Genomic DNA, 109031 nt, shown 5'->3' with positions numbered 1-109031 from the left:
GCCCAGCTCCCAATAGTTGTTCTTTCCTTAACCTTGTGGAGATTCATCATCTGCATGCATAGACTGGTATTCAGTCGATGACTAAAATGCAAATTTTTTTTTTTTTAAGATTTTATTTGGGACACCTGGGTGGCTTGTGGTTGAGAGTCTGTCTACCTTTGGCTTAGGTTGTGATCCCAGGATCTGGGATGGAGTCCTGCATCGGGCTCCCTGCGAGGAGCCGGCTTCTCCTTCTGCCTGTCTCTGCCTCTCTCTCTGTCTGTGTCTCTCATGAATAAATCAGATTTTATTTATTTATTCATAAGAGACACAGAGAGAGAAGCAGAGACACAGGCAGAGGGAGAAGCAGGCTCCCCGCAGGGAGCCTGACTCAGGACTCAATCTCAGAACCTGGGGATCACAACCTAAGCCAAAGGCAGACTCAACCTCTGAACCACCAAGGCGCCCCTAAAATGCAAATTTCTGCATCTCTTTCCCACTTAGTTTTCTGCAGAACCCTGGCCCACAGATTCTAACTGCTTTGACTTCCTTGGGCTCTGATCTTTCCTTAACCCACAAGACAACTGGGCTTGGTTTTGTTTCCCTACTCTTTGCCATGTATGGTTCAGGAATTGCCTCCTAACAGAAAGTTGAGGCAATTGTAGGTCTCATCTCATGTGTGTCCCTTCTCTAGAGAATCACAATCCTGTTCTGCCTGCTGTCCAGCGTCTGACCCAAGTTGTCTTAGGTATTTGCCATTTTCCAGTTGCTACAACAGGATAGAAAGTCTCATAGCAATTTTTCCTTTATAGGAAGATGTGGAAGGCTAGGAACACTGATCTTAGTGCCCCTAAGGAACCAAATGTACTGAATTGGAACGAACTAAGCCCATTATTTTCTGTACCATAAATGCATAGTTTGCTTATGGGAAGTTCTTCAACAATGCTTAATTTAATAGCAAACACTTACGGAACACCTGTACCAGGAATTACATTTTTGCTACAAAGATGTAAAAGGCATAGCATAGCCTCTCCTCTCAGAAGTCAAAGAGGCAAGCAAGAAAATTAATTAAGTATAAAGGTAATAAATGCATATATTCCGTCTTCCTGTCATGGTAACCTAAGCGCTAGGCACAGACAATTATGTTGATCTAGCACACTGGGAAAGGTAAACAAGTGTGAAAAATGATCAGAAATGAGGGTTATTGGGATGCCTGGGTGGCTCAGCAGTTAAGTGCCTTCAGCTCCACACACGATCGTGGAGTCCGTGGATCAAGTCCCACATCAGGCTCCCTGCATGGAGCCTGCTTCTCCCTCTGCCTGTGTCTCTTCCTCTCTTTCTCCGTGTCTCTCATGAATAAATAAATAAAATCTTTTTTTTTTTAAAGAAATGAGGGTTTTCTAAACTTAGACCATTTAAAAAAATGATTGATGATAACGTTGCCTTTTCTTCTAACCAGTGTTATTGTCTAAAGAACCCTACCGTGGGCAATGATTTTGAGGAGCCAAAGTACACGTGTAATTGAGAAATAATGCCTTTAACACATTACTCAGGGAGGTATTTTCCACTTAGTGCTTCTTTTACTGTATAATTGTAGCAGGAAGAAAAAGATCTGTCACTGGGCAGATCTCATGGGGATGAAAAACAGACAGTCTTATGTGAATGAGACACTCGCATATGGGTTAGAAAGCCTGTGTAATTGCTTGGTATGTAATCTTACAAAAACCAAAGAAAGAAGCTGAGAGAAAAGCCATGGAATAATGAGAAAGAAAAGCACTGGTTAACATTAGTCAGCCACCTGCCTTAATCCTATGACAGCCATGTTTAAGGGGTTAGTTTTCTGAATTTGGTTACCATGGAAACAAACCTTTAAAATGCCCTTAAATCAATTTACAGAATTATTGCCCATACTGAGTATAGGCAGCACCAAGAGATTTTAAGTATTAAAATCTATTTTTAAATTATTTTTAGAATTTAAATGACCCATTAAGCCCTTTGAATATGTAATTTAGATAACCATAAATCGTATTTTGGCAAAAGGTATAAAAATCCTATTTATTATAATCAAATGATGGGTTTATAAGTTCAATTACTCAAATGTGTCATTTCAATTAATGGCTCCTATTTAATTTGAAATAACAGTTCATAAATGTTCTGGACCTGGTTTTAAAAACAAATTATTATGTATGTTCCATACTCATTGCTGTACCTCTAGGAGTCATTCATGAGTTTACCTGACTGTACAGATAATTTAAAGGAGAATTGCTGAGACCTTGTCTTGTGATCATCAAAGAACAGGCTAGAGGATTCTATGATCAGACTGGGAGTTTCAATCTAATCCAGTCTTGCTGATGTTATCCTAGTTTATGTATGTGGAAAAGGTCGACCTCATACTATACACAGGTTTAAAATCGAGCTTGTTTTTAATATTCTAGGGACACTTGAGGCCACCTTTTCTTTTTTTAAGATTTATTTATTTATTAATGAGAGACACAGAGAGAGAGAGAGGCAGAGACACAGGCAGAGGGAGAAGCAGGCTCCATGCAGGGAGCCAGACATGGGGACTTGATCCCGGGTCTCCAGGATCAGGCTCTGGACTGAAGGTGGCGCTAAACCACTGAGCCACCTGGGCTGCCTGGGGCCACCTTTTGATAGATGAAAGCTTCTCCAGAATTGTAGAAGTTGAGCCTCCTATATCTGCAATTTTAACACCACTCCTCACTTAAGATAATACAGGATTTTATAGGATACAGGATTTTTAAATCCTAAAATATAGGATTTTATATTAGGATATTTTAAATAGGATAATTTTAAAAGTTATTATTAGTTATTTTCCATTCTTCCAAGAACTAAACAAAGTCTGTCTAAATTGCTGTAGACATTTTGGGTTCAATTGAAGGAAGACCTCCTTCATACTACCAATGATTAAACAATGATTTGAGAGATTGAGAGAAAGTATAAAATTTCTGACTCCAGAGAAAGAGTATTTTATTTTAGATATGCTTCTCTTTTCCATGAAAGAGCAGAAAACTGGCACCATTTTGTTTCCTGTTAGATTAATTACCTGGCTTTCAGAGTATTGGGAATAATCTAGGTATATAGAGATATTTTAGTTTTTAAATTCCTAAGTATTCTTCGATCTCCTTTCCATTAACTTTCTACTTATTCAGTCATAAACCAAGCGCTAAGGTTTTTGCTATTATTACATCCCTTATACCATTGGTTCCAGGTCTTACATGCACCAAGGATTTGACTTTTTGTGTACACAGAGTGATTTATTCCTGGGGGTTGGAATCTGTGTCTGGTTCATTTTGATTTTCAAAAACCACCTATTATATTTTTGAAACAAAAATTAAAAGCAGAAATTGTTTACTGTTATATGAATTTCTCAGTCAATTTTTCTTTACTATGAATATAAAGAAAGGATTGAGCTTTTAGAATTATTAGAAAATTTCTAGAATAGGCAAATAGATAAAGTAGATTGGTAGTTGCTTAGAGAGTTGGGGAAAAGGGAAGAATCTTTTTGTTAAGAAAAATATTCTAAAATTAATTGTGATGGGAGTGCCTAGGTGGCTCAGTCAATAAGTGTCCAACTCTTGATCTCAACTCATGTCTTTTGTTTATTTTTGTTTTGTTTTGTTTTGAACTCAGGTCTCGATCTCAGGGTTGTGAGCTCAAGCCTGCATTGGGCTCTTAAAAAAAAAATCTGTAAAATTAATTGTGATGGTTGCACAACTGTGATTATACTAAAACTTATTGAGCCATAAACAGATCATATTCCATAAACAGATCATTGTATTACATATTAATTTTTTGTCTAAAACTTACCCTACTTCAAAAAAAAAAAAAAGAGAGAGAGAGAGAGAGAGAGAGAGAGACAACCATTGAACATTGCCCAGCTCGGAAGAAATAGGTCAATGATAAAGAGTGAACAGTTTTGGAGAATTATTGCCATAGTAATAAAATGTTAGGAAAAAGGAATCCAAGGAGCAGAGTTGATTTATTGCTCAGTCTTAATGTGAGTAAGAATTAATTAACTTTAGTGGCCTGCTTAATTTTCTTAAAAATTATGATACAAAACAAAAAACCTTGAATACTAATGCATTTGGCAAGAAAAAAAAAAAAAGGCACATGACATTTTGTAAAGGATTATATAACTTATCAAATTTAGCCAAAACAATGAACGGAAGAACACCAGAGAACAATTATGCTATAGGGAAATTTGGCAATTCAAGTGAGGATTTCACTGCAAGATACTTTTTAGTTCTTCCTTACATTTCTGCAAGTAAAATGTTTTTCTTATTTCAAGGCAAATTTCCTATATTTATACTAGTCCTCTTCTTAGTTATTCTATACCAGTATATTACCCATTTAATTTAGCTCCTAACTTCAGAGCTACTTAAAAAGAAATCTAGAATGTCTCAAGTAAAATGTGTTCCACAGAAAATAGCTGCACAGCAATTCAAGGAGATATGGTCATAAAATGGAAAAAACCACCAGTATGTGGTTAGGTGTTATAATATCCTAGTCTCCTGCCCAGAGGTAAGATTATAATCAGTGGTATTAACATAAAGTACATTCTAGCAGATTAAGTCCAACAAATGAATGAGAAAGTGCTCTAAGAAATGGAAACTAAGGTCCAAAGGGTTTCCCTACCCTTCCTTCATTCTTTATAATAATGAGAACTGTCCCTCAATGCCTCAATTCACATTGTGTATGGAATTGTTTCTACTGCAACTGTTTACTGGAAAGGAAATTACCTTTACCCTATAGCAGTATGGAATAAATTAAAGAAATGATTTGTAAATTCCCAGAAATCCCCAGTGAGATATAATTTAGCTGTTACTAGAGACCACGAGGACAGCATTCACTTTACTCTAGATTTTTAGAGTTAAACCTCAGCAAACATCTCATGTAGTTTGTTTTTAGATCATAAAATAAAATTAATATTAATCTAGCTCCTAGGCACTTAGATTGGCTTTGTAAATTATTGGTTGACTCATGCTCACTAAAGTCATCCATTTTATGCCAGAGGCTTTATTAGCAGTACAGAGGCATGAAGAACTGGGAAACAAAAGAATCCATGGATAGATAGTGTGCTGGGTGTTGCAGATCTCCTCAATCTTCCAACTGTTTGTATCTGTTTCTTTTCCCTAACAGTAATCTATGTATATCAAAATGAGCCACTTAATCCCTTTTGTAAATTAAAGCTGAAGGAATTGAAAAAAAATTATTACAATGATAATTCCTCTTTTTTAACAAAAAGATGAGAGACATAGTTTTTCCATAACACTCTACCAAGTCCCTTTTTCTCCTCTTGTATTTTCCAAACACTGAGAAATTATCCCTGCACTCAATTCAGGGGGCACAGATAGCGTGCTGATATCTGTAGTACTGTAAATGTACAGAATATCCTGTATATCATGAATAAGATCAGTACAACTTCATTTCCATAAGTAAAGATTCAAATGGCTGATTCCCCATCTGAGTCAGACATCATTGTTTCTTGTTATTTTTATGGCAACCCAGCATTTCATTTAATTACATAAGATATTTTATAGTGCTCATTTACTCACTGGGCATTAATCCTCATGATGTCCACCTATGACAAAATAAAATCCCAAACCAAAACAATAGTGATAACTACCACCAAAACCAAACAAACTAAACAAAGCCCATCATACATATTTTTGCCAGTACCAAACATTCACTATGAACTACTGCCCATAATGCTTAGTGTTTAATGCTTATTTCAAAACAATTTAAACTGAACCATGAATCACAGCTTTCCTTACAAATATATCAAAGCAAAATAGATCATCAGAGGTACATTCAAAGTGTCACTATACCCCTCTCCTATGGCTTCTTGTCCATCTTCCCCATCTAGTTTCAACATAAAACCTAGAATAATAGTTAACAGTATCAAAAAAGCTGCCGAAGAAACAAGTACTTGAAGAATTTTTCACAAAACCAATCATTCCCCAAATAAAGTTTTATTTTGAAAAGAATACAACATAGTCATAGAAATTTAAATAGGGACACATTTAGCAATACTCATGAGTCAAATTATATTACAAGTGAGGTCGCCGTCTGTGTCTGATTATTCCCATGAATGGAAAGATATAAAGTTGCAGCTAAACCAAAGACAGATATCTAAAAACACCATAACTTATTTATATGCTTTCATTTCATACTTGTGTCTAAATATTTAGATGGGAATTGATGCAAATTCACATGAGATAAAGAAATATGCTGCCCAGATAATAAAAATTCTTTTTACTTTTCTTACTGTATCACAGATAGCGTCACCAGTGATTTCTGTACAAAGGAGCACCACATGGCAAGCTCTTTCCTTCCTGATGTAAACACAGCATAAGGCTTTTGGCATTGCGGTTCGTAACTCCCCCAGGTTGAGGAAAATAGCAGTGACAATTTAAGAGTTTTCTACATAGAGCTGATTTCATCAGGAAAAAAAAAAGGTGTTATATATGTTCTTCTCAAGACCTTTATGTTTTAGTGAGGAAAATTCAATATACAATTAGTGAAAGTAACTTGTATATGATGGAAAAATTGTTTGTGATTCTCTAAAAAAACAAAACAAAAAAATCTAGAGGTAAACAAGAATGAAAGGCCTCAGACACACACCTGGACCCTCTCACAGCATAGGGTTTTTGAGGTAATTCAGTGCTAATCCCAAGATTATTCAACAAAACCAGAGCCATTCCTAGATCAGGGGAAGAATTCCAAAGCACCCAAAACAGCCAATTAACCATCTTCAAAGGATAAGGACCCGAAGATAAAAAACAAAAACAAAAACAAAAAACAAAACAGAACAAAAACCAAAAAACAGCGTAGACTGCTAGGAGAGCAAATTGAAGAGAGAATTAGGCCCAATGAAGTCAAAGGAAATTTTTGCTTTTTCAATAGTAGAGGGCAATATAAGATGATGAATTAGGGAACTTCGATCTGGTTGCCAAGTTGCCTGACCTCAGGCAAAACAATCAATTTCTTTGAAGAATAATGTCCTCATCTCTAAAATAGGTACACTGAGATCCACCAGCTTTGTTCAGAGGCTTCAGAGAGATGAAAACCAAAGACAACAATGTACTTGAGATCCCTTTGGAATGATAAGGAACTATTCTTAGTAAATGGGAGATTCAGGGGCTTTTTTTTTTTTTTTTTTTAACATATTAAGGATAAAAGCCAATTTCAGGTAAAATTAGTAAATCTTCTATTTTTTGACCTAGGACAGATTTCTATGCAACAGTAGTTGCTGTGAGTCTGTGTCATTTTTTGATAAGCAGAAATGGGAAATTTTTGATTGGCTTATAAATTTCTCTCATAATACAATGTTATTGTAGTATAATATGCTACATAGAGATTTTATTTAATAAACCAGGAAGGGTCATCAGCCACACTTAAAAAGGAAACACTGAATAAACATAACTCTACCTCAGCTCCAAACTTCTGACACATTATTACAAAGACCCAGAAACACATAATTTGTCCTATTAGTCATTAGAGGTTATTAGTCACTAGGAACGGAAGTTCATACAGATTAGGTCCTGGGCAGAACGTTTCAATGTATACATATTTCATTAAGTTTGTGACTCACTTCAGCATTGCACATCTCAGTGGGGCAGTAACTGTTAATAAGGCCAGTTCAACAACCACTTTCCTCTTGCTTAAGCAGACTCAAAAGCAGTTACAGATACACCGTTTCATTATAACATAAAAATAGTAAGCCTTGGGCTATTGCACATGGCTTTTCAAATGTCAGTATCTAACTTGGATAAAATAAGGGAAAAAGAAATAGAGGGAGCTGATTTGTGCTGTAACCTGTTCTTATGTTGGGCATGCTCCCAGCTGCAATATTTTAAAATTACGAGTAAGCAAGTAAAACAGAAGGCTTTATATGTGAAAGTGGAAAATGATCCAGAAGTCTTCTATTCAAAAACAAGTTAATTTTTTCTTCCCAATAACTCACCAGAAAGAAATGGGCACTTAGGAATTCTAGGGCTTCTTCTGAATGATATTCAGAAAAATACATAAAAATAAAAAACAGAGTAAGAACAGCACATTATTTAAAAATAAGACTTCCTTTACAAATGGTTGCCCTGTCTTTAAGGATGTGTGCCATAGAAAATGGGCACGTGTGTCTCTATAACTCATCATGTTTATATGTAAATTCTCTGGCAGATATAAATCCATCTTTGTCTTCATCTTCTTTATCAAAAATATCCTCCACCAAAACATCATGATGACTTTCATTCACCACTGCACCATGCTTTTCAAATTCCTTCTTTAAATACACTTTAACCTACAAAATAATGGGTCTCATTAATAATTCTAATTCATAAGATACCCATATCAAGCCAGTTAATATCACAGAGTAGACTGGTAGTTCATTTGATTATGTATAACAATGACTAAACAATTACAATGTATTTGTAATGACAGTAAAAGGTATTATTTCCCCTTAAAAACTGTTGCTATACTGCTACAGTAAAGACACAGAGTATTGCTCAGAGGCGAAGACAAGGCTTATATTATCTGAAAAACACCCAAAGAAAGCATACTATCTGTTCTTGATCCGAGTCTAAATAAAGCCAAGCATTTGAAAGACTGCAGTCTTTCACTCCATTGAATTATCCAGATCTCATTTTCTAACTAGGGCCAGAATCCCAGATATTTCTCTTAAAATGAGATTAAAGGATAGCATTTTTTTAAACTTATTTAAATTTAAAAAAAAATTATTAAATCCAGTATAATTCACATAGTGTAATGTTAGTTTCAGATGTACAATATAGTGAACAATTCAACAGTTCTATACATTACTCAGTGCTTATCATGATAAGTATACTCTTAATCCCCTTCACTTATTTCACCCATCCCCCACCTGCTTCCCAGCTCTTAATGGCATTTTTTAATTTAACTAAGTGTCTGGTAATAGTTCATGCCATGGCCCTGGCTATGATCATGCCTCATGACCTTTCAATCTCAGACATTAAAGCAAAATCCAACCTAATGAGTGCTTAGACCAAAATTTTCCACTCTCCTCCAGACATTTAAAGATATAAACAAAATACTGTTCTCACTTACCTACCAGATTCACCATAATGCAGTTCAACCTGCATTTTCATTTTTAATCAGAATCTCTATTACTCCTTCTGTTAGATCAATAATTTCAAATCCTTTCCCCCCTCCACCAATATGTAAATATATGACATACATTTATTTTTAAGATTAAGGAGGTTTAATGCAGTTATAAAAAAAAAGGGGGGGGGATGATAAAGCTATATGGATTAATGTAGAATATATCTGGGCAGTCTGGGTGGCTCAGGGGTTTGTTTAGCACTGCCTTCAGCCCAGGGCCTGATCCTGGGGACCTAGGATCGAGTCCCACATCAGGCTACCTGCATGGAGTCTGCTCTCCCTCTGCCTGTGTCTCTGCATCTCTCTCTCTCTCTCTGTCTCTCTCTCTGTCTCTCATGAATAAATTAAATATTTTTTTAAAAATGTAGAATATATCTCTAGGATATACTGTATGAATAAAGCAAGATGCCAAATATTATGTATGTCCTGCTACTTTTTGTGTAAGAAAAGGGGAAATAGGAAAATGTATTCACATTTGCTTGTATTTGCATAAAGAAACACTGGAAAGATACATTAGAACTTAATAAAATGGGATGCAGGGGACATCTGGGTGGCTCAGCAGTAGAGCATCTGCCTTCACACTCAGGGCGTGATCCTGGAATCCCAGGATCAAGTCCCACATTGGGCTCCCTGCATGGAGCCTGCTTCTCCCTCTGCCTGTGTCTCTGCCTCTGTGTGTGTGTGTGTGTGTGTGTGTGTGTGTGTGTGTCTCTCATGAATAAATAAATACAATCTTAAAAAAAAAAAAGGGATGCGAAAGAGGGTAGATCACAGAGTAGGAGGAGATGTGGGTGGGAGAAAGACTTCTTAATAAACACCTTTTTTAATTGGATAGATTTTTTTTGAATCACATGAATGTGTTATATATAAATTTTTTTTAAATGAAAGGTAATTAAAATTTATACTGGATAGAAAAAAAAGTCCAGACTAGTAATATTATGAGATGTTATGAATTTAGTAACTGTAGATCATGACCCTGTGAGCTCATAACAACTCACTTATTTAAGACTTAATCATTTCCTGGCCATTAGAATGAAGTTGATCGAAACATAAAAAGGGACTTGACTTCTGACCAGCCAAGACACAACATAGAACATGGGCAAACAGAAAAACACAGAGTAGATGTCTACCTCCACTTGTCTTCCCATAGCAGCCATACTAAAGACAAGTATGTGTAAAAATCGCTGCAAAAGCCTAAATAAATTATAGAGACCTTCTTGCTTTCTTCTTACTCAAACATTAAGATGAGCTGGGAAAGATCTTCTGATCTAGAAAACTCAGCCTGGAGTCTCCTTTCCCCAGGTGTCAACCAGAACAAAACAACATGTGGGTTGTTTGCTGCTAACTGCTAGAAAATTTAGCAGTGCATTTAGCAGCCAGTTTACAGTTTTAAACATAAACCATCAATATGAGCTATTTCTCAGAACATCTGTTTCTTATACAGCAACTCCAAAACGGGAATTGTGTTAGCAAAATGGATCTTTCAAAAATTCAGGGTGATGGCAAGATACAATGAACCTTAAGTATGGTGGGCAGAGGAGGGCAGGGGCAAAAGAAGGAAAGATGGTTTTTAAGTCTCAATAAATTTCTCTCCAAAACAATGATTTCCTATTTTTTTAAAAAGCCAGTATTCAAAGCATCAGCATTTTCAGAAAACTTATAAATCATATTTTATCCAAATAAAAATAAGTTTTCTTTAAAAATACATTTTTTAAAAAGTGATGAGAAAGAGAGAAACAAAGAAAGGAATAAGAGGAAAGAAAGATCACCTCAGCTTTAGAGAGTTTCCAGTCATCGTTAAGATCCATTTCTTGGAATGACTCATGGGATCTCGGTCCATTTCGAATCTCCAGGAGATCAATGTTGAATATCAGTGTACTCTCTGGGGGAATTTTACCTGACATGAGGAGAGAGGAAGGTTAAGTTTCATTTAAACAATCCCAGAGTTTTGATGACAGAAAAGTTACGATATTGAACAAAATATTCTTTTCATTGAATTAAATGAAGAGCCTTCCTAACATTGTCACACTTAAATGACTTATAATTATATTTTACTCAAACGAATAGAATAGAGAAGGAATAATCCAAACCAGTAGATAAAAAGCAGTCTGTTTTGGCTTTGCGATTACAAATAGTTTTGTGCACATGAACACACACATACATACAGATATGCCTCATGGCCTGGTATTAAATTTCAAATATGATTAAGATATTACATATTACATGTCAAGAATGACTTAAAGGGCTTTAGATAATTCAGAGTTAATTATAGTACAAATGATTTACTACCTTTGGCATCAGCAAAGTCCTGACCTAGGAATACATACAGTACTGCCATTTACCACTAGGAGGCAATATCTAGCTGGGTGAGATCTGGTGTCACACCAGCCGTATTAAAGCTTACCCCACCCTTTAAGCCTATTTCCTCATCTGTAAAATGCAGAATCTGTTGGGAGGATGAAGGAAGATAAGTCTGCAAAATATTTAGCATTATGCTTGATAGATAGTGAGCTCTCAGTATATGTTACTAGGATAGAATTACCTCACCAGCTTTAAAAACAATGTGGAAAAGTCTGACAATTTCAGAAAGTCAGGCAATACCCCCTGATATAGAACATTATGCCTATTTTGAAAAAATTTCATGAGACAGAAGAAATTAAAACAAATTTCTGAGAAGAGAGATAAAAAAAAATCTTTAAAAATGAAAAGAGCTTTGTTCAAGTCCCAGAGACCTTTAAAAAAAAAAAAACTTTCTGGGAAGTATGTTCACTTTTTTCAACTGGTTTCCTTATAATTATATTTAACACACAGGTCTGGGAACATGACAAATATTTCTTAGTTACCCCACCTCAAATCCCACATATTTCCATGAAAGCACATTTGTTAAATATTTAAAAGAACAAAACTTACACTGTGTGTCCAAGCTTACCATTCCAGATCTAGACAGAGAGAGGGCATGCACTAGAAGCGTCGACAAAACTGGTGTCTTTCCAAAGGAGGCATGCAAACATGGTACCAAAAGACTACAAAATTAGTATTATGTATATATTAGAACAGTTAGTTTCATGGCTCTCAGTTTAGAGGAAATGACTCAAATTTAGATCTTTACTTGTTATAAAGTAAAATTGAGTTATATACAATATAGAGAAAGAGTAATGGACTAATACTACATATATATTAAAGGTGAGACAAGATACAGCAGGAAGGTAAAAGAATACATTTGAATATCAGAGAAACATTTTCTGGATACTTGATTTTCTTCTCTAAAGAAAGTATTAAAATAAGAATTGAGTTTGGTTAGTAAATCCCATTCTGTGCATAAGATTTATACAGCAAGTTCCATTTTAGAATTTACAATGCTTCACATATGGCACTTACTTTCTTCTAAGTAAACTGCAGCTAGGATTCTCACTTTGTAAATAGCTAAGCTACCTAAGGATACTGTGAAGTCTATGTTTCTAGAGTATCAGTGTGTTTCCCTGTCTGGTTCTAACGACTACTCAATAATTTTTTGGCAGGGGGCACCTGGGTGACTCAGTCAGCGAAGTGTCCCACATCTCAATCTTGGGTTTCAGCTCAGATCATGATCTCATGGGTCAGATCATGATCTCAGGAGTCCTAAGATCAAGTCTCTGGTCCAGCTCTGCGCTCAGCAGACAATCTGCTTGAGAATCTCTCTCTCTGTCCCTGCCCCCCCCCCCTCTCTCTCTCTCTCTCTCTCAAATAAAGAAATCTTTAAAAAATAATAATTTTTTCATTATATAATACATGCCCATTGCAGAGAATTTGGAAAAGACAAAACCAGAAATAAAAATAATTTCCAGTCATCCATCATTATCATTCTTTATTATTTTCTTGTGATTCACTCTATATGTAAATAAACTTCAGCTTTATTTTCTTTTATATATAACACTATGTCATACACACTTGGATAAAATTTTTTAATCTTTGAAATGCCGTTTTTTAATAGCTGGGCCAGATTTCATTTAGCTAAACCCTTCTCATTATCCACTGAAGTTGGTGCCAATATTTTTGCTATTAGAAACAATGTAGTAATGGACATCCCTGTTCACAAATCTTTCTCCTGATACTTGATTATTCCCTTAGGTTAAATGAGAAAGGAATTATAGGACACATGCATATCTTACACAGGAAACATCATCAGGCCTCTTGTAAATAGCCCTTTGGAAAGCTGCATGGCTTCCCATTCAAACAGCAGGTATGCACGCCTGCTCTGGAACAAAGGAGCACAAACTCTCCTGGAATCAACTAGCCCATTTGCTTCTCTTTTATTAAACTCATTTCATGTCACTCTTTAGTTTTATAAATGAACTGTAAAAAAGTTCTAAAACAACTTTTTTTAAAAAGATTTTATTTATTTGAGAGAGCATGAAAGAGAGAGAGAGACTGAGATCACAAGCAGTGGGGATGGTAGAGGGAGAAGCAGGCTTCCCACTGAGCAGGGAACCAAATGCAGGGCTAGATCCCAGGACCCTGGGAACAAGACTTGAGCCCAAGGCAGCTGTTTAACTTACTGAGCCACTCAGGCGCCCTAAAACAAGTTTTAAACAGGAGTGAAAGCAATCTCCAAAAAAAACTTTGTTGTAGAAAACTTCAGTTGTGAGTCACTGGCAGCCCACATCTAACCCTCATTTAATGCCTTAATAATCTATATTTTACACATTCAACTCATCAAAACCTTTATGTTGAATAATCTTTCTTTTTGCATTGTGAAAATAAATTGATGAGTTTCAGCTGGGGATGATGAAAAAGTTCTAGAGGTGGATAGTGGTGATGTTTGTATAACAATATGAATGTTCATAATGTTACTGAACTATACGCTTAAAAAATGGTTAAAATAGTACACATCATATTTTGGGTATTGTGCCACAATTAAAAAAAAATTTTTTTAAAAACCCATTATTTTGGTTAATATGGTAGTTAGTTGTTAATGATAGAGGTCAAGGTTCCAGAACTATTTATGATTAGCTCAGTTGTCCATTAAGATATAACAGCTTTAATTTGACCATTTCAAATGATAAGACACAATCATACTTCCTAAAAAAATATACATCTCTACTTACTTTTAAGGAGAAAAAAAATCCCACATAGTAGTTACTCTAATTTCAGTCTCCTAAATCCAGAGAACTCCAACGCTATAGTAAAAATGTAGAATTGTTTATTACCTTTTCCTTCTTTTCCATAGCCCAGGGCAGGAGGAATGATGAGCTTTCTCTTCTCTCCTACACACATTCCCTTCAAGCCCTGGTCCCAACCTTTGAGAGCCTCCAGGATGCCCAAGGTAAACCAAATGGGCTGACCATTGTTATGTTTGTGACTATAATAGAAAGAAAACACATTAGAACTTTCTAATAACTTTTTTTTTATTACTACGGTGCATTTTTCCCCCATCCATAAGTGGTTAAACTTGAAAGTTAACGAAAACAGCTACATACATACGCACAAAACCAAATCAATTTTGTAATTCACTGTCCATATTTCTTGATGCAAATTTCACACAATTGACTCAGGTAAAGAAGGTGAGAGGGAATAATAATTAAAACAGTTAATAACTATTTGTGATTTATTGTGTACCCTGACAATGAGCTAAATATCATGATTTCCTCATTGTACAGAGGAGGAAACTCAGGTTAAGTGTGCCAGTATCTGATCTAACTCCAAAGTTCAAGGTCTTAACCACAATGATGCTGTCCCAGGAATATCATAAGGGGGCAGAAGAGGGGAAAAAATAATGGAAAATAGGTGAGTTTGGGAAGGAAGATGAGAAGCTAAGGAAAATTCACTGCCAACCTTTGTGAGTCCGTACCCACATGGACTTCGGAGTCAAGAGCATAGCACCTTCAAGCCTATCCACAAACTCTCCCAATACACTGCCTGGTGATGGCTCTGATAGGTGGAAAAGGCTGCTTTTCAACCCTGAACCCCACCTAGGCAGTGGCCACAGGCATCTTCTGTGAGGCTATGCAAGGAAGCCTGGAGGAGTGGCGCTTCAAGGACTGAGGGAGAAGGAAATAGCCAAAGTATCCTGGCTCATGTGCTGGAGAGAGGCCAGCCTAAGAAATCCAGCTGGCTGAGCAACTAGGGGACTTGAAGGCTGAGTAGTGCCTGAGCCCTGAATAGCTCCCTTTCAGGGCAATACGGAAAGTGTTCTCAGGGACAACTTATAGGTGAGAATGAGATACCACTGTACTAGATTAGTTACTAAATCCAGGTAAAGATCATTACTTCTCCTTTTCCTTAATTTCCCCCCATGACTAAAGAAACAAACTGCTGACTGTACAACATTTGGGAAGGCTAGAAAAGAATAAAGAAGGAAGAAAACAATCTGCCACCCAGTGCTGACTACAGTTTTGGCACATTTCTTGTCACAGCTAAAAGACTTAAGCTACGTACCACACAGGCTATCGTTCTAGAAATTGCAAACATGCTTTACGATGGACCATTTGATGGTAATTATTCACAATATTCAGGGTTAGTAGTTCCTAACCATCTACACTGAGGTTACATGACAACAGTTCCCTCATCAGGTACTAGAACATTAGTAGCGAACTCCCAAATAATGTCTTACAGCTACCACCAAAGTCCACATACCATAGGTTTTTCCATTCGAGACCTGAAAGAAATCACGCTGTGTCTAATAGAGATTGAACTAAAAATAAAAATGTGATTGAAAATTTTAAATGCAAGCCTTAATACTGGTTAATGTGGCCCTGGCCTTGTCAATAAGGAGATAAAGCTGTTGAAAATTCTATGGCAAGCCACTGTTTTTGTAAAGTTTTGCAAGGGCTAACCGAGTTCAGAGAAGGGTGCCATTCACTTCTCCAAAGCCTCAGGACAGACCAGGTCTGAACGCCCAATGAAGGCAAGTCATCAAACCAGGTCTAGGAGGGGCCACAAAGCTTCACTACTTTAGTTCATGCTGTTCTCCCTACCTGGAATGTCCTCTCCGCTCGCATTCTCCACTGAGAAGGAACCCTCCACCCATCTTTCAAGGCCCATCTCAGTTGTGATCTCTGGGAAGTCTTTCTCTTTCTCCACTTCTTGGAGCATAAATAATTCCAGACCCCCACTGTGCTTTGTGAACACTTTGAACGTTCTGCACTATATGGCATGAGTTATTGACTTGTCTTCTTCCTCTCTGTAGATGATGTACAGCTGGAGGCCAAGAACCCATCACCTCTGCATCCTCAAGTCCTGACTTGTGGCTGTCCAACAAGGGTTGGTTAGATGAGCAGAGAAATGAATGGACAAGGATGGAGGAGTCAAAGTTTTTTAATCTTCCTAGTATCAAGCACAGAGCCTAACACAAAAGAAATGCTCAATAAATACTGTTGGAACGGAATAAAGAGAATCAGTGCCTAATTCGAAATCTGTACACTTGTAAAACTTTTCTTTGTTGCAATTTCTTTGCTTATAGAACAGAAATAATGATAGTGTAACCACCTGAAAATCCTTCACTGTAGGTATTGGATTAATTTTCCATAACCACACCCACACCCATCAATGAAGTCTTTGAATTTCTAGAAAGAAACAAATAATGAAACAAATCATGGTACTGTGCCTTGACCAAAATGTCATCTGTAAGAACAAAGATTAAACAGATCAATGGACCAGCATTAGCATATCCTACTAGCGAATAAATGATTGTGTATCCTTCTCATGATGCCCGCTGTGAAAAGTTTTAAGTAAATTTCACCTACGCCAAGTGAAAAATGGAATTGAGTTATTTTCCCTCGGGATTGTTGTTTGAAAAATAAAAATTCCTTTAAGTCTTTTTCTCTATGTATTGCCTAACTCTAAACCTAGATTAATTCTACAGTCTTTCAAAGATTCTAGTTCTGATTTTTATAATAATTAAAAAAAAATTTAACCCTTTATCCCTTACCACGTTTCCAGTAAGCACTTCAAAGGCCCTGTTACATAAGATTGTCGTTAAACAATTTCCTTTTCCAAAGAAGGAAATAACATATTTCAGTTTTTTTGAAAGAGAGGTAAAAATCTGGTATAGGCTAGCTTTCCTGCCCGAGAGTTGGCATCGGTGGGTGGTTGTTCACTGTTTTTACCTCCAGGGTATAATTACTTACGTGGAGTGAAATAAGGAGCCATCCTTTTCTAAGTAGCCTTCATAGTGGACCAACATCAAGTCCCCCCCTTTGGTCTTGCGATGGCAGATGAAAGGCTTCTGCAGCACCTCGATCTTCACTTCTGGTTCAGGGATCAGAGCCCCACTCAAAGAAGTGACCAACAGCGTCAGCACCGCGTTCCACAGGAAAAGCCTCATCTCGCTGCAAAAGGAAAGAAGTTCCTACAAAAACAGAGAAAGGGCCCCCGACCTCATGGAGCTAAGAACGTAGCTGGAGGCTTAAGGACAGCGGCCTCGGGCACGTTCATGACTCCCCGTTCCTAGCAGACGTGGCACATTTACTACAACAACTTTCCCACGCCTTGCAAACCCACCTCTAAGGAGTTAAACTCCCAAACCGGGGTCTGACTGGCTCCCGCAGCTGGGCCGCCGGGGAAGGACGGCTTCCCATTGGCTGGCGGTGCTGTCCGCTGGAGCCGCGCAAGCCAATGATGCTGCAACAATGACAGCGGGGCGGAGCCGGGGCCGGTCCGGCTGCGACCGCCCCCCCCCGGGGCGTGGTCCTAGAGCCCGTCGGGTTGAGAGAAAGCCGCGGCCTCGGACTTTGCGAGACTGGGGGGTGCGGGGAGGCGCGGACCTAACCGGAACCCCCACCCCTACCCCCACCCCCACCCCCGGCGGATTCACAGCCGTAAAATTAGGCGGGCTCAGCTGGCTGGGAAGAGTGCCGGACCCGGGGGAAAGGGGTTCCGGAAAGACTCGTTTACTCTCACCCGTGCTGAGAGACCACCTCCCCGCCCCCCAGAGTCCCGCAATCCTGCTGCTGCGGTGATCTGACTTGCTGTATAAAGGATAAAGGCTTAAAAAAAAGTTCCGTACGTTTCGCAGAGCGCGTTCCGGTGCGTAAGCCTCACAGCACCGGTGAGGTCGGCTCTTTAGTCCCATTAAATGATAAATATATCTGGGCTTGGAGAGGTTAAGTGTCCCGCTTAAAGTTCAGCCTCAAAGCAATTGAGCTCCGCCTCCAAACCAGGTCCTCTGATTCATTCTGCAACACCGCGTAACGTGAGGACGGCTAATAATATATCACTTAGGTGGTGACCGTAGTGTAGGGGGTCAGGGGTAGCTCCCAGCGTGGATGAGGACGGGCGGGCCTCCACTTTAAAAAAAGAAAAGAAACCGTAATCACGGGTTGTGAGCTACATTGGGTCATCTTAGCTTAAAATTATTGGCTTTGCAGTTTTCGCCTAATTTCAAAAGCAAAACATGTTCACTGTCGTCGATGTGGAAGAAACTAGAAAGCACGAAGATAGTTTTTTTTTTTCCGGTTAAAATACAGGAGTTGAATTAAATATGAGTTTCAGACACAACGAATCCATTGTTCTGTATTTTATTTGCTAAATTTGGCGATCTTATGCCAAAGAGAAAGGGGGTGGGGTGGGGTGGGGAAGATGGTCTATAGAGCCATCATCTACAAATAATCACCTTAAGGTTTTGAGGCATGCTTCTGTGACGTATGCCTAAAACAATTTGGATCAGATGGTACAGCTTGTTTCGTAACCAGCTCTTTCTGCACTTAATCTGGTGTTAATGTCTTCCCTGGTCAAATATCCTCAGCCCAGTACTTTCTCACACTTTAATTTGCTTAGGAATCCCCCGGAGAATCTTGTTAAAATGCACATTTCGACACTGGAGGCCTTGGGGTGAGATCTTGGAATTTCGACAAGCTCCTCGGTGATGCCAGTGCAGCAGTCCGCGGATCACACTTCCGAGGCCTGAGAGTGTAGACATGTTCACTAGGTGCACAGTATCCTATCGTGAGATTCCCATGAACTCCATAGGTTCTATTGGTGACCGACTCGATTTTGTGGGATCAATTAGCCTTTTTTTTTTTTTTTTTAAGATTTTATTTATTCATGAGAGACACAGAGAGAGAGAGGCAGGCTCCATGCAGGGAACCCGATGCGGGACTCGATCCCATGACGCGATCCCGGGACTCGATCCCATGACTCGATCCCGGGACTCGATCTCGGGACTCCGGGGTCACGCCCCGGGCCGAAAGCAGGCGCTATCCCGCTGAGCCACCCAGGGATCCCCCTCAATTAGCCTTTCAATAAGGACTGGACCTGGGGACTGGAACGCAGGAGGCACCCTAAGGGGTCTCCTTGGCACTCACCCCCCACCCCACCCCCGAACATCGAGAGGTGGGTTCTTTCCGATCGACAGTACCGCGAACAGTCAGGACCGTGTCCCGCACTGGTCCCAGACAGAGCTCTCCCTCCTTCCCGTGGACCCGTCGCCTCGTCCCGAGCCAGCCTCCCAAGACTCCATTTCCCGGCCATCCCCTCGGTCTACGTCAGCCCCGCCGCCGCCGCCGCCGCCGCCGCCGCGGTTGCTGCCAAGCCCCGGAGTGGATTTCGGGAACGTGCGCGCGAACGGCGCACCGGGCATGCGCAAGCCAGCCCCGGGCCCGGCCGGTCGGGGACTCAGGTAGCTCGCGGTCGCGCGGCCGGAGACCCGCCGCCTCGCTAGCGGCCGCGAGGAGGGTGCAGCCGCCGCCCCCCACGCCCCGCCAGCGCCTTGGCCTCCCGGGGGACGGAGCGCCGGCCCCGCCGCTCGGGGCCCCCGGCCGGCCGCGTCCTCACGTGCCGAGGCAGCCGCAGTGACCCCGCCCCCGGGCCGAGGATGTGAGGCTGGCTGGCCCGGCGTCCCCGCGGCGGGTCCGGGCGGCTCGGCAGCGCCGGGCGATGGCCCTGCTGCCGGCGCTCCTCGCGTCCTGGGGCTCGGGGCAGTGAGGGGCCCGGCGGGCGACGGCGACGGCGAGGGCGAGGGCGGGGGCCGCGGCGCCATGGAGGGGGTGCTGTACAAGTGGACCAACTATCTGAGCGGTGAGTGGGGGCGCGCCGGGCGCCGCGTCCTTTGTCTGCGCGGCCGGAGGGCGGCGTCGGGGTCGCGGGCCCTCCCGAGGCGGGAGAGGCCTGCACGGCCGGGAATATTCCCCCCGAGCTGTGCTCACAGAACCGTGTCACCCGTGCTGCGCGAGCCCGCGGCTGGGTGAGGGCCGGAGCCGCCGCCTCACGACGGAGGCCGGGCCCCCGCGGTGGGGCCCCCTGGGGGTCCGTCCAGCGCCGGCGGAGGAGCCGGTCTCCCCTGGCCAGCAGGTAGGTCGGAAGGCTCACTCAGGTGAGTGCCCGAGGGGAGCTGGAATTCCAGGGGCGAGACGTCCTTTCTTCCACGCAAAGTTCCCGGTGCGGACACTTTTCCTTTTGTCCCCTTCGGAGCCCTCCGTGCGCGGGCCGGCGTCTCGGGACTTGCCTCTCCACAGTTTTCAAAGCTCCAAAGTCCGTGCACGGTGTTTGCGTTTCTCAACGGAGCATCCTTTTTTTGTTTCACGGACTCGGAAATTACCATAAAAGAATGAAACCGTAGCAACTGTTTTGGTTGCACTGCCGAGCCAGAATGGCTTAAAAAAAAAAAAAAAAAAAAAAAGTACCCCGCCCCCTTTCCAATGTGTGGAAGTACTTTATTTCATACCTTGGAAGGTCATAACTTAGCCTCCAACTGGGAATAGGATTCAGAACGAGCTTTTTTTTTTTTTTTTTTTTTTTTTTTTCCCATTTGTGCAACCAGTATGTTAGTAAGAAGTTAGAAGCCTTCTGCTTGCTGGAAATTGTGTTAGGCACCTTTTGGGAACTTTATTGTAGAAACTGAGGTGGGCACTTTTAATAGCATATTTGAAACCGGAAGTATTCCCAGGATCCCTTACAGTGAGAGAGCTATACTGTCCCATCCTTTCTCTGATAGAACAGTTTTTTAAAGGTTGCAGTGTGGTGACCACGGATGTGTCTGGGAGGATCAGTTGGTATAGTGACTTTGATGAGGTTACATGGCACAGCCAAAAATGCACCTGTTGGGTGTACCCAGGATCTCTTCCTTATGCAAATTGTGGTGAGAAGTGAGTTGTTTATTTTTCTTATTAGTAGAGACTGAGGGAAGAGAAGTGTTTTTAGAAGATCTGGCCTTTGCTTTTGAGCACTTTCTTTGAAGCCAAATGATGAAATTAGATGTGGATAACTTGTGACTGGGCTTTGGTGAATGTCCAATGCTGGTTAACACTCTACTAAGCCAAAAGAAACATGCACGATCGGGTCATTTTCCTTTGAGATCTCTCTGAGCCTTGATATGTATGGATCTTATGTCACTGAGTAAAATTTAGTTCCTGGTCTTTCACCCCTTTCTTTGCATCACACATGCTTTTTAACTTTTTTCTTTCATCCTGAACCCTGGTCCTTCTTTTCTTCCATCTCCTCCCCACCATTTCATTTTTTTTTTTTGATGATTTTATTTATTCATGACACAGAGAGAGAGAGAGAGGCAGAGACACAGAAACAGGCAGAGGGAGAAGCAGGCTCTAAGCAGGAAGCCCGATGTGGGACTCCATCCTGGGACTCCAGGATCATGCCCTGGGCCGAAGGCAGGTGCTAAACCGCTGAGCCACCCAGGGATCCCCTGATTCACCTTTTATTATTCCTCTCTTTCTCCTTTATATAGAAAGATTAGTCTCTGGGTACAGTCCCTGTTTCCTGTTGTGAAATGCCTTTTTTCCCCCCTGACTCTTTTTATGTACCCTTCAATAAAATAAAACTTCTCTAGAAGGATCTTTTGGAATCTTTATCCTGTGATGCCTGTACCATCTGTCCTGTTGGAAAAGAGTCGTCTTTTTTCTGCCCCAAGTGAAAGAAGTTAGTTCTGCAAATGTGCCAGGGTGGAAGCCCTAAAAAAAGGGGGCTGGAGCCATTGCCAGAGGCAGCTGTCCTCTTATCATGCTGCTGCTTCCCTTGGACCCACGCGCCTCCTCATTGTGGGCATACTGTTCATGGAAGCCTGTCACACTACTGGGTACTTCTCCTGAATATACTTAAAATTATGTTTCAGTACATTGTCTTTCATCAGGAGATAAATTTAAACAGTATAGCCTACGAAGAACAAATGCATTCTTGTTTCTTCTATCTTCCTATGTAAGTTAGTCTCCCAGAAGAGTATAGTATAGTGTGACTATTAATGACACGCTTTGGTGAAGACATTACTACTTTTTCTTTTCTGAAGCTTGTGTTTTTTTTTGTTTGTTTGTTTGTTTTTGTTTTTTTATTTATTCATGAGAGAGGCAGAGACACAGGCAGAGGGAGAAGCAGGCTCCATGTAGGGAGACCAATGTGAGACTCAATCCCGGGACTCTGGGATCACACCCTGTAGCCTAAGGCAGGCGCTAAAGCACCAAGCCACCCAGAGATCCCCTGTATTTTATTTTTTTGAAGCTTGTTTTTAAAAGTAATATTTTTTCTTGGGATTTTGCATGTAGTAATTTTAAAATACAAAAAATTCCAGTTTTTGTTCATGCTGAATTTTTCTCTAAATCATACCTGTTTGTGTAATTTTGTCGTACCCACTGCTTGATATGGGAAGCCTTTGGCAAATGTGAGTGGAGAAGTTAGAAAATCAGTTTATTAGCGGGTCCTCGGATCACTTGGAGGATATTGTTAATTTCAGTCACCACCTACTGTGTGTCCTAGGCAGTTTCTCAGGCACAGGGCAAGGGACACGACACAGAGTAAGACAGACACAGTCCCAGCCTTTGAGTGAGCTTATAGTCTGGTTGGGGAGAAAGACATCATGGAATAAGTACTTAGAAGCATGTTCCAAGCATGTGTGGTCTGGGGGAAGGTGAAGGAGAGAAACTAGCTTGGGTCATTGGGGAAGGCTTCTCTGAAGAAGAGATTTCAGCAGAGCCTAAAGGATAAATAGAAGCTAACTAGTTAGCAAGGTCAAGGCAGAGCTGCAGTTGGAGGTTGCTGAGAAGAATTTATAGCTACAGAGAATGTCAGTATGAAGACCGAAAGCAGGATAGAGACAGGTGAGTAAGAAAAGGAAAGAAGACCCACGTGGCTGCAGAGTTGAGAGCAAAGTTAATAAGGCTCCATCCACCAGGGCTACAGGGGGTCGATAGGAAGCTTGAAAGGCTCCTGCAGGGCGTCTTACACTGGGGTAAACACGGTGCAGTGGTGGGAGTGGGTGAGAGAGAAATGATGAGATTGTTTAAAAGCTTACTTTGGTTGCGTTTACTGTATTTTGCTAAATACTGTTATTTATTTTGTGAATTTCTTTGCCTCTTGAATTAAACTGGTAGGTATCAGTTACTGAAAGTTGGAAACATCATCAAACCCTGAGAATAGTATCTAAATTGCTTGCATGAGGGTGGTGCCAAAATACAGAAATAGAAACAGTTCTTTTTCTAATACATTAGGTATTATACTCAGGTACCATCTGCTCCTTAAAAGAAAAGTGGAAGAAAAAAAAAGTAAAGGAGAGCTCATGTGTATTTTCTTCCAAGAGCCCTGAGCCATCCTACTTTTTAAGCATCTGATTTAGGGTCAAACCCTCTCTTCAGGTATTTGATTAAACCTGGAATGCAAAGGAAACGGATCAAACATTTCACAAACACCTATGTAGTGTGAGACACAGAGCTAGGCATTATAGGTTTGTTATCTGTATCTTTCAAGCCCTAAAACTTGCTCAAGGAATATTATACATACACACTTGTAAATTAGTGCTCTGTAGTAGAATCCTAGTTGAGGAGTCAGTTGATACCAGCTCTATCACTGCCAGCTTCAGAGTCGCTTTACCATTCTGAGCTTAGCATCTTCCTCCATAAAAATGATGAGATTTACCAGTTAATAATTATAAAGATAGTAAAAAACTTAATAATGTTCCAGGCACTATTCTAAACATTCTATATGGATTAAGTCATTTAATCTTCACAGCAGTTTTAAGAAGCAGTTGCCTTTATTCCCATATTCCAGATGAAGATCTTGAGACACAGAAAGGTAAAGAAACTGGCCCAAGGTCACATAGTAAGTGGCTTCAGAGTCATTGCTCCATTACATAATATTTTGAAAGGTCCTTCCTGCTTGATCATTATATAATTCTAGCTGATTCATAATGCACCTATATTTAAAGTATGTTGACCTAGAATAGCAGACTCTATTTGGGGGTAGGAGGAAAGGAAGAGTTCAGGAGTGAGGAAGACTTTGCTCAATATTGTGCATGTGTTTTGTCACAAGAAAATTTTCTGAACTGTGCTGTGAGCTTTCTGTTTTGCAGTTTTAGGTCCCTTTCCTGCTCTCTCAGCAAATGGGAGGTCTGCTGCCCAGAGCTCTATCCAGCTGCAGGCTTCAGGGGCCCAACCAGCAGGTTAGGGCACAAGCACATTGCAGTACTGCATTCCAGAAATAACACAAGCTTGCATCATGCTGACCAGATGGTTGTCTGAGAAAGTACCATAATTTTGCTTACTACACCCCAACTCAGGTGAAGGAAGGTGACTCCTGCCCATATATGTTTGTGCTATATAAACAGTGCCAAGAGGACATCTGGAATGTGAGTGATCAGAGCAAGATTCTCATGGTCTCATAACCCTGGTCAACATTTTTTGTTGTTGTTGCTTTAGCCTCTTTATTGAGATAAATATTCACTTATCATAAGTTTCACTCATTTAAAGTATACTAGTTAGTAGTTCTTAGTGTATTTATAGAGTGTAACCATAACTGCAATTTTAAAACATTTGCATTATCCCCTAAAGAAACCCAGTTAGCAATCTTTTCCACCCCACCCCCTCTTGCCCTTGACAACCACTAATCTTATGTCTGTGTAAACTTGTCTATTCTAGACATTTCATATGAAAGGAGTCCTACATTATGTGGTCTTTCTGTGACTGGCTTATTTTATCTAGTATAATGTTTTTTTGGGTTCATGGATATATAACATACATCAGTATTTCATTTCTTTTTATTACAAATAATACTCCACTGTACAGATATATCATATTTTGTTTATCCATTCATCAATTAGAAATTGGAGTTGCTCTATTCTTTTGGTTTTATGAGTAACAGTGCTGTGAATATTTGTGGCAGGTTTTTGTGTGGACATGTTTTTATTTCTCTTGAATATAAACCTAGGAGTGTAATTGCTGGATCACATGGTAATTCTCTTGAACAGTTTGGGGGAACAAACTTTTTTCCAAACTGGCTGCACTATTTTACGTTCTTATCAGTAATGAAAAAAATGTTCTTATTTCTCCACATTTTCACCAACACTTATTATTATCTGTCTTTTTTATTATATCCATTCCAGTGAGTGTTAAGTGGTATCTCATTGTGGTTTTGAATTCTATTTTTCTTTTTCTTTTTTTTTTTTTTAAAGATTTTATTTATTTATTCATGAGAATACACAGAGAGGAGAGGGAGAGAGAGAGAGGCAGAGACACAGAAACAGGCAGAGGGAGAAGCAGGCTCCATGCAGGGAGCCTGACGTGGGACTCGATCCCGCCACTCCAGAATCACACCCTAGACCAAAGGCAGACGCCAAACCGCTGAGCCAACCGGGGATTCCCCGAGTTCTGTTTTTCTAATGACTAACGATGTTGATCATCTTTTCATGTGCTTATGAGCCATTTATAGATATTCTTTGAAAAAATATGTATTTACGGACTTTGCCCACTTGTTGATTGAGTTATTTTTTCATTGTGGAATTGTAAGAGTTCTTTATTCTGGATGCAGGTTCTTTATTAAATATATAATTTGCAAATATTTTTTCCTATTCTGTAAATTGCCTTTTACTTTCTTAATGGTATCATTTGCAGCACAGATGTTTTTAATTTTGATGCCTAGTTTATCAATTTTTTTCTTTTATTTCTGTGGTTTTCCTGTCATATCTTACTAAACTATTGCCTAACTTAACCCAAAGTCACAAAGATTTACTCCTGTTTTTTTCCCAAATTTTTATAGCTTGAGCTGTTACATTTAGGTCTGTGGTCCATTTTGAATTAATTTTTGTGTATGATATGAGTTAAGGGTCACCTTTATTCTTCCTTATTCTCTGTGGCATCCAGAGTTCAGCTCTTTATTCATGATTTCAGTGACAGGACCATGGGCCAATATATTTGAATGTTTTAAAGCCAAAGAGATGAAGTCAGAAAGCCCTGAGTTCAGAGTTCTGCTCTGCTACTTAATAGCGCTGATGCCTTGAGCAGGTTACTTAATCTCCCTGAGCCTCAGTTTTAAGATGACAGCAAGAATAATAGCCATACTAGGTTTATTATAAGGATGAAATGGATAACATATATGAACCTGCCTGGTACATAGTTCATTTACTGTTAGGTTAGTTGGATAGCTGTTTTGATTAACAGTACCAGAAAATTTCAGTTTATTTTGTCTGTGCAAACTGTGGCTCCTCATGGCTGATGAGAGTATATGATATGTATCCTGAATTCTTTAAATCCTGCTTTTGGAAATTAGAGTGGTATAATTTATAAAGGAAGATATTCAAATGAACCATCAGAATCTTGAAATAGGCTCTGTCGTCTTATGACAGTAATTTTTTTTTTTAAAGATTTTATTTTATTTACTCATGAGAGATACAGAGCGAGAGAGAGAGAGAGAGAGAGAGAGAGAGAGAGAGGCAGAGACACAGGCAAAGGGAGAAGCAGGCTCCATGCAGGGAGCCCGATGTGGAACTCAATCCCTGGTCTCCAGGACCAGGCCCCGGGCTGCAGGCGGCACTAAACCGCTGCACCATGGGGGCTGCCCTGACAGTCGTTCTTTTGAATGAATGCTGATTACAGATCATGTAATTCTGTGTACTACTTACCTTTGCTTCTAGCAAAAATTAGTAATTTGTTAAGGAGCATAAAGACATTAGACCATTGCCTCAGTGGCACTCCATCAAAAGCGGCACCAGTCTTTCCATTGATTCTGATCTGTGTGTGATGTGGTTGGAGATGTTAGAGTGACTGTGGAGTCTTAGGTCATTGAAGTGGTCTGTAGACTGAAGAGGCCTGGGGACCATTTTTTTCAGACTGTACTCTCAGTGTTTAATCTGCCATTTCCTGTTACCATTACTTTCATCTTGCTTAGAATTGAGCAAAAGCCAATTAAGTTACATTAGGAATAGATTTGAGACAGATAAGAAAACAGGCAACAGAGCTTTGTTGGACACAAGACAGATGAATGAGACAACAGGAAGGGTAAGTCCAAAAGAATACTATGATGCTTGAGCATTTCTCTCCCTGGATCCATTTTCAAGTTGGCTCATGGAGTGTGTGACAGTATCAGGAGAGATGGAAAAATGTAAAACTTAAAGGTAGTCAAAGAGAGGGCTGAGCTTTCTCAGTATTCTTATTACATCAAGGAAGCAAAATCTCATTTGCTTGAGGATCTACTCCATGTCCTTTAGATAGAATTGTTCCTATACAATCCAAAACAAGGGTGGCTCTCTCTTGCTTTTTAAATACCAGAGGAATGGTTTCAGCAATCTACTTTTTAATGCAGTTTAATAGTCCCCAGTCATCGTTCATTCACTGAGTATGAATGAAACACTGAGTATCAGCTTCTTACTAGACCCTGTGTGGGTGTTAGAGATACTGTTTTGAGTAAGACATGATCCTGTTCTCAAGTAGATCATAGTCTAGTGGATATCCTTAACTCTGAAAAAATACCCTTCTAAGTTCATGATTTTGACCCTTATTAAGCCTTTACGTGGTTATTTCAAGGTTGTGGTTTGACAAGACTTAAAAGAACCACATTGCATATAGCTGATCCATAGGTGTAGTTAGCTGTTACCTGTCACCCTCCGGTGTCTTTATTAGAATTTTAAAGGCAAATTTGGGGTATCCCTGATAGGCTGAAATGTCATCCAGGTTGACATCACAGATATCCTTCTGTTTTTCTGCCTCTACCGGCCAGTATACACAACCTGGGTGGAGACCAGCCCCTTCATCTGAGGCCTGTGTAAGCAGAGAGAAATGATATAGAGAAGAAAGTTAGAACATGTCCAAACAGGCATACTTTTGTCAAGAAAAAAAATAGGAATTCTAGAAGGAAGGGAGTGGGGGGGAAGGAAAGAAGGGAAGTGGAAGGGGAGGAAAGGAAAATGTAGGAATCCTTTTTCAGGAGTGAACAGGGAAAACTTCATGGAGGAGGTGGGACCAGTGGGTGGGTAGAATTGACCTGAACAGAAGGGGCAAGTGAGAGAACAGAAGTGAAGAAACCAGTAGTACTAAAAGGGAGAGTGCGTCCTGAGACCAGAAGGAAGTACTGGGGTGTTGTTGGATTAATCCAAGTCAAGCCTGAGAGTTTTTAATTGTTAGGGAGTCCCTTGGAGTTTCTGAATAGGAAGGAAAAACAGGTAAAAACAATACATAAGGAAGATCCAGCTGGCTAAAACATGTTAAGGGAGGAGGAAAAGCTGAAATAATAGGGACAAAATGATGATGGAAGAGGAAAAGGGAAGCAGCATCCTCCATTTCACAGATGAATAAACCAAGGTTCTTAAGTAGTTAACTTAGAATCACACAGCATGGAGCGCCTGTGGCATAGTCATTTGATCCAACTCTTGGTTTCATCTCAGGTCTGATCTGAGGGTTGTGAGATCAAGCCCTGTGTCAGGCTCCTCGCTCAGCAAGGAGTCTGCTTGTGTTTCTCTCTTTCTCTCTCAAATAAATAAGTAAACCTTGAAAATAAAAAAAGAATCGCACAGCAAATAGGTATTGAGCCAGGTCTCCCTGACTTCATGTCCTTCCCATGATTTTATAGTGTGCCTCAGCATGGGCATGGTGTAATGTTGAAGCCAAAAGTGAAAAGGAGGAGAAGACTGAGTGACTGACGTGGAGGGATAGAGCAGCAGGGGCCCTCAGGTTAGGAACTAAGAGAGTAAGAGATTGCTGCATTTGTTAAAAGTGACATCATAGTCAGAAGGAAGAGGACATGTTAAACCTTAGATACTCAAGTTTAGTCCATCTCTCTCATTTATAAATTGGAAAATAATGTCCAGATGAATTAAGTAACATGCTCAAGAAGACATATCTAGGTGTTCTGAGTCTGAACTTGAACCAAACTTTCCTATTTTCTTGATTAAGGTGATGGTGACACATACAAGAAGCATTGCCCAGAACAAGTAAATATCCAGTTTGATAGCCCAAAGCACACAGCAGAGGTGACTTACAGCAGACTCCAACAGAAGATTCTAAAGAGAATTTGATATAATATATTGTAATTATAGTCTCCTCACCATCTGTATGTCTGACTCCCCAGTAGACTTTTACTCTTTGAAGCTAGGATCTTCTTTTCTCTAAATCTCTAAGCCTGGCAAATTATAAGTGCTCAAAAAATGCTTTGTGAATTAATTAATGGTAAATTGAGGAACCTGTAATTTAGTTAATACTTGGTTATTATCTGTTACTATTAGGGATGTCTCTTCTTCCCTCTTTTCCAGCTGCAACAAAACTCTAATGACTGACCTGGCAGAGGAGCACACAGATAACAAATCTCCTGTCCTGTCTGAAGCTCCCCAAGGGAAGCTGAGTTGTGGGGGAGGGCTCTGATGAGGTGGGATATAAGTGAGCACACACAATTGGACATGGAAAACACCAAGACTAGAGATCAGGGTCAATAACTATGCTTTCCTTCAGTGTAAAAATGGTAGGTTTTCTCACCTTTAACATATCTGTAAAACATCCATGATAAAATGTATTATAACCATCATATAATATACATGGGTTATGAATACAGCAATCATAATTTATGGTGAATAAATTTAAGTCTTGACTCACCACTTCAGAAAGATTGTTAATCCTATGGAGAAATATATTTATTTTTATTTTTTTTATTTTTTATTTTTATTTTTTTTTTTCCTATGGAGAAGTTTAGTCTCCCTTTATTTTTTTGACATTACTTTCTCTTGAAATAGATTCTATGGAAGAATCGAGTTTCCTGTTACTTTGAATTAAGATGGAGGTTTACAGGTTTTGAAAGCTGAAAGAGACTATTAGACTCATGCTATAATTCTGTACAGAAGGAAATTAAAAGCTGATAGAAGTTAGAGGCTCATTCAGCCCTTTTGCCTCTTAGGTTCTGTTCCTTTTTTATTATGGTCACTTGATTTTACTCTTATGATTGACGAAAAAGCACCTTTCCTTCATTTTTTTTACTTTTAGCTTAATTTTCTAGAAGAGATTTAAATAGCTCCTTCTTTTGTTTTTCTGCTTTTCTACAAAGCAGTATTTCATTATGAATTTTTAAAAATTCACAACATGTTAATTTTTTTAATCTTTTTTTTTCCTGTTAAACAGTAAGATTTTAAACTGGTTTCCCATAACATCTAATTGACAGAAGTTCTGAAGAAACTATGATGGGTTTATAGGCAGAGTGATGTACCCTAGCATGAGGTTGACATTCACTTAGTGGGTAACCTACCAGTTCTATTTAAGAGTGTTGTTATTGGGCCACGGTAGAGTAAGTTCACTGTAGTCCCTCTTCCACTGATTACAGCTAAAAACTGAACAAAGTACTCAAGCAATTACTTGAGAACTCTGAAAAGTAAGTAATAGCAAGTGGACTGGAGAGGGAATACAACACTTGAACAACCACGCATGGTAAAGATGAACATTCTTGTAACAAATGGAAAGGTAGAGATTCTTAGCAGAGAAATATAAAATGCTAAAAAGGATTAAATGGACATTTTAGAACTAAAAAATATAATATAATTTTTTAAAAAATCACTCAGGTGGGCTCAGTAGAATATAAATGACACAGGAAAGAATCAGTGAGCTTGAAGATAAAGTCAATAGAAATTACCCAGTCGAAAGAAGAGGAAAAAAAAAATAAATGAGTAAAACCTCAGGGATACAAACTTCCACTTACAAGAAAAATAAGGGGCACCTGAGTGGCTCAGTCGGTTAAGCATCCTCAGGTCATAATCTCGGGGTCTTGTCGGGCTCTACACTGGGGCTAGATCCTGTCTGGGATTCTCTCTCCATTTTCCTCTCCCCACTCCCCCCCCCCCCAAAAAAAAAAACAAGTCTTGGTGATATACAGCACAATGACTATAGTTAGTAATAGTGTGTTGTATATTTGAAAATTGCTAAGAGAGTAAATCTTAAAGTTCTTATTACAGAAAAAAAAATTTGTAAGTATGTGTGGTAATAGATACTAAACTTCTTGTGATCATTTTGCAATATATACATAAATCATGTTGATGTTAAATATCAATTGTACCTCCATTAAAAAAATATAAAGTCAAGGGCCTGGGGGACAGTAACAAAAGGTCTAATATTTAGGCATTGGAACAAAGAGAAGGGTAAGGAGAGGACATAGGTAAAGAAAAAGGGGTTGAAAAAATAATAACTGAAAACTTCCCAAATTGGGCAAAAGCTGCACATTTACAAATTCAAGATAATCACCAAACTCTAAGCAGTGTAAAAGACATACCATACATATCAGAATGGAACTCCTGAAAACCAAAAAACACTCAAAAGCAACAAAAATAGAAAGACAGTGCAATAGGAAAACAGTTTCAGTATCTGGGATTTCGTACCAGGAAATATGGAGTAGAAGACAATAGAACGGTATCTTAACATTCTGAAAGAAAAGAATTGTCCACAGAATTCTGTATTTAATAAAATACTCTCTAAGAGTTAAGGCAAAATAAAAACATCCCTAGATGGAGAAAAACTAAAATGTTAAAGGCAGTTCTTTAAGCTGATATCATGGGAAATGTAGAACATCAGGATAAAAGGAAGAGCAACAGAAATGATAAATAATCATGCAAATATGATAAACCTTTTCCACTCTTAAGTTCTTTAAAATGTCTTTGACTAGGGGAAGCAAAAATTATAACATCATCAGTGGGAGTGTTCATTGAATGTAGATGTAATACTTATGGTAACTATAATATAAAGAAGGAAGGCTAAAAGGACTTTTTTTAAAGTTTTTTTTTTTTTAAAGATTTTATTTATTTATTCATAGACACAGATTGAGAGAGGCAGAGATACAGGCAGAGGGAGAAGCAGGCTCCATGCAGGGAGCCCGATGTGGGACTCTATCCCCGGTCTCCAAGATCACACCCCAGGCTGCAGGCGGCGCCAAACCGCTGCGCCACCGGGGCTGCCCTAAAAGGACTTCTTTGGTTTTAAACTTGTCTATTTTGCTTAAAATGGTGAAATATTAATTCTAAGTAGGCCGAAAAGTTAGATATCTATTTCTCAAGCCCTAGAGCAACCATTGGAAAAATATCAAGAGATAAAGCAGAAGATTCAGTGGATAAAATGGAATCCTATAATCCAAAATAAGACAGGAAAGGGAGGAACAAAGTAACCAATACCAAAGCAGGAAACAACCAGAAAAATAATAAAAAGTGACACTAATTCCAACTCTATTGATAAAATATTAAATGTAAGTGGTCTAAATAGATAAAAGGCACAGATTGTCAGGGTGAAAAACAAGACCAAACCATATGCTGTCTATGAGATTCTACTTTAAATGTAAAGATACAGATTGAAAATAAAAGGATATACGAACATAGATGCACAAGTCCTCAACAAGATATCAGCAAATTGAATCCAAAAATGTATAAAAAGAATTGTATATATAACCAATTAAAATTTATCCCAGATGTGCAAGTCTGGTAATGCATTAATGTTATCCATTAATGTAACCCATTCTATTAATGAGCATAAAAAGAAAAATCAAATGGTCATATCAATAGATAGAAAAACCATTTAGTAAATCACCTATTCATGTTAAAAATTCCTTAAACTGGGAATGGAAGAAAACTTTCTCAACTTGATTAAAGACTATTTTCCAAAAACCTACAGCTAACATCATACTTTATGATGAGAAACTAGAATTTTTCCCACTAAAATCAACTATAAGGCAAAGATGTTCTCTCACCACTCCTTTTTAACATCATACAGAAGCCCTTGCTAATATATAAGGCAAGGCGAGGAAATTAATAGTGTACAGATTTGGAAGGAAGACATAAAACTGTCTTTGTTGGGGTACCTGGATGGCTTAGTTGAGCAGCCAGCTGTTTATTTCGGCTCAGATGGGGGTCTCAGGGTCTTGAGGTCAAGCCCCAAGTAAGCTTTGTGCTCAGCAGGGAGTCTGCTTCAGGATTCTGTTCTCCCTTTGCTCCTCCCACACACGTGTGTGCATGCATACTCTCAGATCTTTAAAAAACAAAACAAAACTGTCTTTATTCACATGTGACATAATCACCTATGTAGACAATCTGAAAGAACTAACCAAAAAAGTGGAAGTCCTAAGCAGTTGTAGCAAAGTTGCAGGATACAAAGTTTATGTGCAAGTCATTGCTTTCCCATATACCAACAATGACCAAGTAGAATTTGAAATTTTAAACACAGTACCATTTACATTTGCACCCCCTAAAATGAAATACTTAGGTAAAAGCCTAAGAATGATGTATAAGGGCAGCCCCGGTGCCTCAGTGGTTTAGCGCTGCCTTCAGCCTAGGGCCTGATCCTGGAGACCCAGGATCAAGTCCCACGTCAGGCTCCTGCATGGAGCCTGCTTCTCCCTCTGCCTGTGTCTCTGCCTCTCTCTCTCTCTCTCTCTCTGTGTCTCTCATGAATAAATAAAAATCTTAAAAAAAAATTATGTACAAGATCTGTATGAGAAAAACTATGAAACTGGTGAATGAAGTCCAAGAAAAACTAAATAAATGGAGAAATATACCCATGATCATGGGTGGTAAGACTCAATATTGCCAATTTATCAGTTTTCCCAACTTGATCTATAAATTCAATGCAATTCCAGTCTAAAGTCCCAAGAAGTTACTTTATGGATGTCAACAAATTGACAAGAGTCATTTGGAGAGGCAGACGACCCAGAGTTGCCAACACTGTCTTGAAGGCTATCTGACTTGACCACTTACTATAAAAGCTACAGTAATCAACATTGTGTGGTATTGGTAAAAGCAAAGATCGTTGGGGAAAAAATAGCCCAGAAGCAGACTCACATAAATATTGACATTTTACAAAGGTAGAGAGATAGTACATATAATACAATGAAGCAAAGGTATTTTCTTCAACAAATGGTCCTGGACCAACTGGGCATCCACATGCAGAATAAATAAATACATATACATACATACATACATACATACATACAGACTACATCCTTCACCAAAATTAACTCAAAATGGACCTTAGATCTAAATGTAAAATACAAAACTACAAAACTCTTGGAAGATAACATAGGAGAAAACCTATGATGACGTTGGCTATTTTCATGTCTTTTTAGATATAATTCCAAATACACAATCCATGAAAGAAATAATAAGCTGGACTTCATTAAAATTTATAAAAACCTTTGCTGTGTGAAAGACGTATCAATAGAATTAGAAGACACATCATAGACTGAGAGAAAATAGCTGTGAAAGACATCTGATAAAAGAACCGTTATCCAAAATATACAAAGAAAACTCTTAAGATTCAACAATAAGAAAACCAATTTACAAATGGGCCAAAGAGCTCTACAGGCACCTCACCAAAGAAGATATATGGATGGCAAACAAGCTTACGAAAAGTAGCTCCACATCATATGTCATCATGGAAATGCAAAATAAAGCAACAGTGAGATATCATTATACATCTGTTAGAATGGCCAATATCTGAAACAGTTATCTTTAGAAACTTCAACATTCTTAGTAATCCATAGAACAAGTAGACAGTAAATCAAAGATGCAGAAGATGTGAACATTATCAACCAGCTTGACCTAATTGACATTTGCTAAACAGTCCCTCAAACAGCAGCTGAATACTGCATTTTTATTTTTAATTTTTTTAAAGATTTATTTATTAGAGAGAGCATGAGCAGGGGGAGGGGCAAAGGGAGAAGCAGACACCCCACTGAGCAGAGCCAAACATGAGGCTCTATCCCAGGACCCCAGGACCATGACCCAAGCCTAAGGCAGATGCTCAACCAACTGAGCCATCCTGGCCCCCCACTGTGTTTTTTTTTTTCCCAGATACACATGAAACATTCACTAAGATCAACCATGTTCTGGGCCGTAATAGAAACCCTACCCAATTGAAAAGAATGCCTTTGTCTGTCTGTAACAGAAATAAACTATAAAGCAATGACAGAAAGATATGGGAAATCCTCAAATATTAGGAAATTAAGCAGTATACTTGTGAGTAACCCAGGGGTCAAAGAGGAAGTCTCCCAAGAAAATTGGAAAATATGTTCAACCTAAAATGAAAACACAGCAGTGGTTGGCCAAGGGTAAAGTGTGGGAAGAGGGCTTAACTACAAAGGGGCAAAACAAGGGAATTTTGAGGGGAGAATAATGGAATTTTTCTGTATCTTTATTATGATAGTTGTTAGAAGATTATGCATTTATCAAAGCCCAGAACTGTTAACCAAAGAAGAAATTCAATTGCATGTAAATTTTAAAATATTTTTAAGAATTTAAATGTCAAGGTGTCTGGCTGACATAGCCAGTAGAACACGGGACTGGATCTCAGGATTGTGAGTTGGAGCCCCATGATGGGGGTAGAGATTACTTAAAAATCTTGGGTGTGGGGGCTAGAATTTAAGTGTCCTTTTAATGGAGTACCCTTGTTTTTAGTCAAATGTTTGGATGAGTTACTAGTCACAAGGCTGCTGAGTAAAAAAGGGAAACTACAGTATTTTTTAGACATAGGTATGACTCACAAGTAATCACTCTTTGGGTTGGATCTTTTTTTTTTTTTTTTTTTTAAGATTTTATTTATTTATTCATGAGAGAGAGAGGCAGGCAGAGACACAGGCAGAGGGAGAAGCAGGGAGCCTGACGCGACTCCATCCCTGGTCTCCAGGATCAGACCCTGGGCTGAAGGTGGCGCTAAACCGCTGAGCCACCCGGGCTGCCCTGGTTTGGATCTTTAAAGGATTTAGACCATCTCTCGAAATTCTGGTTTAAAAATGGTAGTTGTGAAATAAAAAAGGAAGAAAATAAAATATAAATTTTTTAAATAAAATATAAATTAATAAGAGCTATGCTATTTTAGATCCACATATATGTACATTTTTTCCAAGAAAATTATGCTTATTGAAAAAATACATACTGTTCAACAATTAGCTGAAAAAAGTGAATTTTGCAAACAGTTGCTGTCAATTAAATATAGAAAGACATTGCACTGAGAAAAGAACAAGCTGAATGATCTTCAAATCTTTAATTTCTTTGAATGTTTTATAATTTTCAGAGTTTAAGTTTTATATTTATTTTGTTGAATCTGTTCCTAAGTATCTTATTCTCTTTGATGTTGTTATAAAAGAAACTGTCTCCTTAATTTCATTTTCAGTTCATTGCAACTGTATAGAAATGCATTGGATATCTGGAGAGTGGTCTTCTGTCTTTCAACCTTGCCAAACTTAGTAATTCTAACAGTCTTTTTTATTGGGCTCCTTAGGTTTTTGTTTTATTTTGTTTTGAAATACACAAGAGGGTGTCTGCAAATAAAGGTAGATTGGCTTCCTCCTTTCCAATCTGGATACCTTTTATTTCATTTTGTACCCCTAATTGCCCTGAGTAGAACCTCCAATAAAATGTTGAATAGAAGTGGCAAGAGGAAGCATCCTTATGTTGTCTCAGGGGAAAAGCATCCAGTCTTTTGTCATTAAGTATATTAGTTGTGGGTTGTTGTTGGTTTGGTTTTTTGTGGCTTTTTTGTGTGTGCGCATTTATCAGAGGTTCCCTTATATTCCCAGTTGGTTGAGAATTTTTACACCAAAGGGTGTTAGATTTTGTCAAGTGCTTTTGCTTTTCCTACAGTTAGCAAAGTTGATCATGTGATACTTCATTAATCTTTTATTTAGGGAAAAAACCTAACTCAGACATTAAGTTAAAAAAAATATATATGTATAATTATTGCCTCACCTTTTTTTAGCCCACTTAACTGTAAAGTTCAGTGGGTATCTTATCGAGGGCTATAACATGGTCTCATTGTGGTGTTAAAAACTGTCATCTTGGGCAGCCCAGGTGGCTCAGCGGTTTAGTGCCACCTTCAGCCCAGGGCGTGATCCTGGGACTCGAGTCCCATGTCGGGCTCCCTGCATGGAGCCTGCTTCTCGCTCTGCCTGTGTCTCTGCCTCTCTCTCTGTGTGTCTCTCGTGAATAAATAAATAAAATCTTAAACACACACACACACACACACACACACACACAACTGTCATCTAGATTTTCTTCCTTTCCCTGCCTCCCTGAAGTCCTCCCACACCCATTCCGTTTATGTGTGAATCATGTTTAGGTCCCGTGTGATGGCAGAATGACTGCTGGCAGCTCCAGGCAAACGTCTTCCAGTCCAAAGAAAAAAGAGTTTCCATTTCTTTCCACCTTTCTCCAGACCCAGCAACAGTCCCAAGATCATCTTTAGTTGGGTCACTTGCCTGTTGTGAAGTGTATCCTTGAGGACAGGGGATGTGAAGCTCCATTTAAGCCTGAATCACATGCCCTCCCGGAGCTGGTCAGCCCCACCCAACTACATGGAAAGAGTATGGAGATTTTCAGTAACAGAAATGTAGAGGATGGATGTCAGGTTACCAAAAATAAATGTCCACTGCACCTTCTGTGGTGAAATATTCCAGAATAATGCAAAGTATGTGAAATTGGTATTTAAGTAGTTTTATTTCCCTACCCCATCCCTGGCAGGGGTAGCTTATATAAGCTAAAACTTTTCTCTACTCACACCACATTCCATCTCCAATAGAGAAGAGCCAAGAAAAGAGTGGGGGTTGGACAGGAAGATTAATGATAATCTAATGGAGCAGGGACTGGTTACACCCACAGTTTTCAAAAATCTGCTCTTTTGTTTCCTTCAATATTTTATCATTTCCAAGTGTGTTATTAAGGGCTCTCTAGAAAAATAGACCCAATAGTATACAGAACTCTATATGTATTACATATATATGTGTGTGTGTGTGTGTGTGTTTGTATATATAACATATGAAGGGATTTATTATAAGAATTGGCTTATGCAGTTAGGGAGACTGAGAAGTCCATGATCTTTTTTTTTTTTTTTTAAAGATTTTATTTATTTATTCATAGAGACACAGAGAGAGAGGGGGGCAGAGGCACAGGCAGAGGGAAAAGCAGGCTCCATGCAGGGAGCCTGACGCAGGACTCAATCCAGGGTCCCCAGGATCACACCCCGGGCTGCAGGTGGCGCTAAACCACTGCGCCACCGGGGCTGCCCAAGTCCATGATCTTCTATTGGTAAACTGGAGAACCAGGAAAGCTGATGATGCAGTTTGGTCTGAGTTCAAAGGCCTAAGAATTGGAGAGATAGATGGTGTAAATACTGTGCCTGGGTCTGAGCACCAGTGTTCTAAACCTAGAGAAGATGGATGTCTCCCTCTGAGAGAATAAATTCTCTATTCCTCTGCCTTTTGTTCTACTGAGGGCCTCAGGAGATTGGGTGAGCTCACTTGTAATGGTGAGGGCAGTCTTAATTCAAATGCTAATCTCTGTCAGAGACACCCTCACAGACATACCTAGAAATAGCATTTTACTTGCTATCTGGGCATCGCTTAGCCCATCAAGTTGATACATAAAATTCAGTATCACATTAGTCACGGTAACTGCAGATTAATTTATTTTTTTTGTTTTGTTTTGCAGATTAATTTAAAACAAGAAATGGATTAATGCCCTCTTCATTCTTGCCTCTTTTCTCATAGTTATTTCTGTGCTGTATCTGAGCTTCTGAGGACTGGACATCATGAAAGAGCAGTGTGTTCCAGTCCCCTCTAGACTCTCCATTGCTCTGCCTATAAATTTCATCTAATGGGAATGAGACCTCTGTGGCCTCTTAATGTACCTTCTGAAAATCCAGTAACTTTATGGTTTAAAGAAAAGTTATTCTTGGTTATGATCTTTATAGTTACAAACTATAGGATAAAATAACAATGTATAGAACTTCCCTTAGTATATACTTCTAGGTAAATGTAGAACCTATTACAGGGAAAGTGGTGTTTCAGTTATTACAGTTTACCAGCTACTTTCAAAACTTAACTGCAGCTGTGCTTTGTGTGTGTGTTTGTGTGATGGGGGAGGTGTTTAACTTTTTTCAGATTACTATAAGATAAAGCTATTTAGGGCCACATTTTTTCAATTTGTAGATATTTTTTCACATTTCAACAACAAAACAGAAAGCATCTTAGAATCAGTACTGTGTCATTGCTTACCGGGCAGGTATTTTTTTTTTCTTGTGTTACCTAAAATAATGATATGTCTTAAAATTGATGGTGTGTGATGATTAATATTACGTGTCAGTTTGCCTGGGCCATGGGGTGCCTAGACATTTGGCCACACATCTTTCTGGGTGTATCTGTGAGGGTGTTTCTGGATTGACATTTGAATTGGTAGACTGAGTAAAGTAGATTGCCCTTCCCTAATATGAATCTTATCCAATCAATCAAAGACCTAAATAGAATAAAAAGACTAAGAAATAGGGAACTCCTCCTGCCTGCCTGAGCTGGAACATTGGTTTTTTCCTGCTTTCTGCCCCAGACTGAAGCACAGCTCTTCTTGGGTCTCCAGCGTCTTGGTTTGTGTGAATTAGGCATCAGACAGACCTCTGTATCTAAGCAGCCCCTAGGGCTCTCCTCAAAGCTCCTCCTGGCCTTCTGTCTGTCTGCCTCAACCACAGAAGAGTTTCATGAGAAAAATGTGTCCTTAAAGGGCTCTAGCATTTCAGAGATAGAAAAATATGTATCCAGCTGAGGACATTGACAAAACTTATGCAGAAATAGTTAGAGATGACGTTTTAGAAAGAAGATTCAACTTAGGCAAAAGCCCAGAAGCAAGAATACAGAAAATAAGTTTGGTTTGTCTAGAATATAGATTGGGTAAGAGCACTAGATAAGATGTATATTTCAACCAAATATGGTTTGTCCCTGAAATTCTCCAAAGTAAAAGTAGTTTGCCTTTCAGTGTTTTTAAGATTATTTTATTTCCGTGGATCAATTTTAAGTAGTAAGTGAAAGTTCTCTTTATCTAGGGTTCATATGCCCCTGCACAGGCTTATTAGCACTCTGGAATGATCTTTGACATCAAAAGGGCTATAGCCAAGCCACAGAGGTCCACAAGCACCTAGCTCTAGGGTACCCAAACAGACCAGGTTCAGCCTCTCGCTGCTGACAGAATCCAAAGACAGATGAGGGGTCGTGAAACAAAATAAGGTATTTCAGTGAGACCAACACCAAGAAGTTGGCAGACTAAAGTCTCAAAGACTGTCTCCAAAGTGCTCAAAATACTCCCAGATTTAGATAAGGAGAATGTGGGACAAAGGTCAGTGGGTACATGTGCTGGGCAGTAAAGGTCAGGCTCCTCACTGTCTTGGGGTCATTTGTGCAGGGTCTTGCAGAAGTCAGGGAGCGTTAAGGCTTGAGGGAGTTGTTTCACTTCCTATCAGGAGATCCTTTGGCTGTGATGTCTTTTGCCTGAGTTAAGAGATAAGCTAGAAAGAAGAACTTAATCACTTAGAAAGTACAGACAGAGGTCAAAATGGAGGTGGCTAAAGTCCTTTTTCAGAACAGTATAATCTTCTGCCTCATTTCTAAGTTTGGGATAATTTTTCTTAACCAGAGGAAAGAAGATCAGGTTTGTGATAATGTTCAGGAAACAATAATCTTTTACCTTAAAAAATTAAAAACCAAAAATCACTAGTACTATATGAAAGGAAAAGGGAATAAAAATCATTAGTCTTCCTCTTAACTAGAGAATCATCACTATGTCCCTGATCCTTGCAGACTTCTTCTATACATTATGTGACTAAAAATATATGGCCCTGTGGGTGTTTGATTTTAGTTTTAAAAATGAGATCATGCATACAGTATTTACTAACCTACTTCTTTCCCTTCTTTCCCTGGAATTTAAGCTCCTTGGAGCTGGGACCCAGCCGCCTTTGTCAGGTCCCATTCCTGTGTACTGGGAGACACCTCCCATGCGGGCAGTAATTGAGACCATGTTCTTGCTTCTATTTGCAGGTTGGCAGCCTAGATGGTTCCTACTCTGTGGGGGTATATTATCCTATTATGATTCTCCTGAAGATGCCTGGAAAGGTTGCAAAGGGAGTATCCAAATGGCGGTCTGTGAAATTCAAGGTAAGAAACCAAGAGATTTGCAGGTTTTCTTTTTCTTTCTGTCTCCCCCATAAAATTAAAAAAAAAACAAAACACTGGCCTCTCTGTGCCTATCTCTGCTGTTCCTATGATACAAAGATATACATAGTGTTATGTCCCAAAAGAAAGCTTTGCAAATAAGACCTAAAGCTGCAACCAATTTTTACGAGGAGGTTGTTGAAGAGGTAGTCAAAATAAATGAGAACAGTGTGCTTCATCACACATTTAGTGCCCATTTTTTAGTCCCTTGCTCACCTGAAGCCAGGGCAACTATGTGCAAAGCTTATTTAAGTCTTTTTACTACAGCATCAAACACTTCTATGTTTAAATCAGGACACACACACACATACACCTTCTTATCACTACTGTATACTTAAAACAAGCAAACACATAAAGACTTGCAAATAGCTTTTACTTCTTAGTTTGGGAACATCTTAAGACATGCTGAGAAGATATGGCTCTGAAACAAGATTAGTAGAGAAACAGATTAGAAGGGTATTTTACAGCAGGGTAGGGGGTGAAGGAGAATGTAGTTTGCTTATTTCTTCTTCCAAAGATCTCAGAGGAAATTCTCACACTTTTGATATAACTTGTGAAGGACAGTAGAAAAGAAAAATATTGTGTTCTTGATTGCTTTCCAGTAAACCCAAGAAGATACAGAGGCATACCCTTGTTGGCATGCAAGCTTTTTTGGCCTCAGAGCAGCATACTTTACACACACAAGCCAAAAGAGAGATTCTGTCTCTATTCCAGTAAGGAGAATTGAGTGCTTCTTTTTTAGTCTTGGTGATACCTTGGAGCCAGCCAGGGTTTTTCTTCTTCATCAGCAGAGGCATTGAGGAAGAGATAAATAAACTAGGGAAGGTGGTAAGAGCTAGCATCCTCCCTTGGAAGAAGCCTTCAGTGACTGGCACCAGTTGAGCTCCAGAATTTGGGTGGAGTGGAGGCTACCCAGATTGCACTCTTCTAGGTTTCTAACCTCCCTCTGCCTTGCTCCCAGTTCATTCTGTAGATAACACACGCATGGACCTGATAATCCCTGGGGAGCAGTATTTCTACTTGAAGGCCAGAAGTGTGGCTGAGAGACAGCGGTGGCTGGTAGCCCTGGGGTCAGCCAAGGCTTGCCTGACAGATAGTAGGACCCAGAAGGAAAAAGGCAAGTATCAATTGTCCTCTGATCTCGGATCCTTGGGAATCACCCACTGACCTCTTTGGGTTCCCATATTTGTTATCTTGCCTCTGACCACCTAGGCAGCTTTTTGTGTCATTCGCATACCATATACCCCTGAAATTTCAAGGACAGTGTGTATTTAACTCCTCTCTTAGCATATCACAATAGAGCATGGGCTTTGAAGCCAGATACAACTGGATTCAAATTATGGCTTTGTAGATTACTGGCTTTTTGACCTTGGCATAAGTCATTTAATCTCTCTGATCCTCAGCTTCCTCATTTTTTTTTTTTGCTTCCTCATATTTTTAAAAAAGATAACAACCTACATTAGAAGGATTGCCATGAGTATTAGTAATGATATGAACCTGTTTAGTACCTAGTCTGGCACAAAGTTGACTTTTGGTAAAGAAGCCTTGGATCAGGGTATTTTCTCCAGTAACACCCCACCTTCCCCTCCCTTTCCCTGGGACGGATACCTAATTGTCAGGTTGCTACTGCTTAATGCTCATTAATTCAACATCATTAGGTCTCCTGAGAACCCTGGCATAACTTTCTATGCGGACTGGGGGAAGAGTGCCAGGGCTTACTGTCTGAGACCTAATGCCACCTTCCCAGCCCTTTACCCCATATGTACACCTGAAGAGATTAGTGGGAGACAGGGGCCTCTTTCTTATGACAAGTGTGGCAGATGTGTTTACCTCTTCAAGTAGACACAGGAAAATGGCCTCTTCCTTGGTTGTTTTTGTTTTTTTTTAATTTTTTTTTTAAATTTATTTATGATAGTCACAGAGAGAGAGAGAGAGAGGCAGAGACACAGGCAGAGGGAGAAGCAGGCTCCATGCACCGGGAGCCCGACGTGGGATTTGATCCCGGGTCTCCAGGATCGTGCCCTGGGCCAAAGGCAGGTGCTAAACCGCTGCGCCATCCAGGGATCCCTTCCTTGGTTTTTTTGAATGCCAAATTGGGAGCACATTCTAGACATTGTCAGATCAAGTTATAATGTACAGCTTTTTTTTTTTTTTTTTTTTTTTTAATGTACAGCTTTTTCATGGGGGAAAAAAAAAACAAGTGATAATGAGCCCTCAGCGCCAGAGTAGCTGGAGCACTGTGCTAATGAGGGAGCAGCAGGTGCACAGAAGGGTGCTATTAGCCTTGATGGGTGGCATGCTGGATGAGTTCTTTGAGTTAACAAGCCATCTTATTAGTAATAATTGCACGTTACAGAACAGTTTCCCAGTTTTGAGTACTGTTAGCAGGTAGATCGCTATGACCCCATTTTATAGATAGGGAAAACTATGCAGCAAATGAAACCAAAACTCTGAACCCTGTTCCCAGTTTTTTGTTGTTGTTTTTTTTTTTTTTTTTTTTTTTAAAGATTCTATCCATTTATTCATGAGAGTCTCAGACAGACGCAGAGACACAGGCAGAGGGAGAAGCAGGCTCCCCATAGGGAGCCTGATGCGGGACTCGAACCCTGGACTAGGGTCACACCCTGAGCTCAAGACAGATGCTCAACTGCTGAGCCTCCCGGGTGTCCCTCTGCTCTCAGTTTTGACATGAGGAGTTGAAAAGTATGCTGTATCCTTCTTCCTACACTGGCTATCATTCAGTATGTTGGCCAAGAAATAACATAGATTAAAAAGACTAGAAATCTCTTTTTGTTTTTCTTGCCCACATATCTTCATGTGTATCTTATCTATAACTCATACCATAAACATCTGACTTTAGATGTAGGTTATATATTGCACTCTATGGTATGCTAACCAGTGAATAGTTCCTTCATCCTGTAATTACGTTATCCTCATTTTGTTATTTAGAGTTTGCTGAAAACACTGAAAACTTGAAAACCAAAATGTCGGAACTAAGACTCTACTGTGACCTCCTTGTTCAGCAAGTAGATAAAACAAAAGAAGTAACCACAACTGGTGTGTCCAATTCTGAGGTAAAATATTTGTCTTAGCCACAGGAGAAGTAGCACCAGGTGTTGCTTACAGGTAATGCTTACTCTCACACAGTCCCTGACTATTTTAGCATTTACTATTTTTTGGAGGAGAAAGTTAACAAAATTCAAAGAAGAGAAAAAGTGTGTGCATGTCAGCATATGGAAGCATATAGTTTTCCTTCATGGAATGAATTCAGGATTAATTAGTTGATAACATTTGGAACCTTTAACATTGGTGCTGATGTACTAAAATTTGTTTCTTCCCAGTTTGCATCACTTTGTAAATACAGCCTTACCTGTCTAGCACAGCTACTTCTAGAGGTGTGGCTACTAACATGCCAGCATCATGTCTATCAATAATGTGTATCTGTCATCTTTGATGAGACTGTAGTAAGATTTTATTATTTATTTATTTATTTTAAAGATTTTATTTATTTATTCATGAGAGACAAACAGAGAGAGAGGCAGAGACACAGGCAGAGGGAGAAGCAGGCTCCATGCAGGGAGTCTGATGTGGGACTTGATGCTGAGACTCCAGGATCACAACCTAATCTGAAGGCAGACGCCCAACCACTAAGCCACTCAGGCGTCCCTAATTTTTTTTTTTTTTTTTTTTTTTTAACTAAGCTCTACATCCAACATAGGGTTTGAACTCACCACCCCAAGATCAAGAGTTACACGCTCTATGGACCAAGTCAGCCAGGCACCTCTATGACAGAATTTTATTGGTGACATAGTAATTGTGCTTTAGTATAGGCTAGTTCTTTCAAAGATGGAGACAAGCCTTTTTTTCTGCCCATTATCAGTAAGGATTGCAATTTTTAATGTTAATTAATAAAGTAGTCATTCACTCGTCCTAAAACATATAATAAAAGGTCTATCTGGTGTTATGTATTAAATGGCTCACACTACCCAGAGAGAGCCTCTGGTCTATTAGAATAGCTATAATCTGATTAACAATGGCTAGTAAATGAAGAATCTACAGATCCTAGTTAATGGTTTTGGTAGAAGAACATTATACTATTAGTGGTATATGTACTTTCAGTTTTTCTAATAAGGGTGATTTAACTCGCTTTCATTCACTACCTTTTTGGCTGTCTTATTCATTCAGCAGTTGCCTGGGAGCAGGGAGGAGAGGGATACCAAAAAAACATTTCAGCCCTATTCTTGGGATTTTTAGGGTTCAGAGCAGTGATTCTCAGCCCAGAGCCTCTGGTTTTGCCCCTCAGGAGATGTTTGGCAGTGTTTGGAGACATATTTGTTTGTCACAGTTGGAGGAGTGCTACTGACATCTACTGTATGGAGGTTAGAATGCTACTTCTTGTCCTGCAGTGGGCAGGAGAGCTCTCCCACCTACTTCTCCCACTCCAAAAATTAGCCCCCCATGTTAGTCGTGCCAAGGTACAGAAGCCCTGGTCTAATGCAAAGGAAAAATGTGAACACAGCAATTTTTTTATCCAAGATGTTTAGAGTGCCTTGAGAATTTGCTAATGAAACTGTGGCTGTGCTATTGTGATTTATAATAAGAAATATATGTTTGGTCTCCATAAGAAATATGTTTAGCAGAGCTCCTGAAACCCTTGGAACTTCCTGTGATGAGAATGATAAAGTTGTCTCTTGTTATGTTAATGAGGTGACTTTAAGAAGGTGCCTAAGGATGGGAGGCTGGTTGACCCAGGACCCAACCATATGATTAGAGCCACCCAGCATCCACCCACCCTCATCTCCTGGGAAGGGAAGGAGGCTGAAGATTGAGTTTAATCCCAGCAGCAGATGATTTTGTCAGTCATGTCTGTGCAATGTAAGAACAGGGTTTGGAGAGCTCCTGAGAACAAATGGAGATTCAGGAAAAGTGGTGTGGTCAGAGAGCATGGAAGTCCTGAGTGGTTCCCAGATGCCTTGCCCTATACATCTGTTTCTGGGTTGTGTCCTTTTAGAATAAACTGGCAGTCTAGTAACTAGTAAAATGTTTCTCTGAGATCTTTGAGCAGCTCTAGCAAATAAATCAAAAGAAGGGGGTTAGAACCTCCAATCTGTAGCAGATCAGTCAGAAGCACAAATGACAACCTGGACTTGCCATTGGTGTCTGAAGTGAGGGATAGGAAGCTGCCCTGTGAGATTTGACACCAATTTGAGGTAGATAGGGTCAGAATTTAGTTGAATTTAGATCACCCAGCTGGTGTCAGAGAATTGCTTGGTGGTGTGGGGAAAACCCACATATAATTGTTGTCAGAATCATAGTAGTCCACAACCAGTAACATCACCTGCTAGCTTGTTAGAAATACAAAATTGATGAAAATAGAGAGGCCACTCTTAAATTAAGAGAAAAATTCAACTGAGTACATTTTAAAAATCTTACTGGCTTTATTCAGCAACTCATTTATCAGGCAACATCTCATCTGGCAGATAGAAAGGAGCTCTGAAAAGCCTTAAAAGGCTAGAGATTTTTATAGACCAAAGTGAGCAGGAACAAGGAAATTCTGCTGGGCATTTATTGATTGATTAAAACAGGGTTGCTCTCTTCATGTGGAGTGAAGAGAAGTCATGGAGCTGGATCAGGTAACTTGTGCCAATTTGTTGACCTAGGCCTGCCTTTTCTGGGACAATGAGGCATAGAAATTGAAGTTTTTGGTTTTGGTGTGAGGATTAGCATGAGCGACTCCACCTTGGGCACAGTCTGGCTTCTTTTATACAATTAAGATGTGTTTATTGTACTCTCTAGTCAGGGTATGGCCTCAGTTTCCTGAACAACTTATTAATATCAGTATTCAGAGGAAAAACATCCTGAACAAGTAAAATAACTAGGGGTTAAAGTGATCAGATATTCAAAAGGATTCCAGTTGCTAAGAACTCTCAAACTCATCTGTACCAAAAGTCAAAAACCCTATCCTAAAAGCAAACAAAGAATGATTTATGGTTTCTAACGCTTCTATTCTAGAACCTCATTTTTACTCAGGCAATAGGAGACATTTTTCCATTGATTCCACTGGTCTTCAGTCCATGTGATTTCCTATTTCATGGCCTGCCACCCCTCATGGACTGGAAACTCCCTGAGGGCTCTGTGCCCAGCACCTGGCACAGTGCTAGCATATAATACTGTTCAACTGAAAGAAGTTGTCTCCAGCTGGAACAGTGTGGGGAGAGTGTGAAAGGTCAGATTGAGGCTTGTATAGGGTTAATAGATAAAGTGGACTCTTTCTTTTGTAAATGATGTACATATTTGTCCAGCAAAATAGGTGGGTACATTATTACTACATTGTGGATAAAAACCTCTAAGGACATTCCACTATTGAGCCTTTTCTTTGGCAAGGTAAAGAAGTCATCTACTCTTGTTTTGTAGGAAGGAATTGATGTGGGAACTCTGCTGAAATCAACCTGCAATACTTTTCTGAAGACTTTGGAAGAATGCATGCAGATCGCAAACGCAGCCTTCACCTCTGAACTACTCTATCGTACTCCCCCCGGCTCACCACAGCTGGCCATGCTCAAGTCCAGCAAGGTAAAAGCCAGTTCACGTTGGGGGCAGCAGGACATAATGAAAAGCTACAGAGTTAAGAAGTGATGTAGTGAGCCATATTATCCATCCCCCTTTCATGACTAGAGAGACATTTTTTAGTGGCCTTCCCTTTATGTCCACTTACATATTTCTGCCCTCGGTCCTCTGTATCCATTTACTTTTAGCAGTTTTACCACCTAAACCTGTCTCTGATATAGCTAGCCTCTTTTCTGCTTCCTTGTCCAGCGAGTCTTGCCAAGATTTGTGGTTGCCTTCTAACTGGTTACTTTCAGCCTAACCCTTCCAGACAGCAAATGGTATTTTATTCATGAAGTATAAACTGGACCACTTTACCTAAACCCCTCAGTGCCTCCCTCATTGCCAAAGGTTAAAGTCAGAACTTCTTAATCCATTCCCACACCCACAGTTTCTTTCTCTGTCCTTAGCTGGCTGAACATACTAACTGCCTATAGCTCCCCTGACATCTCTGCACCATTTCCCAGTGCCAAGAATGCTGTTCTCACTTATCTTCTCCTGATTAGCACTTCCCCATCCTTCAATATTTAATCTGTCCTTCCCTGAATCCCTAAGTTGGGCTATAGGAGCTCCTCCTCTATGCACACCCCTATTATAGCATTACTCTATATTAAAATTACCTTAAGTGTAGGAATCTTCATACATGCTGTTTATACTTTTAGTGTTTGAAACAATGCTGCATTATAATCTTTACTGAGCATAACTAATGAGAAAGCCAACCACCAAGGGTTTGGTTGTGATAATTAGATTCTTCAAAAAACCAGTCTTCCTTTTCCTTAGAAATGCGGGTACACTTATCTGAAAAAACACAAAGGACTGGTTGAGATCATTGACTCCCTTCTTTTGGGAGGGTCTAAAATTGTTCCTGTTGGGGCAGTTATGTTACAGTAATATTTACCACTTTTATATGTGATGAAATTCTAAATATGCTCTGTGAAGTTTAACATGAAGCTTTCATTTTTTTGCTTCTTTTAAAGATGAAACATCCTATTATACCGATTCATAATTCATTGGAAAGGTACAGTAACTCTTGGTTTTTCTTCTTTATAAAGATAAATAATTTTTTATTATCAATTTTTTTAAAAATAGGAATATTTTTATCATGATTCGAGATGATACCAGAAAGAAACAGTAACTGATTTTCCTCTTTGGGGTGAGCTTGAAGCAATGCAGACCTTTCATTTAGCACAGACTACCCAGGCAGATGTTTGCATTTTCCCTCAGGTATGGATGGATCTGCCCACCACATTTAGTGACTTTTCATCTGTCTAGTGTGCTGAGGGTTGGAACCTCCTCTCTTATGGAGAGGCATTGACTTAAATGTGCTTTTATCCAGAAAAGACAGTACTGTTTTGTTTTATTTAAAAATAAAAATCTTAAGTAGCCTTCCAGGTTGAAAACAAACAAATTTAATACCAAAATCTAAACTGTTTTCTTCCTCTAATTGCTCCTTCAATTTTAGAAAAAAGTACACATGTACATAGTTGTATTCCTATTATTTGGGGTCTTTATTCAGTTATTATTTTACATAAGCATTCCCGTATTTTGATGTACTCCATATATTTGTACTTTCAAATTATTATTTAACATTTCATCTCTTTGTATACTGTTGTTTGCTTTAGCACAAAGATTGTTCCAATTTCGTTAACATTTTTATCTTGTTCTAAATATTTCTACTAGAAAAAATTGTAGACTTTTTTCTCATGACATTTCCTTACTAAACACATTTTTAAGTATAGCCATGGGACTCGAACTTACAACTCTGAAATCAAGAGTCCTATGTTCCACCAATTGAGGTAGCCAGATGCTCCTAAACACCTACATTTTTAGTTGCTAAGTTGAAATATGACACTTCTTTAGAAAATAAATGCTTTTCCTGGAGTCACCATATAGTTTGGACCCTTTTTTGTTTATTAGAAGAAAATATTTTTGTTCTAATTTATTTGGATTTAATCACTTATAATAAGATGTTATGATTGAACTTGTCACAGAATTAGCTGTTCTGCTTGCATGTTAAGTAGCCTTTTCTGTTATCCCAAAGGGCAGCAGATTCTCAGGATGTATCCTATATCCTCCTAGGTTTTTTCTGTCAGTCCTATTTTGCGGGGAATATTCTCCCCTCACCACAGCATGTAGCTTCTAGACAGTTAACTGCTAGGCAAACATGTAAGAGTGGCCAATGATTTTAGAACTGGAGAGAGAAAAAACTTCCCAGGGAGAAGCTGAGGAAAGTGAGAAAAGTGTTAAATGTTTACATTTACATTTACATTTACATTTACATTTACATTTACATTTACATTTACATTTACATTTACATTTACATAGCTGATTGAAAACCAGAGACCTGCTGGTGGGGAGCAGGAAGCTTGAGTCACCTGAGGGTCTTTGAAAAACCAGGAATGGCTCTTTGATTTCAGACAAGCCTGTCTCATCATCAGATACTTGTCTAGGAGGCAGAAGGCTGAGAGGTTTGGCTGATTCAGCAGTACTGGTTTTTAATCACTGAACCCTTCCCCCCTTTCTCAGAATAAGAGCTACCCAGACCATTTATTTAAGACCAAATAATTGGATGTTTTGGCTTTTCCTTACAAAATATTTTCAGGCAAATGGAGTTAAACAGTTGTGAAAATGGATCTTTGCATATGGAAATAAATGATGGTGAAGAAATCCTAATGAAAAATAAGAGCTCCTTATATTTGAAACCAGAGATAGATTGCAGCATATCAAGTGAAGAAAATACAGATGATAATATAACAGGTAAAAACAACTAAAGTCTGAAGCAAACCATTGATCTTGGAAGTTTGTTTATGCATGATATGACACTTAATAGGGATTGGCCTCAAGACAGAATACTAGTAGGTCCTAAGGCAGACATTAGCCTGGTAACATAGGTCACTTGACTATATTGTGTCATCTCATCCAACCCAGTGTTGAAAAGGTGGAATGAAGAGGATTTTTCCCGCTTGTTGTTCTTATCTGTGTTATTTGTGGGATGCGGTGAGCAGCAGCCATCTGTGCTGCTTTATAGACACTGCTCTTCTACTCTAAGTCAAGATCCTTTGAACTTAAACTATGATGTCAGACTTAACAGAGTGTAAAGTTATGGCAGTTGAGGTTGCACTCCTCGTGGTTTTTGGTGGGGCCCAACAATACCAGAATTCACCAACCACCATCAGGTTTTTCACCCAGCCTTCTCCATGTCCATCAAGCCAGAGTTCCACATTTCAGGTAATAGCTTGTTGTTGAAAATGCTTCCCTTTCAAATTTGCTAATTCCATTGGCTCTAACCACTAAAACCAGCTTCAGATCAGTCCAAGACAATCCTATGAAAGCTTCTGTGTTATAAGTGTTTAATAATTATTTTGAAAATAAAATTTCAAATAAGTTTCTTGCTCATCTCCCCTGAAGTAAGAGACCTGTTTTTTCCAGATGAGTTGGGGGAAAAGAAGATGCATTTTCAAAGCTCTAAATCCACTGAATCACTAAAGTCTTATCGCTTGAGTAAATAATAAAGATAGGAGAATCTCTATGGAAACAGTACTGTTATTTGGTCCAATAATTTTACTTATTTCTAGGAGTTTATCTCCAGGGAATAGTCAAGTTTAAGGACAAATATCTGTGGACAGGAATATTCTTTATGACATTACAGTTGATTCTCATTATTCATGGTAATTGTGTTCTATAAAGTCACTGCAGACATTGAATTAGCAAACCATTGCTTCTAGAGGAAATACAAAGTTAGGTTCCTACAAACCTCTGTTCACATTTTGGTTGATTGATCAGTATATAGCTTTGTTTTATGAGTGTTTCTGTTCAAAGACCCCTTATTTAATATGTATTGTTGATTCGTTAACAGTGAACTCATGGCCAACAGCCAACAGTACTATAACTCATGCCTGAATGAAATTTACCTAACACATATACTTTCTCCATAAGGCACATCATAGCCTTCTTAGACTTAGGAACAGTAGACAGCACTACACTTGGAGGCACCTATAAACAGCAAAATCAATAACAAAATGCACAAAGCATGATGCTACATAAACACACTTGTGTATAGTATAAGAACTGAAGCAAGAAGGCAGATTGTCACCTTGTTTGACCTCCACTGGAATATGTATGTGTGACTCAAATTTTTCACCACTCTACACATGTCTAGAAGTGACTGCAAAAGTACCACAAGCATTGGTTTTAGGATTACAAATAAACTTTCCTGAGAAGGCAAATACACTAATAATGAGAATCGACTGTATTTATAACACTAAAATTTGAGAAACACAGTGTCCTCTATGTGAGCTTGATGCAACATCAATGGTCATTAAAATCATATTTTAAAGAGTATTGAATGATAATGGAAATACTCGTGATAAACGAAAAAAACAAGTGGAATACAAACCTACATATATTTAAACCAAATTGTGTTTGTATGTATATATATAGTATTTCACTGATTTTTATTTCTGTATAGTTTTCTGTGTGTTAGAAATACTCAGCAATGAATATATATTTTTATAATAAATAAATAATAGGTTAGTAATAAGTATGTTGTGTTTGCAGTCCAAGGTGAGATCATGAAGGAAGAAGGAGAGGACAACCTGGGAAATCATGACAGCAGCTTAGCACAGCCTGCATCAGACTCCTCAAGTAGCTCTCCAGAATCCCACTGGGAAGAAGGCCAAGAAATCATCCCAACTTTCTTTAGTACCATGAATACCAGGTATCCTATGCTTTTCTAAAATCAGTGACAGTTGGATACCAGCTTCCCTTCTGGAAAATCAGTCGTGGTGTGGTGTTCCTTTCAGGTGATGGCATATTCTAACAACAGAGGATATGGTATACCAACTCTCTGCTTTACTATTTACTTTGTTTGAAGCATTGAGAAATTAGATTGTGAGACTATACCCTGAACAAATTTTATCTTGCTTTGATAGATTATCTTTGGAAAATGATTTTATTGGACCATATTATAATAGAAGAACAATCACTGAAATCAGGCCAAATTACTTGCTCTGCAGAAGGGCAGCTGTTTTCATGACTACCTCTGAACTGCATAGAGTGTTAATGCATTTTCATTCTTTCTCCTTCCGTATCACCAAATTGTTTAGCTTTAGTGACATTGAACTTCTGGAAGACAGTGGCATTCCCACAGAAGCATTCTTGGCATCATGTTATGCTGTGGTTCCAGTATTAGGTAAGATTAAATTTGTCTTAAATTCATTAGTCTCTAGAATCTGTCTCACTGCTGTTATTTTGCAGTAGAAATATCCTAAATTATATGTACAGTGAAATTACCCTTCTTAGCTACCTCTCCATATCACCAGCTACACGCAGTTAAAAACTGTATGACCTTGAGCATTATTGCAGATTTCCTTTTTTATTCCTATGATTAAATATTGACCACAGAGTAGTGTAAGGAAAAAAGGGAATTTTGTTTTTGAGAAATCATACTTAAACAGCAAGAGTAAAAGTAGTTGAAGAAGAGACCTTCAAATCTGTTGATGTAATGAAAAAAACTGATAAAAGAAAGAAAAAAAATTTTATCAGTTAAAACATTTTTTCAAAGATTTAAAAATTACACGTATAAATTCAAGTTCAAATTACAAATTTTTTATAGAGAGTGTGTAGAACCAGGCAACACTAATGTGTTGAAATTTGTTTTTTGACCCATTTGGCTATGCATCTTTTTTTTTTTTTTTTAATGATCTTTATTTACTCATGAGAGACACAGAGAGAGAGGCAGAGAGAGACACAGGCAGAGGGAGAAGCAGGCTCCATGCAGGGAGTCGGACTTGGGACTCAATCCCGGGTCTCCAGGATCACACCCGGGGCTGGAGGTGGCACTAAACCGCTGAGCCACCAGGGCTGCCCGCTATGAATCTTTTTTAATTCATGTAAAAAATTTTTACATATCTCTTTTTGATATTGAGTTACAGCTTACGTAGAACTTAATTATTATGATTCAGTGAACTTTAAGAAACACACCTACCCCTATGTAATCCATATCCCTGTAAAGATGTAAAATGTTTTCATCACCCTAGAATGTGCCAGTCAGCTACAACTATCATCCAGCCCAAGGCAACTATTTTACTGATTTCTGTCACCATAGGTTAGTTTTGCCTTTTTTAAAATGTTATATAAGAGAATCATATTATTGGGATGCCTGGGTGGCTCAGTGATTGAGTGTCTGCCTTCAGCTCAGGGTGTAGTCCTGGGGTCTTGGGATCAAGTCCCACATCGGGCTCTCCACATGGAGCCTGCTTCTCCCTCTGCCTGTGTCTCTGCTTCTCTCTCTGTGTCTCTCATGAATAAATAAATTAAATATTTAAAAAATATATTATCTACTCTTGCATCTGTTTTTTTCTCTCAGTATAATGTTTTCATCCTTAATTGTTACATGTATCAGTAGTTCATTCCTTTTTATTGCCGAATAGTATTCTATTAAGTGAATATACCACAATTTGTTTATTCATTCTTCAATTGATGGATGGCATTTGGGTAGTTTCTTATTTGGGACTATTATAAATGAAATAGCTCCGAATATTTTTATGTCTGTGGGCAAATTTTTTCATATCTTGAGTAAATATCTAGGAGTAGAATTGCCAATTTATTGGGTTCATCTATTTAACTTTATAAAAGTGATTGCACGATTATACACGTTCAACAGCAATGTAGGAGTATTCTGGTTGCTTCACATCTTAACTAACACTTGGTGGTATTGAGGTTTTTATCTGGCTATTTCTGTGAGTGTTTAGTGATATCATTGTGGCTTTAACTCGTGTTGAGGAGGAAGTAATTTACTGTTCTCAAGGTCCTTCTGGCTGGACCAAGAATCAAATTGACATGAAACAAAATAATAGGAGAAAATCAAATTTAATTCTGTACATATGGAGCATCCACACAGACCGGAAATTCCAAAGATAGGCAACATGAGGCGCTTATGACATTCTGACCTAAGGGAAGGGGTAGGGGCCTGGGAAGGAGGATATGTAGTGGGGGAAATCATTAGTAGGAAGATGAGAGGAAATGGTTGGAAAACCGAGGTTGCCCTGTTATGCACATAAGTTTCTTATGTAAAGAAGAATCTGTTAATTGCTTTCTTCCTGGGACAGGCTTTCCTTTCCAATGTAAATTTAAGCAGTCCAGGGAAAGGTAAAGAACCCCCACCCAGTCTGCTGGGTTTGATTGCTTTTAACTCAAAATAATCTTCATGTTCAAGTGGCCCACCTTGGGGTGCCCTTGGCCTCTACACTTCCCCTGTGTCTAATGATGGTGGCATTTTTAATATAATTATTGGCCATTGCTATCTCCTTCATTGTGAAGTCTTTTCAAATCTTTAATCCATTTTAAATAGTTGATTAATGTTCTATGTTCTGAGTTGTAAGCATTCCATTGTAAAACTTTATTTTCCCTTCTATATTATTTTAGTGGCTTTGTTGAAAATCAGTGGACCTTTTAGGTGTGGGTCTGTTTTTAGACTCTGTCTTCTGTCCTAGTGGTCTGGTTTTTTTATTTTTTTTTTTATGCCAATACTTATATTGTCTTAATTACTGTGCCTTTATATTAAAGCTTGAAATCAGATAATATAAGTCTTTGAATTTTGTTGTACTTTTTCAAGATTTTGACATTCTAGGTCCTTTGCGTGTTCTTATAAATTTTAGCTTTTCAATTTCTATTTAAAAACCTATTGGGGGATACCTGGGTGGCGCAGTGGTTTGGCGCCTGCCTTTGGCCCAGGGTGCGATCCTGGAGACCCAGGATCGAATCCCACGTCGGGCTCCCGGTGCATGGAGCCTGCTTCTCCCTCTGCCTGTGTCTCTGTCTCTCTCTCTCTCTCTCTCTCTCTGTGACTATCATAAATAAATAAAAATTTAAAAAAATTTAAAAAAAACCCTATTGGGATTTTGATTAAGATTATCTTGAATTGGTAAACTAATTAGGAAAATGGTTACATCCTAAACAATTTTGAGTCTTCTAATCTGAGAGCATGCTGTGTCCCTCCATTTACTTAGGTCTTTTTTGTTTTCACAATGTTTTGTATAGTTTTTAGTGTAGAGGTCTTACACATTTTTTATTAGGGATAAATTTTGGAATTTTATGATTTTTAATGCTATTGTAAAAAATACTTCATTTTCCAGTTGTTTGTTCATAGCGTACAGATACAACTGACGTTTGTGTTTGAGTAGTTTTTTATAATCATGAGCAAGTTAATTTTATAAAATACATTTTCAACACTTATTGAAATTGTATTTTTTTTCCTGTACACATTAAATAGTAAAAACAAGAGAAAACTTTTTTTTTTTTAAGATTATTTATTTATTTATTAAAGAGAGACACAGGCAGGGGGAGAAGCAGGCTCTATACAGGGAGCCTGATGTGGGACTATCTGGGGACTCCAGGATCACACCCTGGGCCGAAGGCAGGCGCTAAACCACAGAGCCACCCAGGGATCCCTAGAAAACTATTTTTAAACTAATTTCAATAATATATAACCTGGTATATCCAAAATAATATTTCAACATGTAATCAGTAGAAAGAAATCATTAATGGGATTCTTTTTTTTTTACTGAGTCTTTGAAATCTGGTATGTATTTTGTGATGACAATATCTTTAGAAGCCTTTGGAACTTCTGTTTGGAAAATGATTTAAAAGCAAAAAAAAAAGTTTGGGGAAGAAAAACATACTAAATTTTTTTTACTATAAAAATATTTTCCACTTAAAAATTGCTTTTTCAAAGATGTTTCAATTTTTTCTTCTAGACAAACTTGGCCCTACGGTGTTTGCTCCTGTTAAAATGGATCTTGTTGGAAATATTAAGGTGAATATACTAGCATGTCTCTATGGAAACATATTTGGAGGGAGTAGTGCATGAAACTCATTCAGAAACACATGATTATTAAGTTTTATACTCAAGATGAAAAGTATAGACTGCTGTGGGAAAGGTTCTGAGACATAAAAATAAAAACTTTAAAAACAGTATTTTAAAGCCTTGAGACTATTTAATTCTAGCTTAAGCCTCATAAGGATTCTCAAACAAAAATATATTACCTTGAAAACATAAAGAAGAAGGTAAAGAGGCTTAATTATTTTGATTTCTTAGAGGCTTGCTTGACAAGCTTTTCAGTCTCAGTACTATACTGATTTGCTTGATAGCTTTAGCATTTTTAACTTAGATTGTTTTCCCTGCTTTTCCTGCAGAAAGTAAATCAGAAGTATATAACCAACAAGGAAGAGTTCACTACCCTCCAGAAGATAGTGCTGCACGAAGTGGAGGCTGATGTAGCCCAGGTTAGGAACTCAGCTACAGAAGCCCTCTTGTGGCTGAAGAGGTGAGGCCGCTGGGATGGGGCAGCAGTTGAAATCCAGCTCAGTTGAAATGCTACCAGCAAAAAAAGTATTACGCAAAGATTACTTCTGAGTGGAGGATCTAACCCAATAGCCTTTTCTTAGAAGGCCTGATGAATAGAACACCAGCTCTTTTTTTTTCTTCCCTTCTGATGAACATTGTTAATATTAACAGTGTATCTAAGATAGGAATCTTAAAGGATGATAGAGTTGACTGGTTCTCTTTAAGTCAGAGGATCACAAACTTGAGTAGCATCCAAATCACCTGAAGAGCTTTCTGAAGAACACGGATTGCTCCACTCCAAACTCAGACTTTCTGACTCAGTAAGTCTGGAGTGGGGCCCAGAATAAGCACTTCCAACAAGTTCCCACTGGTCCTGGGACCACATTTTGGAAACCACTGTTTAGGTAGATCAGATGAGGGTCTAGAGCAAACTAAAAGGAAATGACAGGGATGAAAGTCAGAAAGGACTGCCATGTGATTTGACCTGTTTGCTCCTATATCCAAGAAATTATTGAAGACACTGATGTCTGCCATTTTTTTATACCTGTTCAATAGAAGTGAACTTTGAAAATAATATTTATTCCTCTTTTTTGTTTTAGAGGTCTCAAATTTTTGAAGGGATTTTTGACAGAAGTGAAAAATGGTGAAAAGGATATCCAGACAGCCTTGAGTAAGTGTCCTTTACATTTTGATCAGTCCATTGAATAGGATGTGGAATGGAGACCCCTAGAGGAGGAGGCAGGGTATAGGGGAAAATTTTTACTTTTCTGGAGTTGATTTTATTTCTTTTCTATTTCATTATTATTGTTTCTTATATCCTCTGTTTAAAAAAGAACCCATGAAACAGTGACCTACTAATATAGAGCTAACTTATTAAAAATTAGTATATCTTAAAGAAGAGCTAAATTAATGGAGAGCCATCTCTTAATATGAAAGCCTAATATTTTTAAGAAGTGAGTTCTTCCTAAGTTAATCTTCAGATATAGTACAGTTCTCTAAAATCAATATCCCAAGAGAAGCTAGTTTTAAAGATCATAACAGGGAGGGTTTCGGGGAACACTGGAAATTTGCTCTGGAGTGATATAAAGGGTGGGTCATCATTGTCATCATCTTGTACTCCTCAAATGCCTTGTGTTTGTAGTGGTAGAGCTGAGACCGGGATGAAGGCCTTGGTCAAAGGTCATCCTGTATCTCCAGCATCTTATAATTAATGCAGGAGCTGGAACCTTATAAGGTGCTTAGTAAATACAGAGTGGATAGTAGATAGATGGACCTATCAGATCAGTTTTGGAAAACATTAGAGACTTGGGAGCATCCTCCGAGTGCTCCTGACAGAGTGGCTGAAATCTCACTCTTTGCCTAAAAGAAATTTTCCCAGCATGGGCCTTGAGGCAGGAGGGTTGGAAAGTGGGTGTTGAAATTACATATTATTTTGAAACCTTACATTATTGTGATATAGAGAAGCACATGGTCAAGCTCTAAGTAGCCATAATTTTATTTTATTTATTTATTTTTAAAGATTTTATTTATTTATTCATGAGAGACACAGAGAGAAAGGCAGAGATGGAGAAGCAGGCTCCATGCAGGGAGCCTGATGCAGGACTCGATCCAGGACTCCAGGATCACGCCCTGAGCCAAGGGCAGACGCTCAACCACTGAGCCACCCAGGCGTCCAGTAGCCATAATTTTAAATAATGAAGTGAATGAATTAGATGCCTCTGTTGTAGAAGGTGAGCCAGTATTCACTGTAGCATTTTGTTGGTGTCAGGAGTGAGCTCTTCCTTATGTTAATCTTCCCCCTTGGCCGTGAGTCTTGAGGGGTTCTGCCCCCATGTGACTTTCTCAGGCCTTCCTATCTAGAAGCTTGCTGATGTGCCATGAAACAATAAAACTGGAGATTTTTTGTGACACTTTATGAAGAATTTAGACAACTTAATCCTCACGTCAGTCCATTTTTACAGGCTGGGTAACCAAAATTCTGAGGGATTAAAATATATGCTAAGGCCATGAAAGATCTAAAGCAGAATCACTTTGGGCCCATTGCCTCAAAAGCCCTCATTTTTCTCACAAAAGTTCTTCTCCATTATCCCTAGACTACCTGTATTTTGGGAGCTTCTTATATATCCCTGAATTTCTAGGACAGGCCATTGTATGTTCCCCATGTGTCCCGATTTCAGTACACATGTCCTGAAGTATATTTACTATAACTATTGATGCCTCCTCATCAGTGTATCGATGGAGCTTTATGACTTAAGGAATGATTAAGATCTTGGACTCTCTGGAATCCACCACTTGATAGCATTGTGTCCTTAGGCAATTTACTTGACCTTTCTGTTTCCTGGTTTCCTCTTCTATAAAATGGGAATGATGATACCACTTCCCTAAAAATGTTGTAAATATTAAATAGGTTCATGCATGTAAAAAAGATTAGTAGAGTAGTAGAGTGCTATATAATAAACACTTGATAGAGGCTAGCTTCTCTTTTTTATATTTTCATCATCATGACATAAGAAGTTGATAACCTGTCAGAAAATGAGGTTTGTTTGCTCCAAATCAGAAATGAGAAGTTTACAAAGCTCTGGTGCCAAGCCAGAAATTTCTCTCCAGACTAACTACTTAGTGTAGAAATTTCACCCTGAGAGGAAGACTCCTCTACTGCAGGAAATACAGAAGCTCTGGGATTCAGCAGTGTGCCTGGTAGGTTCCACCCTTCACATGATGCTGTTTTGGTACGGCTGTCTGTGTGAGGGAGCAGGTGAATACTGACCTCACTCACCCCTCCACCGGAGCAGAGGCAGAAGAGAACCCAGCTGCTTACTGGTCATACAAGTAAAAAGAAAAGCTTGGCCCCTGAGGTGGGGAGGCAGCTGAAAATATCCTAATTCTGCCCTTTTTTTACCTCTCCCCCCCCCGCGCCATCTTTTTACTTGATTTGGAGTCTGGACCCTTCTGAAGAGAGAGGAGACCAGAAGGGGAAATGATGCTTCAAAACCAAAATAAGCACAATCTCAGCTTTTCCTTCCCTCTCTTCCCCTTCAGCACTATTTTCAATCAGAGGGAAAAGAGGGCTGTAGACTTGAGGATTTTCATCCTGGTGTTCAGGATTATTTCAGAAGTTTTCATGATTTAAATCATAGTTTTGCTTATGGGGTCCCTAGTTTCCTGCTGTTGTTCAGTGTAAAGAGAAGTCCCTCTAGTCACCCACCCTCCCTCCAGATGCAGACAGGACAAGCTTTGTGGAAACAAATGTAGCTTCATAAGAAGTGTTTACACATTAACTGCTTAGAATCCATAGGCTCCTCCATGCAGATTTCTTCTGAGTCAACAGCTTCTCATCTCATTTTTCAATCATGGCCTTTATAAGTAGAACTGATACCTTATCTAAAATGAAGGAGTTTAGAAATGTAGGTAAAAGAGAGGGTTTATGCCTGTATTTATATAGGCAAATTAGCTTTCATATTTTAGGTTCTAAAGTTGAATATGAGTTATTTTTTTAGAGCACCTGGTGTAGGAATGAGATTAGGTTCTTGAGAAATATTTAATCTTCCAAATAGTCCTTTTTGACAATGAGTAAACTGAGGTCTAGAGGATAAGTACCTTCCGTAGGGTCTCAAATCTAGATCAGTGGTTCTCAAAGTGGTCCAAAGAGAACGTCTTTATCATCTGAACACTTATTAGAAATGAAGGCTGCTTGGGCACCTGGGTGGCTCAGTTGGTGAAGCATCCACCTTTGGCTCAGATAATTATCTCAGGGTCCTGGGATGGAGCCCCACGTCAGGCTCCCTCCTCTGTAGGGAGTCGGTTTCTCCCTCTCCTCCCCATTCTTATTCTCTCTTATTATCTCTGTCTCTCTCTTAAAGAAACAAAATCTAAAAGAAAGAAAGGTGAATGAATGAATGAATGAATGAAGGCAGGCTGCCAGGCCCCACCTAGCACCTGCTGATAAAAACTCCCCAGGGATGGGACATGACAATCCATATTAGTAAGTCCTTTAGGTGATTCTAATCCATGTTAAAAGTTTGAGATCCACTCATCTAGAACTAGGACATCGAAGCTAACCTGTCACTAGGCTACATTTTGATTATTTGAGAATTTGATTGCTTCTGAGTGATTGATGAATAAACTGGAATAAAAGTGCTGAGGTTAGTGCCACAGCATCAGTTAATTTTGCCTCCTTTTCATGATAATTAGCTAGTTCTCCAGTGACAGAAAATTTTTCCTAACTTAGGAATAGCAAGATAGTAGGGATGAATTAAGGATAAACCTTGACTGACACTCCCAAATTTGAAAACACTGCTTAAGAAGGATTTTGAGGTAAACGTTCATAAAACTTGTATAACCTTAATGGCCTTGAAAATGGAAGGTGATATATATAAAAAATTCTAAATGACACAATGGAAACCTGACATCTCTTAGGAGAATGTATGTATAGTCATTGTATTGCTGAAGTTCTTTGACCTAGAATGAGTTCCTAGCATCTGAAAGAGGCCTTAGGCTTTATACTGCCCCCTTTTGCATTTGAACCATCGCTTGCATTTCCTATCATGATTAGAATGGACTATTTTGGGTAGTCTCATGTCAAGAGCTGCTCTGAACCCTTAAATGTCCTATGGCATTCTCTAGAGTTCATTCTAAAGGAAGAGATAGGTCCACAAGGCAGATATGTTGAATGGTCCACCCTATAGCTGAGCCCCTCCATTCGCAGATGCCACATCAAAAAGAGCTTTTGGGAAACCTCCCTGTAAGTAAAAGGCAGAATAGTTGCTCAGGCATTTCAGGCACCATTGTACTGAGTGTTAACACGCTCTGCACTGTCCCCTCAGTGGGACAGCATATTACTACACCCCTCACCTCAGGATGATTCCATAAATGTCAGGTAAACACTGACCCAACCAAGATCTCTAGCATACAATGGGAAAATTTGTAATAAGATGCTTAGTTATGTATTTAATGTAAACGGCTTTCCCAGACAAAGAGAACTGTGTGAGAGAGCTAAAGTCAGAATTCATCTGCTATTTACAATCAAATTATAACTTGACTAGTTTTTCTTAAAATACCGTGGAAAAGGAATCAAGTCAGGCCCTCTCCCAAACTACTCAGAGCATGTGCCTTTCTTGAACCGCAGACTTGGCTTATAATACATGTTTTTGTCTTGATAATGCCTAAAGTTAACAAAGGATATATCTTGGTACTTGTTTCACTGCTGTCCATTGGTTATTGATTTGCCTTTTCTTCATACAATTCACTTTGCCTGAAACTTAGTCACTATTACAGAATTCAGTACTTTTCTAATAGCTCAGGTTTTTTTATTATTATATTTCAGACATTTAGCAAATCTCTACCACTTGACAAATACATAAAACAGTTTGATGCTCTACCCATGTACCATCCCTTGACCCCATTATTCCTTCCATTCTCCAGAGAAGATCTTCATCCTGAATTTGCTATTTATTGTTATATAACACATGTTTTTATACTTTTACTAGATATTTATGTGTTTATAAATAGTATCTAGTACTTCACGTTTTAAACTCCTATACTTGGTGTCACACTATATACACTCTTTTTCACTCAGTATTCTTTTTCAGATCTATTCACTTTCAAACCTCTCCTGGTTCCTAATTGTTGCCAAGGACTGCCTAGCATAGTTCATTGCAGAGCTGAGATGAGTGTCATCTCCTAAACTCAGGGAATGATTGATTCCACCTTTCCCGGCTTTGCTTATCTACTTCCCAAGCTCTGCTAAAATTTAGATTTGCATTTCTCCTTTGTCTTCTCTACAGCACAAAGTAACTTGACGAATTCTTACCAATTACAGATTGACAATAGAGAAACACTGTCATATATTCAGTTCCTGGACAGAATAGTTATCTACCAACAGTGATGTGATGGAAAAGTTGTTTTCTCTCACATGCTGTAACAGGTTTAGGCATAATCAATCTCTAAATACCTCAGCAAATTTCTGGAGCACCTGGCTGCTTCAGTGAGTGGAGTGTGTGACTCTTGATCTTGAGGTTGTAGGTTCGAACCCCACATTGGGTTTAGGGATTATTTAAAAATGAAATCTTTTAATACATACATACATACATACATACCTCAGCACATTTCTGAGTTATCAGTAAAGAAATCACATTTTTGTTATTTTATTTCACAAAGAGTAAACATTAGATTTTTAGAATGGCTTAAAGTGACAAGACTACCCCAAGTTCTCATTGTTTTTAACTTTGTGACCTTGGCCAAGTGACCATCTCTCTGGGTCTTTTGTTTCTTCTTTTGTAAAAGGAAAAGAATTGGGCAAGGTGATTGTTAAGGCTTCCTACTCAGAAATTTTGATTCAGCCTCTGAGGAACTGACACATCTCAAAGTTCTGGGAGAAGGGGATCATTTATGTCTTTCAGAGGCCAAAAATACTTGCAGATTATAGAACACGCATTATGATAATGAATGGATATTACAGTGAAGATTAATGTATTTCATTATCTAATCTTCTCTAGGTAACTAAAATAGGTCACGCTTAGACTTCATTTTATTTTAATGCAGCCTCATGTGGCAGGGATATTTGTAGCCCTAGAAGTCAGCTAAGGACTTTTGGCAAGTTGTGTTTTTTTGTGGGATATATATATATCGAATTTTCTCTCATTTGTTGGTTTAAGTTATAATAGCGGTCTTTCTGGACCTGAGTCAGGACCCAGCGCAAATTCTCCAGTTGATTGCTCCTTGTCCTATTAGACTAGCTGGCCCACATTTTGCACTGTGGCAAAGCTCTTCCCTGGCAAGGTGTGGGTGTAGCAAGGGATGGCTGTCGCCTCTCGAAGGGCCAGGTGGGAGGGCACATCATTCTGCTATACAGACACTCCCCCTTCCTTAGACCAGACTGCCCCATTATTGGGACTAAACAGCACCCTTTCCCCCCTCCGCTGCCCCGCCACCCCCCCCCCCCCCCCCGCTATCCTAAAAAGGGTGGCATGGAGAAGGGTTTCTGGGCTTTGAAGGATTGACTTAAATAGCGGATTGTAAGAAAGGTATAGAGTCCCTGAGGTTTGGAGTAACATTGGAGTTCATCCAGCTAGGACCCCTTGGGAGCTGAAGACTGAGGGACCAGGACAGCTGCATTTGCTGCGAACTGTCAGGAAATGTAAATCTCACCCTCTTACTTACCACAGTTCCCAATTGGAATGATCATGGCTGTCAGAAGATCATAATGCAGTTTGTATAGGAAAAAAAGACTAAGAGAATATAACCGCAGGATGCCCACTGTGGTTATATCTGGGAGGCATGATTATATGTTTCTTTAGTTTCCTCCTTTTTGTATTTTCCTTATTTTCAACAATGAGCATGCATTACTTGTGAAATTAGGAAAAAGCAGATAAGTGTTAAGATTTTTTAGAAGTGCCACTGTGCCTTCGGTGGGAAGTTCAGAATCCTTGGCATGGCACATAAAGGTCCTCACCATTTGGCCCTAGCCCCAGTGATCTTCAGCCCTGGTAAACTACTCCCCATTGCATAGCATGCCCCCATCTCTCACAGCTCCTTGGTGGTTGTCTGCAGCCCCAGCCACCACCCTTCTCTCTGCCCTACCAGCCTGTGAGACTTCTTTGGAGAATTCTTAGTCCACATGCCCACAGGCTGGGTTCATTTCTCTGTCTTCCTTTTTATTCTTACAGAAAGCTCTGTATACACGTCTTTACTATAGCAGTTGTCAGTTTATATAATACCACTTTGTTAAATGGCTGGCTCTCATAAGCCCAGAAACTTGCTGAGGGCAGTGGACTGACTGATTTTTAATCACTCAAGGATCTCCCCTGCCTTGCACAGTATGGGGTGTGTGGCAGCCCCTCATTGCATTGTGGATGTCCGCCAGCAGATTTTAATGTCACTGAATCCCATCTGTTTATTTATAATGGCATTTAATTCTTTGCCTGGACTAAGATCACAAGAAATAAAGTATTCCCACTGTTTTACTTCTGTGACTCACTTCAGGAGTGGACACCCAGGGGCCTGTACACTATCTTGCCAGCCCAAATGAATTCTTGGAAAGGATGGGTGGAATGTGGTTTGTCTTCCTGATTTACCTCAGAGAGTATGCCTACTGTTTTCTGCCCATCTGCACTATACACATAGAGGGCCAGCAACCCTTTCTTTGCTAAGGCCTTATACACCGTCTGCAGTGTCCCTGATACCATCTGTCCCCTTGGAGAATCAGATAGATTTGAAGTGTGGCTTACATCAAAGGCTTGTATCTATGAGCACACCCTACATCTATTCAGACTGCTCTCCTAAGAAAAAAATTAAATTTAATCTTGAGTTCTCCTTTAGGCTGTTTGTAAGAGTCTTCTCCATACTTGAACTTATTATTTCTTTATTGTTTCTGCTTTAGCTTACCAACAGGGTGCTGGCATTTCCACCTGTTCTTAAAACTTTAGATAACCAGAGGAATCTGTTACATTTCAAATGTACCGTCTTTTATGTAAAATATAAATTGTATTTTATGCAAAGTTGAATTATGTAAACTTGATAGTAGCGTATGCTAAAAGTATAATAAAGCCTCATCCAAATTTTTAAAAGAAAAGTTGACAAGAATTACATTATTTCCAAACCAGAGGGCTTGAGTAAATTGTTAAAATGTGTTTAAGCTACAGCCACCTGCCCGGAAAATGCAGATACCTGACATCCTTTGGCAGTATTCTGTGAGCCACATTGCAGTGAACTGCATAAACTTGTGATTGTAATTTTTCAGTGTCTGCTTTTCTGTTATGTTAACATCTGCTTTTGTTATAATTTGAAATATTTTTATATCCTATTATAATGTCACTTAAACATTGATTAAATGGTGGTGGCACTTGTACTGGTGCTGAAACTAGCACATGAAAATAATTGAGTTTGGAATAAAATTTAGATGTGATAAAGCATGATAAAGAAGGTCAGACGACCCCTGTGATCCCTAGCTATTATTTAGGAATGAGCACTCTGTAAACACTGGAGATGGTGCTTCAAAATGAAATGGAGTGTTGATACAAGTGCACTGTGGTAATGTAGATCGGTGCCTCCTGAGAATGCATTTATTCCTTTGGAAAAATCAGTTTTGAATTTTGCATGTATTATTCAAATCCTTAAGGAACACGTCCCTTGCATAAAATGCAGTCATTTTGTTCTTGAGATTTTTTTTTTGTAATTAAAATTATTATATGCCAGTTTTAAAATCTCATTTTAAAACATATTGGGACAAAAATCATAGGTTTTTATCTTTAAAGTCTAGAATATGAGTGACTTTCATTAATAGGTCTCACCAAGAACTTTATAACTAGCTTAGTAATTTCAAGCCACTCTGTCCATGGTAGTTTTAAAGGTGTCTTGGTTTAATACTGTATATCCATGGTAATGGGGACATCTAGGACAAACATTTAATATACCAGAATAGAATGTTAGAATTGAAAGGAAACTCAAAGATCAGGTTACAAAGAGGGAAACCAAGAAGACCGCTAAGGGACTGGCTCAGAGTCCCATAACATTCAGAGAACTACATTTTTATATTCTTATAGTGTATTTTTAATTGTATTTAGTTTAGATTTTTCCAATTACACCCCCTCCCCATCTTTATTTCCTGATATGGACATTTCTCACCATTTTAATAAACTGAAGTTCAGATATATTTACACAGGGTAAAAGTGGAGCTATCTGTTTTTTTGTTAAAAAAAAAAAATCTTTGTAGGCTTTTTCCACTGAAGTTCAGATATATTTACACAGGGTAAAAGTGGAGCTATCTGTTTTTTGTTTAAAAAAAATCTTTGTAGGCTTTTTTCCTACTCAAGACTTTTGGGGCACATAATCTTGTAATTAGACTTTTCTCATCAGCTCATAATACCAGTAGGATCATGCTACCATGTACATTAGAAAGGAGGTGCTACAAATAGCACATCTGATTCTAGTGAAATTGTGGTTCATGGAGTTTTTTTTTTTTTTTTCTTTTCAAGATAACGCATATGGTAAAACATTACGGCAGCACCATGGCTGGGTAGTTCGAGGGGTTTTTGCGGTAAGTAATCCTCCTGCCTCCTAATGTTCTGATGGTCACAGCGAGATGTTTTTTTTGTGTGCATGGTGTTTCTGTTTGCTTTGTTCTCAAGAATAAGAACACAGTGTTGCCTGTTTAAGTCTGTAGATCTTTGTTGTGTGGAAATGTTGGCAATAGAAAATGTCTAGACTAGAAAAAACTGTTAGCGTGCTTTTCCCTGTACAGCTCGAGCTCCAGCTCCAGTGACCATGTGGAGATTGTAGTTGTCTTCTCATCAGTGCAGTGGCCCCAGTGCTGGGAGACCAGCGGTGTCTTCAAACTCATGGCTCCCTCTACTGCCCATGTATTTGGTCCTCTTAAGTCCCAGGTTTTAATTGACTTGTCTTCCACTTAGTCACACTTTATCTTTGAATATTAACTAAGTTGGTGTGCCAGCGGCTAGGGCTTCTTAGAAACCACTTCTTAGTCAATTTTCTTCATTGTAGGAGGTGTTTGTTTTCAGGTGTTTTGGCTCCTGTTACCCCGCCATTCCTTTCTTCCCAGCATGTTGACCTAAGAAGAACACATACCTGGGAATCATAGTCCCCTGCACAAGGCAATTAGCCTGCTTTGTAAAATTGCAGGAGTAGATGGCCCCTTTATGTGAACAGTAATACTCTGTGATTCTCCCGTCATCTGAGGAGAAGTGAGCCTTAGGTACATCTGTAAAAAGGCAGAGTCTTGTGTAGTGGTATGCTAGCAAACACCACAGAATATGAGTGTTCGGTGGAAGGTCAGAGGGTAGAAACAGCCTTGCACATGTCTTTTACTAGGATGGGACACATTATTTGCTGAGATAAGAACTGTTTAGGTCATGATTTATTAAGGGTAGGTAAAGAAAGTGGGAAGAATTTAGTGTGGAAGAAATAAATTTTAGTGAAATGAAATAATGTTTTGAAAGCGTGGAGACTCTATACCCCACCGCTCATTGGAGTAGGAGCCAGAGCCACTGCTGCAGCCACAAAGTGCTCACGCTTACCTTCAGTACATGTCTCATCATCATCATGATAGCCACCGTTTGGCTCTTGGACACCTTTGTGTACCAGGCACAGCACAAGATTCTACATTCGTTACCTTAGGTAATCCTCAGGGCATACTCTCAACTGTTCGACAAGTTCAGATCTGTTCATTTGAGTCCCAGAGTAAAGGTGTGACGGAGCCTGGGTCTAAACCGGCTCTGCTGTCTCCAGGGCTAGTGCTCATCGCTCACATCGCCGCTCTCTGCCATGAAGCAGGATGGAGAGGCTGCGCTGAGGATTAGGCAGTGGATGCGGTATGTTCGGGATCTCCCGGAGTAAACACTGACTGCTTGTAGGTGCCTGAAATCCAAGTTCCCCTGGTGAGATGACAAAGCATAAAAACATTGAGTTGCCCTATTCATAAGAAACAAAGGTGGTGTTGTAGTTGGTTTTGTGGTATAGAAGTCAGAGTTTAATCCTGAAATAGTAATGATCCAAGAGATGTTGCCAAAAAGAATATAAGTATAGCAGAAAATTTAGCATAAGCAAGAGTCTTTGAAAGGACTTTGTTAATTCTCAGCATTTTCCCCAGGAAATAGTAATTTAGACTCAAAGAAATGTAAAAATCATGGAGGAATGGAAAGGGAAAATATTACAATATCCATATTCTCTACTCTGTAATAACCATCTTTAACATTTTTGTGGTTTTTTTTACCTTCTTAGCTTATATTTTTATATATATTTACTTATTCTTTTAATGCTGTTCTACTTAATTGTATATATATTTATCTAAGTATATATCTTATAGGTGCTTATATTTTTATATCTATGTTTTGTTACATGTGTAAAATTATTTTGTATATTCTGTATATGCATGTAAATTTTTTGATAGTTAGCTTGGAGTATAATTCTGTATTATTTCTCTTCCCACTTAACAGATTCTATCATGGCCATGTTTAAATGCCATAAGGGCTTTGAAAATCATTATTTTTAGTGACTGCATACTTCCCTAGTATGGACATACCATGATTTATTTGCCAGTCCTCTATGATAGAAGTTTAAGCTGCTTCTGAGTCTGTTGTTACAAATACAACAGCATTCGTTTACATCCCTTTTTGACCAGAACTCTTTTATTTCCTAAAAGTAGGTGCCTAGAAGTGAAATTGTTATATTTGACAGCAAGAACTATTAGAACTTAGAATTTTGAGCACTTACCAGCTGTTGTTTTAAGTGCTTTACATATATTTAGTGATCTCATAATTCTGAAGTCTGTTCTCTTATCTTCCCTGTCATAGATAAAGAAACCTGAGACACAAGAGGTGATCTAATACACCCAAAGTTAGAGAGGAAGAACATTTTGAAGGCTCTCAATATTCCAATAATTTTTATAGTTGTTGGTTTTTAAGAAAATAGATTATGTTGAGCATTTGCCAACAGCCATTATCAATAAAAGAGCTAGATTAGCCCTTCCAGCCTCTCCTGTGATTCTGCAAGTCATCCCTACTGTAGAAAGCATATTGTTCCCCAGTGTGCAAAGTGATCAGCAGGGGCAAAGTCATTAACTGGTCTCGGTTGCTCAGGGAAGCATCTTTTATAACCCAGGAATTTGAGTCATCTACCAGACAAATAGTGAACTTTTATCTTCAAGCAGTTGTAATTCACAGGACCAAAGCCCAGTCCAGGCTCTGCCTGCAGCATGTGTCCTAACAATGTGTCCTTTGACCTTTTTGGTTTCCTCCTCAGTTGTGTTCTATCTCTGGTTCCTAAGTAGACTTGACTGCATCACAGTCCTCTGGGAACCTTTGAGAAATACATTCTTGACAAAACTTTTCATAAATTGTATTATACCTAAATACACATGCATAGGGCTTGATTTTATTTTTTTGTTTTTTATATCAAAAAGTCCAAAAAGATTATGAGAAAAAATAGCAGCCCCTGCCTTCTGTGCACGCCTTTACAGACTCACTCCAAAGATGCTGCCACTTTCAGCTACTGTGACTATTTCTTCCAGTACCTTCATAATCCTAAAAATGTTTGCTATTATTCTTGGCCTCATCAATTTTAGTCATTAATGTTGACTTTCTGTTATAGATTAGAATTTAGCTTTCTTTAGACCTTACTATCACTACCTAATTTCCCATCTCCACCTTCCCAATAGTATATCACAAAATAACATGAAGATAAGCCAAGATTCTGTGGATTTTTTCCCCTTTTTTCCTGTACAAGTTTTATATTTTCCCCTGCATCATCAGATCTCTCAAATTATCATTCTGAACCCACAGACATGTCATGTTTATCTGTGTTGAGTTTTTTTGTTTCTTTTCTGGGAGACTTCCCTTCCAGAACTTTCTAAACTCACAGCCAGTCTTAATTAGCTATTCAGTCCTGGTGTACTGCTATGCCCTAGGACTCTTCTTTACAAGTTTTTCTATACTAAATCTCCATCTCACACTAACTTCTCAGGTTCTGTTACTTCTTGATCTAATCCCTTGTTTTACTGATGTCTTCTAATGGCTTGCTAAGAGTGGTACAAGGGAGCTAAACTTCTGAGTCTCTGCATGTCTGAAAATGTCTTTGTTCTTTTCCAGAGTGATGCTTTGGCTTCTATAGAACACTAGGTTAATAATAATTTTCTCTCAGAATTTTGAAAGTATTTCTCTGTTGTCCTTCAGCTTCCGCTGTTATTACTGTAGAATCCAATGACATTCCAGTTCCTGTTCCATTGTATATAAACTGTCCCTTACCCCCCTACTAGATGCTTCTAGGATCTTTATCCCACATCCTAAAATTTCATGATATTCTCCTTTTAGTCTTTATCATTTATTATGCTGAGTACTGGGTAGATCTTTAAATCCAAAGACTTACATCCTTCAGTTCTCTGGGATTTTCTAACATTTTTTAGATAATTGCCTTCCCTTCATTCTCTGCTTTCCTGTGTACTTCTACCATTATTTGAGTATTTGGTATGTGTCAGAAAGTGGGCTAAACATGTGCTACATATTGCATTAATCTTTCAAATAAGGAAAATGGTACCAGTCCTACAGATGAGGAAATGGAGGTTCTAGGAGGTTAAGCACCTTGCTTAAGTTTCTCAAGCTAATATGTGAAAGATTTAGATTCGAGCCCAGGTCTCCTTCACCCAAGCCGTGCTTTAACCATTGCATGATAATTCCAGTTACTATCCAATTACCAAAAGGGGGTGGCTTAATTCTCAAAGACTTTTAAAGAACAGGGAAGCTCAAGAAAGAGTGTAATTAATTCAAGATTCCAGAATCTCCAGAGCTATCAGCAGAGCCAATCCAGTAGATACCAGATAGCAGAGTCACTCCTAAGTTCAGATCTTGGCCCTGACACTCATGATCTATATAATGTTCACCTGTAAAATAGGGATATAAACTGTATCAAGGGTGCAGAGGAAATATTACCATGTCGGGGGAAAGAGGGCTAGGCAGAGAAACCTACATGGGATGGGACAGAAATGAGTGAGGTGCCCTGGAAGGCTGGCCAGGTGGGAGCAAATAGAGTAGTAGGAAGATGTGTGCAGATGGATTCTGAGGATTCAAAAGGCATAGTCTGGATCACACTGTGAATGAGAAGGGAGCTCTTCTCAAACTCTTTCCTCTCGGCACCCCCTGATTTGTTGGTATCATTCATCCTCAAGATGGCTCAAGTACATACAGCCATTTTACAGCCTTAAAATTTGTTGTTCTGGTGTTTGAAATGTAATTTCAGAGTTTATGGATCGGAAGGGTATGTTCCTGCTTTTTTTTTACTCTCGCTCTCCTAATCTGTGTGTATGTGTGCATGTATGCACTCATGTGTAAGAGTAAAGCGTGCATCAGCAAGGGACGTGATACAGATTCTCACGAACAGTTCTTTTGCAGTTAGCTCTGAGGGCAGCTCCATCCTATGAAGATTTTGTCGCCGCATTAACCATAAAGGAAGGCGACCACCAGAAAGCAGCTTTCAGTGTTGGAATGCAGAGGGACCTCAGCCTTTACCTCCCTGCCATGGAAAAGCAGCTGGCGATACTGGACACTTTATACGAGGTCCACGGACTGGAGTCTGATGAGGTGGTATGACGTCTGCAGCACTGCGCCGCCTCCTAACTTCAGGGAATAAAGTCTGCTAAAGTGTTTTGTTGCCCTGCTTAATTTCCAGCAGCAGCTTCAACCTTCTCCAATTCCTTACTTGAGGGGATGGAGAGATGGAGGCAAAGCCTAGTGCTTTTATATATAATTTTTAAAAATGCATATGTCTTTTGTGTGTTTAAAAACCAAGGTGCTATATATTTCAGTTCAAAGGGCCTCCTGGAAACCAAATCGTAGCTGTTATATTAGAATTGAACAGCAAGTTATAAGAGCAGATTTAACAAATGAATTTGTTGGTATTGTGTTTTGTTTTTACCTTTTAGTTTTAATGGGCCTCCCAAACCCAAACTGAAAATGAGCAAATTCTGTATCAAGGACTATAACACATTGCCAGTGTTTCACTCAACTTAGACTAAAAATTTGGGGTAGGCTAAGTTCCTTTGTGGAAGCTATTAAAATGTAGAGTCTGGTATTCCTAGACATTCAGAGAAACCTCTTCTCCATGGCTCTGTAGGCAAGAAGATTCTGTGTGGTCCAAGTGTTTGGGGCATTGATGTGAGCGTGTCATTGTGGAAGGAGGAAGACACAAGGAGTGCCATCCCTGTTTATGTGGGGGGGGAGACAGTGGCTCTGAACATATGAGTGGTGTGCCCTGATCAGAGCTGGAGGACAGTATGGCAGAGACGCAACATGTGATCTGAGATGACCCCTATCTAGTGCCCACACTTTACAAGCATGCTTTCCCATGAACCATCTGAATTGGACATAACAGTGAAACTGTGACATCCAGGGTTTTTTATCCATTTCAAAAGTAAGGTTGAGAGCTTGAGGGATTTGCTCACAGTCACACAGCTTCTAATTAGAGGAAGCAGGTCATTTCAAAGTGTGATCTGGACCACCTCTCCAGCAAAATCACATGGAGTGCTTCAAAAAGCAAATTCCTAGGCCTTACCCTGACCTGAGAACCTGCATAGTAGGGGTGGGACTTAGGAATCTGCATTTGAATAAACTTTCCAGGTGATTCTTCTGCACCCAGGGTTGAAGAACCACGAAATTAAATTCTAGTTTACAGGACTCCTCATCTTCTGCATGAACTAAATGATATATCCTTTTTTCTCAAAGAGGAAGAGGCTTTCACTGAAATAAAATAGTTGAAGGGAGAGCAAGAAGTGGAGCAAATGTACTCAGTTTTCTTGATTGCACTGGCCTCAGCACCCAGCCAGCAGGCTTTGGCATTGCAATCAGGGACCTTGCTTCTCAATGTGCTGTCTGATCAATCTTGGTGTAAGCGCCAGTAGTGCAGAGCCAGCCAAATACAGCTGCTTATCAATCTCAAAAGCTTGGGGACTGTGTCAGAATTTAAAGGTGGGATTTACACTTGCATAAAGCAACACTGGGTAGGCATTCTCCTAAAAAGTGTGTGATGCCAGGAGTCTTCAGTAGGCCAAGCTGCCAAAAGTGGGCATGGGCGGGAAGTCGTGGTGGCTTCTCCACTAGAGGCTGCTGCTTTCCAGTAGCTAGAAGAGACATTCCAAGGTAGTGCCTCAGAGTAGAAGGTGAGTTCCTTAAAAGGACACAGGTGATTGCTACCTGAGCAGCCCTGCAGATGATACTTTTCCTAGGGCAAAGAGAACCCTCTTGAGGCAGGGGTTGATGTAGAGAGGAGTTTTGATTTTGTCTTTTGTTTTGTCCTTAAACAAAATGGTGTTTATTTAGCTCAGGTTAATGAAACAGGTGCCCCACTCATTAAAGACTTCTGGAAAATGCTTAAACTTAGAAAAACAAGTGTTTTAAGGCGGGAGGAAAAGGTGCTAAAATGATATTGATTCATTTGTATTTTAGCACTTGCTGTTGGCAGCTACCGAGGTGGGTGTGTCATCCTCTCCCCCTCCCTCGAGTCATCAGTGTGGATCTCCTCTGTCTAGTGTGAATATGATGGCAGAGCTAGAGGATAATTCAGACTTGCTGCCCTTGACATAGCCTACTAAAAGGGAAAAAGAGAAAAAATTAAAAACAGCCAGTCTTTGCTTGAACCCTGAATGAAGACACTGTAGGCGTGGTGCTGCTGGAAGGGGCTGCTCCTGGGAGACTATAAGTATCTGTTCTGAGCAACTGCTGCTGCCCCATCACTTCAGGTGAACTCATGTGTTCTCCTGGAGAAGGGGTGGGCGCATTGAAAACAACTCAGATTTGCCACCGAGGCTCTGGATACATACAGAAAGAAGGCTACTCAGCATGGCCCTTTCACATTTATATAGGTACTGCCTTGGTTTCTATAACTCAGTTTTCTAGGAAAGAAGAGTTGGATATGATCCAGGGTCCTTGGGAACCTAGATCAGGTTAGCTTGAATAACTTGAAGAGGTTATATTTTGTACTCTCCCTCCCCCCTTTTGCCACCCCTGTAGAGAGGGGGTAAGGTTTTTGGTAGGTACTTTCCTCACTGGAGCATGTGAAGTGTGCCTGATAAGTATAAAGCTTGGAGGGCCCTAAACAAAAGCTTGTATTAGGTGATACACTAGGTGATAAATTGAACTTGGCCTGAAGTATGGCGTAGCCAGGGCTTCATCCTGGATCTACAGAGTTTGCTTTTAGTTCAGGTACTAATCTGCAGGTATCATCCTAGATGGGAACAAAGAGAGAGGATAGTTAAGACCTTTCCTCGGTAGCTCTCCAAGATTTCTTTGATATCTCAGCTTTCTTTTCCCCAGAGACCGAGATGAGATGAAAGCATGTTATGCTTGTTAACAGAGAAATCGCCTTGCTCTCATTGCTCAAAACATTTTTAGGAGTCCTTTTTTAGAGTAACCTTTAGAGAGATCCTGAAGAAGAAAGTAAGTTGTCTTCTAGGTATTAGTAGAAGCTACTAAGTAATATTTGGATGATCCCTGACAAAAATGCTTGCAAACACATAATTTTATCACTTGTGCTCTTCTCCAGGAGAAGCCATGCTTAGGAGGGATTGATGTATATTTGTCCAACGGAACAAAATCCTTTCAGAGATGGGAATTTTTTTTTGTCCTTTGAAAGTAAATTTGATTTATTTTAGTTAATCCTGGTGACATAAGTTGGAGGGATACCTTTTGGGGGCAAAACCAACCAATGACTATGAGGTAGAGCTGATTCTCTTGTCAACTCTCGATTCAGCTCTGCAGGGTGTTCTAGAAGCAGGGCTCTCAGGATGTCAAACACCTCAGTCCCCAGGGAATTGAGAATTGACTTTGAAAGGCAGTGTTCATTAGGATGTGTAAGTAGCGGCTTGAGGCACCTTATCATCACTATTTGCATGTCATTCCCAACAAAAAGTTTCCTCCAATGTCAGTTTGCACGCTAAGGGATATCCGAACTCCAGAACTCAGCCTTACTGCTTTCCTCTCCTTTTTTTTCTTACAAGAGATTGCCAGCAGAGCCCCCTCAGAGCACCAAATCCATCCCCCATTTTAGCCCTTCTGCCCCATTCCTCAGCGACATCCTCTAATGCATATGTGGAGCCCAGGGTGAGGTGTCCAGTCAGTGGGGATTCTCTTCCCCTCTTGGACTTCAGGAGCTTCTTTAAAGAACCTCCGTTCCCATTTGCTGTAGCTGTAAAGCAGGTGACCACCGTGTGCGGAAAGTAACCTATCAGACAAACACTGCTGGGAAAGTTTGCGAGCTTCTCTTTTTTATTATTATTCGCACACATGTATGTATCCAAAGTTAATGCTTTCATCTTTATATTTTCGGAACAGTGCTTTTAATCAAGAAAAATATATGGTAGGAGCCAATAAATAAAGTATACTTTTCTTTATTAAATTAGAAGTAAAGGAGTTGAAGTAAGAGGCATCGTATTAAGGAGACTTAATCTGATTATGAAAGTCCTATCTATGAAGAAACCTCATTTAAGGCAGTAGAAGGAGTCAGAAGGTCATGAGCAATATAAGATGATGTGAGGCAACTTTCTGAAAGAAAACTATTTTCATGGTTTTTTGTTTTTTTTTTTTTTTTCTATTTAAACTACTACATCCCATGAGGACTTGGTTACTTTGTGGTGCATTTCTGAGTCATTGATTAAAATCCGTTCCTTCTGGTCTTCATCCCAGCTTTTATAGCTTTTCAGCTTCCCTGTTCTGAGGTTCTGTGGTTTTTTTTTTTTTTTTTTTTTAAGGTAAACAATCAATCTTTTTTATATTTTTAGATTTAGAATTTGTAAGTAAAGTCTATTTTAAGCCATTGTTGTGTTAGCTGAGCTTCTGTGATTGGTCCTAGAGGGCCTGACTGCAGATGCTCTTGGTCATCTGGTACAGCCTGTACACCAGCATCAGCGTGTGCAGTAAACCTGTGTCCCTGTGAAGTGCATATAGAGGGCTTTATTTAGAAATAATGTTCTGCTTTTGGATGTCCCTTTGTAACCTGCAGTTGCTTACTCAGGGCTTCATAATAATGACATTAAAAAAATTACTCAGTAGCTGTCTAATGGTATTTTAAGACTGTTTATCAATTACAAGGTTGTTAGGGATCCATTCAACAGTTCCACAAACATACTGTTCATCAGACCTTCTCTGTAAACGCTCCTGGTTTCCATCCCGTCGCAGCCAGTCGTCCTGTGTACAGAGGCCGTTTGCATGATTTCTCGTTGCGCTGCTGCACTAAGGCACTCCAGGGCATGATTAAATGATCGGTGGCGGTACAGCTGACGCATGCATTGATCTTTCTCCTCCACTGTTTTTATATAGCCTTTTATTAAAAGGGGGGGGGAAAACATACCACTACTCAGTAATGCAAAAGTTTGTGAGATTTCTTTTGGTTACCCTTTTTAATCACTTCTCTTGCAGAGTGAACAGATGTTTTCGGCTAAGCTATGTAAGATGACAAGAAAGAGACCCTGCTTGTTTTAAGCACCATTCTTTCTATTACATATATTTTACAGCGTGGTCAGTATTTCTTCCCTGTACTTTATAAACAGCAGCCACCCTGGGATGGTTGGCACCCCTTGCAAAACTGATGAGGTCACAGGCTCCTGTGTATGTGTCTCTTCATAGGTGTGTGTGGAGTCAGTGATGACAGGGTGATCTAGGAGTATTCTATTGCTTCCCAGAGGCTAATGAGCCAGTGTCATGGCACATTTGATGTCTGAGTCCCCAGTGTCATGACAGCTTTACTAGAATGTCAGTAAACAGCCCAACTACCTCATGTGAAATTGGCTGTGGACAATCTGTGTCAGATGAGACATGTATTTAAGGTTGACTTAATCTGGTTAGTAGATTGGACAAAACAATGTCTTTATAAAGAAGAAAAACATTAGACCAGATGCCAAAGGCTACAATGTACATAGTTTTCCTCGGATTAATTTTGTAAGTCAGTGTTGAATTCCAGCCCCAGTTATCCTGAGTGTTTGCGGTCTCATAGATCTGTGCACTTTGAGTACCTGTCACATACAGTCTTGTGTTAACTGTCTTTGTCCTAAAGCATTTTGAATGAACAGCATAATGTCAGTAGAACGCAAATGTCAAGTAGTTTGTTGATTTATTAATTTTAATGGGCCTTTCCTTAGTATAAATGTGTTGGAGCCATTGGGGACCAACCAATGAATGAGAATTTTCATGTTTAGTTTTCATGTAAAACTCTGTCCAAGTTCTTACTCTATCTTGTGGGGAGGGTTTTACTTTTTTTTGCAAAAATGTTTGAAAACATCTGTCAGATTTTATATTCGTTAGTTATAATAAACTTATTTTTAAAGTATTTTATCAAGTGCTTCTCTTAAAGATGTTTGTGTGCATTTCTGCTTAATTGAATATGCCAATAAGAAGTATCATTTATGGAACACATACTCTTTGGCAGGCATCATTTTAAGCCCTTTACAAATATTAACACATTTAATCATCCTACTCGCTCTGTGAGGCCAGTACTGTCGTTATCCTCAAATTGCAGATGAGAACACTGAGGTGGAAAAAAAAGAACACTGAGGTGCAGACTGAGGAAGCTCCTTGCCTAAGATCCCACAGCTGTTAGGGAGGAGAGTCAGGCTACCAACTCAGGCAGCCTAGCTCCAAAATCTATATAAAACTGGCTAAAACCAGGATGCCTGGGTAGTTCAGTCAGTTAAGTGTCCAGCTCTTGGTTTTGGCCCAGGTCATGATCTCAGGGTCGGGGATCAAGCTCCATGTCAGGCTCCACTCTCAGCAGAGACTCTGCTTGGATATTATCTCCTTTTGCCCCTTCCCCCACTTGTGTGTGTGCTCAACTCTCTAACTCAAATCTTTAAAAAAAAAAAAAAAAAACTGGTTAAAACCTAAACAAAAATTAATTTTGCAGCACCAAAAGACCTATGTAATGGCATTGCGCTGGATGTTCCTAGCACTCTAGAAAGAAGACTATTTCCTTTCATGGCAGCTGTGTTCCTTGGGCCAGTTTAATTCTGTTTTCAGAGAAACCACAAATGCAGAAGAGAAGGATGAGTTTGCTATGTATAATATTTGAATGGCTTTGTGATTAATAAGCTTATGTTCAGTAGTCAATACTTTTTTGCCTAAATCACTTGATACCAAAGTAGGGTTGAACCTGTTGGGTTTTCTCCCTCTTATACTTGTTGGTGGATGTTGAGGTACCTGCAGAGAGAGAGAGAGAGATCTGTGTGGCTGGTGTTGGGATGCTGCCCTATCCACAGAAGTTTCCCACGCATTGCCCACACGGGGCCTCCTCTCCAGCCACCTCTTTAAATACATGAGTTGAGCCAATTAGAATGGGAGGAAGCAGGATTGAACCAAGAGAAGAAAGTGAAGAAGTGCAGTGTGGTAGATGCTTGAGTGCAAGGAGTCGTGGAATCGCCATGTTGAGCCACATGCAAGAGAAAACTAGTCCCACTGAAGAACTGTGTTGTCACCAAGGCACCCACCAGCTTTCTCTGAAGGCCAGCTTTCCCCTTCCTACTTCAGGTTTCAGGAGGCCTACTTTCCTGCCCTGAGATTCCTGTACCTCTGTTGGAGAAACCTGTACCTTTACAACAACATTTTTGTTTATACTGCCTCTGTTGGGCTTCTGTCGGTTGAAACAATCACTGTGACAGGCATGTGTGTCTTTGTTCCACACCGAATATGGGCAGATCTTCAAGAAAAAGCGACGTAACGCTGGAGAACCACCACCACTGTCCTCCTTGCTGTAGAAAATGGGCGTGCCCATCGCTACCTGCAGTCTGTATGCGCTCTGCTTGTTCTAAGTTACAGGTACATCCTCCACAGAACCCTAGGAGCTTTTTTGTAATGGCTTTGTTCTTATAAGTCTCAAACGTCCAAACTGCCAGAGACGGCTGCATGAGGACCAGCTGTCAGTCTCCTGCCTTCACCATACCTACCAGCACCAGGGACTCAGATAGGAGTTGTGTGAAGAGTCGGGTTTTGTCCCTCAGCTCCACTTTTTGCAGTGCTTGGGAGGCATGAAAAGATAATCTTCCTGGAGGATGAACCAAGGTGTGTTCAAAAAGAGAACATGTTTGAATATCTGTCCTGAGTTCCAGTGGGTAGGAGAGTAGAGCAGCCTCGTGATCATGAGGGACCAGCTAAAGTGAGGCTATGTCTGCTGCTCGCTATTCCAGAATCTGAATATTGGTAACATTTTCTGTCTGTTCTATTATTCTATGATAACATGAGTTCTGCTGGAGTAAAAATCTAGAAAATCTGCTGAGTGGCCATGATGGAGAAACCAAAAGAGCAATTAGGAATGGCACCATCCTAGAGTTCGTGTTTTTATTTGTTCTTACATTCATATGCATCGTTTAGATGTCCGAGATCTTTTATACAAGCACACATCACGTGTGTATATGCATCTTCACACACACACACACACACACACATACACACACACATACACACACACATCCTAACATTCATCATCACCATCCTCCTTTCCTGAGGCACAAAATGGAGATGCTGCCGTTGGATCAGGGCTGGTTCAGGTTCATAGAGAACTGTTGAGTGTTGATAGTCCAACATCGGTACTGCGAACACAAACCACGTTTGGGTGGTTTGCTATGCAATCACATCTCCTTTTTCAGAGAACAGAGTTGTCACATCTTTGCTCACATTGAGTGTGTGACCAATTTTGGGGTTTTTTTTGTTTGCTTGTTTGGTTTTTTGCTTTGGCTTGACAGTCTAAGTTGTTGGAAAAGTTTTTAGAGGTTTTGAAAATCAAATCTTGCTTCAGGGTTTTACGTGAGATCACTTTGAACAGCCGCTGTCACCTTTGCCCTGACTGTGATGTGTCACTGACCAAACCTTCCCCTGGGTTTTGTGAATCACTGGGGCACATGGGGTGACTTTCTGCCTGCTTCCTCCTGATTTGGACCTGACTCTATTCCCTTTCCTGCAAACATGCTAACTTCATTCATCTCCTTCAGGAGCCTCCTTGCAGACAGTCCTTAAATTACACTTGAGGTGCAGGTCACTCACCTGGGCCATGGTCTTGAGCTCCCACCAGACCCGTGAGCCTCCTGAACTTCCACCCTTTGATGGCCTACATACCTCTGAAAGCCCAGGTCCAAACTTGTTTGCCACTTACACTTTGCCATTTAAGTCAATGATGGCACCATCATGGCAGGCTCTCAGGCAGGAAATTCAGAGACACCCTGAGCTCCTGCCTCACGTCCACTATCTCCACCCAGTTGGTTACAACGGCCTGTCTCAGCCTCTGCACTCCAGTAACCACGGCCTTGACCTCCAAATTCGGTGATCTTTCAGCCTGTCTGCCCCTGCCTTCCAAATCTGAAAACCCTTTACGACGCCATGCCACGGTTCAGGTTCCTTCACAGACTTGGAATGCCTTTCCACTGGCCCCTTCCCCAAAGCCCAGACTGAACCTCTCCTTAAAAACTGTCCCACATCATAAATCTCAGCCATCAGTTTCACCTCAACGCCTCCTGCATTTCTAAATACCACATAAATTACAACTGAGGGGTGGGAAGCATGATACTAGGGGAATTAGACCCAATTCTTTGGTGTCTGTTTTGTTTATTGGTTGTAGCTCCTTCCTCACTAAGTCATGAACTTCACCTTGTCCAAGTCAGGGCGCCAGCACCTGCCAGTGGCTTCTTGCCCTTGGGAGGATCCTAAAACTCTCTTAGAGATTGGGCATTACATCACACAGTACTCCCCTGGTTCTTTCAAATGAGTTCCATTATCCAGCTAGATAAAAATAATTGAAGCAAAACCATGTACTTCTCTTCTTTCCTGCTTCCTTTGCTACTCAAGAAATACTCTGATCACTCAGCATATAAATAATTTGTGGTTTTTATATTTTGCCTTTGTTAATGCAGATATAAAATGTCTTTTAAATGGTGCTTATGTGTATCAAATTATGGACAATTAGAAGGTAAAGTCCAGCTCATAGTTTTCAGCTGTTTGAGTGTTTAAATAAATCACAAAAAGGGCTTAAAAAACAAGCAAATAAAAACGCTGATGTTTAAGCCTCTCCTGATCACTTAAATCAGTCTCTGGAATGCAGCCTGCCACTTGCATTATTAAAATCTCCCTGATGATTCTGATATGTACCCCAGATTGAGAACCCAGAGTTACTGGTTTAGACATTTAAAATTGTACCTTGGGGGCAGCCTCGGTGGCACATCGGTTTAGCGCCGCCTGCAGCCCAGGGTGTGATCCTGGAGACCCAGGATCGAGTCCCGCATCGGGCTCCTTGCATGGAGTCTGCTTCTCCCTCTGCCTGTGTCTCTGCCTGTGTCTCTCTCTATGTGTCTCTCATGAATAAATAAAATCTTTAAAAAATAAAAATAAAATAAAATAAAATAAAATAGTACCTTGGGGGTGCCTGGCTGGCTCACTTGGTAGGGCATGTGACTCTTAGAGTTGTGAGTTCAAACCCTACATTGGGCATGGGGCCTAGATAAAAAAAAAAAATTTAAGTCTACTTATTTTAGAGATTGAAAATGCACCAGAACGGGAAGGGGGGGTTGGAGAGAGGGAATCTGGAGCAGACTCCCTGCTGAGCATGACCCTGAGATCATGACTTGAGCTGAAATAAAGAGTCAGATGCTTAACCCAACTAAGCCACCCAGGCACCCCTAAAGTTTTTTTTTAATTTTTAAAAAATAAAATTGTGCTTTGGGTGGTTGGTTTTTTGTTTTTGTTTTGTTTTTGGTTTTTTTTTTAGGATAAATAGGGCCACATCACAGAAACTCCATCCCCCAAAACCTGACAAAATGATCTACCAAAATAAATACAAATTATAAAGGTTAAAAATATTCATTAGCAATGAAGCAAGGGAAGGAGCCCAATCTTGTCAATAAGCCCTAAACTTCAAAAGATGACCATCAAAGAAAACAGATTTTCTGGCAAAAATGAAAAGAACTCCTAATCCTGCCACCCCATTGAGGGAATTTGCAAAATCCAGAATTCTCATTAAAATCTCAGGTTTTAGAAAAAACTGATTAGAACGTTGGGTCAACCAGCAATTGCACTGCTGGGTATTTACCCCAAAGATACAGATGTAGTGAAACGCTGGGACACCTGCACCCTAATGTTCATAGCAACAATGTCCACAATAGCCAAACTGTTGAAGGAGCCTCAGTGTCCTTTGACAGATGAATGAATAAAGAAGATGTGGTCTCTATATACAGTGGAATATTACTCAGCCACCAGAAGAGACGAATACCCACCATTTGCTTCAACGTGGATGGAACTGGAGGGTATTATGCTGAGTGAAGTTAAGTCAATCGGAGAAGGACAGTCATCATATGGTTTCACTCATATGTGGAATATAAGAAATAGTGAAAGGAATTATGAGGGAAAGGATGGAAACTGGGAAAAATTAGACAAACCATGAGAGACTCCGTTAACTGGGAAACAGGGTTGTGGAAGGGGAGGTAGGCAGGGGGTTGAGGTAGCTGGGTGATGGGCACTGAGGAGGGCACTTGATGGGATGAGCACAGGGTGTTTTACTACATGTTGGTAAATTCAATAAAAACAAATGTAAAAAAAAAAAGTTGGGTCAAGATGAGTAGACATCTCTTCTTTGAGTGGGGCTGGTGTGTGTGTGTGTGTCTTGGAAGAGGAGGAAGAGGAGGGTGTTGCTAGAGAGAGATGGGTGGAACAAGAGACCGGAACAACCAGCCCATCTGTGAATTAAAATGAAAATACCACATCCCAAAGGTCTCCTTCCCCGTAATATAGTAGATATGTCTCCTCTCCATTTGGAATTCACCCTGGTGCAGGACTTGATACAACTATCAGAAGACAGAGCAGAGTCCAATCCCTCCAACAAAAATGTGTATACACAGCTCCTCCTTTCTCCCACATGCAGACAGACAAGCAGGTTGGTTTGGCTGGTACACACTGGTAGGCTGTGCTGGTCATTAAAATATCAAAATCCTTGCATACCCGAAGGTAAATGATCACTAGCTGAGGTGTGGCACACTGCTCTGGCCACCTCAGTCCCTCTCACAAGAAACCCCCCCCAATTCCAGACCACCTCACAATCTGACAATGATTGGTGGTCCAACTCAGAGACTTCGGGCTCCTGCCCCAGAGCTGTGGCTAACCTCCATTCTGCTTATTCAGTGTGTCAGCTGGTTATTAAGTACTTTGATATCAGTCATGCCAGAAAGTGCACAGAACAGAAGCCCACGGAAGAAAAGAAATAATTGTCAGATAAGATGGGAAGCATGCCAAGGGAAATACACCAACAATATATCAAAGCAAACAAATGGTCTGAAGGGAGCTGCCACCTTACATGTGAGCAAATTTAAATAAAATGACCCGGTGACTACATAAATACACAGCCAGCAAAAGGAGGGCATGGGGACCAGATGAAACCAACTGGGAAGAAAAGCTAACCTAAAGAACAAAAGCTCCTATAGGTATATTGTGTTCTCAAAAGAACATGAATTCAATAAGACGAGTGCTGACATATGAGCTGATTAAACAACAGAATGAAATAAAAAGGCAGATTGCAGAGCTAAGAAAACAACTTGGCCAGAATAACACTATTCTAGAACAAATAAGTGAATTAGAAATAGCGAGAAACATGTTGAAAATGGGATACAAAGAAGAAAAGGCTTGAGAGGGCTGCAAAGACCAAAGTAATTCTTGAGAGGATAATTGTAGGAAGACAAAGCTACGCTAGCATATATATGCATAATTGGTGACCTTTTCTTGGTGAAAAAAGAACTGAAAGATTTAATACAGGAAAGTTCTCCTGAAATGAAGGAATGAATATTCAGATTGAAAACAAGTCTTATATTCTAGGAAATCTGATAGAAAGCACTGGACACCAAAACATAACCTGATGGAGTTAATGAACTTCAAGAATGAAAAAAAATGAAGCAGAGAAAGCAAATCATCAAAGGGTCTTAAACTTCATTACCACAAGATGGTAGAAGGTAGCAGTGCCAGGAGGTAATAGATAAATGTCTCCAAAAAAATTTTTTTTAAAGATTTTATTTATTTATTCATTAGAGACACACAGAGAGAGGCAGAGACACAGGCAGAGGGAGAAGCAGGCTCCCCGCAGGGAGCTCAATGCAGGACCCTGGGATCATGACCTGAGCTGAAGGCACACGCTCAACCAGAGTCACCCAGGCGTCTCTCTCCAAAATTCTAAGTAGGAAAAAGAGTGACTGAGGATATGATTGCCAGCCACGTGGTCAAATATAATGTCAAGTACTCCCGCAAGCAAGAGCTCAGGGAATACAACACCTGCCAGCCCTTCTTTTATTTTTTATTTTTTTTATGATAGTCACAGAGAGAGAGAGGCAGAGGGAGAAGCAGGCTCCATGCACCAGGAGCCCGACGTGGGATTCGATCCTGGTTCTCCAGGATCGCGCCCTGGGCCAAAGGCAGGCGCTAAACCGCTGCACCACCCAGGGATCCCCCTGCCAGCCCTTCTTAAGGAAACCTTTTGATAGGAGAGTCTAACCAAATAGCTCAATAATGGAGGAGCTTGTAGCAAAAGGGCTGGTGGTGAGCACTGAATTTGTATAAAAAACTAAACTGGCGGGATCCCTGGGTGGCGCAGCGGTTTGGCGCCTGCCTTTGGCCCAGGGCGCGATCCTGGAGACCCCGGGATCGAATCCCACGTCGGGCTCCCGGTGCATGGAGCCTGCTTCTCCCTCTGCCTATGTCTCTGCCTCTCTCTCTCTCTCTCTCTCTCTCTCTCTGTATGACTATCATAAATAAATAAAAATTTAAAAAAAAACCTAAACTGGCAATTATAGATACAGATTGCACATATTGTAAGCCTTAATGATATAACTAATAAATCGGAGGTGAGAAAGGGGAGTATGAGTGTTAATCTCTCATAGCAGAGAGTTAACATTATCTCAAAAACAAAAACAAAATGAATAACCTCTTTCTTGGTAACTTTTTAAAAAATAAGCTTGAATAGATTTTTAAATAGCTGTTGGGGGAGTAAATTTTAAGTTTAGTAATTGTGGGATCCCTGGGTGGTGCAGCGGTTTGGCGCCTGCCTTTGGCCCAGGGCGCGATCCTGGAGACCCGGGATCGAATCCCACGTCGGGCTCCCGGTGCATGGAGCCTGCTTCTCCCTCTGCCTATGTCTCTGCCTCTCTCTCTCTGTATGACTATCATAAATAAAAAAACAAAAAATAAAAAAAAAAGTTTAGTAATTGCTTCACTTTGGTTTCTTGTCTTAAATGCAAACAAATTAGCCAAGCGCTATTTTTTTAAATAAATGTAATTTGAAATAAATATAAATAAAAATGAGCATATATCTATGTTTATAAAAAGATCCTGTATCCTTTTATTTCTGTGTAAGAAAAGTCAGAAATGATATCCAACTAAAGTTAATGATGGTTGTTGTTAGATGGGTATTGATTTTGTTTTACTCTATTTTTTGTACTTCATTATATTGCTTGATTTTTAAAAAGATTTTATTTATTTATTCATTAGACATAGAGAGAGAAAGAGAGAGAGGCAGAGAACACAGGCAGAGGGAGAAGCAGGCTCCATGTAGAGAGCCTGATGTGGGACTCGATCCCGGGTCTCTAGGATCACGCCCTGGGCCGAAGGCAGGTGCTAAACCCCCGAGCCACCCAGGGATCCCTATATTGCTTGATTTTTATTTGAGAACCATGCTTTTTATTTTAAAATGGGGGGGGCTATTTTTAAAACAAGATTAAAAAGCACTGTACAGTGTAGGTGGACACCTGGTATATGCTGCTCCTTGTAATGACATTTGCTTTGTAACTCCTAGCAAGATACTTTAAGTTTTTAACTTAATGTCACCACGCTTCCTTTTTTTGCACTGGTTATTTTTCACCCATGAGCCACTATCCCTTTAGGCACACAAAGATATTACTCATCTAAAACTCTCATTTTATGCAACTCATAAGTGTTGTATTATTTTGGGACTAGCCGGAAAAACCAACCACCAGGGGATCCCTGGGTGGCTCAGCGGTTTGGCACCTGCCTTCGGCCCAGGGCCTGATCCTGGAGACCCGGGATCGAGTTCCACGTCAGGCTCCCTGCACGGGGCCTGCTTCTCCCTCTGCCTGTGTCTCTGCCTCTCTCTCTTTCTCTCTCTCTCATGAATAAATAAATAAAATCTTAAAAAAAAAAAACAAAAAACTACCACCAGTATGATACCTAGTGACCTGCCCAGTACATGTGAAACAAATGAGAAGATGAGAAAAGAGACCATTTGGAGCGGCTGACAGTAAATCTCACAAGAGGAAGCCAGAAAGACTCAGCAACATAGGAATTTTGCACATGCATTGGCTGCAGTCCACCGGAGGAGCTGAGAGCTTTCTATCTTTGTGCCTCTGCGAGTTTGGAAATAAAATGTCAACCCCTTCCCCACCCGAGTGAAATTGCTGGGCAGTAGAGCTGTGCCAGGCCAAGAGAGGTGCCATGCTGGCACCCTGACCTCGGCCCTCCAGCCCTGGGAGAAATAAACGCCTGTTGTTGAAGGCGCTGGCTGTGGCATTTTGGTATAGCAGCCCGAGCTGATGAAGACAGTCCTTTTTCTCTCGGGCTGCAAACTGGGATGGCCCGAGAATGACTCATGTGCAGCCTGCCCTCGAGGCTGCCACGAGGTCGGCCCTGGGAGGGGATGAGGGCAACGGCGCGAGCTGAGAGATGGCAGCAGCACCGAGGGGCGAGAGCAAGAGCAAGGGAGAGTGTGGGGTGCTGGATCAGACCATGCCTGGGGCCAGCTCCACGAATAATACCTCCCCCTTTACTTAGATCTAATTGGAATTAGGCTGCTGTCCCTTGTGACTGAAAGAAGCTTGAGACACTTTTAAATAAATCCGAGACATCCGCCTTGGGCCAGGTTATCGTGTTTCTCTCTTGAGGCTTTCCTCCTCCATGAGAATCTACGAACACGTTCTTTTGTGGTTAATAGAAGAAAATTGAGCAACGGGCCCAAACGGGAGCCACTTGGGGGTCTGATAAGCCAGAAGGATTTGGTCCGGTGGGCTGAGGCTTCTGGGGCTTTGGTTTCTGTTAGCCTTTCCCTCCTCCCCAACTAACAAGGATAACCATGTGTTTTTAGGTGGTACCCAGCGCTGTGCCAAGAGCGTCAGAGAGCGTATCTCATGTGACCCTCAGAACAACCAGGGAGGGGATCCCTGGGTGGCCCAGTGGTTTAGCGCCTGCCTTCGGCCCAGGGCGTGATCCTGGGGTCCCGGGATCGAGTCCCACATCGGGCTCCCTGCATGGGGCCTGCTTCTCCTTCTGCCTGTGTCTCTGCCTCTGTGTGTGTGTGTGTGTGTGTGTGTGTGTGTGTGTGTGTGTCTAATGAATAAATACCTAAGAATCTTAAAAAACAAAACAAAACAAAAAAAAAAAAACGAACAACCAGGGAGTTTATGCTTCATTACCACCGTTAGCATATGATGAACCGAGACTTGGAAATGTCGCTCTGATTGCCCAGGTAGCATGTGTGTGCAAGGTGGGACAGAGACTTGAGGCCACACAGGCTGGCACCGGAGCCCACCTCTTCCCGCCCCACGTGTGATGTGGCCACACCTGGGGCCACCTCCCAGCCCCGCCGCACCCCACCTGTGCGGCTCTCAGCATGCTCCTTCCCTTCCTCCAGCTTCACTTTCTCCCCTGCAAACCGCGACAAGGAGATTGGCCTCCCCGCTCAGAAGATCCTTGCGAGGACTGAATGAGGCAGCGCGTGAAGTCACTTAGCAAGTTGCCTGGACAGGGACGCGTTAGGTGGTGTTTTCATCGTGGGCCACGTTCCAGGCTCCTCAACACGTGGTGGGTGCGCACCCTCTGTATGGTCCTTCTGCACCCTTCTCACCCTCCTGGGTGTCAGGGTGGAAGCTGCACTGGGCTTGCAATGGACAGATCTGGACTCGGGGCGTGCCCTTGCAATTTGCAGTCTGGGTCACCTTGAGCAAATCATTTAACGTCCTGAGTCCTTGTTTCCTCATCTGTAAGGCTGAGATGGTGTTGTGTTGAGCATTGTGTGAGGTGAACACGCTTCTAGCGCGCAGCTCTGTGCTGGCACGAGGCGAGTACTGGTTAAGAGGTGACGGGGGAGTGGTTAGGAAGGTACTGGTTTTGGACAGGTAGGTAATCCCTTCTCAGCTCACGCCAACCACACCTACACCCCAAGGAAGTTACATTCTGGGGAGGGACATCTGTAGACTGTTCATAAATGCCAGCCCTTATATTACACTTCAGGCTTTTTCTTTTAAGTTCCTTGTTATTTGATTTACTCTTACTCACGATTGGCAGGAGAGGAAGTTTCTAGTAAAATAAAATTATTTAAGATTTTTGCATTTTAGAAAATAAGGTAGTTAATCAGATACCAAAGCTGCCCTCTCTAATACAGCTTCTTGCCGGTCCCCACATTGTAGAACCGACTTCTATCAGCAAAAGTGTTTCTACAAGCGGGCGAGAAACAGAACACTATAAACAAATGAATACCCATGGTGGTGTAAGCATTGTGATAGGTGCCTTGCAGACACAGAAATAACTCAGTTCCACTTCCTGCTCTCCGGGAACTTGTAATCTAGGAATGGAGATAAGGTGTGTTCTCGAATAGCTGTGCCATAAAACAATGTAATACACGCTCTACAAGAAGTATAAACAGCGTGTGACTGGCTCATTAGTAGAGCATGCGACTCTTGATCGAGGGGTTGTGAGTTCAAGCCCCATGTTGGGCATAGAGCCTACAAAAAAAAAAAAAAAAGCATAAATAAAATGCTTTAGGAGTCCAGAGCAAGCAATACATCCTTTTAGATGAGGGCATAAGACAAAGGCTTCCTAGAGAGGGTGATGGTGATGTTGGGGAATAGGAATGGTGTGCCAGTAAGCATTCTTTTGGTTGCAAGTGATTGGAGACCCAACAAACACTATCAGCCAGCTCACCTCACTGACACTTGTAGAACATTATATCTGTTTGCAGAACACACATTCTTTGCAAGTACACATGGAACATCCACCAAGTTAAGCCATATGCTGGACCATAAACAATTTAAAATCACTGATGTGAAGAAAGATTCTGGGAAGATGGGTGTGGTGGTATTGTAATCTTTCAGTCTCTGAACTACCCCATAAGAACAGACCAACTAGGAACGCCTGGGTGGCTCAGTGGTTGAGTGTCTGCCTTTGGCTCAGGTCGTGATCCCTAGGGTCCTGGGATTGAGTCCCGGGGCGGGCTCCCTGCAGGGAGCCTGCTTCTCCCTCTGCCTCTCTGTGTCTCTCATGAATAAATAAATAAAAATCTTAAAAAAAAAAAAACAGGCCAACTAACAGAAAAAACAAAAGTTCATGAACAGCCACAAAACTAGGTATATTCATTCCCTAGGGCAATAGCAATTTACCACAAACATGGTGACTTAAACGACAATCATTTATTCTCTCTGTTCTGGAGGCTAGACATCCAAACTCAAGGTGTTAGGTGGACCATGTTCCCTCCCAAGGCTCTAGAGAATGATCATTCTTTATTTCTTGCTGGCTTCTAATGGTTGTCAGCAATCCTTGGTGTGCCTTGGCTTGTGGCAGTGTAACTCCAATGTCTGCCTCTATCTTCACATGGCTGTCTTTTTACTGTGCCTCCAAATCCCTCTCCTTAGAAGAATACCAATCATTGGATTTAGGGCCCATCCTAATTATCTATGACCTCATCTTAACTTGCTTATATATCTGCAAAGACTCTTTGCAAATGAGATCACATTCACAGGTGCCAGGAATTAGAATTAAACTCTATCTTTTGGAGAGACACAATTCAACCTATAACACTAGGTGGCATTATACCTAAGAATAAAGTAAGGAAAGCTTTCCTGTCAAGATCAGGAACAAGGTAAGGATGTTTGCTCTCAGCACGACACTTCTATTCATTATTGAAGTTGAGCTCATAGCAATCCAGTAAGGCAAAAAGAAAAAAAAAAGTATACTGATTGAAAAGGAAGAAATAAAATTGTTTCTCTGCAAATGATATATGTAGAAACTCTAACGGCTCTACAGAGACTAGTAGAATTAATAGTCAAACAGGATGTTTGTAGGACACAAGATCAGTATAGAAAAATAAATTGTATTTCTACATACTAGCAAAAAACAGAAAATGAAATTTAAAAAATAATGCCACTTAAAATATTTTAAAACCTGTAAGATAATCAGCAATAAATTTAATAAAATACGTACCAAACCTCCACACTGAAAACTATAAAACATATCTATGACCTAAAATTAATTTTTAAAGATATGCCATATTCCTAGGTTAGAACATCTGATAACAATAGGATATCTCTGATATATTGATTGGTTGTTTTTTTCGCTCCACCAAGGAATTCTCCTACACCAGCTGGGTGTCCTGCAATTCAACTCCATTCAATTTTGCTACTATCTATGCAGAGAAAGCATCAGATTCCACCAGTGAAGGGCTCAGTCCTGCAAGATTTCCACCACCACCCCACTCCACCCCCGCCTTCAGATGCCATTCACAGCTCCAGGTTGCTATCTGCCCGGCTGTAGCTCAGAGGTTCCCATAACCTCCTTCCTGAGTTTGATTCGTTTGCTAAGGTGATTCACAGAACTCAGAGAAACATCTACTTACATTGAACAGATTATCATAAAAGGATATAACTTGGGAACAGCCAGATAGAGGTGCTGCATAGGGCAAGGTACAGGGGAAAGTACAAGGAGCTTCCATGTCCTCTCTAAGTGCACCTTCTCCCAGCACTTCCATGTGTTCAATGCAAAAGCTCCCTGAACCCCATCCTTTTGGGTCTTTTATGGAGGCTTCATTACTGATTAAGTCATTGGCCATTGGTGATTGAACTCCATCTCCAGTCCCTCTTGCCTCTCTGGAGTTCAGGATGGGGACTAAATGTTCCAGCCCTCTAATCACAGGGTTGGCTCCCTGGCAATCAGCCCCTGTCCTTAAATGCTTTCCAAAAGTCATCTCATTAACATAAAATCAGGTGTGGTTAAAAGGGGTTTGTCATTAATATTAAAATGCCCTTATTACTCTGACAATTTAGGAAGCTCCATGGACTTTATTATCTCTGTGCCAGAAACAGAAGACCAAATATAAATTTATTATAAATCGTATCACAATTTATAATAATATTTAATATAACAGTATTATAAATAGTTTCACAATGTCATTTATTCCAAAATTCATCTAAAGATTCAGTGCAATCCCAGCATGTAGATATGACACCAAAGGCATGAGCAACAAAAGAACAAAGAAATAAATTGGACTTCATCAAAATGTAAAACTTTTGTACATCGTCAAGAAAGTGAAAAAATAAACTATAGAATGGGAGAAAATATTTGTAAATCCTATATCTGACAAGGGATTCATATCCAGAATATGCAAAGAACACTTATAACTCAACAAAAACCACTGACGACCCAATTTAAAACTGCACAAAAGAAAAATAGGCATTTCTCCAAAGAAGATATACAAATGGCCAGTAAGCACATGAAAAGATGCCCAACATCATTAGTCATTAGAGAAATTAGAAATTAGTCAATTAGAGAAATGGAAATCAAGGCAGCAATGAGATCCCACTTCACACCTACTAGAATGACTATCATGCAAAACAAAACAGAAAACAGAAAATAACAAGTGTTGGTGAGAACATGGAGACATCGGAACCTGTACATTGCTGGTGGAAATGTAAACTGGTGCCGCTGCTATGGAAACAGTTTGGCAGTTTCTCAAAAGCTAAACATAGAACTACCGTTAAGACCCAGCAGTTCTACTCTCAGGCATAGATCCAAAGGAGTTGAAAGCAGGGGCTTGAAGAGACACTTATATGCCAATATTTATTGCAAGTTATTCACAATAGCCCAAAGGTAGAAATAACCCAAGTGTCTATCAGCAGATACATTGATAAACAAAATGTGTGTCTATGAAAACAATGGATTGTTCAGCTATAAAAAAGGAAAGAAGTTCTGATACATCCTATCACATGGATGAATCTTGAAAACATTGTACCAAATGAAATAAGCCAGATACAAAGGATGTATACTATAAGATTATGCTTGTATAAAATACCTAGAATTAGCAAATTCATAGAGACAGAAAGAAAGCAAATTAGAAACTACCATGGGCTGGGAGGAGTAAAAACAGGGGGTTACTGCATACTGGCTACAGAATTTCTGTTCGGGATGCTGAAAACGCTCCAGAACTAGATATTGATGATGTTCATACTACGTTGCAAACGTACTTAATGCCGCTGAATTGTTTACTTAAAAATTATTAAAATGGCAAATTTATGCGTTACATGTATTTTACCACAATCTTTAACTTAATAGAGTAATATGCCAAAAATCACTCATGAATTGTATAATTTGAATTGTATACTTGAGTTTTACAGTTGTACCCTTTAGATGGATAAATCATATGGTATGTGAATTATATCTCAATAAAACTGTTAGGGAAAAAACTAGTAGGATTTTGTAGAAATTGAGGAACTAATCCTAACGTTTATGTGGAAATATAAAGGACCTAGGATAATCAAACAATCTTAGAAGTTAACAAGCTGGAGGACTTATATTAGCTAATGACAAGATTTTCTATGAAGGTGTAGTAATCAAGATGGTACGGTATCAAGATCCGTGGAACAAGAGAGAGTTCAGAAATAAACCAGATTTACACAGTCAAATCACTTTTGGTCATTTTTCAAAAAATATTTTATTCATTTATCCATGAGAGACACAGAGAGAGAGAGGCAGAGACACAGGCAGAGGGAGAAACAGGCTCCCCCGCAGGGAGCCCAATGCAAGACTTGATCCCAAGGCCCTGGGATCACGAGCCAAGCCAAAGGCAGACGCTCAACCACTGAGCCACCCAGGCACCCCAAAGGAATATCTTTTCAACAAAAGTTTGAAAGGAACAAATGCTTATGTATATTGGAAAAAAATGAACCTTGATCCTTATCTCACACCACACAAAAAATAATTCAAAGTAGATCATATAACTAAATGTAAAAGTAAAAAGTCTAAAGGTTCTACAAGCAAACATAGGGCAATATCTTTGTGAATTTGGGGTGCACAAGACCTCTTAGGACACAAAAGCACTAATTATAAGCATACGTAAATCATACTTAGATTTAAAAAGTTAAGTAAAAAACATGTGCTTGGGAACAAGGTTAAAAGCAGCAGGGCCACCATCGCAAAGGTCAGAATAGCCAGAGCAAAACGGCAAGTTCAAAATGAGGTATTCCCACACCTCAGTTAGGAAATACACAAACACCATAGGGAAAGTTCCAAAGGATATGACTAGATAACTCACAAATGAGAAAATGCAAATTGGATTAGAAAAGCCACCTGGGTGGCTCAGTTGGTTGAGCATCTGACTCTTGGTTTCGGATCAGGTCATGATGTCATGGTCCCAAGATCCAGTCCCATATCAGCCTCCACCCTCCAGGCAGAGTCAGCTTAAGGATTCTCTTCCTCTGCCCCTCCCCCCCCAATCAATCAGTCAATCAATCAATCAATCTTTAAAAAGTGGGGGGTGATGAGCAAGATTTCTTACATTCACGGCCATTCAGGGTTCTTCCTTTAGGTATTGCTGGCAATGATACTGTTCATCATTTTTCTCCTGGATTTTTTTTTTCAGTTCTAACTTATGTTATATGAGTAGCAAGTATCTTCTCTTGGATGGTGGCTTGTCTTTTCACTTTGTAACTTATACCTCTTGTTATAAAACAAGCTTTTAATTTTAATATAAGCAAATATATCTGTGTTTCCTTTATGATAAAGATTTGTTGGGTTTGGTTTAGAAAAGAACTCTGTATGCAAATATCACTAAAACATCATGTCGGGGATCCCTGGGTGGCGCAGTGGTTTGGCGCCTGCCTTTGGCCCAGGGCGCGATCCTGGAGACCTGGGATCAAATCCCACACTGGGCTCCCAGTGCATGGAGCCTGCTTCTCCCTCTGCCTATGTCTCTGCCGCTCTCTCTCTCTCTCTCTCTCTGTGACTATCATAAATAAATAAAGAAAAAAAATATTTAAAAAAAAAAAAACATCATGTCATATTCTTCCCAATAATTTTTAAATTTTTCACCTTTAGGTCTTTAAATCATCTGGAAATTACTTGTGTACGGAGTGTGGTTTGGATTAATTTTATCTTCTCTTTAAGGGCAGCCACTTATCTCAGCACTATTGAAGCTATCCTTTTCCTATAAGTTAAATGCCACTGCTACCATATGTAAATGAGTTTAATTCTAGACTCTGTTCTATTCCATTTGCCTAATTGTCTCTGTCTGAGCCAATACCACACTATTATTTAAAGAAAGTGTTGCTATCTGTTTGGAATCAGTTCCCTCCATTGCACTCACACACTTTTTGTGTTTTCTCTTAAAAAGATTTTGACTATTCTTCACCCTTTGATGCTCTGTATGAATTTATGGATCATCATGTCAACTTCTGAAGCATACCTTGTTAAATTTTTATTATAATGATACTAAATTTATTAGACTGATTTCAAGGTTTACATATGATTACTTTATTATAAAATTTCATCTTCTCTTCAATATATATGGTTTATATTTTCATCTATTTAGCTATTCTACTATTTTCTTCAATAAAGTTTTGTATTTTTACTTATAAAAGTCTTGTACATCTCTTGTTATATTTATTCCTAGGTACCTTATACTTTGTTGTTGCCACTGAAAAACATATCTTTTTAAAAAATCACACTTTCGGGATGCCTGAATGGCTCAGTGGTTGAGCATCTGCCTTCGGCTCAGGGCGTGATCCTGGGGTCCCAGGATCAAGTCCCACATCAGGCTCCCTGCATGGAGCCTGCTTCTCCCTCTGCCTATGTCTCTGCCTCTCTCTGTGTGTCTCTCATGAATAAGTAAATAAAATCTTTTTTAAAAATTAAAAATAAATAAGAAATCACATTTTATAATTTTTGTTGTTGGTGAATAGCAATGTAGCTGATTTTACATATCTGCTTTACATTCATCAGTCTTGATAAACTCTTATTTCTAGTAGTTTGTAAATTCTTTTTATTTTTAAATTTTTTCCTTTCCAATCTTTATAACTTTTATTTTCTTTTTCTTGTCTTATCACATTAGTGAAAGCCTCTGGTACAATGTTGAATAGAAGTGTTGGTAGAACAAACCATTGTGTTCCTGATCCCCAAGGAAATACTTTCAACATTTCACAGTTTTATATGATTTTTGCTATGTGATTTTGAAAATTGCTATAATCTTGGTAGCTACCATTCACCAGGCTAAGGAAGTTGCTCTTCTTTTAGTTTGCTATGAATATTAATTATAAAACAATGGTTGATACTAAAAAGTTTTCTGCATTTATTGAGATAAACATATGACTTTCTCCTTTAACCACTTAATATGGTAAATCTCACTAATAGATTTTCTAATTTGAACCATCTGTGCATTCCTAGGATGACTCCAACTTGGTAATCAGATATTTTTAATAGGCATTTCTGCATGCAGTTAACTAACATTTTATTTAGGATTTTTGCATCTCTGTTTAGAAGTGAGATTAGCCTTTAATAATTAGTTTTTCATCCTGCCCTTATCTAATTTTGCCATCAGGTTTATTTTTACTTCATAGGATGAAGTGGGCAGTGTTCCCTCATTTTACATTCACTGGAACAGTTTGTTTAAGGCAACATTTATATGTTCTTTGAAGTTTGAGTCTCACTGGTAAAATCTTCTGAGCTTAATGGGTTATTTTATTTTATCTTTTTTTTTTTTTGAGGGAAGAGGATGGATTATAAAACTTCTGATACAAGTTATAAATACAACCAAAATTATATTTCTTCTTGAGTTCTATTAAGTTATATATATTTTTAAAAACTGCATTTTGTGTATGTTTTCAATTTATTGATTATGAACGTCAAGTAGAATTGTGCACAAATGACCCTGAGAGCTTACTCTGAGTAGGCTGGACAAGAAGCTGGCTCCTAGAGGGAGAGCCTCTGCCAAGATTCAGCTTCGCATAAGACCCAGGGCTCCCTTCTTTTGGCTCCCCAAATCACCCACCCCCAGGTCTCCAGGTGCTGGACAACTGGTTTTCTCAACAGGTGCTATAAACATCACTCTGCCAAGCAGTCTGTTTGCCTCCCATTGACAAGCTCATCACCCAGGTCCTGACATGACTCCTTGTGGTGATGGAGGACAGTGATCCACATATCTTGTCTCTTCTTACTGGTCTGTGTGCTGTAGTGCCCCCCGCCCAGCAGAGCCTGTATCTTATCTCAAACTGTGTCACATGGTGGGGTTCATCCGGAGCCCAGAGACCTGACAGGTGGTGCCAGTGAAGGAACCTACCTTGCGCAGCACTGGTACATAATTACTCTTAGTGTTACGATTACATCTCCACTGTTTTGTATTTATCCCACGTGTTTGTTCTAATTATTTATCTGAGCCTCCTCTCTCCCTTCCTCTCTTACTCTCTGACTCAATGCATCAAGTCACTAAAGGTTTGCCATGGTTGTTTTTTACTTTTAGTTTAAAATAATTTCATATTTAACAGAAGAGTTGCAAAGATAATCCAGAGTTCCTGTATGACCTTCACTCATCTTCCTTAATGTGAGCATCTCACCTAACTGTGAACATTTGCTAAGAAATTAGCGTTAGCCCAATTACCTTAGTACAACACTGTTAACTACAGTGCAAACATTATTGAGATTTTTACTAGTTTTTTCACTCGTGCCTCTTTGCTGCTCCAGGATCCGATCTGGAATACCACATTGTATTTAGTGTCATCTGACTCCATTTTTCAAAATGCAATCATATTGGGCAAAATTTACACACCATTAAATTTACCTGTTTAAAGAGTACAGTTAAATGGTTTTGATTATATTTACAAAGTTGTACAATCCCCACAATAGTCTAACATTAGAACATTTGCATCACCCCAAAAAGAAACCCTGTACCCACGAAGCAGTCACTCCCCAGTCCTCGGTCCTCCAACCCTAGGCAACCACTGATCTGCTGTCTATGAATTTTCCTGTTTGAGGCCTTTCCTATAAATGGAAACTTGCGCTACGTGGTCTTTTCTGACTGGCTTCTTTTACTTAGCATGTTTTATACGTTCATCCATCTTGTAGTATATGCCAGTATTTCATTCTGCTTTATTGATGAAAAGTAGTCGGTTGTATGGATATACATTTGGTTTACCCATCCATCAGTTGTTGGGCGTTTGGGATGTTTCCATTTTTTGGCTATTATGAATAATGCTGCTATGAATATTCTTGTACCAGTCTTTGTGTGGCACATATGTTTTCATTTCTCTTGGATATATACCTAAGAGCAGAACTGTTTGGTCTTATGGAATCTCCATGTTGAACATTTTGAGGAGCTGTCAAACTGTTTTCTAAAGTGGTCGCACCGGGACACCTGGGTGGCTCAGCGTCAGCCTTCGGCTAGATGATCCTGGGGTCCTGGGATTGAGTCCCACGTCTGGCTCCCTGCAGGAGCCTGCTTCTCCCTCTGCCTGTGTCTCTGCCTCTCTCTCTGTGTCTCTCATGAATAAATAAATAAAATCTTTAAAAAAATAATAAAGTAGTCACACCATTTTTTAATCCACCAATGTATGAGGGTTCCAATTTCTCCACTTTCTCATCAGCATTTGTTATTACCTGGTTGTTGTTATTTTTTAAATTATTATAGACATTTTCGTGTGTGTGTAGTGGCATCTTGTGGTTTTGATTTGCATTTCCCTAATGACTAAAAATGTTGAGCACCTTATCAAGTATTTATTGGCCATTTGTATATCTTCAAAAGAGAAATGTCTATTCATATTCTTTACCCAATTTTTGAGTTATTTATTTTCATATTATTGAGTTGTAAGAGTTCTTTATATATTCTGGATACACATCCCTTTTCAGATATATGACTTTAAGTATTTTCTGGCTATTCTGTGTTGTCTTATTTTCACTTTCTTTCTCTCTCTCTTTTTTTTTTTTTTATCTTGGGATTTTTCTCTGTTGCTTCTTGCTTCTTAGGTTTCTATTTTGTTGATTTCTGTATTTATTTCTGTATGTATTTATTATTTCCCAGCTTCTACTTTTCTTGGGTTTGGCATATTTGTTTTATAATTGGAAAAGAGACATTTCTTTTACTATTTTTCAGGCTTTCTTCTTTTTTTAAGATTTTACTTATTTATTCATTCATGAGAGAGAGAGAGAGAGAGCGGCAGGCAGAGACACAGGCAGAGGGAAGAGCAGACTCCATGCAGGGAGCCCGACATGGGACTCGATCCTGGGACTCCAGGATCTCACCCTAGGCTGAAGGCGGCGCTAAACCACTGAGCCACCCAGGCTGCCCAGCTTTCTTCTTTTCTAATGTATGCAGTTAAGGCCATGAGTGACTCAAGCCGTACTCTGGCTCCATCCCATATGCTCTACTTTGTGTTGTTGTCATTGTCTTTTGGTGCTAAGTACGTACTCACTTCTGTTAAGGGTTCTTTTTTGACACATAAACTATTTAGAAATGTATTTTTATGGCTTTTGAAGGATTATCTTTTCATTAACTACTGTCAAATGGTAGTACATTATAATCAGAAAACCTTGACTCTTCTGATGCACACTGAGTGATGTGTATTAGGTTGCTCAAATCTTCCCTATTCTATTTTTGTTACCACATTCTGAGCATGACTTTGTTTTACTATCTCAGTCTTTCAATTATGCTATGTTGTTTGGTGCTTCGAACACAGGAACTGTTGAGTATTCCTGGGAAATTCCTTGCCTTCTCATTTTGCACCTTCTTACCCCTAAAAATATTTAAAATTATCATAATTTTTTCTCAAATATCAACCTAATTACATTGTCTTCTGGCCTCTGCTGTGGCTACTGAGCAATGTACTGCCAGTTTTTAAAAATGTGTATTTACTGAGTATAATTTTTTTTGCCATTCTATTCTTTTCCATCTTTCTGAGTCATTAGATTTTAAGTGCCTATTGTGAACAGCGTTTGGTTAGGGTTTTGTGTCTGATATCTGAGACCCTATTTTTAAATTAATAGATTTAGAACATACATACATATACATAAGTGTGTGTGTGTTTTATTGTTTCTGCTGACTCTCATGGAGGATATTTCCTTCTGCACTTCATCATTGCTGCTTGCAAGCTAATCTTTACAGGAGTCTGTTTTTCTGTGAGAAGCCCCTGTGGCCTGAGTTCTGGGAGTATCCCTCAAGGGCTGTTTTGCATTTGCCACAGAGAGATCACCATACCTGTACCACCTTTTTGATCATTGATCATTATGTTTCCTCAATCATCAGCAGAGCTGAACCTTTGCTCTGTTTGGGATAGAAACAGATCTGGAGCTTTTCTTTTTTCTTCTCCCCCCTCCCCAAAGATTCTATTCATTCATGAGAGACAGAGACAGACAGAGAGAGAGAGACAGACAGACAGACAGAGGCAGAGACACAGCAGAGGAAGAAGCAGGCTCCATGCAGGGAGCCCGATGAGGGACCCGATCCCAGGACTCCAGGATCACGCCCCGGGCAAAGGCAGGTGGTAAACCACTGAGCCACCCAGGGATTCCCAGGAGCTTTTCTTTCCCAGGTGGACATTTTTCCCACTCAAGCAGAAGCACACAAATACATTTTTGTCATTCTATGCCAGTGGATCCATGTTTTTCCTAACCTACTCTTCTGGTAAATCACAGCCCTTTAAAAACTGCTTTATTCAGGAATCCCAAATCTAACACCACCTGCAGCAGCATCTCACACCCTGGCTCTTACTGTCCTCTTTGTTCCTGACATGCTTAGGTCTTCCTTTCTCTCTTGCCATTTTATTCACACATTTAAAGTAATTTTTGCTGTATCGTAGCAAGCATGTCTAGGCAATGTGGCAGGAGAATTTTTAGATTCTTTTTTCCTCTCAGTTTATCTTACGAGGGAAGTCTCATTCTACCCTTAAAAAAAAATATGATGTCAATCATTTTCTCTTTATAAGAATATTTTTAAAAATTAAGGACATGTATAAAAGTGTTAGGAGGATTAATTGATGCTCCATCAATTAAGCATCTGTATTGGGCTCAGGTCATGGTCTTCAGGGTCCTGGGATCGAGTCCCATGTTGGGTTCCCTGCTCAGCTCTCCCTCTGGCCCTCCCCTGCTCATGTTCTCTCTCACTCTCAAATAAATAAATAAATAAAATCTTTAAAAAAAGGTGTTGGAAGGAAAACATAAGCTACTCATGATACCACCACGTAGAAATGACCACTATTTATGTGTTTCCTTCTTTCACTCTCATACGTGTCTAGATGTATACACTTATATGTATATGTATGTATGTTCATATTACATAGCTGTATTCATATGTCTCTGTTTATTGCTTTTTTCACCTGATATTGCATTATATTTTCATTATATCATTAAAATTTGTTGAATTTACTTTTTGATACCCTTCGACCTAGAAATGAAACCTGGAAAACTTACTTTAAGAGAAATGCTTTGCCTTTTAAAGCAAGGTAATGTATCTCTCCCGTGGAACTGATTTTTGTTGACTGTTCTTTTGTTGTTGTTGTTGTTGTTGTTGTTGTTGTTGTTGACTGTTCTGAATAACTAGTTATATTCTAGATATATTGTCTGGTCTCCAGTTTGCTGCAGTCCAATCTTAGATACCCCCCCTTCTGAGTTTCCTGTTGCAGTTGCTCCCTCCTAGTGAAGGCTGGAATGTCTCAAGTGGGCCCCCCCAACACAGTTGCTATATAGGAGAGAACAGAATTTACTAGCAAGATTCTCCCTGGGCCGGGGTATAAAGATGATCTGAAACCAAAGTTGGGGAATGACAAGTATGCTTGATGGAATGCCATTCCCCTCCTCTCCTTCTAAAAGTAGTCTGGCTTCGGGAGAACAGGCATTGTGTTCCACTGGGTCTTGCAAATGTAGGTCTAACTTTGGCATAGCCTCTCCATCTGCCCTCCCAGCATCCATGCCCCAGTTGACAAGATTGTAGAAGGCAGGGTGCACATTAGAGAGGAGAAGATCCTGGAAACTGTAAGGGGCAGGCAGGGTCGAAGGATGGGAAGCATTCTTAGGAGACCAGGGTTTCCACCTGGCAAAATCAAGAAATCAACTCACACTCGTGCAGCATGAAGAAATGTGCATTTCCTGGGCCCTCCCCAGTTCAGTTACTACTATGCCGTGTCTCAGCCAAATGGGTGTCAGCTCCAAATTAGGTTCTTGAAACTCAAATTAGTTCCAAGTTAGAATCTTGGAATTTACAGTAGAAACAATAGTCTTAAAATCCAACACTTTTGATTTCCAACAGCTAGGATCGATGAGGAAAAAAAAAAGGTATTCTAAGTTGGAAAAGGCTGTCCCATAAAAAGACCAGTGCACAAAGTCTTTGGGGGTAAACAGGATATTAGAAAGAAATTAGAAGAATAATTGGACGGCTCTATTTCCTGCAGATTAAAGATTGCCCAGACTTTAGTCAAAAACCTTTTTATTTAAAAAAAGAAAAAGATATAAAAGATTCAGACTCTAGTGAGTTCCTAAAAGGGGCACAAAAATGTCTGTGAGTGGCCAAATTGCTGTGGAGGGCAGTCATGCAGAAGAAGGTGGGTGGAGGGCAGCCTGCCAGGACACGACAGGCTGGGGAGCTGGGAGGGCTGGAATTCATCACCTCCGTCTCTGGGGGGATGGGCACGGACTGATGCTTCCCCTGAAGCCAGGGTGCCCGGGAGATCCAGAGGCAACCATATGGACAGCTGGACATGTGTGAGGACATCCTGAATTGAGTGAAACCTAAAATACCTGGAAAATGCCAAAATGCCTGAGTTTCTCTGGAGCTACTTGATGGCTCTTCTGCCTGCAGGTGGAACGAGGGCTCAAAACTTAATTGTGCAACAAGAAAATAAAGTTCAATCACTTGTGCATTTGAGTTTGTGGCCTATGAAAATCTTGCCCACCAATTTGAGGAGGAAAATGAGGGACCTGGTTATAAGCATGCAGGTGGGAGTCTCGTGGAATCCAAGGGGAGAAGTGTGAGCTGGAATCAGAAAGGATTAGAAATGGGAACTGGCAAGTCATCAGAGTCCTTTCTCAGCTCCCATTCTGCTTCTCTCTGCGTGTCTACTGCCCTCTTCTCTCTTTGAGGACCGGCCTTTTCCAATATCCCTAGCCATGTGCCAGGGTATAGTGGCATCTAGGTCTTAAAGTTCTGTGACAGTTCTAGCTGCATACGGATTCTAATTTTGTATCTCTTGGTCTCAGTTCCAAGTTCTTGCACAAGAATCTGAATGGCCCATGTGAGCCTCATGTCTGTGTCCCTCAATTCAATCAACAGCAACCTGAGGGGCAGTGGCCAGTGGCATGAACATGACTGTGGGGGGTCCAGCACCCTGATTCAGAGCTCAGTCCCCAGGAAGCTGAAGATGGTTGTGAGCTGGAAAGGCATTCCAGGAAAAGATGACTTCTCATTCACTGTGAGGTTCATGCCTCACATTCCTCATCTACGAAGAGGAATAATGTCTGTAACACCCCTACTTCTGGAGAAGGCGGAGGGACCTAACGTGTACTGACCTCTCTTCATGTACCAGCCACTGCAGTAAGTTAACCAGGTTATCTCAGCTGCTTCTGGAAACCACCCTAAGAGATGGCCAGTTTTAGTTCTATCTTTGTAGATGAGGGAATTGATGCTCACTTGAGGTTAAAGCTCCTTGCTGGTCGGTTGTAGAGCTCAGCTGTGAACCAAGATGCAACCAGGGCAACAGCAGGGGAGAGAACTGTTACTAAGACCGAAAGGACATCTCGAAGCTGTGCGTTACATTCCCAGCTATTAATAAACTTCATGGGACAGGATCTCACAGGTAAGTAACTGCTCAGAATTAAAGTCTCATTAATGAGAGCACCCAACCCTTCAATTACAGCAGAAGTCTCATCATCCCGGAGTGTTCAGCTCACATTTATCTCCCAAACACTTCTGGGAAGTGGGCACCCATCTGCCTTAAGAGGTTTCTGCCAAGGCACATTTGATAAAAAATGAAAAGAGAGATGAAAACAGCAGCAGATACCTGTTTTAACTGTAACTGATGTTCAGCCACCATTTGGTGCAGTGGATCAGAGAGGTTCTAAAGCTTCCATTGCTGCTTCTTGTTGAGGTGTGAATTTCCCAGCTTTCTGGCCTGTTTTCACAGTCTTTAGAATGTGCTCTGATCTGCTGACCTCCTGAAGCTAAATATAACTCTTTTTGATTGGTGCTGAGCAGATCCACAGAGCTCAGGATCTCTTTGTAAATGTTTGCCGAATGAAAGGTTTGTCAACAGGTAATGATTAATCACCTACTGTGTTCTCAGCCCTGAGAATGTTAAGCCTCTAAGATAACAGTCCATGCCTCTGAGCACAATTTTTTTTCTGTGTAATCAAAAACCTAAGAACCTAAATAGTAGGGAAATGCAAATCAAAACCACAGTGGATACCTCTTCATACTCACTAGGATAACTATACTGAAAAAGAGAAGAGAAGAGAAGAGAAGAGAAGAAAAGAAAGAAAAGAAAAGAAAGAAAAGAAAAGAAAAGAAAAGAAAGAAGAGAAGAAAAGAAAAGAAAAGAAAAGAAAGAAAAGAAAAGAAAAGAAAAGAAAAGAAAAGAAAAAAAGAAAAGAAAAGAAAAGAAAAGAAAAGAAAAGAAAAGAAAAGAAAAGAAAAAAAGAAAAGAAAAGAAAAGAAAAGAAAAGAAAAGAAAAGAAAAGAAAAGAAAAGAAAAGAAAAAGGGTAATAAGTGTTGGCAAGGATGCAGAGAAATCAAAACCCTCATACATTGCTGGTGAGAATGCAAAATGGTACAGCCACTGTGGAAAACAATCTGGCAGTTCCTTAATAAATTGAACAAAGAATTACCATGTAGCCCACCAATTCCACTCCTACTGAGGTATACACCCATAAGAATTGAAAACAGGGGTTCCCACAAAAGCTCACCCATAAATACTCAGAGAAGCAGTATTTACAATAGCCAAGAGCTGGAAACAACCCAATGTCCATCAGCTGATGAATGGATAAACAAAATGTGGTTTTATCTATATATACTATGGAATATTATTCAGCCATAAAAAGTAACGTAGTACTGATACATCCTACAACACGGACAAAGCTGTGCTAGTGGAAAAAGCTATATACAAAAGACCACATATTGTATGATTCTATTTCCATGAAATGTCCATATTTATCTATTTTTTTAAAAAGATTTTATTTATTTATTCATGAGAGACACACACACACAGAGGCAGAGACATAGGTAGAGGGAGAAGCAGGCTTCATGCAGGGAGCCCGTTATGGGACTCAATCCCGGGACTCCAGGATCATGCCCTGAGCCAAAGGCAGATGCTCAATCGCTGAACCACCCAGGGGTCCCCAGATTTATTTTTTATATATGTAATATATGCATTCATATTTCTGTATAGAGAAATGTAAAAGCTATGACCAGAGATGGGGTTGTCAATGTCAAATACCATGTGGTTCTACTGGGCATTCCATCAGATGGCCTTTCTTCTAAGAGGCGGAATCAGAACATGTGAGCCTGGGAGAAGCTCCTAGAAATTGGTGCATGTGCTTATTCTAATTGAGTTCAGAAAAGAAATACCACCAGTCCCATATATTGATATATCAGTAACCTCATTGCCAAATATATACATATATTTTACAGGACCCTAAAGCTATTTATGTGTTATACTTTGGGTTACACTTCCCACTGTGTTTTTTTAAATAGTGTTATTATGACTCATGTTCAGTTTCCTATATTCTATAAATCCACCCACTTCCAAGAAGGTTTTTAATCATGTTCATCTATCTAAAAGCCTTATAGTTGGAAAGTTCTTTTTTTTTATCATTAAGGTATAATTGATACATAAAATTATATTAGTTTCAGGTACACAACACAATGATTTGATATTTGGACACATTGCAGAATGATCATCACAGTAAGTCTAGCTAACATCTAATGCACGGTTACAAATTTTTTTCTTCTAATGAGAACTTTTAAGATCAACTGTCTTAGCAACTGTCAAATGTACAGTACAATATTATTAACTGTAGTTACCACGGTGTACATTGTATTCCCAGCACTTACTTATAACTGGAAGTTTGTATTTCTTTTTCCTTTAAGATTTTGTTTGTTTGTTTTAGAGATAAAGAGAGTGGGAGGAAGAACAGAGGGAGAAGGACAAGCAGACTCCCCACTGAGCACAGAGCCTGACACAGGTCTCAATCTCACCACCCTGAGATCATGACCTGAACCTGAATCAAGAGCCAGACACCCAACCAGCTGAGCCACCCAGGCACCCCTGGAAGTTTGTACTTCTCATCACCTTCACCCATTTCCCTACTCCCCCATCTCCGGCTGCAGGCTACCACCAATCTTCTCTATGAGTTTAGTTTGGGGGAGGGAGGTTGATTTCATATATAAATGGGATCATGTGGAATTTGTCTTTTTCTGTATGACTTATTTCACTTAGCATAATGCCCTCAAGGACCATCCATGTTGTCACAAATGGTAAGATTTTCTTCTTTATGGTTGAATACTATACCATAGCTTCTTTATTCACCCATCGAGAGACACTTAGGTTCCTTCCGTGTCTTCTTGGCTATTATAAATAAAACTGCAATAAATGTGGAGGTGCAGAGAGTTTTTTAAGTTAGTGTTTTGTGGGTTTTTTTCCCCAATAAATACCCAGAAGCAGAATTGCTGGATCATAGGGTGGTTCTATTTTTAATTTTTTAAGGAACCTCCATACTGTTTTCCATGGTGGCTGCACCAACTGGCTGCACCAACTTCCATTCCCACCAACAGCACACATTCCCCTTTCTCCACATCCTTGCCAACACTTGTTATTTCTCATCAAGTTCTTCTTTCTTAATGATTGTTTCCTGCACTTGTCTGCATAAAAAAAAATTTTTTACCCTGTTGAAATAGATACTTTTGGAGATGTCTTCCCAGCTCAGTAACCCCCTTTCATTGAGAGTATGTCCAACTCCAGGAAGCAACTCTATCTATGATTGATAACTCCACTGCACTGGCCATGACCAGAGGTGAAGCAGCAGATTGGAGTGGGCATTCAGAGATGAATGACCACCTTTTGGGTGAAACGGAGGTTACAGAGAGTGATGAGCAGTAGCTGCCATCATGGAAAGCCTCATTCTCATCCACATGCCAGGAGAAGCAGAGAAAGTGGGCATGTAAAGAGAAGAAGGGAACAGATGTGCAAAGGTAGAGGGAAAAAAATGATCTGGCCAGAAAGACACAAAGAATTAGATAAGAGACTGAGAGGGAGGCAGGGAGGAGAGGATGCGGGGAAGGAAAGAGGAAGGGGAAGGAGGGAAAGGGGGAGGAGAAAGAGAGAAATTAATAGTTCCTGACAGTTTTTCAGTTCCTGGTTCTTGCCTATTGTGAGACATACTCCTGCCCTTGGGTTCTGTGAGAGTCTCTGGATCTTTATGAAAGTTCTCTTGACATTTTATTCTGTTGCCTAAACTAGCATGAATGTGTTTCTGTTACTGATGAACAGAAGACCATTGACTAAGACTGCTACAACCTACTCCTCTGTCTCGTTTTGAGCCCCAAAACAAAAGAATAGACCTTGAGTCTTTCTGAATTAATGAAATGTAGTTATAGACATTCAGATCTGGAATCATCTGACAGCAGCTTCTGGTTTAGCAAATTCCCTGGATACACGCCTTTTCCCAGAGGAATCCACACCCTCCTAGGAGTTCTGGAGTAATGCTCTGGGGACCGTCTCTAGAGGATGAGCTAATTTAACCAGGTCCTAACAAGCCTCAACAGACAAATAAAAATAGAAGCAGAACAATAATCTTCATCGGAAATGGAAAAGAGAAAAATGTTAAAACAACTGTTTTGCCACCTTAAAATCTGTGTTTCTCTCTCAGCAGCACCAGTGAGATGTTGGTGAAAAGGAAGTTTTGTGTGTTTTACTGAAGGAAGGCAACACAAATGCTTAAAAATAGGGAGTAGGAGAAACCATTTTAGTTGAAGGTAAGGACAAGGAGGGGAATGATTGAACAACATAGAATACTTGAAATGTTTGAAAAAAGAAACTTAAAAAAAACAACCTCAAACTATGTTTCTTTGACATATAGAAAAGGAAAATACTTACCAGGTGAATTTGATCAGATAGACATGTTTTGAAGGCAAATGTAGCCAAATGGTGTAACCCAGAGCTTCTTCAAATTTTATTTATTTATTTTTTAAAGATTTTATTTATTTATTCATGAGAGACACACACACAGACACACACACACACACAGAGGCAGAGACACAGGCAGAGGGAGAAGCAGGCTCCATGCAGGGAGCCCAACGTGGGACTCGATCCCGGGTCTCCAGGATCACACTAAACCGCTGAGCCACCCGGGCTGCCCCTTCTTCAAGTTTTAGATGCAAAGTTTTTATTTTTTTTTTTATTTTTTATTTTTTAGATGCAAAGTTTTTAGAGGGATAACAAGAAGAAAAAGTGATTTTGTAAAAATTAAGATTGACAGATTCAGAAACAAAATTTGGAATGAATTTTTCTGGCCAGAGGGCAGAAATGCTGGAGTAAATCTTTCTCCCAAGCCTTATGGGGTATTTGGGTTACAATGATTCACTTATATAGAATTTTAATTTTTGCTGATCTCCCAATTTAACTTTTTTTTTTTTTCAAACTCTAGTTGCAATGAGACAAACTTTGGCACACATGTCTAGCCTCCGTCCTCCCCACCCTGCTGCCCAGGCATCTCCTTTCTTAAGTGTTTTGGGAAAGGGAGGAAATAGCTCTCATCCCTCCTGTGTTCACCTGTTGGGTACTGCTTCTCCACATCCTCGGCTCCTTTTACCTCCCTCATCACCTCTGTGACAAATCACACACTTCTCTACTGACTGCCACCTCCTGGACCTTGGGGTCTACTGTCCCTCTTGATACCATACGACTGCCATGGGCTCAAAGGGTGAATGTGGAACCAGCCACACTCCCCTCTCTGCCTGATTCGTCTTAGCATATATCCACCAGGCTGTATGGATGAAGCGGATTTGCTAGAGGGGAGGGCTCATTAAATGGACTTACAATGTGGAAGTAAATAAAAGGTAAAATTACATGGAAAAGTCAGCTTTACACTAGAATAAAAGCCACAGAGGACTTAGAACAGAGGTGGGTAGAAGACTTGGCTTGAGCCAAGTCTAGGGTGTGCTTGGCAAGACCAAATTGGGGTCCTGAGACATCCCAGCCAGCATGGGGTTCGCATATGCCTTCTCGTCTTAACCAACATACATCTCCCAAAGACAATCAGTGGTTCAGAG

At 39.8% G+C, this 109031-nt stretch overlaps 2 protein-coding genes across 10 annotated transcripts; one reads left to right on the top strand and one right to left on the bottom strand.

Moving 5' to 3' along the window:
• Positions 1-5956: 5956 nt before the first annotated feature.
• Positions 5957-18267, bottom strand: FKBP14 (FKBP prolyl isomerase 14). 4 transcript variants are annotated; one of them, XM_077856368.1, is made up of 5 exons: positions 18119-18267; positions 17241-17461; positions 14322-14473; positions 10905-11032; positions 5957-8299 (listed from the first exon to the last, which is right to left on the bottom strand). In XM_077856368.1, exons 1-5 carry the CDS (start codon positions 18182-18184, stop codon positions 8141-8143), a joined length of 726 nt encoding a protein of 241 aa, XP_077712494.1. In that variant the 5' UTR covers positions 18185-18267; the 3' UTR covers positions 5957-8140. The 4 variants fall into 4 exon arrangements, with proteins under 4 accessions (XP_077712494.1, XP_077712497.1, XP_077712496.1 ...); XM_077856371.1 differs by having other exon boundaries at positions 17241-17441; positions 18119-18261; XM_077856370.1 differs by lacking the exon at positions 18119-18267 and adding an exon at positions 17614-17737 and having other exon boundaries at positions 17241-17441.
• Positions 18268-19743: 1476 nt separating this feature from the next.
• Positions 19744-78058, top strand: PLEKHA8 (pleckstrin homology domain containing A8). Of its 6 annotated transcripts, none has more exons than XM_077856360.1 (14): positions 19744-20127; positions 41116-41232; positions 42251-42406; positions 44239-44363; positions 47704-47862; positions 48873-48913; positions 50498-50652; positions 52453-52612; positions 53001-53086; positions 56652-56710; positions 57091-57221; positions 57841-57911; positions 67213-67274; positions 72136-78058. In XM_077856360.1, exons 1-14 carry the CDS (start codon positions 20088-20090, stop codon positions 72331-72333), a joined length of 1560 nt encoding a protein of 519 aa, XP_077712486.1. In that variant the 5' UTR covers positions 19744-20087; the 3' UTR covers positions 72334-78058. The 6 variants fall into 6 exon arrangements, with proteins under 6 accessions (XP_077712486.1, XP_077712484.1, XP_077712485.1 ...); XM_077856358.1 differs by lacking the exon at positions 19744-20127 and adding an exon at positions 20245-20400; XM_077856359.1 differs by lacking the exon at positions 19744-20127 and adding an exon at positions 29588-29769.
• The last annotated feature ends 30973 nt before the right edge of the window (positions 78059-109031 follow it).

The sequence above is a fragment of the Canis aureus genome, chromosome 18, assembly GCF_053574225.1.
Source record: "Canis aureus isolate CA01 chromosome 18, VMU_Caureus_v.1.0, whole genome shotgun sequence".
Lineage (NCBI taxonomy): Eukaryota > Metazoa > Chordata > Mammalia > Carnivora > Canidae > Canis > Canis aureus.
The sequence above is the reverse complement of the archived record's forward strand: the minus strand, read 5'-3'. Positions and strand labels throughout refer to the sequence as shown.

Excerpts from the sequence above, each read along its gene's own strand:
- FKBP14 (XM_077856368.1), bottom strand. The coding sequence starts at position 18,184 with ATGGGACTAAAGAGCCGACCTCACCGGTGCTGTGAGGCTTACGCACCG. Across the intron at positions 14,474-17,240 it reads GGCTCCTTATTTCACTCCAC|TCACAAACATAACAATGGTC; the intron begins GTAAGTAATTAT and ends TTTCTATTATAG. Across the intron at positions 11,033-14,321 it reads CTATGGAAAAGAAGGAAAAG|GTAAAATTCCCCCAGAGAGT; the intron begins GTAATAAACAAT and ends TCCTCATGTCAG.
- PLEKHA8 (XM_077856355.1), top strand. The coding sequence starts at position 39,837 with ATGTATCCAGCTGAGGACATTGACAAAACTTATGCAGAAATAGTTAGA. Across the intron at positions 39,976-41,115 it reads TTGTCTAGAATATAGATTGG|GTTGGCAGCCTAGATGGTTC; the intron begins GTAAGAGCACTA and ends TTCTATTTGCAG. Across the intron at positions 41,233-42,250 it reads GGCGGTCTGTGAAATTCAAG|TTCATTCTGTAGATAACACA; the intron begins GTAAGAAACCAA and ends CCTTGCTCCCAG.